The 126,744-nt window shown below is 44.2% G+C and overlaps 2 protein-coding genes across 3 annotated transcripts; one reads left to right on the plus strand and one right to left on the minus strand.

The window, feature by feature from the left end:
* Positions 1-3,048: 3,048 nt before the first annotated feature.
* TSPAN14 (tetraspanin 14) lies at positions 3,049-51,148 on the plus strand. Of its 2 annotated transcripts, XM_066620860.1 has the most exons (10): positions 3,049-3,241; positions 27,579-27,702; positions 29,022-29,119; positions 37,202-37,252; positions 40,011-40,157; positions 42,963-43,133; positions 45,319-45,444; positions 45,678-45,722; positions 48,824-48,943; positions 49,832-51,148. In XM_066620860.1, the coding sequence occupies exons 3-10, from the start codon at positions 29,039-29,041 to the stop codon at positions 49,901-49,903; spliced, it is 813 nt and encodes a 270-aa protein (XP_066476957.1). In that variant the 5' UTR covers positions 3,049-3,241; positions 27,579-27,702; positions 29,022-29,038; the 3' UTR covers positions 49,904-51,148. The 2 variants fall into 2 exon arrangements, with proteins under 2 accessions (XP_066476957.1, XP_066476956.1); XM_066620859.1 differs by lacking the exon at positions 27,579-27,702.
* A 4,385-nt stretch (positions 51,149-55,533) lies between these two features.
* On the minus strand, positions 55,534-83,270 carry LOC136644116 (rap1 GTPase-GDP dissociation stimulator 1-like). The gene is made up of 11 exons (XM_066619662.1): positions 83,145-83,270; positions 81,383-81,511; positions 79,891-80,016; positions 77,542-77,685; positions 73,156-73,287; positions 71,247-71,381; positions 65,296-65,421; positions 60,542-60,681; positions 59,149-59,275; positions 58,277-58,405; positions 55,534-55,676 (listed from the first exon to the last, which is right to left on the minus strand). Exons 1-11 carry the CDS (start codon positions 83,263-83,265, stop codon positions 55,534-55,536), a joined length of 1,452 nt encoding a protein of 483 aa, XP_066475759.1. The 5' UTR covers positions 83,266-83,270.
* Positions 83,271-126,744: the final 43,474 nt, after the last annotated feature.

Below are 126,744 nucleotides of genomic sequence, written 5' to 3' on the forward strand. Positions count from 1 at the left end.
GCAAATGACGGAAGAGAAAATGTGCAAAATTTGTCTATATTTTCAAGATACGAGAGAGCCCAGTTATGATGGGGACCAGATAAATTGCTTCTGGGAGCTGCATTTGGTCTGAGGGCCTTATATTTGACACCCCTGAGTTAGGGAATTCACTTTTTGTTACATAAGGCAGTTGTTTTCCTGTTCTGGTTATTTGGCTATAACTTTTGATAGAATACCGCTATTTTAATGTGGTTTGTTCTATTGCATTGTGCATTAAATTACCCATTGACTGATATATAACATGATGGCATTATTTCAAAATTTCAGGACTTTCACAGTTTGGCAAGTAGTGGTGTCACTCACACCCTGGGTGCGTCATCCGGTGTGGTTTGTATCGCCTGCACCCCCCTAGTGATGCCACTGAGTCTAATCAAAGTTGGAGAGGGTAACCCACAAGCCAAGACATTTCTGCCCAACACTGCATATACGCAACAGGGACCAAAAGTGTATACTGGTGGGCTGGGCAGAAATTGTTTAAAGTAGGAACTGATTAGGAAACTGCTCTCCCTACTGGTGGGGATGTACAGATACATACCCACACCCACTGTTACTGTGCAGACTTAGGTCACATGCTGTTTCTCTTCTAAAAAAAACAACAGAAGAGAAATCCCAGTGTTATGGAAACGTGATTCTGGTACTATTTTTGCAGTATCCATGCACCACTGCTGCTTCTCTCCTGAAAAATAGCTGCCTCCAGATTCTACTGGCAGCACAAAATAATAGCAGAAGAGGATGGAGCAGATAGGAAGACTTTGCCCAAACCAATCTGTTCCTGTCCCCAGCCCCATATGTCTCCCAGGGAGAGCTTGCAGCTTGAGAGCTTTCTGTTTACCATTGGCCCCAACAATATGGATTGCCCTCCCAACTCATCCAATGGCTCCTGCTTTATCCTCTTTCAGGTGTTGTGTATACTGTAGGATTCAATTTTCCCCCCCCTCTCTTTTGTAGGGGCTGATGGCTGGCTGTGGGTTGTGGTGGGTGGGAGATATTGTGGTTTTGCTGAGGACTGAAACTACTGAGCTTCCTTTTGGTGTTTATTGTTAAACAGTCGGAAGCTACCTAGAGTTTCTATGGCAAGAATGGTGGTGTATAAGTGTTCTTTAAATTTAAATAAATAAACAGCCTACAAAGAGCCCTGCTGGATCAGACCTGGGGCCCACCTTGTCCAGCATCCTCTTTGCAACAGCTGCATCCTGGGCAGATAAACATTTTCCAGGAAGCTTACAGGCTGCAAAGGTAAAGAGCCCTCCCCTGTTGTTTGTTCCCATCCTGTGCTATTGTCTGGAGGTATATGGGATTCCATTTAGCCATCATGGCTAGTAGCTGTTGATTGACTTACTGTAGCCTATTGTCTGCTCTTGAAAGCCTTATTGGCTTGTAGATATTTAGATCCAGGCAAACACCTTTTAAGACTCCAAGTCTTCAGAAACCATTGTTTTTAGTGCTGTGTTAACATGCTACGCTCATCTTGCTGTACGGTATTTCCCCCCCCCCCAATATTCTATTGTTTTTAAACGTATGCAGTTTTGTGTATTTTTGAAAAGGGGCCCAAGTGTCCTTTAAAAATAAATTGAATGTTTTAATGGGCCCTGGGCAAGACACAATTAATGAGTGCCCCACTCCTTATTTCTAAGAAAAAGAACCAGAATCCTCCCTGACAGCTCATTTGCATGGCAAGAATGCATCCTCAGCAGAATTTGCCACTGAACTGATGATCTCTCCACACCCACTTCCTCTTGTCAGTAACAAAATTGTAACAAATGCCCTTCACAAGCTGTTTGTACTGCAAATTCATTTCTATAAGACAATATCATGTCTGTGGTGGTAATGATAAAATAGGCAGAGAAAGCAACTAGTTTCTGAAAAATGTGGAGCTGTCTTCCAAATTGTCACAAGGTGTTGCAACCTGGACTGTTGTTGTCTTAGTAACAGATACATCGAATGTGTTTTTTTCCATACATATGAGCAATATTGTCTTCATTTTGATGCAATAAAGGCACAGCTTAATGGGCTTATGTGTGCATAACTCAGTAGAGGATGAGCCTGTAAAGTTGCAATCTGATGGGTGCCTATGTCACATGGGAGTATGCCTCTTTGAACACTCTTGGGCCCTTCTTGTATGCATATCTAGCTGTATAGGAAACAGGATGCTGGACACTAATACAGTAGGTGATTCTCCTATTGAGATTTTGCTCGCAGCTTTTCAATTTACTGAATATTTTTTTTAAAATCGGTTTAGCCCCTGGGTTAAGAACATGAGCCCAGCTGGATCAGGCCATAGGCCCATCTAGTCCAGCTTCCTGTATCTCACAGTGGCCCACCAAATGCCCCAGGGAGCACACAAGATGACAAGAGACCTACATCCTGGTGCCCTCCCTTGCATCTGGCATCTGCAACCAGCAAGTTGTAAGCAGCTTGTAAGCTGTGATGGACTTTTCCAGAAATCTGTTTGATCCCCTTTTAAGAACATAAGAAGAGCCTTGCTGGATCAGGCCAAAGGCCCATCTAGTCCAGCTCCTTGTATCTCACAGTGGCCCACCAAATGCCCCAGGGAGCACACAAGACACAACCTGTGTCCTCGTGCCCTCCTCTGCATCTGGCACTCTTAGGTAGCCTACCTCTAAAGCCAGGAGCCTGCACATACGTACCATGACCTGTGATGGACTTTTCCTCCAGAAATTTGCCCAACCCCCTCTTCAAGGTATCCAGGCGAGACGCCACCCCGAGGCAAGGAGTTCCACAAGCTAATGACACGCTGGGGAAAGAGATGCTTCCTTTTGTCCGCCCTGGGGGTGCTCCCAGTCCTCCCTCGCCTGCAGCCAGGCCCTGAGGTCAGAGGCGGTGGCAGCCCCCCGGGCAGAAGGTGCCTCCGCCTGCACAGCCGGGGCTGCTCCCATTGTGCGCTGCCTCCCCGGCCCTTCCCCTTGCCGGAGCAAGCTCCGCCCGCGGCTCCGGGCGCGCCGGCTTGGAAACCAGGCGTGGCCGCTGTGCACATGAATTGATTTCCTGTCCTGCCCGGAGCAGCTCCACCCCCGCTGCGGGGGGAGCCCAGTGGGAAGCGCCTTCCTCGCAGCCCGGGCGCCCTCCCAGCCTCGGCGGCCCCGCGCGATCTCATGGCCGGGAAGGCGCTGCGGAGGCTGCCCTAGAAGCAACTTCGGGGTCTCTGCGGCGAGTTGGTGGAAACTTCCCTCCCAGCCCTTGGGTAAGGCTCGCTTCCTGTTGCGCTCCCTGCACCTCGCGCAGGGCTCCTGGGGCTCCCCCCGGCTTTCCCCTCATCGCCCACCCGTGGTGGGGGGGGGGCTGGGGGTGCCCAGGGTTTCCCCTGGCTCCGATCCTCCCAGGCCGAGCGCCTCCCTCCCGCTGCTTTGTTGTTCTCTCGTGGCCGCTCGGAGCTTTCCTTCTATTGTGTGACTTTGGGCTCCCCTGGGACTGAGTTGCTTGGGCTGCAGTCCTAGCCACTTTCCTGGGAGTAAGCCCCATGGACTGTAAGGGGACTTAGTTCTGAGTAGACAGGCATAGGGTTGGGCTGCAATCCTATCCGCACTTTCCTGGGAGTAAGCCCCATTGACTGTAATGGGGCTTAGTTCTGAGTAGGCAGGCATAGGGTTGGGCTGCAAGGCTGCAGTCTTATCCACACTTCCCTAGGGTAAGCCCTATGTACTACAATCGGACTTAGTTCTGAGTAGACACACATAGGATTGGGCTCTCTGAAGATGAAAGAAAATCTGATGTCCTCACTATTTTCTAGGGCAGTGGTTCCCAACTTTTTTTTGACTTGCATACCCCTTGGCAGTCTATTTCCATAAATGGTACCCCTCATGTTATCAAAATGTTTGTAATTAATCTAGTTGCTGTTATTTCAAATTTATGTTTTCAACTACTGATCTGTATCTGATAATAGACAGATGGATGAACTAGCAGTTGTTGGGGTTTTACAGCCAGTAAGCTGCCTTCCTTCCTGCTTTGCCAGCCCTGGAAGGCATTCTCATACAGACCTGCCTTTTTCTGCCATTATTCAGTTCTTTTCCAGTACCCCTAAAGCAGTGGTTCCCAACCTTTAGGAGCTCAGGGACCACTAAGGCAAAATTTGGAGGCAGCGGGGACCACATGCAACCCCCCCCACCCTTGCACACAAAAACTTCAATTAAATTTGTAATACATAAGATTATTTAATAATTAATGTGATGGTTGTGCTTGCATTTGCTTCACTAGCTGTGAAAGTCTTGGGTTTACATGGAATACATGGAACACAAAATAATTTCCCCCCCAACTCAGAGGTTTTCACACCCACCCAAATCAATCCAGTCTCTTTTTCCCCACACCAGACCACATTACGCACAGCCCTTGCCTCTTTTAAGTGTGGAAAAACACCTCAAAAAGGGAGAGGGTAAGCACAGGGGATTATAGACAAGTCATGCAAGGTAGTTAAATGAGCCAACAGAAAGCACACACATCCCTCCACAGTTCCTTTTGTTACACAGCCCTGGCCCTGCTCCCCCCACTTGTGACTCCAGAGTCCTTAGGAAAGTGTTCAACACAATTTAGGCAGGTGGGTCCTGACGGAGAAGCACCAGCTGAGAGTGACATCTCAGAATGGCTGCTGCATGTCTCAGGAAGAAAAGTCCTTTTGGTGTGCACTGCAAGGTCTTTAGGGGGAAAAAAGCCTCTCTTCACTTCTAATTGCTGTCATGCTCTAGCTGTGGACTACTTTGGTTGGAGCTAAGAGAGTGTGAGCAAGCCTATAGGTAGGCTGCAGCCACAAAACAACAGCTGCCTACTCTGCCATTAGTCTGTGGAACTCCTTGCCCCAGGATGTGATGATGGTGTCTAGACTAGATGCCTTTAAAAGGGGATTGGAGAAATTTCTGGTGAAGTCCATCACAGCCACAGTGTGACTAACAGCCCCATTCTAGGCATATCTACTCAGAAGTAAGTCCCATTATAGTCAATGGGGCTTACTCCAAGGTAAGCATGCATAGGATTGCAATCTGAGGAGATAGGGGAACTGGCCAAGTGTGGGGTGGGGGAGGGCTCCCCATGGACAAAGCTGCTGCTGCTCTCTGAGGAGGAAGAGTCAGGGGTTACACCTGCTGTACTTGGCTACGGTGGTGCCTGTTCTGCAACTTCTGGGATTGCTTCTCCCCAGGTGGGCAGCTTGCAGTAAGACAGCAGAGGTGCTGCCTGTTTCCCTCTCCAAAAGGGGTGCAAAAACCTGGTTGCCTGGATCCCTTGCTCCACCCCTGGGCGTTAGAAGAGCACATCCAGGGGGCCCAATCCTGCCAACTGGGGAGGGGGTACCAGGACTGGGGGTTGAGCATACTGTTTTTCCCCTCTCCTGCTGCCACACTGCCTCCAACTCCCTTCCTCTGTGTTCCCTGGCCAGCTGGAGTCCCAGGGAAATCACATTCAGAGAAACCCACTCTCAGGGAAAACCCCCAACCAGCCAGCGATGCCTTTGGGAGCCTGCTCCTTCTCCTCCTCCTCATTACTCCCATTCCTCCCCCCCTCAGGCCCCTCTCCTCCTCCCCCCTCAGCCCCCCCCCCCGGCCCTCCTCTGGTGTGAGTGTGTTGTGGCATCTATTAAGGGGCACATTTGTGAGCTGTGTCCTCTTTCTAACCTTTCTCAATTTCAGTTTAAAGCAGTGGTTCCCAAACTTTTTTGACTGGTGGCTCCCTTGACCTACTGGGCCATTGGCCACTGCTCCCCATTAGGGCTACAATCCTATACATTATATTGGGGGGGGGGTGTTTGCAAGGATTCTGCAGCTCCCCTGGCTGGTTTCCACATCTCCTGGGGAGCCACAGCTCACAGTTTGGGAGCCACTGGTCTAAAGAATAGGTAGTCACTGCAGTACTGTTCTCGTAACTTTCCGTAACTGCCTGTATTATCAAGAACTTTTTTGTTCGAAACAGAAACTTTCATGGGCAGAGTGTGACTTCCTGCCTCTGTTTCCAGGAAATACTCAGTTATCAAATGTTTGTTTGCACAGACTCCCCACCTCTTGGTTGAGATTCCCTGCCTGAAGCCTTTCAGTGAGCACGCTTGGCTGAGTGGAATCTAGTTTTATCAAGAGGTTCTTCTGTGATAAAGAAGCTTCTCTTTCCCCCCAGAAAGGCGAAAACTAAATACTGTTTTCAACTTCCTTCAGTAATCTTCCCAAGGGATAACAGTCCTGTCTCCTGGTGAAGGCCTTTTGAGAAATTCACTTGTGTAGAAAGTTGTTCTTTATCTGCCCCACCCTCTAGTTCTTTTGACTCTCTGAATTGCTTACTCATCCGTTTGGTTTCAGGTGAAACCTCTAGATAAACCAGCCTGGTCTTCCTGAAAAATAGCTGTATTGGACTGTCGCTGCAAGTTCTTGCTATGAGTCAGTGTAGATGGCCAAACAAGCCTGAAGTGAGCTTGGTTGTCTGCATGGTTCTGCCAGGTGCCAAAAGAGGATTTGACTATCTGTCAAGTGCAGCTGTGGGGTGGGACGTGTGCTATCTAATAACCAGTGAGATCTCTGCTGGTTGTGAGTCTGCATGTCAAATATGCAGAGAAAACATTCCTGGATTTTACTACTTCAGGCTGTATGTGAGGTGAATGCTCCCCCATGTTGGAAAATCAGAACACTTTGCTCATGGAAAACTAGCTTCTCCCTGATGTGCTAATACTGGCCATCTATCATTGTGTGAATGCACCCATAGTGAGGGTGTTCCTGTGGACACTACTGCAGATACCCTTCCTAACATCTCCCCCCCCCCCCCAAGGAGTCCTTTCCACCTGAAGAAGAGATGGAGTGGTGGACAGACTTGGGAATCTTTGAGCTGCCTCTGAATGTCTTGGGCGCACGGTGCACTGGGAAAATGTAGCAATGTGATAATGTTTGGGCCTTTTGCCAGTCTTGGAGGGGACCTTGGCCCTGCTCGTGGATTTACTAGACAAGGTAATAACACTGGTGGAATAACTCATCAGTGCCAGAAACTCTAGATATGCTCATACTTTAAAAACAGCCCCTCCCTGGTTGGTGCTTCCCATTGAGTCACTATGTCTGGTGGTTTCCCAGTTAACTGGAGACAACGCTGTCCCAGTCTTAGCACCTCTGCTTGACTTTGATTGCTTCAGTTTAAGAACATAAGAAGAACCCTTCTGGATCAGGCATTTACTTCAGCTTCCTGTGTCTCACAGTGGCTCACAAGATGCCTCAGGGAGCAGTTTGTTTCTTGATGCAACACTGTAAGTACAGATGGACTTGGGTTTGGTGAAGTTGTGTGTGAAACCATATTGGGGAGTCTGGTGATGAACCAATGGAAACTGTAGTAGCTTTGAAGCCAGCCACCTGTGATTGTCCTGGCTTGAAAGCTAGCCAAGGATCAGAACTGTGTAGAAGTCATGGCAAGGATGCCACTGAAAATGAACGCCCCATAACAATTGATCTCCATGATGAGTGTAAGGTCTGTGGGTACTTCCTGCCTGTTGCAAGTTTTCATGTTCTGGCTCCCAAGCTTTTTGCAATTGTGGTGGAGAAATCTACAATCGAAGAGTTGTGCATTAATGTGGTTCCAGTACTATAGGCTGGTCACATACTGAGTGCTTGAGTGTGTGTGTGTGTGAGAGAGAGAGACCGACCGACCGACCGCCCACCCATTTACCCCCTCTCAGCTTTGTGTCACTGCTCCACAGATGGCAGCTTTCAGCTGGGTGTCAGAAGTGCCAGCGCCCGTGTCTTTTCTTAGCTCTGTGGTTGTGGTGTGATGGGATTGATGGCTGAGTTGCATGCCATATACTTGCAAAGTTTGTTTCTGAGGGCAATGTAAAGTTCTGCTTGTTTATCTTTTAAAGCTCCTTCTCCCATAGAAGCCTGGCTAGTTTTAAGATAATCAGAGGAGGCCTTGTTGATAGCACGTCATCTGCTGCAGATCTGTTTTAAGCACTCCGAGTATAGCAATGGTGTTGTGGAATTCTCTTGTCCCAGACCATCAGTGGGCTGTAACTTTATTTGTTCTTAAATTGCTGGTTAAGATGTCTTGCTTGGCAGTGAGCTCTCTGGACAGTGTTTTCTGGCTGTCCCTCATTTCTTTGCTGGTCATGCAGTCTGGTTGTGAGGTATGTATTTTAAACCTGCTTGGGCATTGTTGAGTGAAAAACCTGTATTTATTTGAATTGCTTGTCATGGGAAGGCCATTTGGGAGGCATTCCTGTGGTGACCACAAGGCATGGTCTGGTCTCAGGCTTGGCCTGTACTTGGATGTGGAGACTTCTTGGAAATATGGTGTATGCCATTCTTAGCTCCTTGGAATAAAGATGGGATGCAAATGTAATACAATTCTGTGGCAGCTTTAAAAGTGTTAAAGCGGCATATGAACATGCAGTGTGTGTAAGAGAGAGCTCTTTGTATCAAGAGTCTGTTACTCAATGACCTGGGTTTGAAATGCATGGGCTGCTCAAATATGAGACAAGGCGAGTCTTTCATATGAAGTCCTCACTGGAGAGTCAAGAATGTATCTTCCCACTGATCTTTTTTTCTTGGTCCTGCTTCTCTTTGCTGCAGACTTTTTTCATGCAATACTTGGTATCTTCAAAAGAAGAACATGGTATTTTTGCTGGTATCTGTGAAGGATACTTTTTCTCATAAGCATTTTGTATATGTGAGTGAGGTGTAGAAGGGTTTAATTCAAAGACCTGGTTCAGATGTAATCCTCCAGATCTCTCTGAATCCTTGCTTTTTTCCCCTGGTGTAAATCCCATTTCTTCACTTGTTGGCTTTTTAAGCCATTCCTGCCCAACCTCGCATACAAGGTATGTCTATAAAATAACGAGACTGTGATTCCACCTAATAAACAAAGCAGTCAGAACCGGTTATAACTGCATATGAAGTAACCTTGAACATGTCTGAACCTGCATGACAAGCAGCAGCACTCTATGACGTTCAGTTGATTGTGAGTCGCCATTTAGTTTGGTTGTGTTTTCTGTAGAGTGCCAGAAAAATGCTAAGTTTAAAAGTTGAACAATGTGTCAGTTTGAAATTTTTAGTAACGCCAACAGAATTGCCAACGAAACGCCAACGAAACGCCAACAGAATTGGACGCAGATCCAAACCTGTTTCATAAAGTAACCACTTGTGATGAGACCTGGATCTTCCAGTATGATCCTGAAACCAAAAGACAGTCAATACACTGGAAAACACAGTTATCACCAAGAATGAAAAAAGCTCATCAAAGCAATGATCATTTTTTTCGATATCAAGGGTGTAATTTTGGAAGAATGGGTTCCAGAAGGCACAACAGTTAACCAGCATTATTATAAGGAAGTTTTGAAAAAGCTGAGAGAAAGAGTCAGAAAGAAACGGCAGCAACTGTGGAAAAATGGTTTCATTCTTCACCAGGACAATGCACCTGCTAACACAGCACTTTCTGTGAAGGAGTTTTTGACCGACAATCACATTACTACACTTGAACATCCTCCATATTTGCCCAATTTAGCACCTTGCAACTTTTATCTTTTCCCAAAAGTTAAATCAGTGCTTAAAGGGACACATTTTGAGTCAGTTGATGCTGTAAAGAAGAAAATGGCAGATATGTTGAAACGACTGACAGAAATTGATTTGCTCCATGCCTTGGACCAGTGGAAAGCAAAACTACAGTGATATATTAGTGCAAATGGGGAGTATATTGAAGGGAACAAACATTAAATTTGTAATACCAATAAATAAAGGTGAGTTATTTAATCAGTATCGTTATTTAATAGACATACCTCGTATATGCAACAGGGATCAAATGTGTACGCCTGTGTGCTGGGCAGAAATGAGTTTTAACGGTGGCTTACATTGCTAAGATGCTAACCATGGCTAATGCTAACAAGAGTTGGTAACGTGCTTCAAACCCTGGTTTAAATCCTAGTTAAGATAGGAACGCTTAACTAGAGCATTAGTTAATGCTCTAAACTAAACCACTGAAGTGGACAAAGAGAAGTTGGGTGACATGGTAGGCAATGCTTGAATTTGCAACTTGCTTCCAGTCTGATGACTATTTTGCTACTGGACTACAGATTGGAACTGTGATCCCCTTTGTCAAGCAGCGCTTGACTCAGTCTGAACCCTCCACAGGGAAGGGGATGCTCCATTCCCCTCACCTCTGGAGAGTTGTCTCAGCCTCTCAGAGGCGACACACATCCGAGTGCTACCTCTGCAACGCTCAGACTGAGGGATATTGCGTCTCTTGTGCAACTTCCAGTTTCATGGAGGAACCGGAAATCATGTGAGAGACACAATTTCCCTCAGTTTGAACCTTGCAGAGGCAGCATTCATAAGAACATAAGAACAGCCCCACTGGATCAGGCCATAGGCCCATCTAGTCCAGCTTCCTGTATCTCACAGCGGCCCACCAAATGCCCCAGGGGCGTTCGAACGTGCACTGCCTCTAGGAGGCTCAGGCAACCTTCTGGAGCTCCCCTTGCATTTGGAGAATAGGGGTGTGCACCCCCGACGACCTTGTGACTGCATGTGGTCATCACATATGCGATCCGGTGTTAGCTGTACTGCATGGAAATCTGTTCCAGTGGGACGCAAGTGAAACCACCTTTGCTCATGTTGATTGCTTTGGGGCAGGGCTGTCCAAACCCCGGCCCGGGGGCCTTTTGCAGCCCACAGGGACTCCCAGTCTGGCCCATGGAAAGTCTCCAGTGAGCCTCTGGAGACTTGCTGGAGTCTGCACTGGCCCGATGCAACTGCTCAACCTCTTGCGTGAGCTGTGGGATGAGTGCTCCGTCCTCTGCTTGCTGTTTCATGTCTGTGATGCAGTAGCAGCAAAGGAAAGGTCAACTTTGCTTTGTGCAAGGCCTTTTATAGGCCTTGAACTATTGCAAGACTTTCATTCATTCATATAAGTTCCATCTGTATTTTATTCATTTATGTATCAAATTTAAAATGTAAATCTTTTTTTTCCCTGGCCCCAACACAGTTTCAGAGAGATGATGTGGCCCTCCTGCCAAAAGGTTTGGATACCCCTGCTTTGGGGAACTGGTCTGTTTGCTGCACCTGTTGTGGAAAGACAGGACTGTAGTGGAGATCATTGCTCATCTCATGTATTCCGTTTGTCTGTATTTGACCTTTTGGAAGCTGTGCTTTGAACTTGTTGCATGGGGTATGTTTTAAATCAAACAAGGAGGAGTAGGTTTTTCTCAATACCTGAGTAAGTTGCTGCTTTTAAATGATAAGCTGATGTTGGGTGTGAACAAGCATCTTATCTATGCTGGCATCATGAAACTCCTTCCTGAGGAGAGTCTTCCAAACGTACTCCTTGAGGATGATTAGGAAAACAAGTGAGGTATGCCTGTTCTGCCAGGCCTGCGTAGTAATTGGCTGTATTTTATTTTATTTGTGCATTTTTAATGGATATTTTATTATACAGAATTTTAGAATGGCTGTTTGCAGGCTTGCTAGAAAACTAATGAAGATGGACTATAATAATCAAAGGATAAATGACACAATTATGTGATACTGACTTACTACAGTAAGCTGGAGAGTATACTGTTGCTGAGTGTTTGCTGCAATTATCGTAGGCTCTGTCTTTATATTTTTTCAAACCTATGGTCATGAAAAATATTACTGTTTTGCAGTGAGGAAATCCATGAATAGCTTTCGCAAAGAACACTCTTCTTCCTTCTGCAGTGTCAAATAGTGTGTTTATTTCCACTATTTATAAACTGCCTTTTGCTCTCAAACAGTTGAAATAGTGAACAGCTGTTGCACCAGCTTTTTTGATCATTTTCTTCTCATGGCACATTGACCTCTACGTCCTTCTCTATGGACTTTGCCTCTTGTGATGTCACTTCCCACTTCCGGCAGGCTCTTCTGGATCTCTGACTGTTTCTAGGGCAGCTGTCTGTAGTAATGAATGGTCTGCCCCTGTTCCTCTGCTGGCAGTAGCTAGATTATGCCGTAGAAAAGGTATTGAAGACTGAAATCTGTAACATCTTCCACTAAAATGGCATATGGATCAGTTTCATGGAATGTCTCCCAAATACTAGGAAGAAATGGGCTTTTCTTGGTTTTGGTGCAGTCTACTGTTTTATGGCCATTTGTCTGTAGCTTCCAAGAGCACTGTTCGTTCTTGTTTGAGGCTAAATTGCAAGAGTAGAGGCAGCACGTGATGATAGGGGCATGCAGCTGTTTCCATGACCATGAGTTGCACCTAACTCAAGAGTTTTTTCTCCCTTATGTGACTGTTGTGAAGTACTTGCCTCCCTGATCTTCTTTGCCCATGGAACCAGGTCCTCTGTTCTCCTTTTACCCCTACCTCACTGTCAGGAGCAGAAGGGGCTTGACTGTGCAGGTGTTAATGGGAAAGTCTCTTCCTTCTACTGTTGTGGCAAAAGTTCTTTAAAGTTTTGGAGTTGTCTGTGGTTGCTTAGCGGTGGATCTGTCTTTGAGCACAGAAAAACAAGGAAAAGTTATTGTTCATCTGTGATGCTGGGAGATTCTGAACTTTAGCCTTCACCTTGGTAACATAAATCACTGTCGAGCTAGTCATCTGTTGCATTCTTTGATCATGCTGTTCACTATAGTAGAGAGTTCAGATGGTTCATGGCTGAGTTGTAAGTTCCTCCTGAAAGTAGGTGATGGAAGAAGGTTCCCAGCTAGCTTGGCAGAAAAATGCTGCTCTTGGTGAGAATCAGAGTTAGGGTAATAGTGTTAAACTTTGGAGAGGGGAGACCTGGGTTTGAATCCACAACTGTATCTTGGTCTATTTCGTCTCAGTCTTTCAGTGTCTCTCAGGCTAATCTCAGACCAAAGTGGCTCTGGCTGCAATCCTAAACATGGTTACAAGGGAGTAAGTCCCATTGAACATAGTGAGACTTACTTTATGTGTAGATATGCATAGGATTGCACTGTTGGTCTCTTCTTCTCAGTTCCCTTTGACAGTAAAGAAAGGAGAGATACAAATGTGATGGATATTTCAGAATAGTGTGTGACAGGCTTAAAAGGCAAGATGTTAGATGCACCCAGTGTGAGTTAATTTTCATATGAAAGGGTTCTCTAGTTAAGGACACAGCAGTCGCATCCTGCTTTAGGGAGTGGGGTGGCTGCCAAAATGTGTAATGGGATTTTCCTGTTCTGTGGACACAATTGAGTTGGTTTCTGAAGCAGGCTTAATTTCTTTCTGTTGCAACTGGTACATCGGCTGGTTGTGCTGGAAGGCTTGTGCATACACATGGTGGTTGCATCTTTGTATTTTCAAAGCTATCACTTGGAGCATCACTTTATGTTTTGAAAAACTCAGCAGCTGGAGAGCAAGTCCTTTTTTAGTCTCGACCTAGAGAGGGAGCACATATGCTTGCCCAGGTTCCCTGTGAGTGATGCAAAACCCTCATGTTATAATGGAAAAATGTCTCATGACCTCCCACCTCAGTGGACCTGGAAGCCCACTTCTATTATATAGATGTATAATTTGGGGGGGGGGGATATTTCTTAACACACCTTGGATTTCATTCTGCATTTGTAGTGTAAGCTGGGTGGGGAGTTTGTATCCAGGAGAGTCTGCTGGAAACTTACATTGCTTCTTTGTGGGAACCTATAGTATGCCCTCTGGTCGGGCTCTCTCACTCTCTCTCGCTCTGTGTGTGTGTGTGTGTGTGTGTGTGTGTCACTGCTTTTGTGTTCTGGGGCCTGGCTTCTGTAGCAGGTCTCGACAAATCCCAGATTCCATGGCACCTAGAAGTTCCATTATGGTGCTGAGGGAGTGAATTTAAAAACCACTTGTACACTCTCTCCTGTATTTTCGTGGGCTCTGGCAAGGGAAGGACTACCAGTGAGGACATCATGTAGTGCTGAAAGGCAAGTACTCAGGTCAGAGGAGGCAATGTGATGATCAGGAGCCAACTCTGGCTGGAGGGCAAGTGAAGGCTACAGGCTCAGCTGCCCTTCCACCATGGCTCTGCTGCCAAAGTTGTAGCAGCAAGGTGAGGTCCCTTGCCACACAGAGAAGAGTCTCTGCCATATAAAATCTGGACCCTATTGACGCTACCACTCTTCCCAGTCATTAATGATAGTAACACAGGGAAATTTCTAGTGGCAAATCTTCAAAACCTACATGTCCACATGAGATTTTTGTAATGCATGTCTACCTGGAAGCAAGCCCATTGAGTTCAGTGGGCCTGCTCCTAGGTGTTTAAAGAAATTTTAAAGCAAAAATTCATGACAACTTTAACTTTTTAAAATCAAAACATCCAGATCTTTGTCTCATTAACATTTGCCAAGTTTTCCTACCATTGCAGAGGTCAAAAACTGGCTTGTTTCAATATAAATCTAATTTATACAATTTGCTGATGGTGTATGAGATCCTACATTTTGGAACTGACTCCTAGACTGAAAGCAGATTTGTAGAGCCCTGTACTACAACCCACCCTAAATGTCTTTCACATACACTTGTCTTATCAAACAAATCTGGTAGGTGGAATAATGACCATATAGAAACATGATACCGTCTCATTGAACGCAAAGGACAAATCCTTTTGTTAAATGATTCATGCGTTTCAATCATCATCAGTCATATGCAAAACAGCGGTTGGTCTTGGACATATTAATGCCATGCTATGACCAAAAATATCAGAAGTGCTCGTACAAGGAGTGTAGGCTGAGAATGCTTCAGAGTTGGAGTGTGATTCACCCAAAAGGAGAAGGCAAAATGTGTCATGCTGTGGAAATTGATAACAAAAGGCCGTCTAATTGCAAAGTGTCACTTGTTGAAGTGACGCACACACCGTGCAACTAGGTATTTGTGTGATCTACTGTTGATGAGCCAGCTGCATATATTCCTGGAATGACTAGACCAGGGGTGCTCACACTTTTTTGGCTCGAGAGCTACTTTGAAACCCAGCAAGGCCCAGAGATCTACCAGAGTTTTTTTTACAATGTTCGCACCATCATAACATATAACATTTATGTGTACAATGTATGTTGGTGTACCTTGAGCCCCACTGAGTATAACAGAACTTACACCTGAGTAGACATGCCTAGGATTAGGCTGTGAGGCTGCAATCCTAGCCACACTTACCTGGGAGTAAGCCCCATTGAGTACAATGGGCCTTACTCCTGGCGTTTCCTCCCGGAGGCACCTGAAGGGGGGGGTCGGCACTCCGCGATCAACTCATTTTGCCTCGCGATCTACTGGTAGATCGCGATCCACCTATTGAGCACCCCTGGACTAGACTAAACAAATGGCTGCTTATAGAAGTCTATGCTTGGGATCTTTAGAAAAGGTATTGAGAACAAAATGACTAATATTATAATGCCGTTGTACAAATCGATGGTAAGGCCACACCTGGAGTATTGTGTCCAGTTCTGGTCACCACATCTCAAAAAGGACATAGTGGAAATGGAAAAGGTACAGAAGAGAGCAACTAAGATGATTACTGGGCTGGGGCACCTTCCTTATGAGGAAAGGCTACGGCATTTGGGCCTCTTCAGCCTAGAAAAGAGACGCCTGAGGGGGGACATGATTCAGACATACAAAATTATGCACGGGAAGGATAAAGTGTATAGAGAGATGCTCTTTACACTCTCACATAACACCAAAACCAGGGGACATCCACTAAAATTGAGTGTTGGGAGAGTGAGGACAGACAAAAGAAAATATTTCTTTACTCAGCGTGTGGTTGGCCCGGGCATCTGGCCTGGATGCCTTTAAAAGGGGATTGGACAGGTTTCTGGAGGAAAAATCCATTACGGGTTACAAGCCATGATGTGTATGCGCAACCTCCTGATTTTAGAAATGGGCTATGTCAGAATGCCAATGCAAGGGAGGGCACCAGGATGCAGGTCTCTTGTTATCTAGTGTGCTCCCTGGGGCATTTGGTGGGCCGCTGTGAGATACAGGATGCTGGACTAGATGGGCCTATGGCCTGATCCAGTGGGGCTGTTCTTACGTTCTTACATGCATTGAAGCACGATGTAAATAACAGCAGCAACTTCAAAACCGCAGTCTAGTTTTTGTTTAACCCATTTCTGCCCAGCTCACAGGTGTACACACCTTTGATCCCTGTTGCATATATGCAACGTTGGACAGAAATGGCTTTAATCACAAGGATAACTGAACATTTTGACTAATGGCCCAATCCTACTTAAATGCTGTGCTGGGGGAACATGTGTTTCGCCACTGCACACGATTGCAAGAGCACTGTACTTTTCCAACCAGTGCACTGGTGGGAAGGCTGTAACTTAAAACTCCAGGGCAGTGGTTCCCAAACTTTCAGGGAGAGTTTGGGAACTGGTTTGTGAGGGAGGGGCGATGTTGCAATTGCCGTGATTGTTCTGTCACCAAGCAGAAAAGGGTTTTTTAAACTTACCTGGGGGTTGCCAGGACTCTCCAGATGGTCCAGGGAGCCCGCAAACCCCTCTGCAGGCCTCCCTGTGCCTCCAAGCGGCTGTTAAATGCTTTCTTATGTTGTGGGCTACCTGGACCTTCTGGAGAGCAATAGCGACTTCCAGGTAAGTTTAAAAAAAAAAGTGTCCTCCCTAGTGGTGGCATGATTATGGCTGTTGTGCTGTCTTCCTACCCCTTAAGGGGGCAGTGACAGAACTTCCCTGGCAGGGTGTTGCAGCATCCTAGTTTGGGAACCTCTGCTCTAGGGCATACAGAGGCCTAGCATATGGGAAAGACTAGACAAGATCAGGGCTGTGTAGAAACAGAGCACAGCAAAGCAGATGGAAAGCTAAGACAGGCTTAGCTGTTGGCTAAGGCATAGCCAAGATTATCCATATCTGATGTTGGCCAGCCTACCAGGAGCCTGCTTCCATATACAGGGGAAATAAGGATGCTCAAATAATTGTAGCTGTGATTTACATTTCAAGGCATCTCAGGACTGTGAACTTTGGAATGATTTTTGCTTGCTAGTCCCCGATACTGTCTTTCTGCTAGGTATTGTATTTTTCTAAGATTATGCATGACATTGGAGGGCAAGTACTGAGGCTTCCATGTTATGGGAAGACTGTGTTTCCCAACTGCTTCTTGCCAGTCAGGAGAAGCACCACTGCTGTTTTGGTAGAGGACAGTGAAAAAGAAGCAGTCTTGCTTGCTTACCAATCTACAGCCAGGCAGACTGCCATCTCTACACTCCTGTCCCTCTACGAAGTTGGATCTCAACTGAGCAGAGTGTTCACACCTCCTGTCTGCCCTTAGAAAATAAGGGCAATGATCCCAGTGCCTGTCTAGGAGACTGAAAGGGCCCTAAGCATATGCAAATCCTGGTCAACTTCTCTGTGTTCCTATACTTACTTTGCAGACACCCAAAATGAGGAAGAAGTGGTTTTGTAAGCTTTATTTTCCACTTGTTTTTGTCAAGGCAGTTGACATAAGTTCAGTGAACTCCATGAACTGAGAGCCCCCACTGTCTGTGTTAATGCCACTCATGACTGGCTGAAAGAAGCTTTCTGGAAATGATCGGCGAGTATAGCATTAATGCCTGTGACCTGTTCTTTTTCCTGTGGTGGTGGCAAACTCTTGCTGGTGGACAGCTTAGAGAAAAGATTTGGCTGTGCCAGTTGACTCTTCAGGAAATGCTGCATCTGTGCATGTCAGGTAGCGACTTCAACATTCTTTGGTTGGAATTTCTGTACTATACATGGCTTTCTGCCCACTTATCTTCTAGGGCAGGATTTCTCAAACTGTGGGTACTGACCTGATTGTTGGTGGGTTACGAAGCTTTTGCTGATAGCTGAGAAGGCAAGTGCATGGAGCCCTATGGAAAGTGAAACCGAGTCATATTGTACATTTACTCATGAGTAGGTGAACTTGCCTTAGTCCAGGGGTGCCCAAACCCTGGCCCGGGGGCCACTTGTGGCCCTCGGAGGCTCCCAATCAGGCCCTCAGGGACCCCCAGTCTCCAATGAGCCTCTGGCCCTCCAGAGACTTGCTGGAGCCCAGATGCAACTGTTCTCAGCAAGAGGACGACTGTTTGACCTCTCACCTGTGGGATGAGCTCCCTCCGCTACTTGCTGTTTCACGTCTGTGATGCAGCAGTGGCAGCAAAGGAAAGGCTGGCCTTGCTTTGTGCAAGGCTTTTTATAGGCCTTGAACTACTGCAAGACCGTCATTCATTCATAGATGTTCCATCTCTAATATATTCATTTATGTAAATTTATTCAAATTTTAAATGGTAAATTAATTCTTTTTTCCCCAGCCCCTGACACAGTGTCAGAGAGATGATGTGGCCCTCCTGCCAAAATGTTTGGACACCCCTGCCTTAGTCCATTGGAAAGGGCAGGCTGAGAGGAATCCAACTACACCAGAATGATTCCAATCCGATGAACACAGCCCCCAAAAAACACCTGAGAAGGAAGTCCCTCCCTCCAAGCTGACAAATGTATTGAGCCCTATGGAAGCAAAACTAAGCTACATGTTTGTGTTTACTTGTGAGTAAGCAAACATGCCTTGGCTCATGGTCAGATCAGGAATGCAAGGCCACCAGAATGGTCCCAATCTGATGAGAGTGCTCCAGAATGCAGCCCCCCCCCCCAAAAAAAAAAAAGAATGAAAAAGACTTGAGCTGGTAAGGTGAATTTTTTCTTTTTTAGACGTATAAAGCTAGTTGGGTCCTGATAGTGATATGGTTTAAATATAAGAATTTAAATTGAACTGGGCACTGGGTAGGACTGAAAATCTTACTGATTTGTGTGTGTGTTTGGGGGGGGGGGGTGTTATTGCAGACAGGCTACAGAGGAAATTCATTTGGTGGAACAGGGCTGGCTTCCCATTTTGTAATTATTTGTTTAATTTAATTATAATTTATTTTAATTTGCTTGAAGATGTCACTTCAGCCATGACATCACTTTCAGTGGATCTTGGTCAGATTGGCATTCTAAAAAGTGGGTCCTGGCACTAAAAGTTTGAGAACTACTGTTCTAGGGAGAACCTTGCTGGCCTTCATGACTTCTGTCTCTGAGATATTGTGTTGATTATTTCTTTTGAAGACCCTATTTCTATTCAACATGCAAGACAGTGATGCCTTAGGCCTTAAAGAGGGTTCCCTGTGCTTGTTTGAATATCTGGTATTTAGGCTTTGCTTTTGATAAAATGTACAGTATATATGAAGCTGTCTCTAACACAGTTGAACCATTTATCCATCAGAACCAGTATTGTCTCATTTAAGTGGCAAGTACTCTCTGAGTCCCCCCCCCCCCAGCCTTGCTACCTAATCTCTCTTAATTGGAAATGTCAGAGATCGAATTTTGGAGTTTCATCTGCATATGTAGCTCTGTCACTGGGCTATGTGCTGTCCCTGAGTTGCATGTAGTGAGAATATCAACCGTCGTAGATTCTGCCATCCTGTCAATAAATCTTGCACCCCCCAGAATTGACTTTAGACTCTTCCTCTTTCCCATTTTTGGAAGGGTGGGATACCAAACCAGAGTTTTTCCAGAAACTGTTGGTATGCATCTCCAGACCCTGCTTTCACTATAGAACTAATGCCTGAATGAATCCTCTTTCACCTAATAAATTGGAGAAAATTGATGACATGAGATTCAATCCGGCTTTCAGCTTGTGCGAGTGCTGCCAAGTTTCTTGCCCTTCGTTGGAACATTTGAGCTGTTGATAACCAGCATCTTCCATGTTAGATGCTGGACGTTTTGTTCTTGGCCTTGTCGTTCACATGAAGCCAAAAGGAAAATCAGTATATATGAATCTATTGTTGCATCAAGGCAAGTTCACTGACTGTAAGTTATGTATATGCTTTCTGATATGGGTGACATGAGATATAGCTGTGACATTTCCATTGTTGTTATTATTAATTACACAGGCCAACTCACATTTTGCTTCCTTAAATGTTACACCAATTCCTGGATATATTTGGGGTGCTGATTCAAAAAATGGCATCCGTTTTGCCCTGTCGTGTCTAGTTTTGGAGATATAGTATAGCCTCTTTAGTGAATGGTTCAGGCAGCTTCCTCATGAGGAAGCCTACACCATGGCTTCCTCATGAGGAAACTGCTTGAACCATTCACTAAAGAGGCCATACTAGATCTCCAAAACTAGACGTGATAGGGCAAAACGGATGCCATTTTTGGAATCGGCACCCCAAATTCATATCAAACCACCATAAAGTTTGGGAAAAACTTTTCTGTCCCTCAATTTTGTAGGCCTGTCTTATTAACAGTATTTATATACTGCTTTTCAACAGAAAGTTCACAAAGTGGTTTACAGAGAAAATCAAACAACCGACTAATGGCTCCCTGTCCCCAAAGGGCTCACAATCTAAAAGGATGCAAAAGAACACCAGCAAACAGCCACTAGAAAAGACTGTGCTGGGGTGAGGAGGGCCAGTTATATTGGCTATAGTTTCATTTATAAATATCCTTCGCATACTCAGACTGTTAATTACTCTCCTACCTTTCAGAAATGAACACTAAAATTGTATCTGAATTCTGTCTTCCTGTTTTGATTTTGCTATTCCTTGCCCTCTCACATGGGGCTGTATTAATTTCCAGTTATGAGAGGCAGCTTTTAAATTTGTCTGCACAGTTAAACATTACCTTGGGCTATTGCTCTTTTGGGTTCTTATCCTCTCATTGAGAACTGTATCTCAAATAGTTCTTTGCCCTGGACCATTTTGAGCTGGTATACTTTGATATTTCTCTAATAATACTGGCACAAAGTGTAGAAAACCTGTAGTGGTATAGAAATACTGTTAATAGATAATAATAATAATCAGACCTGGAAGGCTGGCATTTTAAAAGAGAAGTGGAACTTTGCCATTGGATTCACAAGCATTGTTAGTCCAAGTAACTCTTACTAGTCAGCCTGCTCTTTCCAGTGATCGACCCTTTATACCTGAGGGGAGGGGTGAGAATATGCAGGTAAGAAAATAAGTGGACTAGATAGTCTTACCTAGGTATTCAGCCTGTTCTGGATGGAGTGGTACTGTCCTGAGAGGCTAGGTTTGCACTTCAGGAGTGCTCATGAATCCAGTTGTATCATCAAAAGGTAACCATGGCCAGGGGTGGTTTAATAAAGCTTTACTTGGTGCATGAACCGACCCCTTTTCGAAGGCAGATCTCACCTTGGTCACAGGCAGATTCTGTTGCAATGTACTCTGTGTGGGACTACCCTTGAAAAGTGTTCAGAAGCAGTTGGTACAAATAGCTATAGCATGGGTTCTAGTTGGACCAGAAAGCATATAAACCTTCTTCTAGAACACCTGCATTAGTTACTAATTTGTTTCCGTATTTGATTCAAAGTGCATATGTTATGACCATTTTCCAGGCTTTGGGAAAATTCCTTTTCTGTAGACGGGTGTGGACAGGCTGGCCTCACTTGGTCTGCTTTCACCACTTGGTCAAAACTCTTATATTTGAAATAGTAGCCCCTCATGCTATGTTGCTTTTCCGATCCTCATCTAATTTACAATCTCTCAGTTCAAGTTATTTGTCTTTGAGTTGGGATGATTTAACATTATGTGTGTAATTTTTATTACATTCATATCTGTTGATTGATGTGAGGCATGTTGTGGGCCTCTTGAGAGTTGGAGAGGCAGGATAGAAATCCATGGATGGATGGATAAAAAAAAAAAGAGTTCAGGCCAGAGGTCCATCTATTCCAGTATCCTGTTTCCTGCAGTGGTCAACTAGATAGAGCTTTTGTGAATCCTGTGGTAGGATCCTCTCAGGAAGACCGGATGCTTTGTGCTGTTGATCTTGAATGCCTGTGCATGTTGATCTTGGAAGGTGTGGGGGAGGGTGTTGTCTGACATGTCCTGTTTTATTCTTTGCATGGCAGCATTTGCATTTTATGACCTTTGTTTAAAAGTTTCGTATGGTCGGTTGTTGTTGTGCAACTGAACCTGGAAGGAGCAGAAAATAAATCAGAATTGCCTTCCCCGGTTCAAAATGCTTTACAGTGTTCAGCAACTTTTTTAATTTTTCTGTTGCAAGCCGTTGACGCTGAAAATATCCTCGGATCAAAAGAGGAAAATTATAAAGGAAAAAGTTGATGAGTGGTCCTTTTTCTGAGTATAGGGAGCTGTCACTTTAAATTGTTGGTAAAACCCCTTAGAGTTGATTATAGCCTCCCACAACCATGTTTGAAATTACTTGGGAGTTCATCCAACATTTTCTTGCCTTGGTGAAAGAAATTAACCCTTTTCAGTTGGGCTGCTTACATTCTAAATTAGTGAACACAAGAAGACAGATTGTGATACCGATAATGCCTTCAAGTTTGACTTAGATTTGGACAGAGAAGTCAGCCCCCTTTCCCCTTGATTTAGGGAGGTGTGCTCTGACTGCATTTGAGATGCTTCCTCCAAATGCTTCCAATTCATTCACTGTCCTGGCACAGGGGATTTGCTCATAAATGTATTTAGTATGCTCTGTTTTGTTGCCAGCGGTGCATGAGCAACACACACGCAGGAGGAGAAGAAAGCAGTTGTATGCAGGGACCTAGTAAAATGGCCAACGGCATGGCAGTAAAAGGAAAATGGAGGAAAGGATGAAATATATTAAGTGCTAAAAAACAAAAACAAGGGTTCAAGCTGGGCCTAGCTGAGCTACCTCTCGGGAAGCAGAATCTACGGCTGACCTTCATGCTGCAGTGGAGCCCTAAAGACAGCAGCTGGAAAGATGCGAAACAGTGAGAGGGGTTAAGACCAGAGGTCTCTGAATGTTCTCAGTTTATAGCACCCCTCCAGTTCCCAGTAATTTTTGCACAGCACCCATACATTCTCATTGCTGTGTTTTCCTTTTAAATTTAAATTATCCCATGGTGCCCGGTGAGTTTGCTGTGGCACACAATTGAGGAACCACAGGTTCAGGCAGGGGCAAATGACTGCAGCTGGGACCAGCTTTCTCTAGGCAGAACCAAAGGCTGCATGGAAATGGTGAACCCAGAAGTGGCCCATGAGAGCATTCCACCCACTTGCAGCAGGGGAGCTAGTCTCTCCCACTGAACCAACGCTCTTGACTGATGCCTCAGGGCCTCTAGAGGACTTGGCATGGCTCAACTACATCTCTTCATAGAAAAAGCCTTAATGCATGCACATGTGCAGGCACATTACAGCACTCGCAGGCAGAGGAGATTGCCTCACACACAAAGTCAGACTAAGCATATGTTTAGCAAGACAAGGAAAATAGTTGGGATTTACTGGGTCCCTGCTGAGGCTGCGGCACAGACAAATGTCACCCTTCAATGCAAGGCACTGTGGCAGCAGAGGGGATTACCACGAGATTCTGTCTTGAACAGGAGCAATCTCAGAGGCAGAAAGAAGACTCTGAAGCATGCGCAGAGGCATTTTCCTGGAAGGGAGTTGGGCAAGAGAGCCAAACTGCCTTTCATCCAAAAGAGAGGGAGTAGGGGTGCTTGGAGAGAGAGATGTGCACTGGCCTCAGCACTTTGGTAGCACTCAGAGGAGGGAAAGAAAAGGCTGGTAAGGAAAGGTGGTGGCTGACGTGGTGGTTCTCATTGAAAGCTAGAATGACAGTCCTTGCTCAGCAAGCAGGGTACGGATGGTGGCATGAAGAGCAAACAACTAAAGGTTGTTTATATATATAAACAAAGAGTTTATATATATAAACATATAAAGCCAAGAGTTTATATGGCTTCCTAAACTATGAGCCATGGCTCCCCAGGAAGGTATAGAAACCAGCCAGGGGAGCACAGAATCCTCGCAAAAAGCCCGCCATTCTATAAAATGTATATGATTGTAGCCCTAAAGGGGAGCCACAGCCAGTGGTCCAGTGGGTCAAGGGAGCTGCCAAGCAAAAAAGTTTGGGAACCATTGGTTTATATGGATACTTGCCCCACAGAATTATATAGGATGCTTAGGTGGAGTGACGCAATTGGGAGGTCATCTATTGCTAGTTAAGTACCCTTGTTGGCTTCTGCCTTTGTCTTGCCATCCAGTTGGGAGTGTGGTAGCTAGTTGTCAGTGCCCATTATGTTAGGTTGAACTGCGCAGCACAAGGGGGTGGGGGAGAGAATCGCTAGAACATTTGAACAGTTTTGACAGTTGTCCAGAAACCTTTGGAGGGATACCAGGAGAGAAGCTGGTAAACTTCTTGCCAAGTAAGAAGTGCATTTGTCCACTCCTTTGCTTCCCTAGACTTTTAACTGGTATCAATATGTGGCACAATCTTGAACAGAAGGAGAGCCTTGCAGGAGTAGGCCAAAGGCCCATCTAGTCCGGCTTCATGTATCTCACGGTGGCCCACCAGATGCCTTGGGGAGCACGACAAGAGAACAATATACCTGCATCCTGTTGACATTCCCTTGCATTTGGCATTCTGAGTTAGTCTACTTCTGAAACCAGGAGGTTGCCCTGTACCCATAATGTTTGTAACCTGTGATGGACTTTTCCTCGATAAATTCATCCAATCCCCTTTTAAAGGCATCTAGGCCGTGCCATCACCACATCCTGTGGCAAGGAGTTCCACAGTTCAGTTGTATGCTGGGTAAACATTTTTTCTTTTGTCTGTTTTAATTCTCCCAACACTCAATTTTAGTGGATGCCCCCTTGTTCTGGTGTTGTGTGAGAGGGAAAAGAACATCCTCCTATCCATCCTGTGCATAACTGTATAAGTCTCAATTATGTCCCACTCAGGTGCCTTTTGAACAGAACTTTCCAAATTACCACTTTATTTTTTGTTTGCACAACACAACATGCTAAATTGCAACTTGGTAAGTGATTGCGTTAATTGCCTCCCAGTGACAAGGATGTGATAATCTGGATTTCTGGAGCCCAAACATAGATAAAAGTTCAGCAGTATTTCTCTTGTTAGCCCAAAGTTACTATTTAAATGTGTGAAAGGTTGATTCTTCTCATGGGTTTGTCTGTGCGCATCCATTGCTAAAATTCAAGGTTGTTGAAATGATAGTGAAAAGCGCATGGTGTTGGTTTACACAGATAGTGGTGGAATCCAGCCTGAGGTGGGGAGCCAACTCATGGCTTTGTTTAATTTCTTGCTGGTGTGTGTTGAGATGTTTGAAGACCATATGCGATTAGAAAAATGAATCATTCCTATACTCGGATTTATATGACTTTAGGTAGCATTGCATCTTTTCTTTTACTCATAACGCACATGATCTCCCTGTCCTGAATTCAGATTGTTCTGTTATTATACAAAGTACTTATTTCTAGCATAATATTGAATAAAGTCTGTGCCTTTTCATCTTCTTGCATAAGCTGGGTTTTTTTTTTTAGTGGGGGGATACTTTTGCCTACCTCTTTACTGCATCATCAGCAAGGCTGGTTGTGCAGTCATTTAAGGAGTAGGGGGCCAAGTATATCATACAGACTAGAAAGTGGCACCTTGCCAGGTTGACCTGGTTCGGAGGCTTTACAGAAACTGATTTTTTTTTTTAGACCATGCAGGGTCACTAGAGGCAAGAGTGCTTAGATGGGTGATGGGTTATGGTCCATGGTGCAACTATAGAGCAAGAATCTTTGGAAGGGAAAGAAGATTTAAATGCCCTCCTGCCCTGCAGTGGGTCTCCTCAGACTTCTTCCAGCTCTTTAGGGGATGTGCGTCTGAGGGGATGTGCCATTGCATCTGCCCCTCCCCACCCCTCTCTTTGCCTTTGCTGGCTTACCTACTCTGGTGGGTGGCTAGTGGTCCACCAATGCGCACAGGAAGGCTTCGGCCTTTCTGCCAGCACTGTGGCAGTGCTCTACTCAACATGCTTTACAGCAGCCAGCACTGGTAGAATACTGGTTCTGTCAGCAGGACAGTCTAGTAGGTTTTGGTAACATTGGTGTATTGGGGGGGGGGGCGGTAATCACAGAAATCTGTGGCAGGAGTTCTTGGGATCCTGGGAATTGTCATTTGGTGAGGGTGCGGAGCATTCTGTTGGAGAGTCAGAACCCTTGAACTACTCAGAGTTCCCTGGGGAAAGGAATGACTTAAAGTTAATTCACTAGTGTAGATAATGGCCAAGATGTCTACAGAGGAGATCCTTGATTTGTAAGAGCAGAGAGTTAATGCGTGAGACGTGCCTGTCCTTGCTGCTTCCCTCAGTGCTAGACTGACTAGCATGTCAAAGTTGTGGTCTTTCCCACGTGCTAAGTTCTTGGAGGCATGCATTCTACCCACCTCTTTTTGCTGAGAAACTTTTTTTAACTGGGGTTTGGCTTCTGTTTGAGGTGGTAGTTCCTCATTCTTCAGACAAATTGGCTAGGCTCAGTGCCAGCACGGCTCTGGTTTTCTGTAACATTGAGCAACTGTTGTGACTTCTGTGTCACAGTGGATAACTAACAGCAGTTTTGCAAAAGCATATTATTTAAAAGAAAAGACCCACAAAAGGGCATCTAGTCCTGTCTAGGAAACATTTAGGTTAGCTATTTTCAACTAGTGTGCTGCAGCACATTGGAGTGCTGGGAATGGTCCTCAGGTGTGCTGCGGGAGTTTGGAGGAGAGTCATTTACTAGTAGGGCCATTGGGGGGATGCGAGTCCCCCACCAGCAGCATGGGTGTGCCTTCACACTTAGCGCTTTGTCAGCGTGCTGTGAGATGGAAAAGGCTGGAAATTGCTGGAAATATGATACTTTGCTATTGCTTCTTGAGTCTGTTGCACCAAATTAAAGAGTGTCTGACACTGGTAGTGAACATTTTGCTTCCACTTCATCCCTTGAATTTGCAACTGCAATTTCAGAAGGGGACAATTTTTGGGGAAGGAGTTTCAGGTGGGAAGAGGGGTTTTTTTACCTTTTACTCTGGCTATTGCTTTGCCCTGCAGCTTTCTCCCCTCTTGTTTTATGAGTTGGAAACCCAGCAGGAGGTAAAGCAGTGGGTCCAAACAGTGTTGTCGTCTCCTCGTTTGCTGTTTCTCCCCTCCAGTTGGCCTCTGCTGAAAGCCACTTTGCCAAGGAGGTTGCAGATGTTCTAAGAAAGCAGAATTAAAGTATGTCTCAACCTCTTGCGAGACAGTTTTCAGAAACCTGTTTCGTGTTCTTTTTTAAATAAGAGGGAAGTTAAATGCATCAGCAATACTTATTGATATCATGAATCAGATGAGTTGGAACCAGTCAGAAGTGTTTGCTTTTTGCTTAAATACATGTTTACAGTGTTTTCTGTAGTCTTGAGATAAAAAAAATACTATGATTTTTAATAACCCATTCACTATACCTTACGGATTTTGTTAGCCTCAGTATCCCTCTTTGGAGAGAGAAGTGAGATAACCATGTGAAAAACGCATAATTTTTGTTAGCATTTCAAATTGGACATACAGGTCCAGCCCATTTATACACAGATTTGACTCAACACGAATGGCCCCTGCAAATGGAAAGGAATGTGCTGATCCCTGGAGCAGGGGAAAAATGCACCCCTTTAAAATCAGTTTAAAAAACTGAACAGTCCCTTAACAACAGCCTCCTTAACGAGCGAGAGAGAGAGGCAGCTGGCTGACAATCCATCAATCCTTCTCTCTCCAGCAGACCCCTCCCTTCCCCCTAAGCACGGGAAAGAAAGGTGATCACTTTGCATTGGTGAAGGGAGGGACTGAGTGAAGCGCCTTTCTAAGCATGCTTTGGAGCTCTGCCCGCTGAGCCTCCTACTACTGTTTGTGCTGCATTCTAGGTCTCGCTGCTGGGCAGCAGGTGTCCAGGAGTCCAGCAAGTACCACCAGACACCAAGTCAGGTACCACTTGGTGGTACCTGTACCACTGGTTGAGAAACACTGCTCTAGCTATTCTACAGCAAGGTAATAAAACCTTTGAGTTACTCTTTCACACTCTGTAAGCGGCTTTGTTCTGCTGTTTCTAATTTGAGATTTATAGACCACAGATGAATCATCTTGTATTTCCGAAAGCTGCACATTATGTGTCAAAGAACTGCATGTGGCCACGGTTTGGCCACCCCTGCAATATAAGCTTGTTTTGTTGCTTACTGCAGCCTTCCCCACACCCAGTAGTTTCACTAACTCAGGCAAGAAAATAATGCTCTTTGAAGCCTTGTGATGTCTGTCTTCAGGAAACTGAATCAGTGCAAACTTATCAGGGAACACTCAGATCAGGGCAGACAACAGGATGCTAAACAACTTCAGCATGCATTTGCAGCATGTAAGATGTCCAAGGAACTAATTTCTCTCCATGTGTTCTCCAGCATTTATGGTGTAACTGTACCACAGCAATATTTCTGGTCCAAAGTTCATCAAGGGAGGTCACAGAGATTCAGTACACAATGCCCTTAATGCTGTGGTTCCCAAACTGTGAGCCATGGCTCCCCAGAGAGCTGCAGAAACCAACCAGGGGAGCTGCAGAATCCTCATGAAAAACCCACCACCCTATACCCACCAGTTTGTAGCCCTAATGGGAGCGTTGCCAGTTGAAGAAGTTTGGGAACCACTGCCTAAATGTATCCCCACAGTTTGGTAATGATGCTGTGTTGTGATTTGAAACACCACAGAATGCACATTGCTCTGTCTTGCACAGACACTGTTTTGGTTTATGATGTTGTACATCTCCCAGACATCTCTTCAAGTACTGCATTTGTTTGCCTGCTAAGACTTTTTGAGTGACTCTTTCACATTCTGTAAGCAGTTTGTGATTTGAAATTTATAGATCACAGAAACCCCAACAATAATTTAAATCTTCCTGTATGTTGACTGAGTTCCTTTTTGCATTACAGTTGATATAAAAGGTCAATAAAAACTTTCAAGTTGTTACTGGGTATAGTCCACTGGGCTAAAATGTATATTTAATATTCATGGTTACTGAATATATTTAAGAATTTAAATGCCTCTTGCGTATTGTGGCTCAGTGGGACTTGCTTCTGAATACATGTTCCTTGGGCTGCAATTCTATGAATGCTTTTTAGGGCGTTTGTCCCATTTGAACTTGGCGAGACTTGCTTCCAAAGAATTTGGCATGGATTTGACTTCATTTGCTAAAAGTGACTAGGCTTTAGGAAGAACACTTTGTCCACTAAATATAGCATGGGAGCTGCTTGGCTAGGTTGGGTGCCACTGCATTCCTCTTGCTAACAGATCCATCTTTCTTTTTTCTTCTTGGTTCTGTACAGTCACTGCTCCATAAAAGATGCACTATTACCGGTATTCTTCTGCTGAAGTCAGCTGCTGCTACAAATACCTGCTTTTCAGTTACAACATAGCCTTCTGGGTAAGTACAAAGTCTCTTTTTTTTCTCCCCCTGAAGATTAGATTCATCTTGCCAGATTCGTCTTCATTGATCAGGTGCTTTATAACTCAGTGGGGTCTCCAGGCACCCATGTTTGGAAGTCAGTTTTGATGAAATCAAAGATCTGCTTCTAAGCAAACATGTCAGGGGGATGCAAGTGCAGAAAAATGCTTCAAACTGAGACATACGGTGTTGATGGTCTTGGATTTTTGTCTTCTTCCTGAATTTGGATTTATCAGATTCAGAAGTTGCTGATAACCAGGCCTGCTACCCTGGTCACCCCACCCCCATTTCTGCTCTTGTGCCTGTAACAGCAGACTGTATAGCTGGTGTAATTTTTGCCTAGAGCTTATTCATTTTCTTCCTGTCGGACTGCTGTTTTTAAAGTATGGGAGTGGGGCCAGAACCAAAAGTAGCAATGCTAATATTTAATAAGGTAAATAATGATGGAATGAAATCTTTGTTCATCCATAAATCATCCTAAAGTGACTGTAACAAACAAAATAAGCAGGGAAGATAAAATTAGACACCGCTACAATTGCATACTTCAAAATGTCATTGATTCAAAATACAATCAAGGACTTGAGTCATTCATAATTTACTGCAGCGGTTCTCAAGCTGTCTAGGAGTTTGAGAATTGATGACAGGGACTGGGGGGTGTGCCCCGGTGGCGCAGCAGCAATTGCTGCGGCACTGCTGAGGCACCCGTTCCTGGGCCATTCCCCTTAAGTGGCCTTTTTTACGTACTATGGTGGGTCGTGACCCCCTCTTTGAGCACCAGTGATTTACTGTGATTTTGTCGAGGCTAATACCAAACTTGATATTTTCTGGATAATTTGCTATTAATTTTCTGCAAATTAGGCCAAAATTCTTGCCTCCTTCAGGAAGGAATCTGTTCCTCTTAGCTGATTATAGGAAATTAATTTTTGGCAAGCACTCATTTTCTTGTATTTTTCACATCATTTTCTTGATGACAGATGTAATGTTATCAAATCTAAAACAGCAGGTGGCATTTTGTGGACTCTAGATCATAGCTTATCCTTAAAGGAAACACGATCAACTTTCTGGGCTATATTCTTTCACCAAGTAACGATCTTTCACCAAGAAGCAAACCATAACTGATAAAATGCACTGAATTTGTGTGTTTTCTTCAACTGGCTCTTGAATTCTAGTTTGGCAACAGACTTCTTGATTTGATCAAAAATTTCTGAGAAACCATAGTGTATAGACCTGCTATTTGTAATTGCCTTAAATACCAAGGATGGAGTAACTAAAAAGGATTGCATAACAGAGAGCTCCAGCACAATGATTTAGCAAAACGGGCTGCTTTTGTTTTCAGAAAAAGGAAGTTTTTTTCAGTTAATGCTATATCATGATATAGAAAATTCATAGCCCAGTGCACAGCGGGGCAATATGGCCTTCACTGTATCCTCACTCGTTAGGAGCAGGCTGGAGGTCTCCTCAGGGTAAGGGGATATTTTTCCTCTTACCATAATACTCTAGCCTTCCCAATGGAACTTCTTGGATCTGAATCAGCTATATTTCTGGCACAAGTCCGAGCAGCCCTGTGTAGGAAGTTTAGGCCAGGGAAGGAGGATAGGATATGCAGATGCCTGCTCCAGTGATTCCACCCCCTTCCGGACCTGATCCGCCCTGTTCTACCTCCCCCACCCAGAAATGCCCCTCTGCCTCTTTTCCACCCTCCTGCCACTCCACTCACCACCTCCAGTGACCAGATCTGGATGCAACATTGGCGGAGTGATACCCCTTTTGTCAAATGCAACACATTGAAGAGAGCTGCCTGCACCCAGCTAATGCTCTCTCCCATTTGTACTTGCTGAAATAGCTTGGAGGAAAACATGAAAGAGGGGCACTTGGGTGACTAAAGGATGATTGATCCCCCCTCTTTAGATCCATACAAGTCTTCACTTTTCTCCTTTCAGGCCTCATAAACTTAGGGACAGGTGAAAGAAGAGTAGGACTTGGGGCTGTGATTAGACTTTTCTGTCTTTGCTCTGGCCTCTTTAGTAAATTCCAGCCTTAGACTAGGAGCCTCCCTTGCATCTGACATAGCCCATTTCTAAAATCAGGAGGTTGTACATACACATCATGGCTTGTAAACCGTAATCGATTTTTCCTCCAGAAACTTGTCCAATTCCCTTTTAAAGGCATCTAGGCCAGATGTCATCACCACATCCTGTGGCAAGGAGTACCACAGACCAACCACATGCTGCGTAAAGAAATATTTTCTTTTCTCTGACCTGACTTTCCCAACACTCAATTTTAGTGCATGACTTTACACTTACTTACATTGAAACACACCTGCCGTTTTGCTGCCCATTCTGCCAGTTTGGAGAGATCCTTCTGGAGCTCCTCACAATCACTTCTGGTCTTCACCACTCGGAAAAGTTTGGTGTCATCTTGCAAACTTAGCCACCTCACTGCTCAACCCTGTCTCCAGTTCATTTATGAAGAAGTTGAAAGGCATCTGTCCCAGGACAGATCCTTGGGGCACACCGCTTTTCACCTCTCTCCATTGTGAAAATTGCCCATTGACACCCACTCTCTGTTTCCTGGTCTTCAACCAGTTCTCAATCCACAAGAGAACCTGTCCTCTAATTCCCTGACTGTGGAGTTTTTTCAGTAGCCTTTGGTGAGGGACCATGTCGAACGCCTTCTGAAAGTCCAAATATATTATGTCCACGGGTTCTCCCGCATCCACATGCCTGTTGACCTTTTCAAAGAATTCTAAAAGGTTTGTGAGGCAAGACTTACCCTTACAGAAGCCATGCTGGTTCTCCCTCAGCAAGGCTTGTTTATCTATGTGTTTTGACATTCTATCTTTGCTGAGGTATTCCACCATCTTGCCTGGTATAGATGCTAGGCCTATAGTTTCCTCGGTCCCCCCTCCTTCCCTTTTTAAAGATTGTTGTGACATTTGCTATCCTCCAATCCTCTGGCACCGTGGCCGTTTTGAGGGACAAGTTGCATATTTTAGTCAAGAGATCAGCAACTTCATTCTTCAGTTCCTTAACCTCTTGGGTGGATGCCACCAGGGCCCGGTGACTTATTGATCTTCAATTTATCAATGAGGTCTGAAACATCTTCTCTTTTAACCTTTATATGACTTAATTCCTTGGTCAGGAGGGGCCATTCAGGCAGCGGTATCTATCCGAGGTCTTCTGCTGTGATGACAGATGCAAAGAACTCATTTAATTTCTCTGTATAATTCTGTGTGTTATGCACACAGTCAATCAGTCTCTCTCCAGGAGCTCAGGCTTCACAGGGAGGCAGCAATCCCTCTTTTTACCAGAAGCCCCAGCAAGGGGGAAAGAATGGAGAAGGTGATAATCACTGCCATTTAGCCTTCTTTCATGTGCTCAGGGGGAAGGGAGGAGTGAAGCCTGCAGAAAATGATTGATGGATTGTCAGCCGGCTGCCCTCTCTGGCATTATTAAATGACTGTTTTCCTTTAATTTAAAGGGCCCTTCTTATCAGCTTTGAGATCAAAAAATCTGTGGATACTTAGGTTATACCTGTAATCACTTATGTACCTGTCTCTCTGCAACAGTAAAAAACAGTTTTTTTAAATTGTGAGTTTAAAGGGGTTTATTTTTCCCCTTCTCCAGGGATCAGCAGATTCCTTCTCATTTGCAGGGGCCATTCGTGCTGAGTCAAATCCGTGTATTAAAAATCCTCGTATAACAAGGTTGGAGCTGTACTTTGTTATCTTTAATGACTTTTCAAAAACAATGCCCTGTTCTGACTGAGCTTGTTTCTTCAGTTTGAAAAGTTGTGAACGGAACTGTACATGTTTTTCTTTCCATTCATCACCCCTTCAGGCTCATATCTATGCACTACCACCAACTCTTATCAAAAACAACACACTGCCATCATTTCCTGGCTTTTATGTTGTTTCCTAGTTAGCATTAATGGGAGGAACCAGCGATAGTTTGGCCTTGCAGAAAAGTTGATCACTGTCAGAATGGAATGAAGTATAGCAACGTGAGTGGCTTTGCATTAGAATAAAGCTAGTGGGGGGGCACATCTGCAGTTTCTGTATCTGCGGTTTCAGGTATCCATGGATATTGGGTCCCCCCCTCCACGTCTTTAAGCAGACAGAATCGTTAAAGAGAACACCAGTGAGGCCAACAGGAAGACCTCACTGCTGTTCCTTTCCCGGCTGCAAAGGCAGTCTGTTTAAAGAAGAAGCAGCCGCCCCTGGTAAGTGTAAAATACAATAGTTTAATGGGCGCGAGGGGGGTCCATGGGGAATGGGGGACTGCCCCACTCAACCCCTGCTCCCATTACTTCATTTTAAATACTTGCTGGGGTGAAAATCAGCTTGATTTTTGCCCCAGTAATGTTTAAAATGAGTAATGGGCTCTTGAGGGAGCTGCAGGGTGGGGGGAGGAATCCATAGTATCCATAGATCCCAGGTATTTGCTTGGAGGGGGGTCTGGAACGGAACCCCTGCAGATACTGGGGCATGCCTGTATGCCCCAAAGCAGCAAACTGAATTTTGCATTGCTGTAAACATCTGCCTTTGAGATATTAGTTTGATGCAGTGACAAAGAGCAGATAAATGGGAAATGTCACTGGCTTGAATGCAAAGTATACATGAGGTGCTTATAGATATGTGCAGTCTGTCAATTAAAAGCTTTGGACTTTTGGCTGAAAAGAGTGGTGTTTGAACACCAGCAAAATGCCTATGGGATGAATATGGACAGAGAAAGTGCATATGGCAAAACTGCTGAAAGAGCAGGGGCGCTGATTGCCTGCCTGGTCCTTGGTAAACCAATTGCAACCCTTGCAAGAGTGAGGGCTTTTGAGCGTCTGGAATGGAGGACAGATTTTGTCTATGTTGTGTTGATATTGTACAGTGCAGCACTTCACTCTCTGTCATAGAAGTGAATGTCCCCATTTGCCCTGGGTGGAGAGTAAGAAAGTCCATTGGGGGGGGCACCATGGAAGCAGACAAATAAGCTTCCTACCCTGGTGATCTCTGTCATTACAAATGAAGGCTGTTTCTATCTCAGTTAAGCAATCCTGGGTCATGTTTTTTATGTCACTCTATAAAGTGTGGTGAAATGTATGCCTCTGTGTGTAGCAATGCAGTTTAATCCCTGGGGGTCCCTATCAGTAAGAGTCCACAATAGATTGATTTCAATCACCAAGGGCAAACAAAGACTGATTTTTGAATTTTAAAAAATCCACTTATTGATAGTTAATTAAACTGCATAGTAATTACAATACAAAGATACAGTGATGCCTCACAAGATGAAATTAATTCGTTCCGTGAGTCGTATCGTATTGCGAAATTTTCGTTTTGTGAAGCGCGATTTAAAACAAACCAAAACAAAAAACAAAAAAAGGAAAAAAAATTCATCTTGTGAAGCATGGCCATAGAAAAATTCGTCTTGCGAGTCACCAAAAAGATCGCAAAACGCTTTCGTCTTGCGAGTTTATCGTTGCGCGAGGCATTCGTCTTGCGAGGCATCGTACATTGATTTTAATGTTTCTAGTCTGACAACTAGACTGTGCATCTCTTTATTTCACCGAATACTTCACTGTTAACACTTTATTTCACTGTGACACCTTTTGTACTTGGAGAAGAAATATTCTCACACTGGGTCGCTCTTACAATGTGCATCCATGGCAGGTGCTAGTTTTGTAACCAGGTGCTAGTTGAAATCGGTGCTTGAAGCTTCTTCTTTCCTCTTCCCTTCCCACTTCTTCTCCTTCCCACTGTTCTTTCGGTTTTAATCTGCTCTTTCTCCTCTATCACAGTGGTTCTCAAACCCATTAGCGCTTTTTAGAATGATAATCTGTCAGGACCCACTGGAAGTGATGTCATTAATCTGGAAGTGATGTCATGGCCGAAAGTGACATCATCAAACCCAGTCTTTTTAGGGGTGACCAGAAACTTTTAAATTTACAAACATATCTGCTTATAGTTGGAGTCTCCTGAGTATGCAGAAATGTACCTGTTATGTACCAGATGATAGGCACTCAGACACCTCCATTCAATAGAATGTGATTAATGGGTTTATGTAGCAGTAGTAACTGAGCTGGCTGAGTGATCAAACTGTTACGAAGTATAAAATCGCGCTTGGGTGCACCTCTGCGGGCAAAGATGGTTTACAAAGGAAAGCAACCTATGTGTGTCTAAAACTTGAATGTAAGACCTTGTAAGAGGTCTATGTGTGTCTAAAACTTGAATGTAAGACCTTGTAAGAGGTCTTGTAAGAGGATCTACAACAAAGTACTGCATCTTCCCATTAATTTGTTCACCTTAGCTGTTCTCCCCCACCCCACAAAAGCAATTAGGGTTATAATGTAAGACCTTGTAAGAGGTCTTGTAAGAGGATCTACAACAAAGTACTGCATCTTCCCATTAATTTGTTCACCTTAGCTGTTCTCCCCCACCCCACAAAAGCAATTAGGGTTATAATGATTTAGTCAGACTTATAGACTTCCATCTTTATCAGGAACACCAAACTGATACATTTTTAAGATTGTTGAGAATTCTTTCCCTCCTCTGCATTCTCAGAAACTCGCACCTTGCCCTTCGGTGCCTGTTTGGAGACACGAACAGCTCAGAGTTTTCCAGAAGCCAAAACAGTTTTTTAAAATAGCATTAAGATTAACTTTGTTTTACCTTAGGAATAGGCACAAATGCAAGTTGTGGTGTACAAATGAGGACGATTAAGTACAGTAGAAGATGTGTGGTGCTTTTACCAGTAAGCTTTTTCTGAAGGTGATGATTTTTAACAGGAAAGCCATACTCTGCAAACAGTACTATTTTTTTTTTTTAGCTGTTTGCTGGTTGGAAGATCCTGGGATGTACTACATTGAGATTGCTGCCTAATAGTCCTCATGCATGGGTGCAGTTGAAGTTAATGGTTAATATGGTTGAAGTTAACTATGGAACCATGAAACAGTGAGAATTTTTCCATTGCCGCTGAAAAGATCCTTTAGTGGTGGAAATTGAGCCTGGAAGATGAACTTCTTTCTTTACCTTTTTCATGGTCTTCCAACTGATGTGTGAAGACTGGGGCGAGAACATGGACTCAAAAGTTCTTGTACCTTGTATGAGTGTTCAAGGACACTCAAATCCAATTCAAAAATATCAGCTTTCTCTGTTTCTACCAGCAGACATGTTTTTTTTTTTCAGAGCTGACAAATGTGTAGTAGACAGGAACAGATGAGACCAAGTTGTTAAAGGGCAGCGAAGGGTCACCTGGTCATGCTTGGATCAAAGAGGCCTATGGGAACTTTAAGGTGGAATCTAATATACGTAGAGGAAGGAATTAGTTGATCACATCCTCTTCCAGTTCCACAATGACATTTCAACTGAAACAGTATATTGTATCCTGCCTTCCAGCCTGCATGACTTGGAATAAGAGTGTGTTTTTGTTTGTTCTGAGTACATCAAAGCATTTCTCCTGTGAAGATGTTTGAATGTTTGCCCTTTGGTCTCATGCTGGGTAATAGTCAACAAGCAGAAATGGCACCCAGCTGAGTTAACTGTTGGGAGCTCAGAACAAACTGCTTTTGCAGAGACAGGAGGGTGAAACACACATTTGTGTGAGAGGAAATCTAGATGAATATTGTCTCAGTCAAAGGATCATGTTGGTTTTTGTAAGAAGGAAAACAGAACACTGATCAGTTCTAAGATAAGCATAAACAAGTCCCAGAAATTCAGTGTGCAGGTAACAGTGTTTTCTTCTCCCTACCAGTTTATCTGATTTAGTTCATCCCTATTTCATCTTGATTTGACCACCTCCAGAGAAACACTTTGCGATGTTTAGAGTCACGATGAAGCCCAGTGTGTTCTGTAGAGCACTCTGTATGCATGTGCATGTGCGCTGCTGTGCATCATACAGTTGTAACAGTGCCATCTGGTGTGGCACTTATATGCCCATCTGTGTCCCAAGATCCTTTCCTGATCACGTGACTTCCTAATGGGAGGGGACAGAACTTTATGTACTTATTGCATCATAGTGATGACTAAACAATGCTTTGCAGTGAGTAATACATTTGCATTTTTTCCCCACTTAGTTAGCTGGAGTTGCTTTTCTTGGAGTTGGTCTTTGGGCCTGGAGTGAAAAGGTAAGAAAATTGACTGTGTTGACTGAATCTGCTGCTGCTTTATCTTGGACAGAAAGCTCCCATTGATGCCAGTGCTAAGCAATTAGTAAATGTCTCATCTTGTTAGGCTCCACATCTCCTGAATGGGAAACTGGGAAGAAAGAGAGAGGCCCTTTTCAAATATTTTAGCTTCAAGCATGGAAGTTGTGCCATTTCCCCACCTTAATCTCAGCTGCTAATTCACTTGTGGATCATACCCTCATGATATTTTTCCTATCCTAAGCTGCACTGGCACAGTGGAGCCATATGGATGAGGGGTGTAGTGTCAAAAGTGCCTTTTTCTGCTCTCTACCCTAACCCTAACCCTACAGTTATCTCAGATCCCAATCCTGAGCTTACGCCGCTGGTGGTGAGTGCCGCAAACGTGCCGTAAAGCATGTTTGCTGGTGGGTCGCCAGCGCTCTACTGCTTGGCGGTTGCGCACAGACTGTTGGGCTGTGGAAATGAGGGGGGAGGTGGGGAGGTGGTGTACCAGGGGAGGGAGCAGGGTAGCATCCAGAGCCTTTGTGCTGGGCCATGAGCGTGACACAGATGCTCTTGATTCTATGGCAGCCCAAGGGTTGCTGCAGAATCAAGTAGATCCATTGAGGGGCCACTTGCCTTACCTGAGGGAAGGGGACAAAATTCCCTTTCTCTGGAGATGCCGCCGTTGCTGCCCAGTTAGTGCTTAAGATGCCACTGCAGCTGTTTTTGGCACCGCGGCAGCTCTGCACTCCGGGCAGCATAGGGTTGGGCTGTCTGCCAGATAAGACTTGTGCCACATTTATCTCTATGACTTGTCTCCAAGAGCTTCAGATGTACATAATTCTACATTACATATGTCTTGGTAATAAATGCTGTGTTGGATCCAAAGGTGCCTTCTGCATATGGGAGTGTGCTGTAAACCTCACGCTGCATGGAATCAGTGAAGCTAAATCAAATATCATGATCTGTTTGCCCAAGCAGAAGCATGAGAACTGTGATAAAATGTACTGAATCTTGCACTGCACAGACTTCTCTGCTAGTGTTTTGTATAAGTGTGTTCCTTCTGCTCTCCCACTCTCAGTGTGTGTTCAAAAAGAATTCTTCTCGTTTTGAAACCAACTTTTAAAATTTGCCTTGCTACTGAATTCTAGTTTGCATTTTTGGTTTCACTTTGGATGGATAAGGCTACTTCCCTTTCTCTTGTTTTGTTAGCTGGCAACATGATTTAAAAGCGAATCTGGGGCTTATGCCAGGAAAGCTCCTTGATAAATACTGTACCCACGGAGCAATTCATCTTTAGATGTTGTTGATGTAGAACATGACTGCCATCCTATTGGCTTTTATTATAAGTTCCTCCCATTGCACATAAGTGCTGTAATTTACTTTTCCCCTTAAGTTTCTGAAGGATATTTGAGAGCAGGTGTCTGAATGGAACAACCTGAACACCTAAAACATTTTAAGGTGCACTATAAGCATTTAGGAATCTAAAAGCAAACAAAGCCCTCTGTCTGTCAGATTTTAAAAAAAAGAAACTTGTTAATGTGGTGGCCATGGTAGCCACTTCATCCACTGCAAGACTCTTATTTTTCCATATGCTGAAATTGCTGCTTACAGTAATGCTAACAAATGTTTCCTATTTCATAGCAGAAATAAAATCCATGTCACATTGCTCAGCTTGTTAGAGCCATCTAGTGGAGGCCTGTTTTGGCTGGCAGAATTGATATATATATGGGGGGGGGGAGATTTCACACATTACAGAATAGAAAACAGAGGTTTGTCACTTGCGCTTATACTTGTTGGGGGACTGTAGCCACTCCTGGCTTGTGTATCTGTATGCAATGTGGTTTTTTTCGAACACATGCTGGCTGCATTCTTCATGTTTTTGTGTTTAGGTATATACAGCATCTTAAGTGTGCACCTTAGATGTTTTATGTATGGAGTGGCCCTTAAACTTGATGGTTTTTGCAGTTCTTCTCCTTGCAATATCCAGCAGTTGCCTGCCTGAAATTTGTAGAAACTACCTCTGCTACGAAAGAAGTAAAATAAAAACCCAAGTCCGTTCCTTTCTCCCCCCCCCCCGATAGAATTGTACTGGGCTCTCGATGCATTCAGACATTCCTGTCAAAGGATCCATTTTTTGTAAAGCTGACAATCTATTCTGACTGTAGATCATATTGTTGTCTTTTTTATATTGCCTTTATTACTTTGTATTTTTATGCTGCTATCTGAATTCTCTGATGAAAACGAAGGATAAAAATCTTTAAAATATATGGCTTATGAGCAGATGGTGTGTAGTCTGTGCTAAATGTCAGGATTCCATGTCAAGAGTTCTTCAACCAATATAATTTATGCAGGTTGTGCAATTTTTCACAATTGCTGTATTTTGCACAATTCATTGGAAGAACAAGGGCCCTGAAGTCCCACCCCAAAGCCTGGAAAAATTCCTATTCAACCATTTCTCTGGCATCCGAGATTACAGTATGCTTTCTCATTTTATTTTTGCTGCTATAATGGCTAGAAACTTGCTTGTTTTTGTAAATGGGAGCTGAGGTTTTCAGGAAACTATGCTGAACTTACTGCTGCGTACTACACTTTTGTTTTTTTTTCTCTGGAATTCTGTCATATGCATAGCTCTGCTTTTGAGTGTAAGAGAAGGTATCATTTAGCAGCAGGAGAATACGGAGAAATTCAAAGAGATAACTAATTAGTGCAAGTCGAGCATCCCCATAATTGCTTCATCTTCATTCTTTTTCAGGGTGTGTTGTCTGACTTATCCAAAATGACCCGTGTCCATGGCTTTGACCCCGTGTTCCTTGTCTTGTTTGTTGGAGGGGTGATGTTCATTCTGGGGTTTGCTGGCTGTGTTGGAGCCATACGTGAGAACATCTGCCTTCTGAAATTCGTAAGTAACTGGCTTGTGGACTCTTAAGTGTCTTGTTGCTTGGGGACAAGGACAGGTTGGATTCCACGATGCAAGTCAGTAAGCTAGCAGAACAGGTGATGAACTGATCAAATAAATTGATGCGATTTGGGATGCTTTCACAGACTGGTGTTCTACAAGCAGTGGCCAGTTGTACCTGCTGGGTGGCAAGTTGGGATGTGCTTGTTCATTTTGTAAAGTGAGTGTGAGGGTAATGAAAAAGAAATATTAAGGATGGCAGCAACTAAGGAGCAGCAACTGTTACCCTGCACATGCCCAATCTTGTCTGATCTCGGAAGCTAAGCAGGGTCAGGCCTGGTTAGTACCTGGATGGGAGACCGCTTGGGAATACCAGGTGCTGTAGGCTTATACCATAGTCTTTCGAGACTGAAGGTTGCCAACCAACCAAGGATGGCCTTTCTAACAATGAATGTGAGAAATGTTTACTATTGTACATCTTATACCTCACATCTTTTTTTAATAGTAGTATCGAGGAAGGTATGCGAGACGTTGATTATATACAGGTTTTGAAATTCCTCATTTTATATGTGAATAAAGCCATCACCACCTACAATAAAAACCAGAGTTTGCAAATTCATTTTATTTGGATGACTTATCAGTTAAGGAGATTGACCAACCAAGAAATATTAGACAGCCCTGCTCTGCTTTTAAACACTCTGTGAAATAAGCTCAAAATTGAGTTTATTCATCTGCTCTTAACCTTTCAAGGAGCACAGTACAGAGTCCTCTATAGATGAGATCACGCATTCTACTTGGTATTGGCCTATGCTTTGGGCTAGCCAATGGACTCGCTGGAATTTTGTGCTTAGATGTAGTTTTTCTGCACATCTAATGGTTGCACCAAGCCGTTATGAAACAGTGAAAAGAATTTATTCTTGAAATGACAGGGTGTGGATTTATTGTTGTACAGAGAACATAGGATTGAATCCAGAATAAAAAATATAGGACAGATTATAGATCTTTGGACGAAAAGGCATTCATTTTAAAGTATGGCGGAAGTTGTTTTTGCTCACATTGTCTCTATCACAAAAATATGTGCCTCAAGAATGCAGCAAATGAAACATCACTACCAACACACTTGAGAAAGTACATCTGATTTAAGATAGATAATATGTTTACCATGTGATCAGCTACCCCCAGTACTTGCTTTCAGTGGAGAAAGGGAGTGTGTGGCAATTTAATTGGAACTGTGGTACAGGGGAAAGGAGGCTTTAAGCCTTTCCCTGACAAATAGAAGGTGGTGTGGCATGAGTAAAAGTGTTTGTTTCTGGTAAGCAAGATAGGTTTTTAGTCTTACTGAACACAATGGGCTTACTTCTGAGTAAAGTAAATGATACAGTTTTAAAACTCCTATAGGCATGGGGGGAATCTTAGCTGATCTCATGATAGAGGGAAAAGTTAAAAACCTACCCCCCCTTTATTGATGTGTGTGTGTGTGTGTGTGTGTGTGTGTGTGTGTGTGTGTGTTTCATGTCTTATGAAAAGTAAAAAAATGCAAAATATAAATCTTGTCAACAACACATTGGATTTAATATTGGAGTTATCTAGAGCAGGGGTGCCCAAACTCCGGCCCTGGGGCCACTTGCGGCCCTCGAGGACTCCCAGTGCGGCCCTCAGAGAGCCCCCAGTCTCCAATGAGCCTCTGGCCCTGCGGAGATTTGTTGGAGCCCGCACTGGCACGATGCAACTGCTTTCAGCGTGAGGGTGACTGTTTGACCTCTCACGTGAGCTGTGGGATGAGGGCTCCCTCCACTGCTTGCTGTGTCACGTCTGTGACGCAGCAGTGGCAGTGAAGGAAAGGCCAGCCTTGCTTTGTGCAAGGCCTTTTATAGGCCTTGAGCTATTGCAAGACCGTCATTCATTCATATAAGTTCATCTTTAATATATTCATTTATGTAAATTTATTCAAATTTTTAAATGTAAATAAATTCTTTTTTCCCCCCAGCCCCCGACACAGTGTCAGAGAGATGATATGGCCCTCCTGCCAAAAACTTTGGACACCTCTGATCTAGAGGAAGTCATGCAACTCTGAGAACTTATATAAATTTTTTTGAAAATGTTTAATTTTTTAAAATCATTTTTTCTCCTGCTCCATTTTGATACATGGGTTACAACAAAAATGTGCTACTTTTATTTTCCAAGTCTAATATTTTGGAAGATCTCATTTTCTCTGCCTGGCTTGCTTGTTTGTTTGTCAAGTACAGAGAATTACGGCACTATGTTCTAATATATTTCACAAATTGCTACAACCAAGCAAGAATATACAGGTCTTTCACTGCAACTTTTTCTGGACCCTGTGTTTTTTCCTTGACTCAGATTTATGTTCAAACTCTCTAAATGAAAAGCTTTCAAACTTGCTACCTTATGGGAGTCAGTTTCCACATTAGCTTGCCTGCTGAACTACAACTGCTTGTGGAGACTTCTGGGGCATAGTCTAGAATTCACTCAGGTCTGTCATCCTATACGAATTTTGACCTTTGCTTTAGAGTGCACCCAATGTCATCCCCCGACCCAGTCCTTGTGTTTCAGAGACCAGTAGTGAGGGGGCAGACTGCTATCCAGTTTCCCTGCAAGATCTTGCAGGGAATCATGGAAGATTTTCAATAATCTTCTCACTGATGAACTTCTGAGGAGCTCCAAGATTCACTGGAATACAGTTTGAAAGCCACTGACCTAGTACTCTTAAACACATATTGCACTAATTTCTCTTCTCATTTCTCTCATTTCTCTTCTCAAAATTGTGTTCCTTGCTTCTCTATCTTGCAGTTCTGTGGCACAATTGTGCTTATCTTCATCCTGGAGATGACAGCTGCTGCGCTGGCTTTCTTGTTCCAGGATTGGGTGAGGGACCGGGTGGAGACATTCTTCAAGAACAACATTAAGTTTTACCGGGATGATATTGACCTGCAGAACCTCATAGATTCACTGCAGACATTGGTATGTACTTCAGCTGCATGTCTTGTATTGGCAACCTTCAGTCTCGAAAGACTATGGTATCGCGCTCTGAAAGGTGGTTCTGGCACAGCGTCTAGTGTGGCTGAAAAGGCCAATCCGGGAGTGACAATCCCTTCCACACCGGGAGCAAGTGCAGTCTGTCCCTGTTCTGTCTCCCTGGCTATGGGCCTTCCTTCTTTGCCTCTTTGCCTCAGACTGTTGGCCAAGTGTCTCTTCAAACTGGGAAAGGCCATGCTGCACAGCCTGCCTCCAAGCGGGCCGCTCAGAGGCCAGGGTTTCCCACTTGTTGAGGTCCATCCCTAAGGCCTTCAGATCCCTCTTGCAGATGTCCTTGTATCGCAGCTGTGGTCTACCTGTAGGGCGCTTTCCTTGCACAAGTTCTCCATAGAGGAGATCCTTTGGGATCCGGCCATCATCCATTCTCACGACATGACCGAGCCAACGCAGGCGTCTCTGTTTCAGCAGTGAATACATGCTAGGGATTCCAGCACGTTCCAGGACTGTGTTATTTGGAACTTTGTCCTGCCAGGTGATGCCGAGGATGCGTCGGAGGCAGCGCATGTGGAAAGCGCTCAGCTTTCCAGAAAAGTTGGTTCTTGACACCAAGAAAAGTTTCCAGAAAAGTTGGTTCTTGACGCTGAGCTGCATGTCTATGGTTTCACAATTGTGAAAGCAATAGTGAAGGGAAGAGAGGCTTGGATACAGGTGACTGAAGGCCACAAAGGAAAGACTTATGGTCAAAGAGGGTGCAAAAATTTCACTGTCTTTTGAAGGCTAGACATTCCTGCTATTTTATTTTGTGCCGTCAGTGGTTTCTGTGGAGTATATTGCACGCGATTTTGCAGACTGTGGATTTGTCTGACCTGATGATCCCTGCATAGAGCCTCAACCTTTGTGGCAGGTCCTCAGTCACACTTTATTACTGTGGTAGCTGGCTCAAATCTTGTGGTAGCCTCTATCTGTGAGATGTGAGAGATGCTGTACATTGTCTAAAATCCAGTTTTGAAAGTCAGTGTGGAGTAGTAGTTAGAGGAAGTTCACACTTGACCATGAAGCTCTGTAGGTGATCTTGAATTGGAAGGTAGTGACCAGCCCAGATATCTTATCTCACAAGAAGGGAAAAAATAGGGTAACCCACTTATGTCACTTGGAAGAATGGTGGAATGCAAGTGCAATGAAATAGTAACTTATGAGCATTCTGTTTAAAATAACACTACATTCAGAGCCAAGCTACATGATTAGCAGACTCCCATGGCAACAGATAAGAATAGGCCCTCAGTTTGGCTATACTTGTCGTAAGAGGCGACTAAACAGCCACCGGGTAGATGGGACTCGTCAGCCTGGGAAGGCAGCTCATCTGAGAGAAGGAAAACTCTGATCCCAAACCTCCGCTGCCTTGTGGCTACATCCAGTTATGGAAAAGGCTTCAGGAGTCAACCTCGAGGCAAAATCCGGAGCCGGAGTCCCTGAGGCAGTTCTTGGCTGAACACAGTCACGTTCTGGCAACTCCTGCGACGCCGCTGGAACCAACCGTATTGGCCTCTGCCTTTCCATTGGACCATTTCAGCGACGTGGAGAGGGGGGATTTGCTGCATGGGTAACAGCCTATCCTCCATACCTACTTTACCCAGGCTTCATGCACTGGAGAGGACACTGTTCCAGAACCACCATTCAGAGCACGATACCATAGTCTTCTGAGACTGAAGGATGCCAACAAGAATGGCGACATTTATGGCTGTGCTGCTTGAGTGCTTACACACTCAGCTAGCATGCTGAGGAGGAAATTGTAGACTAGCAGCTTATACATGTTGTGCTTGTTTTGTATGTGCAGGAAACATATGTAGTGTGGTCAAACACCCAATTTCCTGTCTGGTGCCCAGCAACAGGTAGATAATGGGAGGATGCTGACTATGTACTTTGTCTCTTGGTCTGTAGATCTCTCCCACCAACTGCTGAACCAAATGAACCAGAAAATCAGAGTATTTTTGTGGTCTGGATGTGCTAGGAATGCTAGATGTCTAACTCTGACGTCTAACATCAACTCCTTGGCATGTATTTCCTTTTGTAATACAGATTTGCTAGTTAAGATTCCCATCTTGGGGAGTTGCTGGTAGCACTGAATGCTGTAGTGTAGCCTTACTGTAACAGAGTGATTTATCTCTTCCAGAACCATTGCTGTGGTGCTCAACATCCAAGCGACTGGGACCATAATATATATTTCAACTGCAGCAGCCTTAGTAAAAGCCGTGAGAGGTGTGGGGTCCCCTTTTCCTGCTGCATCGCAGATCCTGCTGTGAGCTATTTCCTTGCTTTTTTAAGTTCTATATTAATACAGTGGGGTGGGAAGGGAAGTGCTTCCTGAACAGTGTGAGTGCGTTTTTAAAGTTCTTTTCAAGTCTTGAATGAATGCCACTTCCGACAAAAGACTTTTCAAATCAGGATTCTGTGTTAATAGGAAATACGTATAAATCCTTTTGTGGTTGATAAGAGTACACTAAATCTTTCACTGTTTGTTTCTCTGTTCAGCAAAAGGTTGTGAACACGCAGTGTGGCTATGATGTCCGAAATATGGTGAGCACTTTCATTCTTAATGTTTTTCTCATATAACTTTCCCTGACTTTGTTGGCCTTAGTGGCTTCAGCTGGGCCAGCTGAATAGCAAAAAGAAGTATCAGGCAATGCCACTTCCAGGTGTGTTTGTGAACAACTGGAAGAAGAGGCACAAACTGTCTGTATCTGCAGCTGTGTCAAGGGTCCTATTCAGACCTTTTCCAGAATCATGCAGGAAACGGTTAGCTATCTCAGGGCACAATTCTAACCCATTTTCCAGCATTGACATAAGGGCAATGCAGCTATGAGGTAAGGGAACAAGCGTTCCCGCACTTTGAGGAGGCTTCAGTGAGTGCCACCCAACTGCAGCATGCAGCACACGTCCCATTGGCACAGCTATGCCAGTGCTGGAAAGCTGGTTAGGATTTAGGCCTAAGCTGTCCTTGACTTTGGTCATCTGCTCTTGGCCCGAGAGAATTCCCAGGTCCATTAGCTTCCCAAGTCTTAATTCACTTGTACAGTAGATGACTAAAATGTTTGGCAAGAGTGGTTGTCCATTGGGAATTTGGATGTGTGACATTCTTGAATGTCTCATGACCCGCAAAAGATTGTTGGCAGCCTTGGCCCAGGCTTTGGAACCTCTGTCGGAAGAAGGAAACCTCTGTGGGAGACAATGACGCCAAGATTCCACATTTCTGAGGTGGATGAGAATGTCCCTCATTTGTGCTCTAAATCTTTAGTGTGAGGGAGAAAGCAGGGAGGTATTTTTTCCCCCCCAAGACCCTTCTCAAGTAATGTGCTCAATTGGCTCATGTTCCTTTACCATGTTCTCAGATCTTCCTGTGTTGAGTTTTGTGTCTGTCAGCCACTGTGCTCTTCCTCAATACACATCACAAGCATACTTTTGTATGGTCAAGGCAGTTGCATGTATTTCAACCGGAAGAGAGGAGACATTGTCTTTCGGCTTATATAAAGCTGCTTCTCTAAGGCCAAATTTCAGCTGTTCTGATGTTCATATTTGTGTAACGTGTGTTCATGTACCATGTTCATTAGAATAGTATCAGTGGTAGGTCATTGTCCTTCAAAGCTTATAATAGTTTGGGTTTTAGCTACATCTATGCCTCATCAGCATTTTGACCTTTAAGGATATAATTAAAATGGAAGTGTTAATTTATTTTTTTCTGAGCCTTTTCTGATCATCTAGTTCATATCCAACTGGCCTTCTGCTCTTTGTAGCTGTTGAGTGCAGCTGGATAATCTGTGGCTGATACTTGTTGCATGGAAGTAGTTTGATGTGGCCGAAGCTCCAAATGTTATTGTTCTGGTGTCAGATACAAAAGGGCATTTGTGACACAAATTATGGACAAGAGTGTGATCTTCAGCACAGGGGTGGTTGAGCACCTGCCTTGAATACAGAAGGCCCCAGTTCAGTCCCTGACATCGCCAGGTAGGACTAGACCTGAGAACCTCTGCCGACTGGTGTAGCTGTAGACAGTTTGGCTTCCTTTGTTCCGGTAGATCAAGCATGATAAAAAATTCATGCACTGCTAGTTCACAAGCATTTACATATTTGATTTCATTTTAATTTTTTTTTTTTTTTGCAAAAGCAACTCCAGGTGGCTTATATCAGTAAAGCATAACATTTTTGACGAAAGAAATAGCAGTGAGCACACAAAAAAATGTTTATGTTGAGCTAAACAGGCCTCTACAGGGAGGAGGTTGGAACTACAACTTAAAAGACCCTGCTCCTAGAGGCCACCCACCACAACAGAGGTGCAGAGTCTCCTGGAGCAGGGCCTTGGATGTAGACTGGAGCATCTGGGGAGGCATGGAGGCATATACATGAGGAGGTGAGCCTTCCAAGTCCCAAACAGTTCAGTTCTTTAAAGGAAAGTGACCCTTCTTTTAAAGCAAGGGTCTCCAAACCCCAGCCCAGGGGCCAGATGCGGCCCGCCGCGAGCCTCTATCCGGCCCGCAGCCAGCCTCTTGTCCCCTGAAAGCCTCTGGCCTACTCGACTGAACATGACCAGAGCTGTGTTCTGATTGCATCTGGAGGGTGTTCTGAGGACCAGAGAGGCTGAGTGAATGAACCCACTCATTCGTTTATTCATTCATCTAAGTTCCATCTCTTATTTATTTAAATTTTATATTTAAATTTTTTTCTGGCCCTCAGCACTGTGCCAGATATTTCATGCGGCCCTCTGGCCCAAAAGTTTGGAGACCCCTGTTTTAAAGCACTAAATGGTTTGCCACCTGGGTAGCTGAATGTTGCAGTACCATTGGTAGGCAACATAAATTGAATACAACTGGGGTAGTGTGTTTCTGAGAGCGCAATCCTAACCCCTTATGTCAGTGCTTTCCAGCACTGGCATAGCAGTGCCAATGGGGCATGTGCTGCATCCTGCAGTTGGGTGTCACTCACGGAGGCAAAGTAAGGGAATGTTTGTTCCCTTACCCGAGAGCTGCATTACCCTTATGTCAGTGCTGGAAAGCACTGTCATAAGGGGTTAGGATTGTGCCCTAACTAGTAGTACCAACTAATAGCCTTGCTGCAATATGCAGCTTGATATCCCTTCATGTTGGTGTCCAGCAGCTGTGAGGATTGACAGCTTGATGTGTGAACCAATGCCATCCAAAAAAATTTTGTTTTTTAAGTTGGCATTCTCTATTTGGCTCTGTGGCAGCTCTTTTGCCCCCATAGATCATCATCTGATATTGCAGTTAGCCAATTATGAACACGTGTGTGTCTGTGTGTGTGTGTGTGTGTGTGTGTGTGTGTGTGTGTGAGAGGGAGAGGGAGAGGGAGAGGGATCTTGCCCATAGCTGGAATTCTCTGTGTGCTGAATTCCATGGCGGTTGACAAAAAGGGCAGACAAGGAGTAGTGAGTGCAAAATTCAGATTTCTGAGCTTCTTGGCATTCATTTTAGAAATTTTCCTTTTTTCCATTTGCGGAGTTAATACAAGTTGCAGAATCCCATTTTCCTTAGTTAGGTTTAGTGCAACCCTGCCTAGAGCTGACAGATTCCTGTTCAGAATTTTTAAAAAAATTAAATTAAAAAAAACTTTTTTAAAAATTATTTTTTAAAAAGCATGTGTAACTTCCCCCCATTTTCCTGTTGTAGTCAAAATCACGTTGGGAGGAGCGGATCTACACCAAGGGCTGCATCCCAGCATTAGAAGCCTGGCTACCCCGAAATATTTACATCGTGGCAGGCGTTTTTGTCGCAATTGCATTATTGCAGGTGAGTGGCTATTTGCTTGGTGTAGTAGTGATTTTTTTTTTAACTAACCTGCTGGTGATTGTCATCTTGTTCTTTGTGCAGTGAATCCAGGATAGCACACAATTGGGCAGTGTGCAGGCTTGGTTAAAACATGACAAACATGTCCATCAATAAAACTATATTGATACGCCCCTTTCGCCCAGAGTAAAAGGTTACAGAACTCTAGGTGTTTGTAAAGCAATCTTCATAAAACACTGTCTGACACAAAATTCACTGACTTCTTCCTCACCACTACCCCTGGCTAGACTTGGTAAAAGCTATTAATTTGCTTGGATCATCTGTTTTAAAAATTGCATTGGGGAGATGAGGTTATGTCTCCTAAATGTTACTTCTTATGTGCACTGTTCTGATAAAAGTTGGAACCACAAAACTATACTGCTAGTTCCTTTCCCCTGCTATGTTTGAGCCACTTGGTTGTGTCCCCTGAAAGGAAGCAGAAGAATAAATTCTTGGTGTAGGCAGGAAAATGCTTCTCGCATAGTTAAGCTCCTAAATCTTGCCCAATCTCAATGGCAAAACCATTGTAATTTTTTCCAACCTGAGATGCTGTGTGCAGTTCCTTTCACGGGATTTAACAAGACGAAACTGATTGAATCAAAGCCACTTGAGACTGAAAAGTCCTGTAACATTGTTTTCACAAGTGCTAAATAGTTTCTACAACTGGACTCTGTAATATTTAAGCACAATCACAAAAGGATTTTGGTTCCTCCTGGGGTCATACAAAGCTGCTTGAACTTGGAAAAGCAAAGGTGGCACATTCTATCCCTTTTGATTGTCTCTGGGAGAAACCCAAATTGTGAAACAGTTTCTTGCTTCTAAATATTTGTTTTTCTCTCTTCTCTTTGGTAGATATTTGGCATTTTCTTGGCCAGGACGCTGATTTCTGATATTGAAGCTGTGAAGGCAGGCTACCATTTCTGAAGGAAAAAGCATAGAGAACCTCTGTAGTAGCAAATTGATTTTCACTGCGGCTTACCTTGACAGCAAAGAGAGGAAACCTGAGCCCTAGAAAAGGCTTGATACGTCTACAGCTTAAAGCCATAATGTTTATTTTACAAATGTATAGCTGGATGTGACCCTGCTTACCTAGAAGTTGAAGCTGAGCGACCTAGCTCCTCTTCTCGCCTACTTCATGAATATTTTGATGACTCTGATCTTGTGAAGAGTGTTTTTATCTTCAGCCTTCTGTACACGGATGTGAAGGGCAGGCAGCAACAGACACTGCTACACATTCCTGCTTTGAAGATATTACTGTCATAAGAATACTGTCTTGGTTCTCCTTCAGAGGATTTTGAGCATCAAATTGTTGCATTCCAAATGTGTGGTGCCTAGAAGAAAGCCCCATGATGCCAAATGGTCACCTCCTAGGGAAGAGCAGGGAGGGGGCTCAGAGGAGATGTACATTAAATGCCTTTAAGAATGCTGAAAACTTGTGCAGGGAATATTGAGCGAGTTGACAAATTGAAGCATACACTGTATGAGCTTTTTAAGCAAGAGCCATATTTGTACAGATTTGGGGATGCCTAAAGCGGTCTAAAGTCTTAAGGGGAATCTTTACAGAAGTAAAGATTTGTATTTGGTCCCAATCTAATGTATAAACCATGTGCAAGAGATCTGAAGAAAGCACTGGAAGTATTTTTAAAAGGATTTGCATAGCCCTGAAAATCATGCCTACATGGAAGTAGCAGTAACTTGTATGTTCAAAAGCATTGAGCCAGAGGCCTCCTTGGGAAGGTTAAGACTGGGTTCTCATGCAGTTTCTTCTTTGTAGACTTTTGTAATATGGCACTATTTATAGACGTTTGAGCAAGAAAATGTGGTGTTTTATGATTTTGCTAACACTGTTTTGCATAGTACTAGTTTCTAAAACCATTTATCTGTTGGACTGAAATGGCTTGGTTTGTGAGATACATTGAAGCATACCTCTTGGGATATGCCCCATCCGTTTGCTTGCCTCTGAACAGAGTATCTCCTACCTCTTTTGTTGCTGTATATTAGCATTTGGGTCTGAGTGGACTCTGAAATGACTTTGACCACCCTATTAGGAAAACAGACATCTCCAGAGATATGCAAGCTCTCTCACACATTTAACAGCTCAGTAGTATGGGAGTGATGTATTTTCTTGTCGAACTCTTTTAAAGGTAAAAAAAGGTTGCTTTAATCTTTTCCACTCAGCTTGTGGTCTGGCAAATTAACTTATACCTGTCATATTGCAGCATTTGTCAGAAAACAAAATTCTCATCCTTTCCTTGTTGCTCATCCCTTCTTGTCCCTAAAAACAAAATTAAGACTTTTGAATGTTCCTCTTAAATCAGCCTTGTGGGCAGAAATCCCATGCAGTTGCCTCTGCTTCTCACCCAAGCCAAAAATACCCACTGGCAAAGGGCTCACATAAGTACAGGAAAGGAAGCCTTGTGGAGATTCTCCTTGATGGCAGATGAGATATGATGGCATGTTGAGTTTTTCTTTCAGGTCATGGGACACCACGTGTTATTTGCAACCAATAAGAGACCTAGCAAGTCCTGTTCTATGTTATTGGGAGCTCTCCACCTCCTGCTTTCTCTCACTTCCCCATAATAAGGCTTTTTTTTCCTTGGGGAATGGGAAGGAATGATGGAGGTGTGGTACAAGGCCTCATTCAAGTTGGGTCTGCTCAAAGAGGGGCTGTGAATAAATCAAATTAGGGATGCTTTATTTGAGGAGAGGTTTGCATTGTAGGCACACCCGCCTTTTGTATATTTGTCACATTTCTAAATTGGTCTACTCTAAAGCAGAATGTATGCATTCTTCCTGCACCAATAACTTTTCTACTGTTGTGCCTGTCTGGAATTGCTAAAACGAGAGGCATTAAGCACCTGGGAGTCTTGGCTCACAAATAGTGGGCTTCATTCTCCGTGTTGGATCATAAGTTATACAGCCCTGCCCTAGAGTCTGCATTTCACTAAAGGTTTAACAAGTATTTTATTTCCTCTCTAACAAAGTTGAATTTGGCCTTGTGGGAGCACTGAATGTGGTCCTCACTAAAATGGATGGCAAGTGTCTTTGTTTGGGATCATCGTTCAACCATTCCAGTTAAATGCCTCTGTGGAACACAGTTTTAGACAATGAAGAAACCCCGTCACAACAACAGCTCTACTTTGTGCACCTTCCTAACAAGGAAGCACTTTTATGTCTTTTAAACACATTGGGACAGAGTGTCTCAACACATGCGTAACTCATTGAAGACAACTGAAAAGTAACGGAACATAAATGGACATGACTGAAAAGCTGGATTGCGCCCAAGCTGTTTACTGCTTTTTTGTATCACCCTATTTTTCAGGGACTGCAGACATTTCTGCACTGCCTAACACGTGTGATGAAGTCTGTATTTTTGTAATTCTGTGGTGTTTGTTTTTTTACTGCATGTAAAATAAGCGACCCCCCCCCCAAAAGTATTTGTGTGATTCATTTATTGGGACATTTTTGCCAAACCACAAAATACCCTAGACCAGTATTTCTCAAACTATGGGTCAGGACCCACTAGTTTGGTCACAGACCAATTTCAGGTGCGTTGAGTAGCACCTAGCTCAGCCGCCATTGAAAATTCACAGCTGAAAATACAGGGCACAGAGCTGCTGGCCAAGGTGGCTCCCAGTGGGAGAGAGGCATGATGCTTTGGCCTGAATAGGGGGTAAGATAGGACACTGGAAAGGGGGGGGGAGGACAACATGGTTGGAGAAGGATCCAAGTCTGCCTTCTGTTTTGACTTCTGAGCTAGAATATTTGAATTCCAAGCTGTGCAAAATAACAGCACTAGCATGATGTGTAATGGGACCTTTGGCCGCTCACTGCTCAGGTTTGAAGCTTAAATTGATGGTTTCACTGCCTGCCATGACATCACTTTGGGAGGGGGCCCCGATAGATTGTCATTCTAAAAAGTGGGTCTCTGTATTGAAAAGTTTGAGAACCACAGCCTAGACAATTCTATAAAGCTGGGTTTAAAACCAGTGTTAAAGATTTCTGAGCCCATTTTCATGGGCTAATAAAATCTAGCCTGTGGAGATCTGAAGCTGAGCCTTTAACTATTTGACAATTAAAAGAAAAACTGATTCTGCAAGGTACAAGATGTACATCCTATAGAAAATGGATGCTTTGGTGAGCTGCTGATTCATGGTGGTAGTGTTTTTTGACAAAGGACGGGGGCACAACAGAAGCCTAGTCTGCCAGAGGGCTGGTCTGCTCCTAGAGAGAGTGGACAGTGTCTGCGGGTGGTGGTTCATCTGCATGATCTGGTGAAATCACTCCAGCCAAATATAAGGGCTTAGTTCAGATAACTAGCTTCTTCAGGAAATGGTAATGAGGCTTTGTGCATCATGTATTTACTGTGTTTTCTGTTACTGCAGCCACAAAAAATTCCTACTTGCTGATCTTTTTAAAGAAACAGCAGGATTCCCGGTTGCTGATTTGTTTTTGCTCTGGGCTCATCAGTTTGCCCCAGGTAATAAACTTAACGTCAACAAACTGCATAACTTGCGGCCTCTTAATAATCCATTTGGTGGCATGAGATTTGAAAAAAGGATGCAGGAGGCTTGCAAATGATGAGGCCTCAGAAGTCATCTAGAGGATAATTTCCATATCCCAATCTAGTAAATAAGCGGCAGCAGCGGCCTGTTAAAAAGAGCCAGCAGGCAAAATCCATGGCTGATGAATATCAAACAGGGCTGTGGATTTAGCAGCAAAGAGCCAGTTCTTCTGAGGAGACCTCCCCAGTTATTGCTAGTTATCCTTTGGCCTGCTTAAAGACTTAATTTGGACACAATTCAGAGAATGCTGCTTCTGGCCAAGCCTCTTTGTAAAGAGAGGGAGTTGCACAAGAGTGACTTTAATAGATTGTGCACTTAAATTTCTGCTTCCTCTCTTCTGATCTTGTCTCAAGACAACAGCATTTGTTATCCCAGTATTTGCCAAGCATCTGCTTGCAGAAGGACGCTTTTCTTCTGAATTAAAATTAGAAGTGCCATTCCTTTCTGCAGCCAAAACAATTTTTTTTAGTATGTTGTTGAATTGCTGGTTCATTGGAGAGCCTATCCCCTCTGTGTCTTCCTGGGTCATAGCTCTGGGCATGTCCCCTGCTGGGAAGGAGGCACACCCAAAGAGTAGTGATGCAGAACCCAGAGTGATGTAATAGGCAGCCTCCTATGAGTGGGTAATATTTTTTTTTTCCTTTGCAGCACACAAAGAATTACTTAGTTGTGCAGTGAGATGTTTCCCCTTAGTATACTTAAAACCTAAGCAGTGCTGCTTAACTATGTTTTTTGGACAACAGCCACTTGGCTCATAAATAAAGTGACAAATAGCATTATATTCTTTCTCGACCAACTTATTTTTTTAAGTAACTATCTGCAGGTAGGGTACACCTTTACAAAATGTGCATTGCTGAGTTAATATGAGAAATCATTTATTAGAACATGTACACATACGACTTTTCTATGAACCACCACAGACATTAATTGCTTCTTAAATTTGGATGTATTTTGAAGTCTAGACATAATGACCTCCTTTCCCCCTGTGAAATCAAACAAATCTTGTTCTACCATTTTCCTTGAAGATGGTTTATATTATCTGGGTCTCTGTCTTGCATCCTATATGGTTCCCAAACTATGCATTATGAGGCACTTGCCAGGGCATTGTGGTCCACCTGCTTCCCCAGTAGGGACATTGTGTTGTGCCACTCCAAACAGCGTTTGGAGGCTTGGTGAAGTGGGAAGAGCTCCAGTACATGAAAACTGCTTGCTGGGAAAAGCTTTACTGCCTGCCCCTGAATTCCTTACCACTGTCTGAAGGGGCTTGTGATGTCTCCAAACTCAGAAGTGACTGGCAATGGCATGATCACCAGCCACTTCTGGAAGCTGCTTGCTATGAAGCAGCGTGCAAGGCATTGCGAGTCCCAACAGTTTGGGAAGTGCTGCTCCATGTATATTTACCTGTTCAAAAGCACTGTTTAAATTACAAAGTATCAGTAGCAGATTGTATCAGTATTCCACCTGTCTAATCCTGTGGTAATTCTTAAAACAGTCGTGCAAAATAGACCCATAGTGCATTTGGGGGGGGGGGGTTGAGAAGAAACAACCTGAGAAAAGGGTGACATGCCTGAAGATAACCTCAGTAAATTCATAACAAAGTCAGAATTCAGACTGGAGACTTCCTGAGTTGTAACTCATCTCCTAGCCACCACATAACTCTTCTTAACAAGGGGAAGAAAGGGACAATTCCTTAATACTTGATGTTTACCCATTCAGGACTTTATACTACAGTAAAGTAACAGAATGGCCAGAAGATAAAGTGTAGCATGTATAGAAGTCCTATAAATTATTTTCCAGAATGCTGTGTGTTAAAAAGCCAAACTGTTTGCTAGTAAAAAGAACAGTCCACAACCATTTCCAGTAATATTAGTTGTATTCTTACTCTTGGACACAAAAAACCCAAAATGCTCCTTGTTTGCCAAGGTAGTTTAATAGTTTAATTGCGGTAGTGCAGAAAGCTACAATGGCAAAGCATGCTGAAGCCACCAATTATGGTTCAAAGAGGCTGTGCTCCTCATTCAGTACCTGAAGAGCCATTAGAGCCTGTTTTGCTACATTACCATTGATGTGGCTACAGAGTTTTTCCAGGGTTTCTTTAATCTTGTTCTCTTCAGCTTCTTGTCTCAGGTCGCCTAAAAGAGATCAAAGGTATTTGAACAGGAAGGCCTGGCTGTTGGGAATAAGGACTCTGAGCTAGTAAGCAACTTGGCAATTGTATTCAAAGACTGACAGTGGGCTACATGCCTCCACAGAAGTAGTCCCCACCATGTTCAATGGAATATGTTCAAAGTGCTTAGAATTATAACTTTCATCATCATGTTTGACTTCTGTTTCCCTGAAGCACATTGGGCTGTAATATAGTTTGAGCCAGACAGACACACATCTAGATCTATATGTGGACCAAAGCTTTTATGTTTCATTCCTTTTGGGTCAGTGGATTTAGAAGTGATATTTTGATTCCATTTAGGAAGAGGTAGATAGTGTGGCCCAGATGGCTAAATCACACCCTTTCAACAGGAGGGATCTGCAGCCGTTGCAAGTTTGGAATTGGTCCAAACTTGCCATTTGGCAGAATTAGTTTCAACATCAGAATGCAAGAATACTCAGTGCCATCTGCCTGCCTCGATTGCCAGTTGGTTCCTCTTCTCCTGGAAGGATCTTCTGCAACAGCTACTCTGCCTGCTCATTAGGTAGGTGTTGATAATCTGCTCATCTTTCCCCTCTTTTATATTGTGTCTGTTACAGTATGTGCCCCATACAGTAAGGCAATTTGGTGGCTGGATAAGGCAGGCCTATCAGACTGCTGATGTTTGTGCTAAATGGTGGCATACCTGTCAGGCAATGGGGCAAGGGCCAATCGGCAAAAGTGCTGAGTCATTGCACAGAACAAGGAGAGATGGGAAAAGCTGATGCAATTCCTGCCCAGGATGATGCAGTGACATTCCTCAGTGATGAGGTCATGGTGTTTCCCATTGGCTGACAGGAGTATAAATGTCCAACCAGCACACTCCACTGTGTGGGTTTTAGGAGTGAGTTGCTGCACAAATCTCTGCTGGACGGACACCTGATTTGCTGACTACTTGGACTGTTTGCTGGACTGCCTCTGCTTGCTGATTTCTGGAACTGCCTTCTACTTGTAAATACTGCCTATAAATAGACTCTGGTGCTGGGATTTCCCTGAGTCTTGCCTCCTTTTTTTTTGGCATTCTTGCCTGTGCTCTGAGCACCACATGCTGCAGCTGCCGGTTTGCGCTTCTGCTATCCCTGTGTTTTGCCCATTATCTCTAATGTTGGACAGGGTAAACCATTATTTTACTTTTCAAACTGCTTTGAAAGGTACATTCACAGTTTTGGCAGAAAGGTGGTATATAAATAGACGTAAGATATCCATTGTTGCATGGGGGGATGGTGATCAATTTTCAAGAAACACGATGGCTGATTCCACCTCTTTCAGAAGTCAGTTTTTACCAAGGGCCGATCTCTTTTTGTTCTGTGCTTGAATTTTTTCTACCTTGTGGCATTTTGCTCGATCTTGGGTCAGTTTCTTGTCTTGATCTACAAAGCTCCTTGGAAAATGATTTGCACTTTATAAGCTTCCTTCTGGAAGCTACTGCAAAATGTCTTTCTGATGGCATTTTACCCATTACAGTGGGTAAAATGTTTGAAAATGTCTCATCGTGTCCCAGTGGCATGGAGTCTGCACTAGCACAGTGCATTATATGTGCCTCTTGGTACTGGAGCCTCTCCATGTGACCTGGAATATTTCTCATTCATCTTAAACTCATTGACTCTACATTTAAACCTCTCCATAGCCTCCCCACTTGCCTTTCTACTCACGTATTCCAAAAGGACCTTGCCTGTCACCTTTGCTCCTCCAACTCCATTGTTCTGTGCTGTCCTATTCTTCAAAAATAATTCTACCTATTTTCCTGTGCTACCACTTATGCCTGGACCTCCCCTCCAAGAACAGTGTCTTGCTGGTATCATTCCTCTCCCTGTTCTCCCAGTCTCGTGTTGAAGACTTTTGTATAACTTCATGCAATGCAATCCTATGTATGTTTACTCAGAAAAGCCTTGCTATGTTCAGTGGGGCAGACTCCTTTGCAACCATGTTTAGGATTACAGCCTTAGCTGAAGTGCAGGGCAGAGACTAAGAAAGAATCCAAGCAGCTACATTTGCCAGGTATTTATCTGTTATTGTGCTTCCTCCCTCTCCTTTCTTCTCACTCAAAATGTAGACTGTAATTCCTTTAGGATAGGAACCTTGCTTATTCACCCTGCACATGGATGAGAGTATTATAATAGTAAATGCACAGGAGTTGATCTTTGCATTATGTCCCTTCCACATATAAGAATTTAGCATACTGGGAGCTGTAGTGTTTGCTCAGTAGCAGCGTGGTAGTGGTACAAGAGCAAATACCATCTATTTCTAAGATGGTAACTCTCTAGGCCATTACAGGGAGAGAAATACAAAGTCTGCCACATTTTATATAAGAGGGGGAAAGTCTGTAGAACAAGTACGCAAATATGAATGTAGCAATTGTTTAGCATAGTTATAGGCTAGATTGTAAAGTGTTCCATGATTTTGTTTTGGTTAAGGACTTTGGAAAATATCTCAGAGAGGATGCTTGCTGTGTGACCCTGGCATCCCTGAGTACAAACATCTGAAAAGAAACAGGTTTACATCTTGTAATGATGAAGTCTAATCTATGCCCATTGGTTTGAAATGTACCTGAGTTAAGAAGGCTACACAGCAGTCCTATTGAGTTATATTTCACCTCTGGACCTGTGCTTTCATCTTGGAGAAGCTGATGGATATTGTGGACTAGCTTGGCCTCTTTAAATTCCTCTTTGATGATTTCTGTAAAGGAGAGAAAACGTCGAATGGAATTTGCCAATTTCAGGGGGGTGAGGGAAGGGAGACATTTCTGGAGATGCAGATCCCTACATTTTAATTTATACTCTCAGGAAACAGGATTGTTGTGTGATCGCTGTGGGGCTTTCTAGGTTTAGTAAGGTAACTTGGTCTTTTGGTAGTTCTCGTATCAAGCTTCAAAAAGTATTATGACAAATGCCTACAGGAGACTTAGGTTCAATTAAAATCCTTCAAGGAGTTGGGCTGGGGCCGCCTTCTTTGAGTGACCACTAGTTCCTTCGGAAATCAAGAAGCATCTGGTCCATGGTTCCAGGTAGACAACCCCTTTTCCATGAGATTTATTGCTGCCTTCCCTAAACCTATAAACTACCTGCCAATACTGTTAGCAGCTCCTGTAAATGGGCCTGACATAATACCACACTTGTTTATTACCTCTGTCCTTGGACTTTCTAACTACAGTTCCATCTGATCATCACTTAATGTGCTTTGGCCTGTTTTTTTCATTTACGATGATCCAGCCATGCTACCTTGTCACATGAGACCTTGATTTTGCATAGGGAGACATAGGGCCCCTCAGACATGTATCACAGCAAAACTCAGAGAGTTTCAGCCAGAGAGGTCTGCTTTATCCATAAAAGTCTGTCTAGAAGACCTGGCTGTTTAGCCAAATAGGGGCCATTTGAATGCTCACTTAATGAACAAAATTGAAAGAGGGTATATATAAATACCTAAATTGATTGCAGAAGCTATGGCCAAGGCAATCAAAGCTTCATTCTGCATTATGACATGTTCGCAGGTTGCCATAGAAACAAGGTGCTTCATTCCCTGGGCCTCTTGAATGGCTTTGACAACTTCCTGTTTACAAAACAAGAGGAATGGATTGTATCATTCAGAATATTACAGAATGAACACAGCTGTTGTGGGTGATAGTGGAATGACAGGTCCCTCCTGGCAGATTGTAAATGGATCGGAATGTTACCTATGCACCCAAGAGAAGGTCTGATTTCTTCTGAGGCCCAGAAATATTTAATGTTTTGCTAGAGGCAAAAGTTACCTCTGAATTAAATTACATTCTTTGAAATAGATTAAGATTCACCTGAATGACATATATAATCTGTCACTTTTTTCCTCTGATTTTCCAAGCTTGGACATGTGTTATGTGCTTTGTTCAAAATATCAGACTCTTCAGTTGCCTCAAAAGGCCAGGACTTGCAAATGACATAGGCTGAAGAGGTAGATTGTCTTGACACCTCCCAGTTTATTCCTTGATTAACAAGGAGAAAGTATTCTTCTCGGCAACTCAATTACAACATGAAAAGTAATGTACTTAAGCTAGAATTGCCAACTGACTTGGGGGGGAATCTGAATTGCTCTTGTATGTTTAAAAGCAGCTTGCTTTGCGGATATAAACAGGTGAAGTTTTTCATGACACAAAGCTATGCATTAACAACATCTCGTGTCTGCAAACTGAGCTGCTGTTAAAGGCACAGCAGCAATGGTCTGTTCAAGATTTGGCAACCATAGTCTGGCTGACTCCTTCACATCCTTGTTTTCCCCAGGATGTTTTCAGATGCTTTTATGAAGGGAAGGACTCAGCTACACATATCACATGAAGCTGAGTTCACTTTTATGCCTTGAAATTGGTATGGTTTGATAGTGCCACGTGGTGGTATCCAACTTGTAAATGCAATCACCATATCTCAGATGAATGGACGTAAACCTCAAGAGGTGCCATGTTAACAGAAAAACAAACACTGGTTTTTATACACCCTCTTGACAACCTGGCGACAAAAAGGAGTGGAATGGCTGGTGAGCTATTTTGGTGTGGAGGGCTGTCTTGTGTAGTAAACAGCAACATATGGTCTTGGAGTCAAATCCTGGGTGTAGGTTTGGGGCTTGGATCTGTCCTCTATCTCCTCAACACTGTCCTCCAATAAAATTCTTCACTGCTTGTGGAGCAGTGAAGAATAAGCAAGTGTTCCACTGCAGAACCATAGACGTTCTTAAAGATGCTTCATCCTGATGGTTCATGAAGAGCAGTTGGGAATCAGTGCTGTAGTCTTATTTGCAAAGAGGAACATGGCATATATGTAACAATGCTGACAAGTTGATCAAACCCACCTGGGATCGGCTGTGACGTACAAGTGATGCCAGCAGTCGGTTTGCTTCTCCACAGACGCCAGCATGGTCTTTGGAATCACACCATTGCACCAGTCTGCTGAGCAGGATTGGATCTTGGCCCAGTTCCTCTGCTGCCTCTGCTAAGAAAAAGACAAAGACTGGAAAATGTATGGGGTGCCCTAAATTGAAACACCAGTCATTCTACCTCTTGTACTTAAACAGAGGACTTCACAAAAAGGTGGCTTGGGTTATTCACTTCCTTCCCCCCCCCCCCAATAATGCAACTGACACTGAGTTTTGGTGCAAATTAGGGCCATGTTTATTAATTTTGATGCCAATAAATCAGTAAACGAAGTGAGTCCTTTCTATAATGCTTCAGCCCCTGACCTGGAGGATACGACTAATGTTGCAAAGCCTTTCTCTGGGTGAATTCACCCTGGCTCCAATCCCAGGATCACCTTGAGGCTCTTCTAGCTTTATTACTGCCAACCCCTGTAAAGTGGTCAAGGAGGCTGAACTATTAAGTCTACGCTAAGCTGGACAGTCTTTGGCATAGATTCAAGCTGAAGGGCTTGCCAGCCTGCATCCCAGAGCCAGGCAGCCTTTGGAAATTGGCTCTGGTTTCCCCCAGACTCTTGCCTACCTAAGGGCAGACACCAGATCCTTCATCCTGCACTATACCTGCTGGTTATGGCCTATCTGGCTAACACCACCATTAGGCAAGTACCAAGTAGGTGAAAAAAACCTCCGCTCCCAAACTAACCTGCAGAAAAGCAAAAATTCTTACCCAGCCTCAAAAGGCAGCCAGCTAATTTCAAACTATGTCAGCGGTTAAGTGGGTTGTATCCTTTGTTTGCCAGGCCTGAATGTTGCAGGGAGGTAGTTGCACTGCAAAGGAGTACACGTGGGACCTGTTTTTCCCACCATCACCACCTGGGGCAGCCACATGTGAGCGTGTGAGAGAGGAACTTGGCAAGGAGTGCTCCTCCTACATTCATGGGTTGCTGATCTCAGATACTCATAGGGGTATGCCCCGGTATCTGCAGGAAACCCCTTGCAGGTAGCTGAAACTACAGATACTGGGGATGGCCCCCCCCCCTCTACTGAGCTCTGCAGAGGCTGTGCATGTCTGTGGCCTCTGTGGGCCTCAGAGTGGCCATTTAGACTGAAAAATGTCACTTCCAGGTTTTTTTGTAAAACCAGAAGTGACATTTTTATGCCTTTAAAAGGCATTACAAGGGCCTGGGAAGCCTCTACATGAAACCATGGATAGATGATTCATGGATACAGCCCCCCTCCCCATATTTACATACCTGTTTAAGACTTATGTATATCTACATGTTTACCACTTGGCATCTTGACCATTCAGTCATGTTTTGTAGTTGTGGATGGGCCTTCACAGTTCAGATACCAGACAGAGATGTCTCAAAACTCCAGACTGAACCACCCTGAGAATTCTAACTGAACTGCAAGTGTGATATTAAATGTTATCAATACACAAATACAGTGGGTGGCATTCCAACTGCAGAATACTGCTTCTGCCATCAGGAGTGCTCTCTGCAAACAGAAGCTTTGGGTTGTTGGCCTGAGCAATTGGTGGACTGGGGGCCTGTTCACATAGATCACCTGATAGCTCATGGTTTGGTGACTCGTCACTGATTTAGCATGAATTGTCTTCATTGACAAGCACCATATCTGAGATGGTGTGAGAACATGTGGAATTTCTGGCTGTGATGCTGACTTTGTGACAGTCCATTGACATGTACAGGTTTCCATGATGTTGCCATCATCTTTTTATAAACGTGCCTTTGCTGAGCCAGCCCTTGATGAGCTGAAAGCCTGAATGTCTTCTCTTGAAAGGCATTGTGTGTAAGATGAGCTGAAAGTTCTATTTGTGGCATTGTATCTGGCAGCTCATTCCCACACGCAAATGGCCACTGGAGTCCTCAAGTGTGAATACGTGCATGTGAGTTGGCCCCCTGTTTAATGAACGTCTGTATCTAGAGTCAAAAAAGTAGTGTTATTCTTGGCATGCAGAAAGTTATCCCTGAGAAAAACTGAGAGAGAACATACAGGGTGACCCAAAAAAAAACAGAACCCACAAATCTTTGAATAAAACTGTTAATTTTAATTTTTCTTTTTTTTCTTTCAGGGTATACAAGTCGACTTTGTGCATGAAATACTGGAACAATACTCTTCCTCAAACTCAATAAGTTTGAGTCTAGTAAGTTTCTTGAAATTTACTGGACCTTTTAGGATTTAATGAAATTTTTATGGGTTCTGTTTTTTTTTTGGGTCACCCTGTACAATAACAATAAGCTTTTCAGAAAGTGTTCATGGGTATGCGTGCATAGTGGGTGGCTTGGTTATAGAGGTAGGCGGATGAGTGAGCTCCTGTTGTTAAACAATTTCTTTCTCTTGCTGGTGCCGCTGAAAAGCTATTAACACTGTGGATTCAGGTCTCAATGATTAAAAAAAAAAAAAAAAAGAACCTGCCTTTCTAAGGCAGCAACACACCCAGTGATTGTCACCGTAATGAATTTACACTAGATAATGCAATCAACTAATTTAGTAGGGACTTGTTAGTAGACACATGTTTTCAGGAGTGTATTGTGCTGAGTTAATTAAGGTCAATGTTGATTCATGGGTAAATGGAACAGACAGCAATTAAGGTGAGAGGCTTTAGTGCACTCATTGCTTTAGAAAGGGAAATCTTAACAAAAAGTTAGGCCGTCCTTGCTAGGTAGAATACTTTTGTATTGCTCTGGTTCCAAAAATACATTCTGATGGGCCAGAATCCAGGTCTTGATATGATGCATTCAAAACAAACAGTTAAGTACAGAGTAATTTCCTCTTTAGCAGGCATACGGATGTGAAGAAGAGACGGTCGTTTTAACACCTCAGTTCTTGATACTCCTTCCCTCCCCCCGCCTCAAAGTATCTTGTAGTCTTCCAGACCCTTCAACGCTTCACAGATGCAACTAGAAGCAATTCGTTTCTCTATGTAACCAAGGGTGGCCCAGCCATGAGGTGACCTGATGCAGCTTGCACCAGCTGCAGATGGTGAAGGAAGTGACAGGGTGATGGATTTGGGGTGCTTGTCATCCTGAGTCAGCTGCTGCCTCTCTCCAGCCTGCCATGGATGTAAACTGCATTAATCTGTTTCTTGCTCACCCAAATGGGAAGCTTACTGTGTTCCTTGCATGATTTTGCAAACCCAGGATTCTCCTCATTTAGAGAGGTTGTGTGAACAAGGAGCTCTTTAAGTAAAACCAGTTCTGCAGTTCCAGGTTTGTGGAAACCATGTGAGGAGTGAAGGAAGGGGCTTCCCAGCACACTATGCGCACCATGGTATAGGCGGCACATCCCCAGCACACCAAGGCAGAGGCGACAGCAGCATCAGGATGTACTCCAGGTCAAACCACACCTTCAGGCAAGACCCCTGCTCTTAAGCCAGGAATCACTGCCTGTCAGAAGTGAATGGGACTAGACATCACCAACATCTCCCCCAAAGTCAAAACAGGGATGTTTGACTTATCACGGACAGGTAGTTAAGGACCCTTGGGAATGGTCTTCATAGTAACAGATTTGAAGAACTATCCAGCAGTACAGTACATTCTACTCACATACATCCTCATACGTTCTGTTCTCCTTAGGGCCATGTGCACCCTCTCCCAATTTGAACACTTGTAGACCAGTGAAGTGCTGTTAAAGCTCTGGGATGAACTTAACCAGCAAGACATGCAAGCCAGGGAACAGTATTGTGTTTCAAGTGCATCTGTGACCCTTTCACACATGCCCATAACCAAAGTTTGGATCACTGTTTGTTTGGAAAATGTTTATGGTGCTTTTTTTAGTTGTTAGCATCTGGAACCCTAGGAAGAGCCAGCCAGATTTGCTTTATCTGATGGAAAGCCTTCAATCAATTCAAAGATAGATTGGAAGATTTGCAGCTCAGGTTTGTGGAAGGTGAATGAATTCACCTGGCAGCTTGAGGCCTAGAAAATGGAATTCTGGAGCTTTCCAGAAAAACTTGGCTGGAATCTCAGATTTTTGTTTCCTGCACACCTAGGGCAGTGTGTTGCTGGCTCTCAGTAAGTATGCTTGCTGAAGCAAGGTGCGGGGCAGCTTCTTCTAGGAGGTGAAAAGAAGCAAGAGTTGGGACTGCAAGAGATAGGAAGCCACTGGGCTACAGGGAGATATAGGAAGCTGAACTGGATGGGCCCTTGGCCTAATCCAGCAAGGCTGTTCTAATGTTCTTCTGTGCAGTGAGTTTGGGGGAGGAAAAGGCTTCTGGATAATTCTATGTGAGGTGCTGGAGGACCTCTGCTTGAGGTCAACTGCTTGTCCACAGTGGAGTGTACAGGCACAGTGTAGTTCACGCAGGGATGATGAGGAGAGGTCTCCTTGGCATTTATGAGGACCTGCTCTGTAACTTCTCTTGGGATGTGCTTTCATAAGGGAACTGTGACCTTAGAATGTGTGTGTCAAATTCTGAGCTCTCCCTTCTGCCAAATCAGTTTTATAACGTGTCTTTACCTTGAAAAGTGTAGCATCTGCCTGCTGTTTTGAAATAAAGATCTTTTTTATCCTTGCAGAAATGGCCCTTGTGTAGTTGGTCCAATATGCTACACATAAGCCATCCATGCTGGTCAGAGAATTTCCATTATCATACAACATCATTCCCCTCCTTTTGTAGTTTGCAAATAAATCCTAAAAAGTGACTCTCTTAACTGTCCTTGGTGTTTTCCTACCTTGACCATCCACCAACATTCGTAGTGTTCCAAGAAGTTTAAACTGAACAGGAGGCATCTCTGATCTCAAGAGCATCTGGATCCGTTTGCCAACCCCTTCTTCCAGCATCTGAACTTTGTTAGCCACTGAGAAAGAGGAAAAGAGGGCAGGCATTATGATTGGTGGACTTAACTCAGCACTAGAATACTGGGATTATCAAGAGGTCCAACTGATGCACCATGAAAACGATACATGGAGCTGCTTGAGCAAGATGCTGTGGATTACCTACCTAAGCAATATAAAAACTCCAATGGTTTAATTAACATGGCTTCAATAGTTATATCAGTTAACTAGTATGGAAGTTGTTTAGGACATACCTAAAATGCAAATGAAAATCTGTTTTAATCAATGGTTTAAGTAAGTTGCTTCTCACGATGGTTTCAATCAGTCCAGCCTGTTTCATTCGATCCATAGACTTTTTAATTAGCCCAAATTAAAAGGGTAAGAGGGTACAGTGGTTTTATGTAAATGCTCCATTATAACAATACCTACACTATATTTTTTAGCATTTATATAGTGGTTTTTCGAGGGGAGAAAGCACTTTACATACATTCAAGCCCCACTGACCTTTGTCATTCCCACCCTGTTGATGGTAGCCCCTCACAAGAACCTTAAATTGCCTCCCCCTATGGAATATTCTCCCTACTATTTGGAGTTGATGTTTCCCAATATGGAGGTGGTGACACTCTGCACATGTTTAAAGGCATTCTTTCCTTATAGGTGCTGTAGAAGTCCTGGAGTAGAGAAAGGAGTAGAGCTTAAAAATTGCAGCTTAAAAATTCTCCATCAATGCAAGAAAAGTCATAAGCTACAACAGTGGAGATGATGGACTGGCAAATTCTGTTTTTATAACCTGTTAATGATCACTCATGGGTCGTTTCATTAATTTACACAAAAAAAGATCCAGTCGAAGACAGATAGGGAAACAGCCTAATGACCATCATCATTGCTTTGAGGTCATGATGCTGCTCTTTTATCTATATTTATTACTTTGGTTTTGAACATATTCTCCTTCCCATTTCCTTGCAGCAGACTCTTTTGGTGGGGCAGATAATAATTAAGAGCAAATTTCCCTGGGAGAACATATGCTACCTAGAAAGCAATTTCCTGATGTTCTTTGTGCTTTCATTCTTGCCTAGGGCAAGTGCAGTGGGCAGGTATCCCTTGCTGGCATCTTGATCATACTGAGACGCTGACAATTAATTAATGTGTTTGTAATTTCCTTGGGTTTCGGTAGCGGAAAGTTCAAACCGTAGGCCCTCGAGTGTGGTAGAATTTTCAAAGAGAGCTCCCTGGGCAGGACTCTGAGGATTTAATCAATTAATAACACCCCTTGTGCCTATCCATACATTTTTAAAAGACGGTACCTAATTGATTTCATTTCATGTTCAGCTTGACTTTTTCATCTGTGGCTATGTTTTGCTCATTCCTGTTTTAAAAGGATCTCTAGTGAATCAGTGGGGAATACAGTTTCCTCACAAGGCTCAGTAATGTGCATTGTACTAAGAGATGGCTTTAGGCAGTCTGGGTTTGACAACACCTACCTAGACGAGAAATGGGATTTTCTTGCAAGTCTTTCTATGCTAGGTCTAGGACTTTGGTCTCCACTTCATTTTCACTGTTTCTTTTCAGCATTCCTCTGGGAATTAATTGAATGTGAGTGAAGCATAAACCTGACTTGCACGTTGCCAGATGTCAATATAGAAATGCTAATTGCTACAAAAAGCCTTTTTTTTTTTTTTTGGTCCGCTGTGTTCTTAAACATGAAGCTATACCAGCTAACTGTTGACAGATAAGAAGAGGGATGTCTGTGTTGCAAATTACTGACTTTCACACTTAGGGTTACTATCTGTTCCTTCCCCTGCTACACAGTGCTGAGTGCTCTTCTGTGTGCATTGTGTTTACACTGTGGTCCTTATACTGCAGAAGAAAAACAATTTTATTTTTCAAGTGAAGACTATGTACGTGCTCACACAAGAGGTGGTTGCATTCATTATCGAATGGCTGCGGGTCAAACCATGTGTAAATGTGCCTGAATATATTGGTGGTTAGGGATGGGAGAGAACAGGAAAGCACCAAAGTTAAGAAACACCTTCCAAGGGATTTAACATCCACAGACTGGGGGGGGGGATGGGGGAATGAAACCTGTAGGTTTCTACCATACATTGATGTAGCCTTCAATTTGTTTTTTTTTAAACAAAGGCATTCTCAAGCTCTCCCAAAGGCAAAATAGGAACAATGTTTTTATCAGGAAGAGGGACCAGAAAATAAGGATTGACACTAATACATAGGGACAATTGGAGCATATGTAACTCACACCACCACATTTAAGAACTGGTTCAGACATAATGCTGGTAATTGCTTAACTATGGGCACAATCCTAACCCCTTATGTCAGTGCTTTCCAGCACTGGCGTAGCGGTGCCAGTGGGACATGTGCTGCATCCTGCAGTTGGGTGTCACTCACGGAGGCAAAGTAAGGGAATGTTTGTTCCCTTGCCTTGGTGCTGCATTGCCCTTATGTCAGTGCCGGAAAGCACTGACATAAGGGGTTAGGATTGCGCCCTGTGGTTTACAGAACTGCACACTCCCTCCCTTACTCTTTGATTTTGGAGGGTGATTTTCCTCCAGATTAGGGGTGGGGACAGTGGGTATGCTCTCATCCACATGTTGATATTACACTGAATGTGGAGGTCTGAAAAGGACTAATGTGTAATTGGGGTCAGATTCTGGGTTAGGTGGGAATCCCTGTAAGTTCTAATTGATGTGAATGTTGATGCCTTTCATAATGGTTAACTATAAAGCCTAAGGGCACAATCCTAACCAAGTTTCCAGCATTGGCATAGCTGTGCCAGTGGAGCATGAGGTGCTTCCTGCAGTTGGAGGGCAGTCACGGAGATGTCCTCAAGGTAAGGCAATGTTTGTTCCCTTACCTCGGAGTTGGATTGCCCTTCTCTTGATGCTCAGAAGTTGGTTAGGATTGTGTCCTAAGCCTGGCTGTGGTGGGAGGTAGGAATGCACAGCTCAGATGATTACAGCTGCTGGTGAGCAGCCCTAACCTGTGCTGCCTTACTGCCAGTGCTGCAGCCCCAGACATAAGGCACTTCTGCACCACCGGACAAGTAAGCAGCACTGATGGGGAGCTTTGCATAGCCCTGTTGATGCTGCTGCAGGAGCCCAAGCTGCCAACAGTGAGGACGTAAGCACGAAGTGGCACAGGGGCTTGGGGAGGGTGAAGGGAGGGTGTGGGGGAGGTATTCCAGGGTGGAGAGAGGGTGGAACGGAGGTGAGACAGCCCAGGAGGAGAGTAGAACAAGTGGAAGCTTCCTTCACCTATTACTAAACCCCCTCCCAGATTCTGAAGCCCAACACCAGGTTTGTTGAGTTTGCCAACTCAAGAAGCCCCATTGAGCAGGCTGGGGATTTACTTGGGGTATGGGGACAAATGCCCCTTTTCCCTGAGGAGGCCTTCAGCCTGCTTGTATCCCACACAAGATACAGTGGTGGGCATTTAACGCCTACTGTTCCTGTGTGGAAAGGATTGGGCTTTTAGCTGCCTTCAAAGTAGAGAAATTCTTGGAGAATAGGTCTGTCAATGAACTCCTGAAAGGGTGGAAAGGCAAAGTATTGATCTACTACATCACTGGTTCTCAAACTCTCTTGGAGTTTGAGCCCCGGGGTAAGTCTTTGCAGGGGCAGGGAAAATGGCAGTGATATGATCCTCAGGATTGCGCCTCTGCAGGGAAAGAGATGGCTTTGTTTTAATGTCCCTTACCTGCTGCCAGGGTGCGGGAAGTCCTGCAGAGCCCTCTACAAGGCTCCCTGCAGCTTGTGGAAAGTAAAAAAAGAGATCACGAACCCACTTCCAGGTTGTGATCGCAAAACTGGACGTGGGTCACAATGAAACAGAGCTTTGCCTCCTTCACATTCCAGCTAAAGCTTTTTTCTTTTTTTACAAGCCATGGGGAGCCCTGTAGAGCATGAGGCTCCCGGCATCCCCCAGACCTTGTCAGCAGGTAAGGGATGTTAAAATAAAGACCCCTCTTCCCCGGCAGCAGCACAATCCTGAGGATCTCCTTGCTGCCTTCCCCTTGCCCCCACCCCTTAAAGGGAAAAGGGCAGGAGTTCTCAGGTTGGTGGGTTGTGACCCACCAGTTTGAGACCTCTGTTCTATATAAATAAATGGCTATGAAATATTATAGATCAATTAAAGGCAGCATGCTTTTAAATACTAGTTACTAGGGAACACTAATGGGGAAGGAATTTAGCTTTTAAGCCCTGCTTGTGAGCTTCCTGGAAGCATCTGGTTGACCAGAACAGGATGCTGGGCTGAATTGACTTTTTGCTTGATCCAGCAATGCTCCTCCATTCTTTTGTTCTTATGTTAGACAGCTCTGCTTTGTGAGACTGGCCTGACAAAGAGATGTATGTTGGTGGTCTTACTACATGTGTGTTTATCCACTATTCAGTAATAAAGAAATGAAAAAGAAAGTGATGCAAATATGTGTTTGGACAGGCTTGAAGATGAATTCTGGTTCACAGATCTACTTGGAAACCAAGTGTAGACTATAACCATGCCATAGCTTATTTCAAATGAACCTGCTGATTGGCTGACAATTTTGTGTGTGTGTGTGTGTGTGTGTGTGTGTGTGTGTGTGTGTGAGAGAGAGAGAGAGAGACAGCTGATTATGACTGAGTAAAGCCACCTATATTTATTTGTATCCCGCCCTTCTCCCTCAAAGGGACCCAGGGCAGCTAACATGTAAAAAACAGGTTTAAAAACATAAATTAGCACAATAGCAGATAAAAACATATTAAAAACACATTAACAGAGACCATAAAAACAGTAGTCAGATTAAAAGACAGAATAAAAAGAGCACAAAAGAGCAAGTCACAGAGGAATCAGGCCTGTAAAAAACTACAAGATGTGTAAAAAATGTTAAGAAGGCCAGAAAATCAGAAGGCTTGTATAAACAGCAGTGTCTTCAGGCCTCGCCGGAAACTCTCAAGAGAGGGAGCCATTCTCAAGTCAAGGGGAAGGGAGTTCCATAATGTTGGTGCCACTACCGAGAAGGCCCTATTTCTTGCAGCCGCCCCCCGGACCTCCTTGGGTGGCGGCACTTGTAAAAAGTCCTTCTCTGATGACCTGAGAGGGCAGCCGGATTGTACGGGAGTAGGCGGTCTCTAAGATATCCTGGCCCAGAGCAGTATAGGGCTTTAAAGGTCAAAACCAGCACTTTGAATTGGGCCCAGAAACGAATGGGCAGCCAATGTAGCCCCCGGAGAAGCAGACTGACAGAGTCAAACCGCCTAGCTCCAGTGACCACACGGGCCGCCGCATTCTGCACTAATTGCAGTTTCCGAACCGTCTTCAGGGGCAGCCCCACATAGAGCGCATTACAATAATCTAACCTCGATGTCACCGTGGCATGGATCACCGTGGCCAGGTCTGCACGATCCAAGTACGGCTGCAGCTGGCACACCAGCCGAAGCTGAGCGAAGGCCCCCTTAGCCACAGCCACCACCTGGGAATCCAGGAGCAGCTGCGAGTCCAGGAGGACTCCCAAGCTGCGAACCTGCTCCTTCAGAGGGAGTGCAACCCCATTCAGAGCAAGCCGATAATCCAGCACCTGCATCGAGGATTTCCGAACCAGGAGAGCCTCTGTCTTATCTAGATTTAATTTCAGCTTGTTAGCCCCCATCCAGATCCTCACTGCTTCCAGACAGTGCTCCAGGCCCTCAACCGCCACCCTGGAGTCTGGAGGAAAGGAGAGATAGAGCTGGGTGTCATCAGCATATTGATGGCACCTCACTCCAAACCCCCGCATGACCTCTCCCAGCGGTTCATCTTTCCCCATGGCTTTTGTTGTACCTGGAAGAGTAAATAACTTTCCCCATGGCTTTTGTCGTACCTGGAAGGGCAAGGTTTCGGAGAGCACTAAGTGCAGCGTGTTGAACGGAGACATCACCATTTTCCACGTGTTGCTCTAAAAGGTCCAGAAGCTGGTGTACCACTCCCAGCTGTACCATCCGGACACAGTTACTGTCTTGAACAAGCAAGAGAGAAAGAAAAAGACTGAAATTGATGGTGTTATGTTCTCACAGTATAAAACCCTATTTTGGGTATAAATGCTTCCCAAAGAGTTTGTACCCAAAGCCGCCTTGGGTGCCCTTTGGGGAGAAAAGCAGAATATAAATCGAATAAATAAATAAATAAACTCTGATTCAGGGGTGCTCACACTTTTTTGGCTTGAGAGCTACTTTGAAACCCAGCAAGGCCCGGAGATCTACCAGAGTTTTTTTTACAATGTTCGCGCCATCATAACATATAACATTCATGTGTACAATGTATGTTGGTGTACCTTGAGCCCCACTGAGTATAACAGAACTTACACCTGAGTAGACATGCCTAGGATTAGGCTGTGAGGCTGCAATCCTAGCCACACTTACCTGGGAGTAAGTCCCATTGAGTACAATGGGCCTTACTCCCGGCGTTTCCTCCCAGAGGCACCTGAAGGCGGGGGGTCGGCACTCCGCGATCTACTCATTTTGCCTCGCGATCTACCGGTAGATCGCGATCTACCTATTGAGCACCCCTGCTCTGATTTGTGGCAGATCTCATGACTTTGGAACGCATGTGCTTGCAACTTGTGTGTGTACTTCATATCTTGATAGCTGCCCTTAAAATTAAAGAATTTTTACATGCAATGTATTTTGCATTTGAACAATTATAAATAATCTGCATATTATCAAATGTCTTTTTGACACTACTGAAGGAAAGTGTGAGATCACTTAGTTAACAAATCCACTGCTCCCACTTGGAAAGAAGGCCTTCTTAAAAACCTATTTTTACAAAGTAATATGAAAAGACAGATTTTTTTTGTGTGTTTTTTTTGATGATTCTGATTCTGATTCTGAAGTGGTGCAGTGGTCTTCTCACGGCTCCAACAACATCTGTTAGGAAGACAACCACAAATTACATGTGCTAAGTTGTGGTTGACGTGCAATGGAGCATTCAAAAGACAGTGTCATGCCTAATTTTATCAACTTGTGGTCTCCATCTAAAAATGGCTACATGAATTTGGCCTTAGGCCACAGGAAACTTGCTAGTCCCAAGACTCTTTATTTCTTTAGTTCTCTGCTGAGTCTCTCAGAATTAAAACAGAGAAATCTTTAAGGCAGTCTGTTGAGAAAGATGGGCAGGGCAGGGTGGAGCTCATTCCTCCTGTGGCGTATGTTCACATCTCCTTTTGCAAGTCCACCTCACACACCAATATTCTAGGTACCTTTTAAAATAATCCTCATGGAGAATTCTAAATGATGGCAGCTTCCATAATTTTAGGCTAAACATGTTCTCATACTGAATTTGGATACATAATGAATTGGAAGGGGACTGTGGAGAGCAGGGCTGGCCCAAGGGTCGTCTGGAGCATGAGGTGGCATGCCAAATGTGCCCCCCTTACCTGCTGATATGCCAGTCTCTGCTCCTCCAACTCTACCCCAACACTCCTCACTCCTCTCCATTTCTGTTTTGTCCCCGTCTTCTTTTTTCAAACCAGGGAATGGGGGGGAGGAGGATCAGTGGGGCTGAATTACTGCCTCCTGCCAGTTTGCTGTCTGAGGCAATTGCTTCAGTTGGCCTCATGAATGGGTCAGCCTTGATGGAGAGCTGTGAAATCTATTCATAAAATTGACAGCTACACAGGACCTTGTACCTTAAATGCATTACTTGTTAGTTCCATTGTATTTCAACTGAATGGAAAAGTGCTTTGAGATTCACAGCCTTGACTGTTACGATGGGAAGTGAGTAGACCTTCTTACCATTTCTGGCAAAGTTAGCAATGGCCAGAGCTCCTGTCAGCTGCACCTGGGTGTGCTTGGATGCAAGCCAGGTACCAATGCTCTGGTAGATAACACCATGACCTTCTGCAAAGAGCTGCTGCATGGATTCATCTGTAGAGGAAGTGATAACACTGTTTCAGCCTTGTTTGCACCTTGCTTGCCTCTCTGCCCATCCCCTTAGACTTTTATATGTCTTGTTGGCTAAAAGCTACCTATGAGTAGCCACTAATGATCCGCTGCTGTTCCTAGAACTCTGGAATGCAGGGTAAGGGATGCTACCTCCTGTTGGGTAGGGGCTAAAGAAGTGTGGCAAGGAAGGCTGATATATTTTTGCAGTTTCAAATCTGGCCAGAGAAATGCAAGTCCTCTTTTTATATTTGCCTCTACAGTGGGCCCTCAGTAACCACAGGGGATTCGTTCCAGGACCTCCTGCTGATACCAAATTCTGTGGATAATGAAATCCATGGTGGGAGGACCTCAGAACACTATCATCAGATTCAAAGATATTATCATCAACAGTATTTATATACCGCTTTTCAAGGACAACAAAAACATGCCACAGAATACCAATTGCAGAGAAGGTCTACTGACTTCATGCTGCTATGGGAAATGGATGCTGGACTTAATGGGTTTTCCAGGAGGGCTCCTCTTATGTTACAAGAATAGCATAATAATGTTATGGAATTGTGTAATAATCCCATAATTATTTTGGAATAAACAAAAATCAACAATCGAGCATCCCTGCTGGTAAATAGTCAGTGAACCAACTGGATGACTAATAGGACTCCTGTTTTACATGAACTGCTTTCTGTTTATAGTAATTGCTACAATTCTATAACCATAAAAAGAATTAACTGCCGTTCCCCAGTGTTATATTTGGAACAGTTGTCAAGTCTCTTCTCTTTATCTAGTTAGACAAAACAATAAAATGCAAATGAACTCCTTTCTTATGATGAAAACATTTTAGATTGGTAATCTTGAACCTACTGGTGCTAATCCAAAAAATCATGTAAAAAAGCTTGCTAAGACCTGGCTGTATTTTGAGCCCTTTTATCTGCCATTCCAAAAGGACAGGAAATAGAACTTCTGGTCATACTACACACCAACAGTATTATCCCCATTTATATAATAGATTGACACTGGCCTCAAGGTTCTTGTAAGGAATTTTCATGTTCAAATACTTATTGTGATTTTGAGGCATTGCAAGCCAGACATGGAAGTGAAATACTGCACACTGGGTGACTTGCTGAATGTTCTTGAGTCTTCATGGATTAATTTGCAGCAATTTAATCATAGGTAGGAAAGGTAGGTTGGCAACCTTCAGTCTCGAAAGACTATGGTATTGCACTCTGAAAGGTGGTTCTGGAACAGCATCTAGTGTGGCTGAAAAGGCCAATTCGGGAGTGACAATCCCCACTGGGAGCAAACGTAGTCTGTCCCTGGCCTGTCTCCCTGGCTATGGGCCTTCCTTCTTTGCCTCTTAGCCTCAGACTGTTGGCCAAGTGTCTCTTCAAACTGGGAAAGGCCATGCTGCACAGCCTGCCTCCAAGCGGGCCGCTCGGAGGCCAGGGTTTCCCACTTGTTGAGGTCCACTCCTAAGGCCTTCAGATCCCTCTTGCAGATGTCCTTGTATCGCAGCTGTGGTCTACCTGTAGGGTGCTTTCCTTGCGTGAGTTCTCCAAAGAGGAGATCCTTTGGGATCCGGCCATCATCCATTCTCATGACAGGAAAGAAGGAATGAGGAAGGAAGGTAGGAAAGAAGGAATGAGGATGAGTCAAGTTCAGATGTTTGCGCTGGGGGAGGCTCCTCCATGCCCAAACCATTTAGACTAGTTTGCCAAGAAGTTTGTGGCTAACGAAAGGATTTCCTAGAATATTGAGAAAATGGGTTGATGGTGCTCTGGGACATGTACTGTCTGCATGGTTGCTTGCTTTCCATCTGTTTAACCTGTACACGTACAGTCTGCTTATTACAAAAGGCACAATATGTTATGAGAACTCTCTTTCTGCCAAGGGACCAGACCAGAGATTTTCAACTTTTTTCATCTCACAGTAAGGTGCTAAAATTGTCAAGGCACACCATCACTTTTTTGACAGTTGTCAGAGTACACTGCATTGCCAGCAGGGGGCCCAAATCCCCCAATGGCCTTCCTAATAAATAATGCACCTCCAAACTCCTGTGACACGCCTGTGGACCATTCAAGGCACATCAATGTGCTGTGGCACTGGTTGAAAGTCAGTGGACTAGACCCTGCAAATGGATACCTGGGAATTACTGCACTGGGAAGTGGGAAGCACAAAGCAATCAATACCTCCCCCCCAAAAGGAAGTTAAATGAGATCCATAGAAACCTCAAAGCCTCATTAACTTAATATCATTAACAAGTCAGGTCTTGTCAGTGTCTCTTGTCTTGCATTTATCATTTTCAAATGGGGCAGGATAAATTATGATACTAAGTTGGCTATGATGGTGCCTGTCCTACTTATATGGGTGCTTCCCAGTGTGAAAAGAGAATCTGGTGCAATCTTACTTGCTGCAGGGTTGATATTGACCCAAGGTTAGGTAGTCACCCCCTGCAAAACTGGTCAAACGGGCACATTTTGAAATGATGATTCTCTTAGATTTAATAGAGGGAGAGTAATTACCCTTTTCATCTTAGCACAACATCTTTTTTCAGTGGCTATTTCCTGCTACTTTTCTTTTCAGTTGTGAGACCTGTGGAGAAGAGGAACTATTTTTCTGTTTCCTTTCTTTTCTGATGGTATGTAAATGGCTGTTAGTTTTTGTTGTTGGAAGCTAGTATATACAAATTCAGAATAATCATTTTTATTATTGTCTGTTGTACATTGGTTGATTGGTGAGCATGGGAAATGGAGTATGGTCTTGCCCAGGATTCCAGGAACAAACACAAAATGGAGATGATGAAGGCTGTGCTTGTGGAAGAAGGCAGAAGAATAAAATATCAACTCTGTAGGTCTGTCCTATACTTGAAAGTAGGTATCATTGACTGGTGAGCGTGACCAAGGTGAGTTTGCTAAGGATTGCACACTGTGGGCAGGACTGGGCACCAACATCTGGCCCAATGCATTTTTTCTCAGCTAGCATGGTATAATGGAGGGACTGGAGAGCAATGGTAGGTTCAATCCCTGGCAACTTGAGATCAGACTGGGAAAGACCTTTCTCTGGCAAGCTGCTGACAAAGTAGACATACTAAGGGCACAATCCTAACCCACTTTGCAGCACTGGCATAGCGGTACTAATAGGACGTGTGCTGCATCCTGCAGTTGGGTGGCGCTCACGGAGGCCTCCTCAAAGTAAGGGAATGTTTGTTCCCTAACCTCGGAGCTGCATTGCCTCATGTCAGTGCTGGAAAATGGGTCAGGATTGCGGCCTAAGTTGGACAGACCAAGGACCTGATTAAGGATAAGGCAGCTGCAGAGGTTCTAACTGGGTAGAGTATTGGAATGGTGAAGACCTTGGACCCAAGTCTCATTGTGTACTATTTAATTTAATATCAGTTAATCCATACAGATTTTGGGTTCCTAGGCAAATGGCTATATATCAGTCAAGCCTAATTCAGAGGGTCAAGTGGTTGTGAGTTAAATGTGGGATAACCTAATGCATGATACACACGCTTGCTTGAAAAAAGCCAGGATCCAAATATGTTAAGGACACTGGAGATGTGTCTAAGTAGCAAAGCCTTATGGGGAGGACAGGGCCATAGCTCAGTGGTAGACTATATACTTTGTGCAGAGAAGAATCCTGGGCTCAGTCCTTGACGCTCCCAGCTAAAATGATTGCAGGGATTAGGGCTGGAAGAGACCCTGGAGAGCTGCTGCCACCCAGAATGGAAAACATTGAGCTAGATGGACCAGTGGCTTTACTCAGCAGGCGGGCTTCATATACTTATGCATACAAGATATGTCTGCATTCCTATCTTCAAATCTAACAGCATGTTACTACTGGCAAATGTATCACTACCACTCCAGGTGTAGATTTGACATTGTTGTTTCATTATCTACTACAGGAGAGCAAATTAGATGATTGAAAAGACACGTGAACTTGTCTCTGTGTTGATTGGACAACCTCTGTTATTCTCCTGCAGCCTTGGCTAAAAACGGACCGTGCGGCATTTATTGCCTGAAGCAAACTGTTACCTATGTACTTGGAGGACTTTACACTCCTGCTACAACCGTATGATCATTTTTTAAAATGACATAGGTGGAGGAGAATTCCCTCCAGAAATCTTGAAGCAACAGACTGCAGATGTGTCTGTGGCAAAGGAAGGATGAAGGCAGATGGCACTTATTCAGCTGCTCTCGCTTCATGCATCTAGATTCCCTCCCTAGGCTCTCTTCTGCTTACCTCCAAGGAGCAATGCCACAATGAGATCAGAAGCTGCCTTCAAGCCGCACATGTCTTCTGGCTTGGAACTGTCTTGGAGTCTCAGCAGGATCTCCGCCACAGCCTCCTGGATACCAGCTTCTGCCAGCTGCAATTTCAGGGCATCTGCAGAAGTTGCCATAAATATTATTATTATTATTAACAGTATTTATGTACCGCTTTTCAACTAAAAGTTCACAAAGCGGTTTACAGAGAAAAATCAAATAACTAAATGGCTCCCTGTCCCAAAAGGGCTCACAATCTAAAAAGATGCCAAGGAATACCAGTAGACAGCCACTAGAACAGACAGTGCTGGGGTGAGGTGGGCCAGTTACTCTCCCCCTGCTAAAAAAAGGAGCACCCACTTGAAAAAGTGCCTCTTACCCAATTAGCAGGGGTTGTTATATATGAATGTTGCAATCTTCTTGCTAGGACTTGGCAATGCGATTTAAGTGGGTAAATTAGCTCTGAACCCTAAGGAAGGATCACCTTACTCACTCTGAAGCTTCTTTGCTGGTGTGACCCATTTCCCTACAGTCCTCTTGGTCAGAGCTGAATGATTGTAGGCTGCCATTTCAAGCATCACTTCAAACTCATCCTAGCAGTATTCAGATGGTGACTACAGCTGTGTGAGATTACACCATGAGAATAATGATGATGCCACTCTGTGTGTGTGTGTGTGGGGGGGTCATCCTGACCACTGTAGGTTTTTGTGGGGGAAAATCCCTGATTTTTCCCTCTTTGTCACCTGTTTTGAATCTTCCTATAACTTCAGAGCCTTCTGTGATGTCTCAGCATCCCAACATGGCTGCTTATTCAGATGCAGCAACCATTGTTCCTTGTCATCCTTTCCCCCAAGCTGGCCAGTAAACAAAAAATCAAGCTTTGAGTCAGCTCATTGGATTGCGAAACCCTCCTGATTCCCAGGAGTGGGACTTCAATGGTTCAGGTGATGCCCAATAGCCCACAAGCAAAGCAGGGTAAACATTTGCAGGTTATAAAAATGGGGTCACACAAACCCCCTTTACACATTTGCTCAAGTTTGTCAACAGGGGCATGTAATGTTTCAAGGAAGATCACCTGCCCATCTTGCTGAGGGTGGGTGCAAGGGCCAAGAACCTGGAACAGCATAAGTAAGAAATTACCCTTGTAATTACCTTGAGACATTGCACCAGGTTTTGTTTTATTAACTGCTTGCCTTTGAACATCCTTGTCCATCCTTACTTTGCCCCTGCTCTCTTCTCTTTTTGTTGGAATATCAGTCTTTTCTTTTTGTTATTTTCTATTCCCTTGATAGTTGTAGCCTTTTAATAAACTCATTGTATTTTTACTGTTTTACCTGGCTAATTTCAGTTTACTCAAGAGGGAACAGACTGTTCATGTTCCACTGCTACTTCAGAGGACCCCCTGGATTTTGGGGCTCCCTCTTAACCTGGGAAAGAGATTTTCCTAAGGTAGTCTCCTCCCGTCTGAACTCTCTAGCTCTGGGTGGTGGCAGTTCCCAGTTCATTCCTGATTTACCCAGTTAAAACTGTTAACTCCACCAAGAATGGTCCCAAGCCCAGTTGCAAAAGGAGGGTGGTCACCCTGCCACAGTGACCAGAACTGGGAAGCCAGGCAAGAAACCACATGGAAATCTGAACAAACTCATTTGCTTATGATACCGTATCCAGAGTAGCTGTTGTGCCAGCACTGAGGATCTATGGTGCTGGTGAGAATTGGACCACAGGTCAAAAAACGAACCAGTGATAGACCATCAATGAAGCTAGAAATATTGCCAACAATCACAAAGAGTGGAAGCATATCACAAATGACACATGGATCCCAGTGGCACCTACAGCAGAATATTGGTTGAGAGGACAACCTGCTCCCCAAGTGCCAGCTAAGGATTAAAGAAACAGACCCAGTTAAAAGGGAGCAGGAAGGTGGATGCTAGTTGTTAACCACTAGGCATGTCCTATCCTCCATCTACCTTTATAACTATTCCTAGTTATTAAAGAAAATCTTATTTGTCTAGATACAAATGATGGTGGAGTGCAGGAGATGTTAAGAATTTCTTCATAGGCACATTGGCAGGGATGGCAGAACTTTGCTAATTCAGGTAGCAGATCTGCTTGAAGTGTATCTGATTCTTTCTTTCTTTCTTTCTTTCTTTCTTTCTTTCTTTCTTTCTTTCTTTCTTTCTTTCTTTCTTTCTTTCTTTCTTTCTTTCTTTCTTTCTTTCTTTCTTTCTTTCAATAAGCAAACACTGCTAACCTGGATAACTGTGTGGTGGATTCACATTAGAAACAAAAGCCATTATCTAGTCCATCAAGGTAGCAAAATTCCTACCATTCTCTGCTAGCGTCTGCAGAACCTCCAGGATGATTTCAACCTTCTCATGGTGGCTTGCCCTTCGCAGTTGATGTACCAGATGCTCGGCAATCCTGGTTTTGCTGAGGGCCTCTTTAGCCATGTCTGAATAAAATATTACATTGTATGAATCGCTTGATTTAAATAAACAATTTAAAACAAAAGTTCCATCAGATGAGAGGTAATCAAATTACCATTCTGATTCTGGGTATCTTTCTGAAAGGCTCCTGTACTAACTGTTGTGAACAAATGGCAAGAGCCATATGTACAGATGTACAGAGCCTATGAGGAAAGGACCCTCCACTGGAGCTGGTGAAGTGCTATTCATATCAAACTCCTTTTGGGGTTAGGAGACCCTGCATGAAGCTCAGATTTTGCGCGCGCGCGCGCGCGCGCACACACACACACACACACACACACACAGAGCTCTGTTTGGAAATCTTTGCCTTATGCTAGGCTCTATCCTTTCACCAACAGTCTCTGTCAGTGCTTGGAAGGCACATTTGATAATTTTGTAATAGAAAGTGGTAAATTTTACAGTTATTCATTTAACTATTTGATCAAAGTCTGGTTCAGGAATTGAGAACAGAGCCTGAAATCAAAGTCCATTTTTCAACCATCTGCTAGATTTTGAAAAACTGATGAGAATTTTTTTCAGTTCTAGTCTGATCCGCTCTTGACATATGCTAGCAGAACCTGGGGGTACTCTTATTTGGAATTAATGAATCAATACCACTGTAAAAATCTGTGAAGATTAAAGGGCTAGATTAATAATTCAGCTAAGTATGGAAAATGGAACCTCTTGTTGAAACATAATTATTGGAGATCACATACACGTGAAGAATAGCTGTCTCTTCCCTGTGTTCAAGTGCTTTAACACTTCCCCCATCCTCATATTATCAACTGGTTCCTTGTCATATGACAGAAGAGCAGGTGCCATGCTCCCAACTGTGGGGAAATTTAAGATACTGGAAACCGAAGCAGAATAACCTGACATGTAGAACGTGATGGGCAGTGAGCAGGAATAGGGAAGCGTTGATCATTTTGTATGGTGGTCTCTGTGTGGTCATATAGTCATAGGCAGAGAGTGATGGTTTGGATGAATAATTCAGAATATCCCTCACCCTTCCAAGATATAGGCATTTTAATTTGAGGGGACAAAGAACCACCTTTCCTTTCCAAATCCTAGTCTGTGAGACATGGATCCAGTTGGGCATATGCATATACAGGTTTTTCTCATGTTTAATGGGATCACTGCTGGAGCATGCTGTGTATTGGTAATAGGTAAGAGAAGATACATTGTGTGACAACACTGTACACCCCTCCATCCCAAACTGTAGGTGACTTTCTTTGTTAAGCCGCAAAATATATTGGTTACTACAGCCTTATGTTTCTGTGTATATGTGTTGAAGGCTGTTCCCGATTAAATGGAAGTGCCATGCAATTGCAAGCAAACTAGAATTCAATGTACCGAGATCTGCAAGGTTGGATAAAGCCAGCAGGTTGACACGGACAAGTGGCTCATTGTCAGGGTAATCTGACAGTATCCTGACCAGTGATGTGATCACTTCTGCTCCCACTAGCTGCTCCTGAAGGTCATCTACAAAAGAGAAATGCAGAAATTAGGATCAAGGGTGGATCTCCTGGACACTGCTATGATCCATTAGAATATTCGTTAGACCAGGGGTGGCCAAATGGCTTGTGAGTACATGTGGCTCTTTGACATATAACATGCAGCTCTTAGAAATATGTTGGCTGAGCTCCTTTTTACATCCCAATTAATTTAATATTAAAGGTAAAGAAATTTCAAGTTTTGTAATGATTTACCGGGTATAAACTGAGAGTCCACTGGATTCAGACATACTTTTAATGTCCACAGTGAATAACTATATTCAAGAATTTAAATGCTTTTTAAATATTGTGGCTCTCTAAAATTTCTCTTGCAGCTCTCAAACATCTGAAGTTTATTGTATGTGGCTCTTATGTTATGCAAGTTAGACTAATTATGCTAACAAGGATCTTCTCTATGGAGAACTCGTGCAAGGAAAGCACCTTACAGGTAGACCACAGTTGCGATACAAGGACATCTGCAAGAGGGATCTGAAGGCCTTAGGAATGGACCTCAACAAGTGGGAAACCCTGGCCTCTGAGCGGCCCGCTTGGAGGGAGGCTGTGCAGCATGGCCTTTCCCAGTTTGAAGAGACACTTGGCCAACAGTCTGAGGCTAAGAGGCAAAGAAGGAAGGCCCATAGCCAGGGAGACAGACCAGGGACAGACTGCACTTGCTCCCAGTGTGGAAGGGATTGTCACTCCCAAATTGGCCTTTTCAGCCACACTAGACGCTGTTCCAGAACCACCTTTCAGAGCGCGATACCGTAGTCTTTCGAGACTGAAGGCTGCCAACAACAAATAATATTGTATAGTTTGGAAATGATGGCAATATGCAGGGCAAGATGTAAACCACTGACGTAAGTTTTCAAAGCTAGCTATATAGTTATGTTCCTGGCACACTGTACAAGCAACTGAGACGAAAAGGAGGGACCCCCATCACAAACACGTTACAGGCATACTATATACATGAGCATTGGGTCTGTTCACATGATCAACTCAAGGGCAGGGAGCTGTGCTTGCTAGTGAGATCCTGCTCCCCCCTTAACAAAAGTTCACTATACTACTAAACATACTAGCATGGTATGGTTGGTACTGCCATGGGATCTGTCTACACTAGTTTTACAACCAGATTAACACAAAACAGAACAAGGCTAGTAAAACAGAACAGATAAAACACAAGTTCATAAGGATTCAGTTAGACTCAATAATTTCTCCTTTCCATACAGGAGGAAAAAAACCTTACTGTTTCATTAACAGCACAAGGTTATGCATATCTACTCAGAAATAAGTCTGTGTGAGTTCAATATGGGACTGACTCCCAGATACATGTGAGTAGGACTACAGCCTAAGGGCCCAATTCTATCCAATTTTCTAGTGCCGGTGCAGCTGTGCCAATGGGGTGTTCGCTGCATCCTGTGGTGGGCAGGCAGTCACAGAGGCCTCCTCAAGGTAAGGGAACATTTGTTTCCTTACCTCTGGGCTGCATTGTGGCTGCACCAGAGCTGGATAGGGTTGGGCCTTAGCTTATCCATTCAAAGATGGAACCTCATGGTATGCAGTGCTCTAACAAATGCCTTCCTTTTCCATTGACCTTTACTCTCTGCCTTACTGTGGCTACTTACTGTTATCATAACAGATACGCCCAATGGCTCGGCCTACGTGAAGCAACATCTCTTGGTCTGTGCTATCCAGCAGTGGTATCAAAGCAGGCACCAGCCCAGCATCTATACAGAGGCTCTTCATTTCCTCTGCAAGGACAAAAGAGAGACGTGATATTCCCCTAATGCTCTGATCAGGCAGGTTGACATTTTGAAAATCCAAAGAAATTGGTTCCCATGACTAGGTTGAAAGGAACGATGTCAAAACTAGGGCAGGTGTTCTAAATTTGGACTCATTTGGATGGCATTTCTGGAACGTGATAAAAGCAAGCCCCTCACAGTTCAGCATGCCAAGCTTTAAAGGGAAAAGGGGATCATACTTTTCTGTGCTCTTAAGTTTGTTAAACTTGCCTTATGCTCATTAATCAGTGCCCCAAACAAGAGCCCATTTTTTTTTAAAAAAATGATGAATATGAGAATTTGTTCACCCCCCCCCCCTTGGTTCAGAAACAAGGTGGTGAGATGCCTGTGCATATCCAACAAAATGATCAGGCATTCAAAAGAGTGTAAAGGGTCCCCTGCCTCGTGCATCATCTCTGCTGCCTCATGGACTGTCAAAACATCCTCTTTGTCTCTCACTTTTCACTATTTTATCAGACAAGTGGCAAAGGTTGACCTCAGGACATCTTGGGCACCAAATTCCCCCCCCCATTTTTTTCAAGGATTGATCACTAAGTTTTGCCTCAGAAATCAAAGGCTTTTGAATGCATTTTAACTGGCGATCCTCACTGCTCCCAATTCAAGTTTTACAAAGGGTTGGCCTTTGAGAAACCCCTGTTTAGGTAAGAGGGACTCTAGTATACCACAAAGTAGATGAGTATACCACTTTGAAGATATACAGAAGCCTGTGAAGAGGCCTTGTGGAAATCACAGTTATTTCTGTCCTTTGAGGCCTATTTCAAAATCTGGACATTCTACCTCAACTCCAAAATGCATTAAAACAAAACAAAATTCCAGCTGTCTCCACATTCAGTAACTGGACTTGCTAACTGTGGAGTTTGGTATCATTTCTAGGGTTAAATTAAGGGGGACATTTTCTTTCCCTCTAATAGATTTAACCATTTTTCTCTTTATTACAACGTTTAGGAAGAAATAAAGATTTGGTGACATTTTAGGTGTCACTGTTCAGTTCCAATTACAAATGAACATCCAAAAATTAAAAAATAGAATAAAAAGAAATGGAGATGTTGATTGGTGCCCTTTAAGGACAGGTCTATCATATGAGGAGAAAACAGGTCTGAAAAGCAAATGTAAGCTTCACGGTCAGTGTTAATGGATGGATTGGTACATTACAGGTGTCCAGGAATCACGAGCAATCACTTCTTCTCTTAAAATGACATGCCACGTACCATTTTTAGCTATCTCTGCAAGCACCTGGGCTGCCTTCACTGCACAGAGGGAGTTGCTTTGCAGAAGTCGGGCTAAAGCTGGCAGCACCTCACCTTTAGAGAGAAGACTGGAGGTTCTGTGCTCTGCAATGATAAAGAACTCAGCTGGCTTAAAGGGCAGGGGGAATTGGGATTCTCAGCAAAATGAAATGAAGGCTGCCAGTTCACAACCTGAAAGGGAAGATGTGCTGGTTGCTGTGACCCAACCAATTTTATTTTGGGTTATGACTTGAAAGAAGCTGGCCAATGTGCTGGGGCAGGTCTCTGTTAAAGATCTCTTCTCTAATACCAATCATTTAGCATTGCCACCTGGGTCACTTCAACTCCATAGCTGCTGCCCCACCTGGAAAGCTCCTGGACCCTGGCTATAAGGAAAGAATCTTGGATTACCACTGTGGCGAGCACTCGGTTTAGTTGGAGAGAAAGTTAGGATATGAATAATTCAAACAAACTACTCTTCCTAATACTGTAATTCTTGTAGCCTTATTCCCCACCTCCTTTAAGCCATTTCTGCCTGACCTTGCATGTACACAACAGGGATCAAATGTGTACACCTGTGGGCAGAAATGGATTAAACATGTCTATTTAGTGTCACTGGCCCTATCCATGGCTGCATCTTTTCCTTAATGAAAGAGATGCAAAGTTATGTTTCTGCTTGTGTTTAGCCCTTTGGTGCACCTTGAGTTGCTCTTAGAACAGTAGCACATAATTATAAATATAGAAACTAAAGCCATGATATGCCTCAGAGGCATAACAACTTCTTGTGCCTACAATATAGCCACCAGCAACCAGTATGTTATCATTCCATAACATACTTTAAATTTTCATAATCGCTTTAAATTTTCGCTTTAAATTCCATAATCGCTTTAAATTTTTGAAACAGCCTTGGGATGATGTAAGTTAAAAGGTGGGATATAAATGTGTAAAATGAATATTGCCTTGCTCCTGATCTTGTCGATGGAATAATGTAGCATTGCAACCTGCGTGTTGCAACACTCTTTGGGTGTTGGTATATATATTAAGAACCTCTGCTGGTGGCCAAAAAGCTGCTTGTGGTGACTGAGGAGGGTTGGTCTCCACCTTGTCTCCCCTACTTTGGGGTCTCAGGCTCCAAGCATGGGTGCAAACTAATGACATGTTCATTTTGTGTTGGCTATTTGGAAGCCACTGCCTGGGTGCCAAACAACCTTTCTGAGTCTCTGGCCACTGCTGTAGAGAGGAAGGCTCCATTCCAAAGGGAATGGTGTGTCACTGGTCACCATGCTTGCTATGGTAGCAGTATACAGTAGTTAACACTGGGCCTGTGGTAAGTGGCGCTTTCTTCTCTAGAAGTTGTCAAATGTTACTCTTGTAGTGTGCAAGTCAACTTTGTAGCCTTCAAGCCCAGGTTATGTCGCTATGGCAACCGCACAAAGACCTCCGTCCTCTGAAGAGCAGATGACAGCTGCCTTGCACAGGCTGACAGGTAAAATAACCTGCTGCCACTTCAATGAGGCACAAGTAGAGCTGTGGCTAACAGTAAGTAATTGAACTGCCTACTAACTTTGTACTACGGCTCAGGGCCCTGTTCTATTGTGTGCTCCAGGAAACAAAGGCAAACAAGGGCAGGCTATTGGTGGATATTTTCACACTGAAAGGTAACGTAATTCTTAGTTATTGTAGCTTTCTGATAAGTTGACATGATTAAGGGGTTAACTGGACGCTCATATGAGTAGAACTAAGAACTTGTGGGTAATTGCATCATTATTTCTTTTAGGGATGATTGATGGAGGACAGGTCCAACACTACCATTAGGCAAGTGGCTTTCATACTTACAACTTTCAAGCAAGTAGAACCTCTCTTTCCACATCTATTTGTTTGCCACAGAACCTCTGCACATTGTAGTGTATTCTGGGGCATGCTCTGTGATGCACAGTTGTTCACACAGAGCACTGATTTACATATCAGAAGACCTGTGGAAGAGGCTAAAAGACACCTACCAACATTTCCTCCGAAGGTAAAATTGAGAAAGTACTTTGTTAGGGAGAGGTTTTAGAAAATCGTACTTGGTAATTAAGAATTGTTAGAGTTTATGCTCTAGGAGTGATTGGAAGGCAATCACCTTTGACATTACTTTTAGCTTTAGCTTTTAAGAACTTAGTTTCAGTATTACTTTTCATTGTTCTCTGTGGGAATATCTCCAGCTCTTTCCAAATTGACTCTCTGATACATCCTCACTTCCAAGCTGTGGCTGCAAACTCTTCAGTGACTCCCACGCATGACAAAAAGTAATGTCATGGACACAGCATGGAGAGACACTATTTCTGCAGCTAGGAAGACTGCAGAGGGCAGGCACCTCGTGTCCTAAAAAGCATTGCCTGCCTGCCTGGAGAAGTGAATTCTTCCATTTGAGAGGATGAAAGAGTACGCGATAAAGAAGACACCCGTTTGATCTAGGACAGTGGTTCCCAAATTGTGGGTCGGGACCCACCAGTGAGTCACGATGCAATTTTTGGTGGGTGGCGGAACTGACAAGGTAGATTAGGCTATGTTCATCAAGGGTTAAACTGCTAATGGGGGGGGGGAAGCAAAGCTTCCCAATTGCTATTATAGCCACATTCCTTAGTATTCATAAATGTCAAGCTTCAGCCTGACGTCACAATGCCCAGTCTCCCTCCTTCAGGTAGGCAGCTTCAGCCTGAGGTCACAATGCCCGGTGTGATGACCCACAATGAGGTCTCTCTCCTTCACGCAGGTAGCATTAGTCTGGGGGCACAATGATCAGTGCGTGGGCAGAGAAACAGTGGGCTGTGACAGAAAACTGGCAGGCAGGCACTCAGCTGTTACAGGGCTTCTGCTTACTGTGAGTACCAATGGTGGCCTGGAAAACGTTTTCAAACCTACCTTTAGCCCAAAAATGAACTTTTGTCTCTGCCTCCTCATTTATTTTGCTATTTATGAGTATGGTGGTATTACTTTTAATGTGACTTTTAGAATTTTCCCTACTGAAATTAATGTAATAATTATACTCTTCCAGATTTTCACTATAAGGGAATGGATGAAGTACGTTTAAAAAAGGAAAAGTGTAGTGGTTCCCAGCCTACTGGCTGAAACTGGATCCTGACCTGTTGAAGCTCTATACTGTTATTGGGTATGTCAGAAGGCAAATAATCCTTTATACTAGTGCCTTTATATATGTATATATGTATATATATGTATGTATGTGTATATATATGCCCACACACTGATCATACACACACACACACACACACACACACACACACACACACACACACACACACATATATATGAAAAATGAAAGACTTTTAAAAAGATATTGTTATGAAAAGTTACTATGAGGCATATTTTGGTAAAACTAACACTTTTTGCAAGGGGAAGGTAAGGGGTTCAGGGTTAGCCCGTAGAAATGATATTTCAATAATACTCAACTATCTTCTGCCAGAGCCTGAAGAACTCTATTTAGACTTTCAAGAATCTGGTCTTCACCTTCAGTGTTTCCTTCACCAAACTTGAGACGTTCCAGGCATAGATCCAGTGACTCTGTTCAGAAGGCAAATGTAAAGGATGAGGATAATATATGTGCTTACAAAATTAGCCCTATATTAAAAGAATATAGGATGTTCCTTGAAAAAGAGCATATTTTTAGGATGATTTATGTACCCGTCACTTACAAAGCTTACTTACAAGTTCAATCTTCTTGGTAGAAACATTGTATTCACCAATTACTAAAGAATGCAAATCTGTTAGGAATACATGCATTGATCAGCATTAAAAAAAAAATCCAAAACCTTTGCCAGAACTAACAGATTCCCCACAAATATAGTTGATTTACATAATTTATGCTTCTTCTGAGATCCAAACTCAGTCCAGACACTTAACTGGGATTGTGTGGCATGGACAGTCCTCCTGAATGAAGAAGAATGCAATCTGTCCCTTCCCCCCCCCCTTACTCAACTATCATCTGCATGGACCTCCACATGGCGGACCCATATTCCACATCAGTTTAGGTCATTGGTTCCCAAACTGTGGGTTGGGATGCACCAGTGGGTTGCAACCCAATTTTTGGTGGGTCGTGAAACTGACAAGCTGATAGGTGACAAGGAAAATGTAGTGAGCCCTGTGGAAAGCAAGACAGAGGGTGCCCAAGTAGGGAAACATGACTTCATCCACTTTGAAAGGTAAGCCAAAGGAACGTAGCACCACCAGAATGACCCCTATGAACACAGACTCCAATAGACTTTAAAGAAGGTGTTCGTGCCCCCCCCATAGTAACAAGGATAAACCTCAAACCTCAGATGCTTGGTTGGCTGGCAAAGTGAAACTTTTGTTTGTTGTCTCATAAAGCTGTGTGGGTCCTGATAGAGTGTCATTTTAAAAAGTGGGACATGGTGCTAAAAGGTTTGGGAACCACTGGTTTGGGTGTATGGTGAAGGTGTGAGGTCAATGCTTGTCTCTTCATCCCACAAAAAGGCTTATCTCTCCCTTAGACATTGTTTGTCAAAGATGTAATATTTTTTTCTGGCAAGGAATGGGGAAATATGGCAATGGAGCAAGGGGAATGTTTGGACATGCTGGGAGGCTTCATTGAGGTTCTGTGAGGACCAGACCTTCCTAGAAGGAGCATGAGCCTGTGGGTGATGGTGGCCAGGAGCAATTCTTACTGGATTGGGTAATGCCCTTTCCTCTGTCATATAGACTTGTCACTGGTACCCAGGCATTGGCAGTATCCCATAAACAAATGCACATTAGGCACTTACAAATGCTTTTGAAAAGCAAACAGTCAACCTGTAGTGTGTGGCAAGAGTAAGAGCGATGGCTGTACCAGTTTGCTGGTCTGTATGTATACAGGATATATTGTGAATCTAGGATCGTGAGCTGGGTGAAGAATGCACAGCAGCCACGATTTGCATATAGCATCTGTCTTCATCCTTATTGGTAACTCACTGTATAGAGAGAAACATGACCCAGGAATGAAAGGTACATCTGGCATGTAAGGATTATCACCCAGAGTAAGGGGTTCTGCTTGGCACAGCTTCCACAGAAGTAATAAGTGTACCTGTTGGCAGTTAATGAGTGATGAGGCAGGTGCAGGATGTTCTGGAAGACATTCACCTGTTTTACCTCAGTAGAGGTGGAAAGCCTTGCAGAGGACTACAGTACCTTTTGACTGTGGGTTCAGTCACTGAGATCTTAGTGGGAGGGAGAAGAACAAGGGGCTGAAGGAACGCTGGTCTAAGGAAAGTGAAGGAAGGAGCCAAGGAAGAACCGTCTCCAAGGTTATCTATTTTTCACATTTTTATACCGCTCTTCCTCCAAAGAGCTCAGGGTGGTCTACACGGCTGTTCCCCTCCTTTTGTCCTCACAACAGCCCTGTGAGTTAGGTGAAGCTCAGAGAAAGTAAAGTGACTGGCCCAAGGTCACCCAGGAAGCTTTGTGGCTGAGGGGGGATTCAAACCTGGATCTTCCAGGTCTAAGTCCACCTCCCAAACCACTACACCACCCTGGCTCATAATTTCCTGGTAATTAGAGCCAAGCCTGATAGCTGGAGTACAGTATTGTGATGATGTAGTCTTCAGATCGTAAACTACAGTTGAACCTCCACCCAGCTTGCCAAAAATGTAAATATGTCTTCTTTGTAGCTGCCAGGAGTCCGACTGCTACAGTTACCTCAGGCTTAATAATATATTGACCATATTAGGAATTTTCACCTACGTTTCTTGTTTTAGGAAAAGACCAGGCTGTTACACCCTTTTGACTGAAGGGAGGTTGTTTAACAAATGGAAAGGTACAGATGAACAGTACTGTGGGATAGTCACTAGAACCACATAGCATTAAGCCATTTCTTCCCAACACTGCATATATGCAACAGGGAACAAACGTGTACACCTGTGGGCCAGACAAAAATGGGTTAATTTAAAACAAAAATCCAGGTGCCTTGTTATTTCCCTAGAGACTGAATTGCTGGAATAACACCATATGCACACTGACTTTCAGAGTCCTTAAAGGACATTGACCAGATGGAAGACTAACTTGTTGTAGTACAAAAACAGAAAGAGATATAAGAGAGAATAAAATGATCACTGGAATTGGTGGTTTACCAAATAAAGATTTGTCTGTGATAGATTAACACTTCCAGAGGTATAGATTATAACTCACTTTCTCTTCTACTTCAGAACTTGCTTTTACGACTACTAAATGCTGGGAGTATATTGGGACTGGGATTTCAAAGAATGAAATAGGAAGGAATCTCATTTTTCCCCTGAAATGTAGGAATTTCTTCCTTTTATTCTTCCAGACAGTGATGTGTTCCTCTTCAAATTTGCTGCTAAGTATTCTATATCTATGCCCTTCCCTGTGCAGACAGACCTGCTCACTTGCTTGAGGAAAGCCGAGCATCACTCCCCATTCCACAAGCCCTCCAGAATTTTTTCTCCTAATCAGGTAAGTTCCTTATTCTTGTTATGTCAGAGTAGATAACAGAAATCATTATTTTATATAATCCCTTAGGGAAAATTGCCCAGCTGAACATAAGGGCCTTTACATAGAACTTGTTGAATAACACAGGAATGCTTTCAGCGGCCATCAGCTTGAGGTCAAGGGAGAGAGCATACAACATGGACTGTTCACCTAAGATGAGGCTGTCTGAACCTCAGGAAAAAGCTATCATGCATGTTTTGAAGCCAGAGAGTGCCCTATTATCATTCTTCAGAGAAACAGCAATAGCTCCTGAGAGACAATTGTAGAATGAGGCCATTACCAGGTTGCCACAAGTCCTGGGGTAAAGTCCAGCTCTGAGCTTCCCATGGTGCAGTGGGGCTTCCACTGGCACTGGTTCCGAGTGTTCAGGGCAGAGCTGAGCCAGGTAGTCATTGCCCAATGTGGCTGACCTTGCAAAGGTCCTCCTGGAATGAGGACCTTGTGGATCCTGCTTTGAGTGTACAGGTTGCATTTCCTTAGATCTGCAACTAAACTGTGAGAGTATAATAAGAACAGGTAGCCACTTGGTCTTGGAACTATTTCAAAGTACTGTGGAAGACCACTTGTCATACACAAATGAACAGAAATCTGTGACAGTTTCCCTGTAACTGGTATAACGAGGCTAAAAATGTAAAGCCATTATTGCTCAAGGAATACAACAGTCCTTGCACAATGGAGCTGGAATCACCAGCTCAGCTTGCAAACATAGAATCGTTGACCAAGTTGGACCCCTTTCTGTGAAGTTGCATCCCTTTCAACTCCTTCACAGCAGAAATCAATAGCTATCCACATGTATCTGTCACCTGGGCATCCGAAGAAGCAATGTTCTTACAATTCACTGTTAATTAAGGACTGGCTTTTTCAGCTCAGGCTAGAAGAGAAAAAGGAAGATGTAGCTGTTTAAAGTATTGTCTACTGCACACCCTGCGTTCAGTGGTGGTGGTGGGGTGACCCAAGGGCAAATAGGTGAAAGTAGGAAATTTTTTACTTACATCCACATAAGCTCTAGGGCTGCCTGTGGTTCTCCTTGGACATATCTCCTCCTGGGACCCCCTCTTTTGGTGGCATATGTCCAAGGAGAGAGAAGATGCAGGGAGGTTAAAAATGGAGGAGATAAGATTCAGTGTGCGTATTGCTGCCAGGATCCACCCCCTCCCACCTTCTTTCTACCCCCAATCCTTCCACTCTCTACCCCTCCCTGTCCATAGCCTGCCCCCATGACTGAGTTACCAGAGACAGGGCCACTGTGGGCCACTAGCATTCTAGCAGTGCACCTTGACCTATTGCATTGCAAAATAGTTTCAGGCTGCTGCCAGAAACGGCAGGGATTGGCAATCGTAGGATTGGGATGTCATTGTGTTTGAATTTTGTGTTTTTTATTGTTTTCAATTCTCTTTAGCCACCTTGTAACTATTTACTGAAAAGGCAGAATTTAAATATTTGTATATATGTGATGTAGGAGCAGAGTACTTAATACTTGAGTTTATTTTGGAAATTCAGTCAGAACAAAATAGAACACAGTATGCATACATTCAGCCCAAATGTTAAATCATTACCACCCTTAGTCTAGGAAATCCCCAAACGAGTGACTGCATTCATCTGTGCTTGGTTGCTTAATTTTGGAGGTAATTAAGATGAAGCATGCACAGAATGGTTGGCACATTTACTGTGGGCATTGGAGAAGAATGCTGTCTTTGGTAGTGTGTGCTGAGCGAGCTGATTTTTGCTCCTGCCCTTTCTGCACAGTGGTCGTGAAAACGGTGTTCATATGAAATGATCTGAAATGACAGGTCTGCATAATGCTGGAATTCCATGCCATCTTGCAAACCATATCACTGCCTTATTGAAATGCAGCCGACGGTTTTGCAATTGAATAACTGGCTGCATCCTGTGTCTGTTGGTGTTTATAAATGAGATAATGATTATGGCTAGCATTCCAAACTTTCCTGATCGTAGGCTCCACACCAATTCTTTTCAATGGGTATATGTATCTGCCTGCCTGCTTAAGCTGTTTTTGCCCAACGTTGCAGATATGCAACAGGAATCAAATGTGTAGACCCACGGGCTGGGCAGAATTGGGTTAACATGCAGCCAATTCTATGTGTGTATTGGGATGTCTCATAAAAATTCCATGAGACTTACTCCCAGGTGTGTTACTCCTCCAACATGGGACTGCAAAGATACATAGATGATCTGAAAAATTGTGGTGTATATTAAAAGGTCTGGCAACAGGTCATTTGCAAATGCTTGTGATTTCTCAAAACAGGTATGAAAGTCTATCTACGTAGGCATTTTCATTTTATAATGTGTATTGCTGGATTTGTAGGTGATATCCTGCTTAATGCAATAGGTCTTGCCAGCCATTCTGCTTTTGACACTGACTGTTTCTCTATGATTAGTACAAGAGCGAGATTTAATCACTGGATTAAGCCAGTATAATTGGTGAGACGGAAAATTAAGGGCATGCATTGTTTGAAAGTGGTTCTTTCTTGTGTCTGGGTTAGTTCTGGCAAGTTATTGTGGAGGAGAATGAAAAAGAAAATGTGAAAGATTGCTTTTCTTTTCAATAACAAGTTGTGAATTTTGTTTATGAAACTGAAAGTTACCTGGCATTTTATTCAGTTTCTCAAAAGCACATCTGTGTAATCATTTTGGTAAATTTTAAAGTTGAATGATTTATCAGCTAATCATTCTAAGAGTGGCAGCCCTTATAATCTATAGGAAGATATATGCTGTAAACAGATTTTCTTTTACACATACACATGCCCACATGCACACAACACCCCTCACAATCATTTTTTCAGGTTCTCCGTAATGAAGAAAAATGAGCCCTCATATCTGAAATCCCAAATTCACTTTCTATATTTAGCACAAGCTTTACTCACCCATGGATGCTGCCGCTTTCTAGACTGGAGATAATAAGGAACACACCGTCTGTGAGGCTCTCTCCTTTACAGCTACCAAGCTGTGAGTAAGGAGAATATTTTATAGCTCTCCAGCAGACTGGCAGCCCACAGCTCCTCTCTTTCCCTCACCCGTTTCTTACTCTGTGACCCTGTTCTTCACATGCTTCTAATACTGCTTAATTACTTAATCCTCATTGCTGTTTGTGTTTACAGTTTAGATATCATTAAGAGAAAAGGAAACATAACAGAAACTATCATGCTGGGGGTGGGGGGAGGAGAGAAACTCATACGGTGTAGCTCCATAGCAATTTTGATTAGTTCTCATCTAGGATTGTCAAACTTCCAGGCATTATTGCTAAGCATTTATGGGTGCATCTACACTGAGTTCTGTCCAGCTCAAGCTGACCTTGGCTTCAACCTAATACTTGGCTCACCACACGGCAATCACAGACTAGGGCAGATCTGGGTCAAGCTTGCCACTGACAACAGTGTGCTGCAAAGCTCCCATCGGAATGATTTCCTGGCATTTAACTCATCAGGTGGCAATCCTGATCTGCTTGAGCAGCTTGAATAAAACTCGACTGTGTTCATACAAATGTAATTGTGGAAGGAGGAGATGTAACAGCTGTGGAATACCTTCTGCTTTGTATGCTAAAGGTCCCAGTTTCAATCCCTGGCATCTCCAGGTGAGTCTGGGGAAGACCCTTGTCTGAAATCTTGGAGAGCTGCTTCTTGTCAGTGGAGACAATATGGAAGTAGGTGGGGCAATGGTCTGACTTGGGATTAAGTCAGCAGCTTCGCATCTTCAACTGTCTAATTCAGTATTTCTCAAAGTGTGCTGCAAGGAGCCTGACACATCTTCAGAAGCTTCACATCATGAGTGGCCACCATGATTGGTACTGCCCCACTCAGACCATACGCTGGTACTCTGGGGTTCCCTGAGACTCCATGCATGCACTGGTGGGGTTCCCTGAGACTCCGTTTAGGAGTGTCAAGAACTCCAGAGACTGAAAAGTTTGAGAATCACTTGTCTAATTCAATGAGGCTCCTTTCATTTATATGGTAAAGAACTAGAGTAAGTACAGGGCTCGCTGAAAATTAAGCCCTCCCCCTTACATTACCTTTTGAGTACTTTTAATAACCTGCACAGGTTTGAATCCCTGAATGAAAGGGGTCTTGAATGGGGGAATTTGATGGTAGAGCTGGGGCTGCTTACTCCCTACACAAATGTGGCAGCTTGCAGTTGGAAGGAACCACCTACCTTGTGTAGCTGGCCAGGTGCTACAGCTGTGACCACCTCAACTGAGTGCAGGTAACACAAGGAATAGCAGGGTTGCATCCGGCTTTATTGAGTTACACATTGGACCAGTGTGGCATAGAGGTTAGATTGTTGGACCAAGGAGACCTGGGTTTGAATGCCTCACAACCAGGAAGTCCACTAGGTGAGCCTGGTCAGTCACTGTTTCTAACCTAACCTAGCTCAAGTTGGTGTTGTGAAGATAAAACGGGGTAATCTACACATGCCACCCTGAGCTCTTTGAAGGAAAGGCAGCATATAAATGTGAATACGAATACCAGTAAAGTTGTTGATTCTAGCCTGCCTCCCTATTCAGAGAAACTCCTCACCCTGTACAGATTGTACTGCTTGTCCACCTACTGTACCAGCCCCTTGCTTCTAGAGTCCAGAACCTAGAGGATTCTGCTGTTGAGCAAGTTAAGAAGCATACTCTGTACATGAGCGGGAACCCAAGTGAGCAGCTCTTAAATATAGCATGCTGAATCCCGTTGACTGTTTGGAATGCTACTGGACTAGGTACAGGGCAATCTGTGTAAACAGAACAATTTGTTTGGGATTGCTTGTTGCCGCAGAAGGGACAAAATGAAATACTGCACATATGGGTAAAGACAAAGAGAGACGTGCATGTGATAAAACTCATCTTCTCTTCCATACGTCATTGTTCAAGTGCTGTGAATACCAATGGCAAACTCAAGATGCTTTGCAAAGCATTGGCAGTTAGGCAGGCAAGGAAGGTCTGAACCCCCCCTCCCGGTGCACACTGTCAAAATTGCTTACAAAGATCATTGCCAAAGAAGACGGAAGTTTAGGAGCCATATCATGTCTACTATGATAGATTGTCGCATAGAGATATGTTCATTCTGATGACTGTGACTGTGGGATCATGATCGTTGTATGTGCAAATGGGCTTTCACAGATGGAACCTTCATATCTGATCACATCACTTCAAAAGTGGTGTTGGAAAATGCATTTGGTTGCCAATCAGGAACGTACAGTAATTAAGGGTCAAACTAGATGCTATATTAAGCACATAAGTTGGGGATAGCATGTTTGGGGCCCAATCCTATGCTTGGCTGGCGCTGCGCAGATAGTGGCGCTGCGCAGATACTGAAACCGCTGCCGCTATATCCTGCAGGGCCAAAGCAACAACCAGTGGTCTTCTCTGGGTAAGGGAACATAAATTCCCTTACCCCATGTCGAGTTCCAATGGCTCCGAACTGGCACAGAACCAAGGAGACCTGTGTCAAGCTCCAAGGCACAGGAGGGGAGATATGATTTGGTGGTAGCCTTTGCCACTGGCCCCACCCCCTCCTGAGCTTAAACTGCCCTTTGGCCTGTCCCCGCCCAGTTTCCCTGCCCCAAAATGCCTGTCCACTGAGCGGCAGGGCACTCAGTGTGGCACCCCTCTGTCTTTGCCACAATCCCAGTCTAGATCACAGCCAGCTATAGCTGCTATTTGCATTTGCAAAAAAGAAAACATAAATTCCTATTTGTGCCAATGGGAACTTCCCCCCCCCCCCACAGCCAATAGCAGTTCTGTATGATTCAGATTAGAAACTTGTCAAGGGCAGAGGGTTAAACTCCCTACTTCAGCCACCCTGGCTACTTCAGAGTGTTTTCCTCTTGATGCTGTACTTGTAAACGAACCCTGCAAATTCTGTTCAAATAATGCAAAGTGCAAGGAAGATATAAGCCGTTGATCGACATAATTTTAGCTTGAAAATCAGAAGGAGCTTCTGAATAACTGTCTGAGTGAAACTTGTGCGTCCCTTATTTATTCTGGGGACAGCAAAATCGCTGCTCCTGGATTTTCTTTAAAGTGATTTGTTCTGTTTGTACTGCACTGTACTCAGAATGAATTTGGGATGTGGCTGTAGAACAAAAGCTATTTAATCAGACTTGTCTTTATAAAACCAAGTCAACAAATAAGGAGATGTAACATCTCTAATGAAGCCTCCTTTTTCATTAACTTACAGCCCAATCCTACCTAAATACCCATGTGGCAATGCAGCAGCACTGGTGCAGCTTCAGCTCCGTCCCATGGGGGATTTTTGGCTGCTGGAGCTTTCCTTAGGGTTAAGGAGGCGTTTGTCCCCTTACTATGGGGCAATTTGGACGTGCCCTAGCTCAGTTGCTGGTGCAAGTCTGTTGCTCCACGAAGGCGGATCATGCACCACTGCTGCTGATCCTGCCCCTCCCAGGCCCAATCTACTCTCCTCCCTGCCCACATCACCATGCTGTTCTGCCCAACCCCTGCCCTGTTCAGCTCCTCCCTCCAACCCCCTGCATCTGCTCACCTCCTTTGGGAGAAGGTGGCTGCTAATTGCTTACTGTGGTGGCTAGCCTGTGTGCACTGGCTTAGTTGCATTTGTAACATCCTTAAAAGAGGCTATGTCAGCAGTGTATATGAAGGAGCCTGGCTCTAAAAGGTCCGAATGTAGTGCCTATAAGCTGCAGAACGCTAATGTTTCTTAAAGGAGTAGGGGGGCAGCACCCCCGTTAAGCAGGGTGGTACGGAACATATCTCCTCTCTCAAGGGACAGGGGGAGTGTGCCCAATAAGTGAGTTACTAAAATGCCCTGCTGATGCCCAGGGAAAATATATTATTAAATGCGCCAGAGCATCCCCATCCACTCCTTTCAATGCCACTCCATCCGTGGCGTGGGCCGAGCCCCACAGCAGCCTGCCCGCCCCGCAGCTCACCACGGTGGGGGGGGTGCACTCCTGCGCAGCGACCACTATGGTGCTTGCCCCACCAGGTGGCCGCCCGCCCCTGGCGGGGAGGGGGCCAACCTGTGTGCCCAGGCTGCGTCAGCCACCGCACGCCCAGGGAAGGGGGGCGACACATGGGCCCGGGCTGCGCAACACGCCCGGGCCACACCCACCGCATTGTGGGCTGCGCTCTGGCACTGCCCACCCACCATGCTGTCTACCGCGGCACAGGGGGCAGCAATACAAACTCCGATCTCCCTGCTGTAATTGGGCAATCGGGATTGTTTCCTCTTTTACTTGTAGTGAAATTGATTTGTTTTGAGTATGAATGATCACAAGGAGAACAGAACATGTTTTACCCCTGAAGAAGGCAATATGCTGAAATGCAGTGGGCAATTGTATTTTCTATTAAACTTTTGCTACTTCTACCACTTTTGGAGGCTTTGATTCTCCTCCCCCCCCCCCTTTTTCTGGTTTCCTTCATACTGCTTCTTCTGTCTGCCATGAACAGGAAAAAAGGACAACCACAGACAGACCTTTCACAGCAGCTCATGTAATCTCAAGTACATTTTCCTTTGGAGAGAGTTCACATCCCAATAACATTGGGCTTTTATATTTTCAAAGGGAGAGAGGCCATTGAATTCCATTCTAGTATGCCTTGCTGCAATTTGAAGCCTTTTGTATTGGACACGCTAACCAAATTGGTCTGCAGAGAACTTCCTGAATCATCAGATAGGATGTGGAAAATTCTTTCCCAGCAACAATTAAAAAAACAAACAAACTAACTAATTTCCATCTCACTTAACATCCAGTCTAAGGAGGAGTTCTGTGACACCTGAGAACTTGGTCACTATTTGTGACTTTTAGTTAGTCCTAATAAAATTTTATTATGTTACTGCTGCTGTTTGTATTTTTTTTTCCTGATGCATCAACACAGCTGCCTGCAGTCCCCCTCCCCATGCATTCATACTTGGAGCTGCTAGTCCTCAAGATTAGAGAAATCAAGTGATCAACATACATATATGAACCTGGTCTTTGGCTAGATCACTACATTGCCGACAGCAGCGTGGAAGCCACTGCCACATGGCTGCTCCCACACTAGCATTTGAAGGAAACAACTTGCTTTATTCATTCCAGTGTGTGGTTGCTTTCCATGCCAGCTCTTTGTTTCTTTCCTACCTTGCTTTATTTGAAAGAGGGAATTTTTAAATATCCAAAACCGTCTTCTAGTTATATGGCTTAAAGTGGCAATAAAGTTCTTACTGTTTGTTTTTAAAAGAGGAATGTTACTTCAGGTACATATTTATATGCTGTTATGAAAACTAAAATTAGGAGTAGAAAAGCAGACGCTGTTGCATAATCGCCCATCTGAATGTTTCTGATTTCCCCCATTCTTCTAAAATACTTATGTAAAGGTGTTTGGCTGCTTCTTTATTCTGGGGCTACGAGGAGAAAAAAGGGGGGCATATTCAGTTCAGGATTGAACTAGATGTTCAGAACAGAGTCACCACTGAATCACTGCCAAATAGGGGTTTGGGGAGAGGGTATAATTCGGTGGTGATGAGCGGTAATAAGCAGAGGCAGTGAACTTTCCTCATCTGCCACTTTCCTCTGCGTACCTTGCCCAGTTCTTTTCCCTGCAACACGGCAGGAGTATCAGTTGGGTAAAAGTACTTGGGTGAGGAGATTGGATGAGGGGGGAAAAGCTGGGTGAGGAAAGGGTTAAACACTTCTTTCCCTACCACTTGCAGGTATTCAGCAATTGGAGTTCACAGACCCGCATCTATCATCCATTTGCTAGTTTGGCCCTTCTGCAACATGTGCGCAAGGGCATACTGCAGTCTGGTCTGAGCATTTGCCCCTGAGGAAAAGTAATTATGCTCAGAATGCCTAGGTCTAACCAGTAATTGTTTTACCATCACATCTTTTTGAGATATGCTTCCTGTTTGTTTTCACTTCTCTGGTGCTGCCTCCCTTGCTAACTGGGTAAGAGGCACTTTTTCAAGTGGGTTGTTTTCTTTTTAGCAGGGGGAGAGTAACTGGCCCTCCTCACCCCAACAGTGTCTTTTCTAGTGGCTGTCTGCTGGTGTTCTTTTGCATCTTTTTAGATTGTGAGCCCTTTTGGGACAGGGAGCCATTTAGTTGTTTGATTTTTCTCTGTAAACCGCTTTGTGAACTTTAGTTGAAAAGCGGTATATAAATACTGTTAATAATAATATACTCAGAGGTCCTAGCACAACAGTTTATTTTTGTTTTGTCAGGAATCACCTGGTAAGTGTTGACATCCCAACCCTCATGATCCCGGGCAGGATGGGGCAGGGAGTTGCATTCTGGGAGGAAACACAGTGACAAATGTCTGCTGGAAACAAGGATTCTGCATTATGACAGATTCCTCCCCAGATGTGCACCCTGTATTCAGTGCAATGGGGATGCCAGATCCAAGTACCTAGAGCAGTGGTTCTCAAACTGTGGGTCTGCGGCCCATCAGTGGATCATGGCCCAATTTTTGGTGGATGGCCCAATTTTTGGTGGCTCGCAAAACTTATAGGGTAGATTAAGCTATGTGCATAAAGGGTTAAATGACCTGCTACTTGCGGGGGGGGGGGAGCACTGCTGCCCAATCACCATAGAGACTTGAGCAGCTGTGAAAGTGAAACTTTTTATTAGGTGGGTCCTGATGATAAAAAGTTGGAGAACCACTGACCTAGTGATTAGGAAGCAAGTTCAGGGCCTGCACAGCCTGTGGCACTGGGTTTAAAACCGCAGACAGGGTGCCATGAAGAGTGGAATGGAAGAGAAACGGAGACAACAGACTCACTCAGATCCAAGCAAGCTGTGAGGAGATGAAGAGGAGGAGATCTGTGCATGCTTCCACCCCCTTCCCTCCCTACAACATATAAGAGGCACTAAGCGGGAGAGGCAGTGGACCTGAGGAGAGATGAATAGGCTTTAACATACATCAACTATCGTGGCTTCCAGCATAGAATTGTGGCTGGATTGACACAAACCAGTATAGAGGCAATTTGGTGCTAGAGCTGAGAATTCAATTAGAGATTTTTCTTCTCCTTGCTGAACAACTTTTCATAGAGTTCCTTGAGGAGGGGAAATGACTATTAAATCGGTTTGACTATTAAATTAGTGAAGAAACGTTTAGGTTTAGGGGGGCCTCCGGTATCATCAGATTAGAGCACAATACTGTACACTGTGTGTTCTCCATAATGTAAGAGAGATGAATGAACCTTTTAAAACCTGCATGTGCAGTTTCTTTTTTATGAATGTTTTAAAAACTGCATGTACAGTGATCCTTCAATTTAACAGACTTTAGAAACAATGGACATTTTCTGTGTTATTAAAGACATTCTGTGCATATACATTCATGTACATATCTACTAGTCATACATACATTATGCCCATTGACTTAAATGCATTCAAGATTTAATGGACTTTCAGCATTAACAGATGTCCCCTCTCCCCATTAGTCTCTTAAATCAAGGGTTCACTGTATACCATGTATAATATGCTGCAGAAAATGAAAATTGGCTCAATTTTCCTTTGATTTTTCACTTGTAGTGTATGTACTGTCTGGGGTCAGACTCACCTGGCTCCAACAGGCGAATTTCCCACAAGGTCTCTCTTTTTGTGGTACAGGCTGTGGCTGGATGACCCTGCATGACCAACAGGGGTCAGCATGCCACTCTCCATGGCACTAGTGCAGGGGTCTCCAAACCCTGGCCCAGGGGCCAGATGCGGCCCACAGCCAGCCTCTTTCCAGCCCGTGGCCAGCCTCTTGTCCCCTGAAAGCCTCTGGCCCACTCAAGTGAACATGACCAGAACTGTGCTCTGATTGTGTCTGGAGGGTGTTCTGAGGGCCAGAGAGGTTGAATGAATGAGCCCATTCATTCATTTATTCACTCATCTAAGTTCCATCTCTAATTTATTTATTTAAATTTTATATTTAAATTTTTTTTTCTGGCCCTCCGCACCATGCCAGATATTCGATGCGGCCCTCTAGCCAAAAAGTTTGGAGACCCCTGCACTACTGGATGCAGAGCAGCTGCTGATACACTCTTTGGGAGCAGCCTTGGCAGCTGATCTGACAGTACCAGAACCAGCCCAAGGAAATGGTAAACTAGCCTAGTATGGAGGAGGACCAGGGTGCCCTCTAACCCCTTCCCTTTCTCGACTCTGAGGCCAATTCTCCACCCTGTCCTAATCTCAGGAAAACAAGCAGCCCATCTGATGGGAGGCAACTGCAAAGGCTTAAGGGTGCTCTTATGCACACTTATGGTGGATGATACCCCACATATGCTATCAAAACATGGCATAATTTGCTTATTGCATATGACCCACAACACACCTGCTATATTTTTTCATGTGTGAATGAACCCTAAGAGATGGAGGGAAATCAGCAGGGATGAGCTGGAGTCACTGCACCCGAGTTGAGTCGTAATGGGTGGCTATTGCGACTTGACCTGAGACACTTATAGGGTCTTTTTGACTTGAGTTGCAAGTCATTACTAGAAATGAGCTGTGGCATCAGTCAGGAGCTGTGAAAAAAGGAAGCAAGCATGCACACACACAAAATCAAGTCACAAGCATATGCAAGAAGTGAGTTGTCACTCAAGTCAATTCAAGTCATGACTCATTTCTGAAACACTGGCCCCAGTTGCATCTGAGTCAGTGATGTCCATAACTTGAGTCGACACAAGTCATGCAAAATCAGCATTTTCGCAACTCAAGTTTAGTTGTTACGACTTGAGTGCCCATCCCTGGAAATCAGACTAGAAATGGAGGTCTGACAAATATTTTGAATTCAGTGATGTTTCCAGTTTTATTATTCAGAAACTGAATGTGAAGTTTCAGATTAAAATTTGCTTTTTGAATGTGAAACTGAATGCGAGATTTACTTCAGCATTCAAAATGCATGCTTTAGTCCCTGGGGCACCTCTTGGCTGTTGTGTAGGCACCTCATAAGCTGCTATCCTTCAAATATTAAACACTGTTGCATGTCAGCTATCGCATACTGCCAAACATTGAATTTGTCTGTCACAGAAATGTCAAATATTGGTTGAAATGTCCAGAAATTTCACAGCATTTCAGAGAATATTTGACTCTCAAGGGAATTTACACCAATTCACAGAGGATAGTTTGACCAATGGCTTTTAGCTAAGACAGCTCAGGTTCTTAAGGGTCAGAGGGTATATGCTCCTTATGAGTGGTTGAGACACAAACACTGGAAGAAGGGCTGTGGCCTTCCTGTTCTGTTTGTTACTTGCCAGCCACCATTGGAAACAGGAAGCTGGACTAGAGGAACCCTTGGTCTGAGTTGCCTGCAGGGCTATTCTTGTATTCCTGTAGAGAATATTCCACATTAAAATTCACAGAGGAGAACTTAGACGAGATTGTCTGGGAACAAATTCATTTCAGCTCTACAGAAAATGAAGGGTTTTGTGCAACTATCTATTGCAAGCTCATTTGCTGAGCTTGATGTTTTCTTCTACATAGTCTTGAAAAAAAAATAGCAAACAGGAGGCAAAGTGTAGGAGTGGGAGCAGAGGGTAACAGTTAAAGAGGATGGAACCAGAGCTCATGATCGCACTTCAACACATGCATTTGGAAGGAATTAGTATTCTGGGAGCCCTGCTTTTTTGGCTGCTGCTGTCATGTGGCAAGGAATGCAAGCAGGCAGAGCACAGAACCGTTCCTGTACAACAATGGGGGTTGGCAAGAATCACACCTTGAACATGTTTGCCGTCTAAATTTTGTGAGCCTGTGGATGTTGTAATAGCCCAGAACCATCTTAAGAGTTTTGATTAACTGTGATGAAATAATCAAGCTGGAAAATCAGTAGGGGAAAGAAGATCAGTTCAATGTCAGTTTATTTGTACACAGTAATATCAAGTATAATAAACAGGTCAAAGTAAAATCATGTACCGTGGGCCCTAGGTATCCATTCCAGGACCTTCCATGGATACAGAATTCTAAGGATAATTAAATCGACAGCTGGAGGGTCTCAGAACACCTCCGGGCACAACTGGAAGTCACCAGCATAAACCAGAAGTGACTTCTGGTTGCGTCCGGGAGGCCTTCCAGCAGTGGGTTCAGCATCTGTAGATACTGAAATCCACAGATGCCAAGTATGCAGAGAAGGAGGGCCCACTGTATTGCAGAGAGTAAAATGAAATGGTAGGTCCAATCCAAAGGGAAATGGTGAGCAAAGCTACCCCATCACCGTTGCTACCCCTGCTCAGGAGGGTACATGGGCACTTCCTCTGGAGGGGAGGCAATGATGAAGACAGTGGCCACCCCTGCTTTAGCCCACCTACTCACCTCCTCCTCCTTAAGCAAGAAGGAGAAGGAGGAGGAATTGTGTAGCCCACTTCCTGATCAGGGATCACTGCTTCTCCAGCTTGCTTAGTATACTGGCTTCCCCCTCCTGACTCTGTTATGCTGTTTTGAAATGGTGTGGCAAAGCAGGGCAGAACAAGAATGTCAGGAGAAGCACTGCCCCACCAACTTCTCCTGGCTTCTTTGTTGCATCCTGCTTTGTTGCTTTATTTCGCATCATACAGCATCAGAGAGTGGGGGGGGGGGGAAGGTCAGGGACAAAAGGTGAGGCAGCAATGGCCAGTAGACCCAACTGTGCCCAACTGCTGTCAAAAGTGCCTTGCCTCATAACCAGCCCAGTCCTAGTCCCTACGATATCACGACATTCAGAAGTGAAGCACTTCAGATTGCAAGATAATCGAGGCAGTAGCGGATGACCCAGTGGTGTTGCTAGAGGGGTGCAGGCTGCACCGGGCAATGCGGATAAGGGTGTGATATGTTACCCTGCAGATGCCCGATCTCGTCTGATCTTAGAAGCTAAGCAGGTTCAGGCCTGGTTAGTACTTGGATGGGAGACCGCCTGGGAATACTGGGTGCTGTAGACTTATACCATAGTCTTTTGAGACTGAAGGTTGCCAACCAACCATTCACTAGTGACCAAAATTTCTAAAATTGCAGTTTGTAGGCATAATACTATCATCTTATATTCTGTTCAATGCATAATTTACAGCAGAATGCAATAAAAAAACCACCATTGAAATATCTGTGTTTTATCAAAAGATATAGCCAAAAAACCAGCAGGGGCAGGGCAATGGTACATCACCATGCCCTCTACCTGTATCATTGCCCCACCCACTGCATGGAAGGAGGCCCATCATGGGGGTGACATGCTGGCCTCCCACACCAGGTGACACAAACCCTAGTGACAGCACTGAGATTACCTCACCTTCATGGCTCATCTTGTGAAGGGTCAGAGGCAACATGTTGACTAAATTAAACTGCAGGCTCCATTCCTTGTAATGCCCTTGTAATGATCCTTTTGAAGGTCTTCATACCGGCACTTTTTTTTTTACAGAGTTGTCACAGCATTATTCTTAGACTGACTTGCTGACGTGTTGACAATGTCAGTGAAGAAGCTCAGAGCATCTCTTTCAAAGACAGAAGCATTGTTAGCCTCAGTCTGTTGGGAAAACTCCTATTCTGAGAACCATCACATACTTTTCATGCTGTTTTAAACCTGGAGGCCTTATTTTCCCTCTTCCATCTTTAAAGTTCAGCAGAAAGGCCTTTTCCGGGACAGGCTATTAGCCACCTACCAGCAGCTGACTTCTTGCATCTGGCTGTTTTTCATTGTTCATCATAGCAGCAGTGGCAGTGCCTTTGAACTATTTTCAGTGGATCGGAACCAGAGTAATGGTTCTGTGGATGGAAGTGCTCCTTGTCAATAGAACCTCTGAGAATGGAAGAAACATTCCGCTTGCACAAAGGGCTGCCTTACATGGGCAGAATGCTCCTTTTGTTCTTGTAGAAAACTTCAGTCCATTGATGAGCTCCATGGAAGCATTATGCTGGATGTGTTCCAATGACTTCAGTATGACATTGCCCTTGTTCTGATGCCCCAAAATAGATCTGTTAAGAGCCAGAACTTACACTACAAATGGATTTTCTTCTGCTTGGTGCACTGTGAGCTAAATAAATTTCATTCAGTTTGGTATTGCAACACATTTGTAACCATCTAGAGGAGAGGTCTCCAAACTGGAAATTGCTGCGTCCCGAAAGAGCTCTCTCCATCCCGAGCAATGGTTACTGTTCTGCCACGGCACCCTGTTTCTTTCAAGCTGATCTGGGCACAAGGATGCAGAATGATAAGCACTGCTCACAGGGGGGAGAGCATTTTCCAAACCCTGGATCCGGCCCGTGGGGTTTGGAGAGCCCTGGGAGTGCGTACACAGTGGCGTCACTAGGGCTTGCATCACCGAGTGCAAGAGGCCAGTGCATCACCCCCTTGATGAACCTCTTTCGATGCAGTGGGCAGGGCCATGCCCCCAGCGGTGAGGGTTGTGATGCACCATTGCCCTGCCCCACTGGTTTTTTGGCTATACCTCTTGATAGAGTAAAGATATTTCAATGTGATTTGTTTCACTGCATTCTGCATGAAATTACACATCGAATGATACATGACAGTATTATTTGAAAATGCCAAGATTTTAAAATTTTTGGCTAGTAGTGGTGTTGGCCCCCCTGTGTGTATTACCCAGGGTGGCCCACATCCCCTAGTGATGCCACTGCACACATGCACATACACCCACAGGCACAGTCACATAACTTTTGCTAGATTATGCTCCTTGTGTTTCAAGAGTGAGTAAAAATGACTGTCCTAGTAATAGCTTAAGTGTTGCATTTGGGGAATCAGTATTGACACACATTTAGCAGCATTATATGGTGCAGGACACAAAGCTTGACTGCATACTGAACACAGCTCCCAGTGTGTCAATCCCATGCTGCGCTGTGCCTGTACCCATTCCTATTGGCTGTCACTACAGATTGTACAAGTGTGGCCACCCCAGCCTCCATAGCTCATCCTACGAGGACATCCTATGACATCATAAATGTTGGACTGTGACATTATCATGGCGGGGAAGGTGGGCTAAGGACCTGCAAATTATGCTCAAGGAGACCCAAATCTATGCTATTTATTTGGATATTAACACTAAGCTTCAGGGTCTTAGCATTGGGACTTTGCCTGTTCTCCCCTTGACACACTGATCTCTGCTAAACTGCTTCCCCCAAACCAGTTCTCTCTCTCACTTTTTTCTGTTTTTGTCCCAGCATAGCAGTTCTAAGAGCTAAGTTCTGTTAACAACTTTTGTTCATGCTTTCTGTGTTGCTGCAATTTGATTGTGTTCCAATAGCTACGCATATATTTAGATATCCTATATCTGCGGTTCTTAAACTCTCAGGGAGTTTGAGAACCACAGTAAGTCCTTGCAGGGGAGGGGGAGAGGCAGCAGGGGTGGGGGGAAGGCAGCGACATGATTCCCAGGATCTAGTCGTTCAGGGGGCTGCAGGGACTGGCATGTACTCACCAGTCCCTGCAGCAGCCTCCCTGGGGTGTGGGGAGCCCTGCGCGAGCATCTGCAGGGCTCCCCAAAGTTTAAAAAGTGAAAGCGCAGTGATCGTGTCCTGCCTCCCCAAAACCGGAAGTGGAGCACGATTACTACGCTTTCATTTTTTAAGCTTTGGGGAGCTCTGCAGACACTCGTGCAGGGCTCTCCGTACCCCCGGGAGGCTGCTGCAAGGACTGGTGAATATATGCCAGTCCCTGCAGCCCCCTTAGCAACGCAATCCTGGGGATCGTGTCACTGTCTTTCCCCTGCCCCTTAAGGGGAAAGTGGCCAGGGCCTTCAAGCTGGGGCGTCACAACGCCCCAGTTCGAATATCTCTGTCCTATATGCATATCTTCAGTATAATCAATGACCATGGGACTAAGCAAATGGTCCAATTGTGGCGGCAACTGCCAAAAATGGCTGTAAAACGCCTTTGGCAGAGTCCTGAAAAGTGCGCTGCCTGAATGCCAACGGGAAGATTAGAGCCTTCCCATCTGCATCAACAGACCCAAAGGGCCTGCCAAGGAAGGTAAGATAGTGGGGGAGGCAGAGAGGGGGAAAACCTGGGCAGAAGGCTGCAGGAGGGGATGAATATGAGCAAAGGCAATTTCACATGGCTTGTGCATGTACTTTGGTTGGGGATGAGAACTGAAAGAGTTAAGCTAAAAGTTATCCTGAAACAGGGCACTGCAGAGAACTTGGGTGAATTTTATTCCCAGATGTCTCTGTGTGAAGCAGCAAGTGTTATCAGAAAAAAAGTAAGATAAATTCTGGGGTTGTTTTTTTTTTGCAATTAATCTACTTATAGCTCAAGGGGAAAGTGGCAGCACAAGCCTCAGTTTCTATTGGTTGCCATTTATCTCTATCAGGTTCTTCTGAGTTGTGTTTAGCACTCTGGATGTCAGATTCAATTTATTACTCTGTGTCTCCAAAGATTCTTTCCAGTGATTTTGCATTTTCTGTGTAATCTATTAATTACACTTGGGGAGGGGGTGCGCAGGGTGGGAACTTACCTATGTTTATTTTCACTGCACTTTGTTTTCTCTTTGGATAGAGACATGGTGGCATTGTCCTGGTGGCATTGCCTCCCCCCCCACCAGTCACACGGTATCACAGTGGCAATGAAGCAGTTGTTATGTATAGAGCAGGGGCATCCAAACTTTTTGGCAGGAGGGCCACATCACTTCTCTGACACTGTGTCAGGGGCCGAATTAATTTACATTTTAAATTTGAATAAATTTACATAAATGAATATATTAGAGATGGAACTTGTATGAATGAATGAAGGTCTTGCAATAGCTCAAGGCCTATAAAAATCCTTGCACAAAGCAAAGCTAGCCTTTCCTTCACTGCCACTGCTACATCACAGATGTGAAACAGCAAGCATTGGAGGGAACCCTTGTCCCACAGCTCATGCAAGAGGTCAAACAGTCATCTTCACACTGAGAGCAGTTGCATCAGGCCAGCATGGGCTCCAGCAAGTCTCCACAGGCCAGATGCTCATTGGAGACTGGGGGCTCCCTGCAGGCCGGTTTGTGAGTCCCTGAGGGCCACAAGTGGCCCCCGGGCCGGGGTTTGGGCACCCCTGGTATAGATGATCACACTGCAAGGCTGGCTTCCATCTTGATGTGCAAGTGTTATGTGTGTGAGAGCATACAAACATTTGACTCTTTTTTAGCTAGGAAATAGCCAGAAGTGAAGTAATTACATTGCCTCTAGTATTCTTCTAGTGCAATTCTATTTACAAATGACAAAATGGCGTCCAGATATTGAACTCAAATGCATGGAGGCCACCATGTTTTCTAGCCTTGCACTTGAAGGCAAAATCGCTAGCATGATGAGTGTGCTAGAAGGTGAAAAGTGAATGCAACCCTAGAGGGAAAAAAAAAGCTCTCTGGCACTTCTAATGCTGGAAGCTAAAAAAACAAATGCAGTCTCTATGTGAGCCCCAGTGGTATGTGATGAGCCAATGAAGAGCAAATTCAGCTCTACCAATTAGTTGGGGGATAGCATGTGCAGCCCTGTCAATCAGATGGATGGCAATGGGCAAGACAGCAGAGCATTAACTGGTGAAGTAATTGGCTGTTGTCCACTCCAGCTTGTGGGTGGGCAGCTAGCTAGGTTGTTTGCACCTGACTAAGAGAGGGTGGGGCTGGGTGCAGCCATTTAAAGAGGCTCAGAGGTGGTTGGGAGGGAGTAGGAAGGATGAAGAGAAAGGAGGGAAGAGCCAAGTAGGAAAGGAAGGCAAAGGAAAGAAGAGGGAAGCTATCCCCTGGACCCTAGATGATGGTAAGAGTGGAAAGGAGGTAGGATTCCTATGAGATAGGCTGGAACAGACTGGAGAAGATAGAGCCACCTGGGTGCAACAAGAGCTAGGAAGTGGGATGACTTGTGGAATTTATTTATCATTTATTTACTCTTTATTTAAGGAACTCATGGTGGTGTATGTGGTTCCTTTCCCCCCTTTTGTCCTCATAGCAATCCTGTGAGTTAGGTGAGGCTGAGAGATAGTGATTTACCCAAGGTCACTCAGGAAGCTTCATGGCTGAGGGGGGATGTGGATCTTCCAGGTCTAAGTCCCCATTTACAATCTGAAATGGCACATTTACCTCGCTGGTCTTGTGCTTGTCTGTCTTACCTCCCAGTATTGTTGGTGGATCTTACTCTTTCAGAAAGTCACACAGTTGCAAAGTAACAATGTACTGAATTAAGTATTTTTTGCATGTTTTTTGTGGGACACTCTAATCAGGACATCTGAATATTTTATTGTTTTGTTTTATACATGTATTGATTTGTTGTTGTTTATGCCTTGGGCAAAGGTAATTAGAAAGGAAACAGATGTGGTTTTTTTGTTTTGTTCAGCATTCTAGCGATTTTTCTCCTTTTCATAACACAAGAAGTTGGGGTAACCTAACAAAATTGGCAGTTGATTCAGAGTAGGCAAAAAGAAAGCACTTCTTTACTTAACGTATAATTTACGGAATGTATTGCCACAAGTGGACATGAGCTTAGATGGTCTTAGAAGGGGATTAGACCACTCCAACGAGGAGAGGTTTTTAGGGGCTATTTGCAATAGTTAAATGGTTCTAAGTGTTCAGGGGTGACATACTTCCAAATATTTATTGCTGGCAGACAACAAGAGCTGCACTTCAATGTACCCTTCACCTGATCCAGCGGGGCTCTTCTTTATGTTCTTATGTTCTTAAATGCTCTGGTTGCTCAGATTCTGCTTTCTGCTGCCTCTAGATTTATACATGCTAAGTGATCTCAGAACAACTGGCATCACAGAACAATAAAGAATGCACAGAGCTCAATATGAGCACTGTTGACCTGTGTTCCATAATGTGCGTTACTTTTTCCCTAACTGCAACAGAAGGAGCAGAAAGAACTTGCTGATGCGGACTAATCTGCAAACAAATCTGTTGAGTCATAAAAGGGGGCCATAAACTGTGTTTTCATTCCTATAACTGGTATTACAATGACAAGTCTTATTGTTTTATGAGACCAGAATAAAAACTTAATAAAATTACCAGCCCAGGACTATTGCATTATCTTCATGTCTTCTGGCAGTTATTGCCGAAAGTTCTGGCCACTGTGTTTGGAAACAGTCTGCCTTGCTTTGATGGGAGTTTGTCTTCTAGCAGCTCATGAAAAAAACAGGCACTACAGCCACTGTTTCTCTTGACAAGGCAGGAGTCAAACCTCTGGAGTGACTGAAATGTCTCTGGGATTGATGGTGAAGTTCACAATTCCATATCATATAAGCAACCAATTGTGATGTCATGAGGAAATGCATGCCACTCTTTGCCATGGGAGCTGGTGATGGCACCTGGACTGGATGCCTTTAAAAGGGGATTGGACAGATTTATGGAGGAAAAGGCCATCACAGGATACAAACCATGATGGATACGCACAACCTCCTGGTTTTAGAGAGAGGCTATCTCTGAATGCCAGATCCAAGAGAATGGCAACAGGGTGCAGTTCTCTTGTTGTCTTGTGTGCTCCCTGAGGCATCTCATGGGCCACTGTGAATTACAGGAAGGTAGACTAGATGGCCTTCGACCTGGTCAGCAGGGATGGCCTCTTCAAGATTCTCCCCAAGATTGGATGTCCACCCAGGCTCCTCAGCATCATCAGATCCTTCCACAAGGACATGAAGGGCACTGTTGTCTTCGATGGATCCACATCAGACCCCTTTGACATCCGAAGCGGAGTGAAGCAGGGCTGTGTTCTTGCACCAACCTAGTTTGGGATTTTCTTCGCTGTCCTGCTGAAGCATGCCTTTGGAACTGCAACAGAAGGCATCTATCTCCGGACCAGATCAGATGGAAAGCTCTTCAACCTCTCCAGACTGAGAGCAAAGTCCAAAGTTCAGCTGAAATGTCTGCGTGACTTCCTCTTTGCCGACGATGCAGCTGTCACTACCCACTCTGCCAAAGATCTCCAGCAGCTCATGGATCGTTTTAGCAAGGCCTGCCAAGATTTTGGACTGACGATCAGCCTGAAGAAAACACAGGTCATGGTTCAGGATGTGGACTCACCTCCCTGCATTACAATCTCTGCACATGAACTGGAGGTTGTCCATGACTTTGTGTACCTTGGCTCAACGATCTCCGACACTCTTTCTCTGGATACCGAGTTAAACAAACGCATCGGTAAAGCACCTACCACATTTTCCAGACTCACAAAGAGAGTATGGTCCAACAAGAAGCTGATGGAACATACCAAGATCCAGGTCTACAGAGCTTGCATCCTGAGTACACTTCTGAACTGCAGCGAGTCATGGACTCTTTGCTCACAACAGGAGAGGAAACTGAGCGCTTTCCACATGCGCTGCCTCTGATGCATTCTTGGCATCACCTGGCAGGACAAAGTTCCAAACAACACAGTCCTGGAATGAGCTGGAATCCCTAGCATGTATGGACTGCTGAAACAGAGACGCCTGCGTTGGCTCAGTCATGTCGTGAGAATGGATGATGGCCGGATCCCAAAGGATCTCCTCTATGGAGAACTCGTGCAAGGAAAGCGCCCTACAGGTAGACCACAGCTGCGATACAAGGACATCTGCAAGAGGGATCTGAAGGCCTTAGGAGTGGACCTCAACAGGTGGGAAACCCTGGCCTCTGAGCGGCCCGCTTGGAGGCAGGCTGTGCAGCATGGCCTTTCCCAGTTTGAAGAGACACTTGGTCAACAGTCTGAGGTTAAGAGGCAAAGAAGGAAGGCCCATAGCCAGGAGACAGACCAGGGACAGGCTGCACTTGCTCCCAGTGTGGAAGGGATTGTCACTCCTGAATCGGCCTTTTCAGCCACACTAGACGCTGTTCCAGAACCACCTTTCAGAGCGCGATACCATAGTCTTTCAAGACTGAAGGTTGCCAACATCCTAGACTAGATGGGCTTTTGGCCTGATCCAGCAGGGCTCTTATGTTCATGTGATGAGACAAAACCGAATGAGGTGGGCTGCACATTTGAGACCTGTTGTTGCACATGGTTCTCATTCATTTCAATGCAGCTTGCATATGGAATTTCTGGTGAAATTGGGCCCATGGAGGATATCACTGAACCTGTAGATTTTGCTCATATTTTATTATTTATTTATACAATGCTATCAATACACCTAGCACTCTTACAGGGTGACACACACACAAAAAAAAGATGGATACTTGCCTTGAGAAACACACCATCTAAAGCAGTGCTTTTTCAATGCCTCTGTCATGGCCATTGGTGTGCTGTGCATGGTCTGCAGGTGTGCTGTGGGATTTTTGGTGTGGGCCATTTACTAGTATGACCATGGGGGGAATGAGCCCCCCACTGGCAGTATGGTGTGCTTTGTCAATTGTCAAAAAACTGATAGTGTGCCTTGACAATTTTAGTGCCTTGTCAGTGTGCCAAGAGATGAAAAAGGTAGAAAATAGCTAAACACTAGTTTAACTGAATGAAGTGATATAGCTGGACAGTACCATTTCAGGTGGGAAGGTTATAATATACCCTCCCCTGTGTCCCTAACCATAGAAAAGTAGATATTGGTTAGAAGGCTAGGCTAGAATCCTTCTTCCTGACATGCTAGTTTTCTCTGTTGAGGGATTTTTTCTTGCTGGACCACATTCAAATATGCAGTTTCCCACTTAGGTGGTGCAGTCAAAGCAAACTGCCTTCTGTTCTGATATCAGGAGGGAACGATGTGGAGGAAAAGGGCATAGATAACAACAGACAGATATGAGTAAGTGGAGTTACACTTATCTAGGCTTACTTGCATCTGGAAGAAGGGGTTACTGATTAAAGTCAACGGCTTTGCTGGAAAGGTGGGTTCTGAGGAGGGATTTGGGGAAGAGACAGTGGGATAGCGCTATACATCTGCAGTGGGAGGGTGTTTCAATCATAACAGAAAGCAAAGAATGAGCAGAGCTGGATCGAGAGTTTGGATTTTATGTACTGTACTTTGAAGGAGTGTGTGTGTCCTGCAACTTCCATGAATCATGCAGATAGAGCAAATTCATATACTATCTCATTTTTATTTATAAATATACAAGCACTGCACAACAAAACAATGGCAATAGTTAAAATAATACCACAAAATTCAGTGCAGCAGGTTAAAACAGCACTAAAGTAATTGTTTCCAAAAAGGCCTAGGAAAGTAAAAAGATTTTTCTGTCTGGCACTGAGAGATAATGTACATGTCAGGTGAATCCCACTGGTGAAAGAATTCAACTCATCATAAATTGAGCACTATGTTCTCTGCTAGTCACGGGAGGGGTCAGAAGCTCTGCATGGCACTAAAGCTCCACCCCCAGTTTCTGATTCAGCCACCCTTCTGGCTTCTGAAATTTTAGCAGAAGTCACTGCCCACAGATTTCCAAAAATATCCTTACTGGGGCAATGCACTTGCTTTAAAAAACAAAAGTTAAAATAGTCACGAATAGGCTTTTGCACCTAAACTCTCATTCTTACTGTGAATATTTGGCTACCTCCCCCATAACTGGCCACAGCAGGCTTCAACTCTCATTGACAAGGAAGAGGCTATGATGGCTTTGGAGAGGAACATTTTATGTACAGGAACGTAGCCTGGCACATGACTAATTCAGTAAATGTCTTCCATAAAACTGCTGGGTCATCTTGATTATTAACTTTTCCCCCTATTGGTGGCCTCTAATTACACTAGTAATCAATTCAGCTGCCTAATACGATCTGAGGCTAATGCAACATGACTGCTGCATTATACATAATGTAGCTAAACTGTGCTTGAGAGTGTATTAAAGAAAATTAGCACTCGCCGAACACACTTTAATGTATTTAGAATGAGAGAGAAATGCTACACATACCTATCCGAGAAAGGGGAGAGAGTCAGTTTGGAATCATGCTTCCCTTCTGATAGTGTGTTCTTGGATGGACTAGTGTGGAAATAACTCTGAAGTATTTCAGTCATCTGGAAACTGGATGGTTCAAAGTTGGCGTCGGGTTGCAGGAAACTAGGGAGCAAAGCGCCGTCCTGGATCCCCAGATGAGGTGCTGGATTCCTGCCCAATAAAACAGGTGTGCATGAGCTGCCTCCCTTCCAACAGTGCTTTGGCTGAGAAAACTAACCAGATAGCAGACAGATGCTCCCCATTCAGTGCCATTGCTCTAGCTGTGGGCAATGGTGGGGAAAGAGGTGCCCCAGTTTGCTGCCCCATTACTTTTCCTAGCCAGGCAGCATTAGGGGCAAGACAAAACCCAGGGAATGCAGGAGATGGACACCCCTCCTTCAGGATTTTTGCCAGCAGTTAGAGCAGCACTACAGTGGGAGCACCCAGTGCTGCTTCATAACCTGGAGAATGAGGCTGTGCTAAGTCTATCAGGCAATGGTGGACAGTGGCAACAGCAGCAGACACTCCTCTGAAGTGAAGATACCTTTTGGACCTTTCACCCCCTGATGCAGTGTGTAAGGAGTATTTGATGGCTGACATGAGGGCTGATAAATTGAAACTGACAAGATGGAAGTGTTGCTGGTCAGCAGGAAGTCTGACGTAGACCTGAGTTCTTGACTCAGCCTGTTCTTGACAGAATAGCATTATCCTTGAAAGAGAGCAGGTTCACAGTTGGGGAGTGTTCCTAGACCCAATGCTACTCCTGGATAAGCAGTTAGCAGCCCTGACCAGGAACACCTTTGCAAAGCTTCAGCTGGTGCACCCCTGTCTGAGGAAGGCAGATCTGACCAGTTCAATACATGCCAACAGGATCATAGCCAAACTGTATTATTGCCATGTACTCTACATGGGGCTACCTTCAAAGACTATCAGGCAGCTGTACCTGGTACAAAACACTGGTGGGGGACATATCCCTCCCATTTTACTTCACCTTTCATTGTTTGCCAGTATACTTCTAGGTTCAGTTCAAAGTGATGAATTATGACCCTTAAAGCCCTAAATGGCATAGAACCAGGATACTTGAAGGGCCATCTCCAGACACGTATCTGCCTGTCAACAACTGGGATCCTGATCAGTGTTTCCCCTTGTTCTGAGGTGTGACAGGGGGGCGCAATTGACAGGGCCTTTTGGGTCATGACCCCTAGACCTGGAACACCATCCCTCAAGATGTTCAATTGCCCTTTCCTTGTCATCCTTTTGCCATTTAGTGAATTTTTGGTTTTTTTTTTTTTTTTTTGCAAGTTTTAGATTCTGCATCCACTTCCTCTCATCGGTATGGTTGGTTTTATTATTTAATAGTCTTTGTCAGTGGGTTTCATTTGTGACTATATTATCGTGTCTTTTAGTTTGTTTTGTTGGTTTGGTTATGCTGCACTTTGTGTTTTAACTGGTTGTTAATGGCTTTGAAGGCCACTTGGGCAGCGAAAGGCGGCATATAAATGTCCTTAAGAACAAAGTATTGTTTGTTTGAATTTTACATTTAGCATGCCCTGGGATTTAATATTTGACAATGTTGTTCAATATTTACATACTGGGTTTTGATGTATAATTTCATGTTCAAAAAATTGTGTGGTGAAATTAGAAATTTCACAAATTAAGATAAGGAGAAATTGCTGTGTGTCCTTGTCTCTCCTATTCAGTGTTGTATGTGGAAAAGAGAGAGGTTGCATCATGTTCTGTAGTTTCTGGGGGAGACTTTGCTTATTTCTTGTTTTAATAAAGTGCTTTAGCACAGCACGAACAATCAGACCAAAGTCACTACCCAAAGAACTGCACAGTTGGCTCTGTGTGTCCAGTGGACTAGAAACTAAGTTTGAAATGGATAGAAGATTTATAAAGAAGTTTGTAGAATGAAAAGGGAACCTGCTGCTTCAGGTTGCAAAAAAATTGATGTCCCGCATACACACATGCGGGCTCAGCTCAGCTAGTTCTCTGGATTGTTGACTAATCATGGGTGTTGCTTTATGAATATGAAAAGATGAAGGACAGAATGTTCACATTTCCTGCAGAATGTTTCTATCATATGACACTGAATGCACTGGGTCAGGCATGCCAACTAAATAATATTAAAGTGGAGCCCATATATCTTCCTATAGAAAAAGAGAACATCACTGGAACTTGGTAAACTACAGTTAGGAAAGTTCACTCCGTTGTATTAGCCCCTGCCCTTTGTAATATGGGTCAGATTTTCAAACACCATCCACCAATTGAAACAAAAATTGGAGTTGTGCCCTTTCTGACCAGCTTGTCAAAGCTCTAAGAAATTCTGCTGAACTATGCAGGCCTTGCCAGCCTCCAAAGTAATCATATGTAGTACAAGGGCAGCAGGAGACACACAGACAAGCACCAAAACAGTTCCATGTGACAAAAGTACCAACCAGTGCTTGAAATGTCCCATTTGTACTATGGGAAGTGCTCTTTCATGGGTTCCTCCCCTAGCGCGGCTGTAATGTTTAAATGCCTGTTATTGTATAGGTCAGGGGTCTCCAAATCCCATCCTGGGGGCCAGATGCGGCCAGCAGCAAGCCTCTTTCCAGCCCACGGCCAACTTCTTGTCCCCTGAAACCCTCTGGTCCACTCAACTGAACATAACCAGAACTGTACTCTGTGTCTGGAGAGTGTTTTGAGGGGCAGAGAGGTTGAATGAATGAGCGCATTCACTCATCTAAGTTCCATCTCTTATTTATTTAAATTTTTTTTTTTTTCCAGCCCTCCACATCACGCTAGACATTTGATGCGGCCCTCTGGTCAAAAAGTTTGGAGACCCCTGGTATAGGTCATGTATTTTTCATGAAATTAGCAGACAAGGTAGAGTGTCAGATTTGATTTCTAGGAGCCAATTGGTGGCGACATGGAAATGACTAGTATGAAACTGCCCCTTGGATTGGATAATTACTGTCCTATGGCCATAAATTCAGGACTTACCTTGTGATGTCTGCTACAGAAAATCATGGTTGTAGAGAATTTGTGACCATAAGAGGGTAAATGAGAAGTTATACAACAAATTACCTCAGGTCTATCATACCCTTCACTTCCTTTGCACTATAATTTCCAAATGAAGAAGCAGGCTATAATGAACTCACCCACACATGGAGGATTTCTTAACTGAACATTCACATACCACTATGTTGTTGGCAACCTTCAGTCTCGAAAGACTATGGTATCGCGCTCTGAATGGTGGTTCTGGAACAGTGTCTAGTGTGGCTGAAAAGGCCGATTCAGGAGTGACAATCCCTTCCACACCAGGAGCAAGTGCAGTCCGTCCCTGGTCTGTCTCCCTGGCTATGGGCCTTCCTTCTTTGCTTCAGACTGTTGGCCAAGTGTCTCTTCAAACTGGGAAAGGCCATGCTGCACAGCCTGCTTCCAAGCGGGCCGCTCAGAGGCCAGGGTTTCCCACCTGTTGAGGTCCACTCCTAAGGCCTTCAGATTCCTCTTGCAGATGTCCTTGTATCACAGCTGTGGTCTACCTATAGGGTGCTTTCCTTGCACGAGTTCTCCATAGAGGAGATCCTTTGGGATCCGGCCATCATCCATTCTCACAACATGACCGAGCCAACGCAGGCGTCTCTACTCTGACATTTTAGGTTCACCAACATGTGAAAGCCATATTTTAAACAAGTTTCTTTCCATATTTTCTTAAAAAATGACACAAGGTGCAGCATCCGACTCCTGTAGACACTGGCAATTACTTAGAACAAATATGAGACTAAGGCTGAAATTGGAGAGGCAAGAGAAAGATACCTAGACAACCCAATAGTAAATCTGCCATACCTCCAAATTGGTGCCATGGGAAAAGATGGGCTTTAGTGGGAGAACAGATTGTAATAATTCGTGAAGGGACTTAGGGCCCAATCCTATCCAACAGCTGTGGTGTGGCCGTGCCAATGGAGTGTGTACTGCATCCTGTGGTGGAAGGGTACTTATGGAGGCCCCCTCAACATAAGGGAATGTTTATTCCCTTACCTCCAGGCTGTACTGCAACTGCACAGGCGCTGGAAAGTTGGATAGGATTGGGCACTCAGACCCCTAGAATTCCTTTCCAGGTGGAGCCCAACAATATGTGCATCAATGGTTAAGAATAGGGCCAAAGCATGTGGACGGTGCCTTTCCTTCATCATCACTATACAACCTGTCCTCATGCATAAAGCAGACTGAAGAGCAGGTAGAACCTTTGTTCAGTGTGTGTGAGTAATGGACAGACCACTGCCTAAATGTTAGCAGTTCTCCATGTGTCTCAGATACTTATTTTGGACCCCAACTGAAGTATCCAAAGATGAGAATGGCTCCCACTCCCCACTAAGCAAGTGGACCCAGCAAGTGAAAGAGGCTTCAATCCACCCATTGCCTCCATTTCCTTTTTTGATAGGCAGCACTCCTGCTCTGCCCGTGTCTCCTTTGCCCCCTGTCCCAGGGAGGTTTCTTCTTCAACATGGGATGCTACCAGGATATCAGACCACAGTACATTCAGGTAGCAATACCACCTCTTAGATATTGTTCCCTGCCTTCTGCTAACCATCAGTACCACAGTTCATAGATATGAGGGTAAGGGGAGGGAAGAGTTCCTCAGTGCCCCATCTCCTGTTCAAATAAGAACTGCAACCTCCTCATCCTCAAAAGGCCTGCTGTATCAAGACAAGAGCTTTGAGATGTGACAGCCAATTAATCACAAAAGAGAGCAGCAAATTAAGGAAGGGAGAGCCCTGCTTAGTTTCAGTAACTGGAGGAAAACTGAACCCCCCTCCCTTCTTCCTCCCACTTAACCTATAAAAACTATGACTTGATTACTTTAAAGGCCTGACAAAATTTGAGGCCTGGCAGGTGACAGCAGAGCTATCAAAAATAGGAAGGGGGGGGGAAGTGTGGAAACTCATGCCAAAAGCCTTTCAGCAGTACCTGGTCTCCGCAAAATCTTAATGAGGACATTTATCAGCTACCTATTAAGTATGCAACTGATATGATTATGCTACAGACACTAAAATCAGAAAATTAGGAAAAATCCCTCTTGCCAAGAGTGGCAATTTGAATCTGTTGTGGCCCATTAGCAAAATTATTAAAATACCTCCATCAAATGTCTCCAAAAGGCAAAGCAGAACAGTTATTTACCAGAGGGTAGGAAAACTCACAATATTATATCACATTTTCATAACATTCAGGCTATTGCCACATTAGCCTTTTTTTCTAGAATTGACATCACTCATTCACTTTTTTTTAAAAGAACCCTAATGACATAGCTATGAAATTTTGCAGTGTTGCCCCTGCCCCACTTGTTCTTGTTAAATTATATTTAACAGCACAAAGGTAGGAAATGGGATTTTGGTGCTTTTCTCCTTGTTTCAAGGCATTTAAAGTTGGACCTCGGTATTAATGATAAGTCAAGTCAGTGGATAGTGAAGTCCCATCTGTATTTATTCTATATACACTTTGCTTCTCTCCCAAATGGGTACAGAGCTCAAGGTGCTGTACATTGGTTATCTCATTTTTCTCTTCACAACACCCTTTAAGGTAGATGAGGTTGAGAAGTTATGACTGACCCAAGGTTCCCCAGTGAGTTGCCTTCATGCTATCTTAAAGCAAAACTGAGTAATTAGTTGGCAATGACCGGGTTAATGTAGGAAGAGGCTCCTTGGGCTGTAGGTGCTGAGGTCCCTCTCATTTATAAGGGTGAAAAAAGTCAAACTTCCCTTCCAAGGAGCTGCACTCCAAATCTTGACGGGGGGGGGGGGTATATAGCAGAAAGGCTGTGGAGCCTGCATGGTGTTGTACTGCTGTACATGGTGTTGTATCAAGGCCTATGGCCTTGATCCCAAGATGCCTCACAACTACTGGAAAGCTGCTAGGGAGCCAAGCCACTGAACCCAGTGGCCCTTCCTCCTCTCTAGTCTCCAAGTGCAGTCTCTCTTCCTCAGTTTCACAACTCGTGAAAGCAGCTTTCTCCAAATTGGCCTGGACTGGGAATTCTACCTGCTGTGCACCTGGTGGCAATACCCCTTCCCCAGGTGAGAACTGGCAGTGCAATTGCTCCTCCCCCCCTTCAGCCCCTCTTTCTCTATAGCTGCCCAGCTGCTCCTTCTATCACCATTGCAGTTCTGTTCAGGTCTCAGAATGTGGAGTTCTTTTATTTGCAGTGTCATTTTAATGAGAATGCCCTAATAAAAACAGCCTGACTTGAATGCCAGGATTGCTGTGGCAGCAAAGAGGAAATAACTCAAAAAACCCTTCAGGAGAGGGCTGGTTTCAATCATGTGAAGCGGAAGTTGTCTTAAAACACCCCAAATGGAGAGACCTTTGCTGATGGAATGTTGCAGTCCCTGCGCACTTTTCAGAGAATAAGGGTGCAATCCTAACCAACTTTCCAGCACCAACACAAGGGGTAATGCAACTCCGAGGCAAGGGAACAAACATTCGCTTACCTTGAGGAGGCCTCTGTGACTGCCCCCCATCTGCAGGATGCAGCACATGCCCCACTGGCACAGCTGTGGCAGTGCTGGAAAGTTGGTTAGAATTGCACTCTAAGTCTCATTGGACTGAATGGGAGCTACTTTCAAGTAAGTGTATGAGGAACTGTGTTGGAAGACTGCATCAGTAATGTGAAACCCAATTTTGCAATGGAGACTGGCATTGCAGATTGTAATGGGGAACATAATAGTGTATAAATTAGTCTGATGTATCTATACCGTGCCTTTCAGTTACCATTTCAGAGCCAGCGCACAACACAGGAAGTACTGTGAGGAACCTCAGTTTGAATTCCACTTCTAGCTGATGGGGGAAGAGCAATAGTTCAGCGACCAAAGTGGGGCCTTAATGTGGAAAAGGGCTTCCTTTCAGCATCTTCCACTCCAAGTGTCTGAAGCTTTCATGATTGTGTTTGAAGCATAATTCATTCTGATTTGGCCATTAGAGGGCACCATAGACTTAAGTATGGCCTTTGAAGGAAAAATATGCCTTTGAAAATGGAAGAATGAGACAAACAAACCATCTATAATTAAGGGGAAAAAACAGGCTTTAGGTATTCTATTTTTTAAAAAATTGACAGTGACATTTGTGTAGATCAGACACAGAAGAAAGATTTGTTTTGGTGAGCGTTCCCTTGCGTTTACTTTTCTGTCGCATATTGACAGTTCTGTGTGTGGGAAGGCAGCCTCCAACAAAACATACATTCCTATCTCCCCCCCCCCCCCCACCAGTTAATCTATCCCACGTTCCGTGGCCCATGCTGACACAGCAATTCTGCATCCAGGGTTCACCAAATTATGAATGTTCTGTGCATTGAACGTACATTAGGCAAATTGCATGCATGGGTGCATAGTCAAGACTGCTTAGCATGGATTAGTTATTCTGTAACACGCTTTAACTATCCTGTCATACTCATAATTGGAGGTTTAAAGAGATGAAAGCTTGGGTTTCCACCCCCTTTTTCCTTCTGTACTTATTATTCCTGAGAGCCCATTCATGCTTCACATTTTTAGAACACATCCACATGCCTTTAAATGCCAATGTTGTGGCAGTGATTTTCAACCTCTTCCATCTCAGGGCACACTGACAAGGTGGTAAAATTGTCAAGGCACACCTTCAGCTTTTTGGTAATTGACAAGGCACACCATACTGCTGGTGGGGAGGGAGGGAGGCTAACGTCCTCTAAAGGCCCTAATAATAAATGACCCACCCCAAATTCCTGTGGCACACCTGCTGACCATTCAAGGCACACCAATGCTATGGCACACTGGTTGCAAATTGCTGGGTTAGAGTGTTGGACTCTGGCCAGGGAGACTTGCATTCAAATCTCCATGCAGCTGTGAAGCCAACTACTATTTCTCGACCTAACCCACCTCACAGGGTTGCTTTGAGGATAGAGGGGAGGGGAAGAACTATGTATGGTGCTCTGAGCTCCTTAGAGAAGCAAATCTTAACCGGTGTGTCATGGCACATTGGTATGCTGCAAATGGTCTGTGGGTGTGTCATGGGAGTTGGGGGGGGGTAATTTATTAGTAGGGCCTTTGTGGATATGAGCCTCCCACGGGCAGTGTGTTGTGCTTTGTCAATTGTAAAAAAAAAACACACAAAAAACAACTGATGGTGTGCCCTGAAAATTTTAGTGCCTTGTTAATGTACCATGAGATGAAATGGCTGCTTTAGAGGAAGGGTGCTATATAAGCAGTGGCGGTCCTGGCCACTGTGCTTCCTGGAGTGAGCTGCCTCCACCCTTCTTAGGCCTCCAGAGGACCTTAAAATGTCACTTCCAGTTTTTGGAGGGCCCTCAAAATGTCTCCAGATGGGGAGGCAGCAGGTGCAGGCAGCCTTCAGGCAGCATGGCTGGGAGGTGACACTGCCCCCCAGCTGTGCTGCCCAGGAGCATTTGCACCTGTGGACCCCCCCCATATGTAAGCGGAATTAACAAGCACAAACAACGACTGGTTCTTCCTGTAAGAACATGGAGGTAATTGGTGGGGAAACACATCCATTTTACATGTTTATACACTATTTACAACTGGGAGTGCCTCACATGTTGTCACTTACACTTATGTACTTTGTCTTCCAGAGCAGAATGTCTTCTAGCATAGTGACCTTTATGTCCTGGCCATTTAAAGGTAGGGGTGATCATGTGTCCCAGTTTTTCTAGGAGATTCCGGTGTTTTCTTTAGGGGGGGGGGAAGTGTCCTGAGAGTTTCTCTAAATTTGTTCATGTTTCCCTGTTTTCCGTACACCGAGCTTGCACCTACATTCTAATGGGCAGGCTGCCAGTCACACCCACAATAAGAGTACCACCAGTGTGAGCCACAGCAACAGTGCCACCATGCAGGAGGATAGGGTGATCTTTGCTTAGCAGGAGCATCATATTGTAGCAGGGCTGAAGTTGAGAGAGTAGAAAGCAGAGCCCAAGTTAGAAGGGCAACATGTGCAGCAATGTAGCAGGAGGGTGGGAAAGTGAGCCCAGCCTTACTCGGTGTATACAACAAACAAAATTATCAGTTGATCTCTGGTCTGGAAAGAGAGGACGATGCTGGTAATGGCAACAAAGAATCATGAGTCAAGTGCCTGTAGCATTTGCCTACCTGACCCTGTGTGAATGGTGGCCTGATCAGCTAGCCTGTAGCAGAAGCAGCTTGGTGCACCAGCCCACCTGTCCCTCCCCACAAAGGAAGGCAGCATCCACCATCCATAGTCTTTGCTCCATATATTAATAGACATAAGCTGACCTCACTTTAGTTATATCTCATGTCCCTCAGCTTTGTAGAAACTGAATCCCTCAGCTTGTTGCTGGTTGAAGGTCCCAACCTCACCACAGGCCAGGTGAGTTTAGTTTTTAAAATTTAAGGGTTAGCATGGTAGGAAAGCCATGTGCTCACTAGAATATGAAATAGAAGCTGCTAGTGGTTGGTATTGTAGAGATAAGAGCTTTCTGGCTTAGCACCATCTTGGGTTTCTCAAATGCTCTGCCTTCAAGGAATCATTCCACATCAACCTGTCCACTAAGGAAGGCTTGTGCATTGCCAAAGATGTTGGGGCATGTTTAAGGTGTCTGCTTGGTACCCTGCACGTGTCCGATCTCAGAAGCTAAGCAGGGTCAGACCTGGTTAGTACTTGGATGGGTGTACGTACCTGATCTCATCTGATCTTGGAAGCTAAGCAGGGCCAGACCTGGTTAGTACTTGGATGGGAGACCGCATGGGAATACCAGGTGCTGTAGGCTTATACCATAGTCTTTCGAGACTGAAGGTTGCCAACCATTTTTTGGTACATCTGGCACTTTGACCAAGGATGCTGGTCCTCACTGCCACACCACAAGAACTTGGAGTGAGTTGACTTGACCTTGACTACTTATCCTTTTGCATAGATTGCAAAAGACATGCAATTAAGGCATGCTTGTCTGCCATTACTGTGCTTCTCTTTGAGGAATCTCTAATAATCTTATAGGAACACAGAGCCACAGGTCAACCACCTTTGCTGTATGTTACAGCAAATCAACACAGTCCTAATTTTTATCTAACTGGGGCATTTTCTTAGGAAGTTGGGAAGCATCCTAGAAGCACATTGCAGGAAGTATGAACTGGTCCCAACACATCAGAGACAGAAAGTGCAGAAATAGAAAATTCCTTGTCCCAGCAGAACAGGGCCATTAGTATATGCCACAGAGCTTCTGGTTCGAGATCAAACTTTGCATTAGATTAGAGCAGGGGTCTCTAAACTTTTCAGCCAAAGTGCTGTATGTGTATGGTGTTGAGGGCCGGACAAAGGGAAATGTCCAGAGCATATTCTGTGGGCCAGGGAGGCCTCCCCAACCCTCAGAAAGCCTTGTAAGGTCTTCAGAGTGCACCAAAGGTTACATCTGGTTTTTTGAGAAAACCAGGATCTTTTTAGCCCTTTAGTAGGCATTCAGAGGACCAGAGAGGCAGTGCACAGCCTCCCTGGCCCTCAGAACGCTCTCTGGATGGGATCGGAGCACAGCTTCGGTCAAGTGGGCTCAGAGGCTTGCAGGGGCCTAGAGGCTGGCTGTGGGCTGGATAGAGGCTTGCTGGGGGCTGCATGTGGCCTCCGGGCTGGGGTTTGTGTTTGTTTTTTGGCAAATGTACTCCATATTTTAGTGCAGTGGTTTTCACACATTTAGCATCGGGACAGACTTTTTAGAAAAAGAATCTTGTCGGGACCCACCGGAAGTGATGTCATGACCGGAAGTGACATCATCGAGCAGGGAAATTTTTTCACAATCATAGGCTGCAATCCTACTTACACTTACCCAAAAGTAAGTCCTATTTACCATCATTGTTAAAAGCATATACATAGTCGTCTGTTAAAAGTACAGGACTATAACATTTCCCCAAATGCAGTCACATGCTATGGTAGCATCAAGTCTAATATATTAAAAATAAAATATTGAAATGAATGGAGACCCACCTGAAATTGGCTCGTGACCCACCTAGTGGGTCCCGACCTACAGTTTGAGAAACACTGTTCTAATGCCATCATGTCATGATTTGTAAAATCATCATATTAACTGCAGGGTGTCTGCCTGACTGCATCAAACTCTCATGTGATTTTATTTACCCAACATCAGGCATCATTGCATTATGTTATCCATCTGCTATGTAAATGGTTCCCAAATTGTGAGCCGTGGCTTCCTGGGGAGCTGCAGAAACCAGCCAGAGGAGCAGCAGAACCTTGCAAAAAACCCACCACCCTATACAAGGTATAGGATTGTAGGCCTAATGGGGAGCAGCAGCCAGTGGCCCAGTGGATCAAGGGAGCTGCCTGTTGAAAATGTTTGGGAGCCACTGTGCAATGTGGATTCCCATGGCTTGTGGACCCTGTGTGAACTTGCATTCTCGTAGGTTTTGGCACTAACACCTTGCGTAAAGGTGAACAAGAGCCATCAGCCAGTTAGTGCTGCTATTGCATCCTCCATTGCCCTCTCAGGGCTGGTGGCAGCTGTCTCTGCTGCATTCTCCTCTTTCTAGTCTTTGTTCCCTTACCTCAGGGCTGCATTGGTGCTCGAAAGTTGAATAGAATTGGGCCCTGAGTCATTTGTATTAGGCAGCAGCTTTGGTAGAAGTGGCTGGTGAAGGCCATGTGCGAACAGGGTCAGCCTGTCATCTGCAGTGACTGTTTTATCTGGCATCGTGAAACAGCCACCCTTGGGAATCCCAAGAAGAAAACTGACGAATGTGTATGAAGTTGACATCTAGTTTGGGTGTACAAATATCAACTTATATGTGCCATGCCGTTATTTTTTTCAGACCTACATTTGCTCCATTTGAGAAGGTCTTTTTGTTCTTTTCTAGCTCAGTATCTTTATGCTCATTTCACAGCTGAGGTGGGCCCTGCCTTTGTCATAAACTCTGAATAGAAATTCTTTTCTCCTGCTGCTTCAGCATTCTTCCAGTTTAGCCAGAGAGCTGTTTAGTCCAGGGAAAGGAAGTTATGTGCAAGTTTTAAAGAAAACAGAGATAGGAAC

Source organism: Tiliqua scincoides, chromosome 3 (assembly GCF_035046505.1).
Source record: "Tiliqua scincoides isolate rTilSci1 chromosome 3, rTilSci1.hap2, whole genome shotgun sequence".
In the NCBI taxonomy this organism is placed as follows: Eukaryota; Metazoa; Chordata; class Lepidosauria; order Squamata; family Scincidae; genus Tiliqua; species Tiliqua scincoides.

Bases quoted from the DNA above. Each gene is read 5' to 3' on its own strand.
- TSPAN14 (XM_066620860.1), top strand. From the start codon at position 29,039: ATGCACTATTACCGGTATTCTTCTGCTGAAGTCAGCTGCTGCTACAAA. The intron at 40,158-42,962 runs GTAAGTAACTGG...TCTATCTTGCAG, and splicing joins ACATCTGCCTTCTGAAATTC to TTCTGTGGCACAATTGTGCT. The intron at 43,134-45,318 runs GTATGTACTTCA...TATCTCTTCCAG, and splicing joins TAGATTCACTGCAGACATTG to AACCATTGCTGTGGTGCTCA.
- LOC136644116 (XM_066619662.1), bottom strand. From the start codon at position 83,265: ATGAAGAGCCTCTGTATAGATGCTGGGCTGGTGCCTGCTTTGATACCA. The intron at 59,276-60,541 runs GTGGGTTTGATC...TTTTGTAAACAG, and splicing joins TACGTCACAGCCGATCCCAG to GAAGTTGTCAAAGCCATTCA. The intron at 55,677-58,276 runs GTACATTTCAAA...GATCTCTTTTAG, and splicing joins GTGTAGCCTTCTTAACTCAG to GCGACCTGAGACAAGAAGCT.